The sequence below is a fragment of the Plectropomus leopardus genome, chromosome 22 (assembly GCF_008729295.1).
Source record: "Plectropomus leopardus isolate mb chromosome 22, YSFRI_Pleo_2.0, whole genome shotgun sequence".
NCBI classification, from domain to species: Eukaryota; Metazoa; Chordata; class Actinopteri; order Perciformes; family Serranidae; genus Plectropomus; species Plectropomus leopardus.
In genome coordinates this window covers 18,961,752-19,090,108 of record NC_056484.1, presented here as the reverse complement: position 1 = coordinate 19,090,108, position 128,357 = coordinate 18,961,752, and the positions used below count along the sequence as shown (strand labels likewise).

The following is a 128,357-nucleotide window of genomic DNA, read 5'->3' as shown; positions in this document are numbered from 1 at the left end:
GGTATGGGATGATAAAAACAAAAAAGGAAAAAGCAAAAATAACACATTTACACATTGAATAATATGTCATTTGTAACAGTGTTATTTAACAGGAAAAAAAAATACAGAAAATCTCGTGTAAACATGAGTAGGGAAGATTTAATTGTAATTGTATTAATAATATGCAAGTGCTTCAATGCAAACTGCAACATTGTTAGCAAAATTAGTTGATAGCAACACATTATGGTGTATTTTGTGCATACTATTTTGCTACAGCTTTTACTCATGTTGATGCACAAAGCAGTCATCTTCGATTTTGAGGTCTTAGTTGGAAATCTGCCCTCAGGACGCTTCCCAGTTTGGAAATTTCAAGTTGGGAACTTAGAAGTTTCAACTTCCTGTTGCAAATGGAACGCACCGGTAGATGAAACTAAGAATCAGTGTGTTGTCTGTACCTTAAAAGGAGCTGTTTACTGCTACAAATGAGTGGATCTCCTCCCACAGAGCCTGCCATGTTGTTTCCTTTGCCCAGAAAAGATAAATCAATCACTGGCTTTAGATAGGGCCATTTGCGTTTTGGCAATTTCACGTTTTCGTATTGGCTACTATGGTTTTCCTACATGCTTGACACACAGGAGATGTTTCCATTCTGCAACCTCACCACCATATACGCCACTAAATCCTACACACAAGACCTTTGTGGAGGTTTCGACAACTTGTAGTGATGTGGACCAGTGTTTTTATGAGCGAGTCACCGTTTTTTGCTTGTAACATGCAGCGTGTCTTTGTTGATATATTTATTGATTTTCAGAGTTTTTAATCCCACAAGAGAGCACACGATACAAAACATGTATACTTGACTTTAGTACAACTAGTCATCTCCTGACTACATAGAAGCACTATTCATTAAAAAATGTTGACAAATTAAAATCCCAATTCCCTGCCAACCTCCACACTCACCCTGGTTATAGAATAAATCCAGGTGAAGGAGGGAAGAATATAATTAGATAATTTAATAATTGCATTAATTATTCAAAGAACTGTAAAAAATGAGAAGAAAAAGGGAAACGGGAGGGGAGGAAAGGAAGAAATGCTCACTGCTGTAATGGGTCATTAATGAGTTTCATCCTACTATTTATCACAGCGTTCCAGAAAAGGCTTCCATATCTTACCAAAGGTTTTTTGAGTTGTAATTACATTTTTTTCATAGCTCTGAGAAATACATAACATCTTGGACCCAATGAGAAAAGGACGGAGGAGTCTGTTGCTTCCATTTTAAAAGGATCAAATGTCTTGCAATGAGCGTAGTGGAAGCTATGAGCAACAGGCTTTTTTTGGTATGAGAGCACAAGATTTATTTGATGTTAAACCAAAGAGTGTGCAGACCGGGTCAGTGTCGATCTGGGATTCACATCTCACTAATTCGCCATGGTGTTAAGTTTGAAGTGAAACGCCACAGGGTACCTCTAAAGTGAGCTGTCAGACACCAGTGTGTGAAAAACATGACAGGCCAGCATAGCAGGCATTCTAATTTGTGTCACTAAATTTAATACCGTATATTCTGTATTGATGTTCACATTGTTTTAATTGGATATGTTTCATGGCTTCACATTACTCTACATTCAGTGTCCTCCTACAGGATTTTATTTTTGTTACCATAGAAATGCCTCTAAATGAGTATTTAAACTGTTGTATGATTGGTTCACCAAAATCAAATGAATGTTTTTTAAAACACTGTAAAATCTGACAAGTTGATCATACTTCCAATAATCTTGGAAATGGATTGCCTTAAAAAAAGGAGAGTAAATACAACTATTATATTTATATTATACTATCTACATTTATGTTAACTTTATATCTAATTGTTTAGTTTATTTCAAATTTAACAGTATTTGCTTAATTTTGTGAAGTTATTGCAACTTAAAAATTGCAAGTGGAATTAACTTGTTCTTTTTAAGTGTTAGTAACTTCAGTAAACCAAGTTAGTCTGACTTAACTTGAGCATAAAAAATGATTTTGTCAATGATGAAGTTGGGAGATCTGCAATTTATGTTTTTTTTTTAACATGTTTAAGTATGTGAAAGTATGACTGACTAGTTTGCAACGGTAAACTTGGCTTACTGATGTTGTTAAAACTTAGAAAGATTAATTTGGTCAAAATGGTCATTTTTAGATTGCAACACCTTTAAAAATCAAGTAAATATAACAACATTTTAAATAAATATATCTATTAAATATAAAATGAACCCTAAGAGTATTAGTTAAATTTACTTACATTTTTCAAGGCAATCATTTTCCAGTATTTTTTTTAAACTAAAATAAACTTGTCAGATTTTATGGCATACATGTCTTGCTTGCTGAAACAAAACTATATTTGTTAGAATGACTGACTATTCTCACAGGTTATTATTGAGCTCTAACAAAAATTTTAGGACCTGAAAATCATTTTTTTTCACTGCTGGTGAAATAGTAGCCGAATGGATCACCACCAAGGTTGAAAATCACTTTAAGATCCTCGATACAAAAATATTTTTTAAGGACGTACTTCAGCTTTTGAAATAGTGACTGACTGACATTTTTTTTTTTTTATCATGTGTGCTGTACCTTTTCTGGTATAACGCCCTCAGCTCTGACAGGTGTGTGAGGCTGGTGTGGGAGGAAACTGGAAGAAACTGGAGCGTCGAGAATCGATTCGCTCCCTTTCTCTATTATCTCTGGTTCCTCTCCAGGAAGACATGAACCAGATCAGACGACGGGGGAAATCACTCTGCCTGCGTGTGTGTGTGTGTACTCATATGTATCCTTTGTGTGGAACAATTGGAGTTTTAGATCTTCAGGGTGAAGTCATATAGCCTGTCCTCACTTCTCCAAAGGGGTTATTTTAGGTTCACGACCTGGATTGAGGCTAATTGGAGTGAAACCGTACATATTAAGCGATGGGTTCAGGTGACGGGTACAGCTAAAGGTTAAGAGCTCGGGAAGGATCATAGTCAATGACAAGTAGTGATGATACATATTGATGAGATTAGTACATGCATGTTTGCCCATATCTGTGTACACACTTCATTGTAAATGCTGATATACTGTATATGCATGTACATGATTATGGTGTGTGGGTGTGATGCACTTCAGTCTATTTATGTTAGCTGCCTTTGAGTGGCTTGAAGGATATAAATACAGATTTAATGCTTTGCCTTTATATTCACAGTGTAATCTGTGTGACCTGTGGAGCTGTTGAAGATGTCTTCATTCATGTATTTACTTTCAAGGCCTGCTTGATATCTTCCTTGTACGTTTGTAGTTGTAACATTTCTTTTCTCTTATGTTAGCAATGAATGCTAACTGCTAAATGTTTTGTAATATATGTTAAGCTAGTTGCCAAACCATTCCTAGTAGTTATTAGATTTTTTTTTTTAGCAAAGTTAACCCAGTTAAAATTAGTAGGTGCTTAGTAGGTAAAGGTGCTTTTAGATAGAAAATGAAGTAAATTTTACACCTTGCTGTATTCATGCAAATTTGCTTTCTAGTGTTTTTGAGTGTTGCTATCGCTGTTAGCTAGCTAGCTAGCATGAGCACAGATTTGCACTGTGGCTGAACTTAATCAGGAACTCGGCTCTTATTTTCCTTCATTTTTCCTCCTTTCATCACATGTTCAAGAGGTGGAGTCATTGATTCACATTTCTCACTCAAATTCCTGCTCATACTTTGCGTCCACACATGTTGTTGCATTGACTTTGAATGCAATCTTGCCGCCTTAAAAAATAGTTGTGTTTTTTATTTATTTATTTATTTATTTTTTACAGATATTTGCATTTACAATTAGTTATCTGATTGTCAGTTGACTTGTTGGGTTTCTGGCATGTCAGAAATGGAAGACTAGTCTTCAGCAGAAAATACTGGCAATGGCATTGTACATGGCATGTTTCTGCAAACCCTAGATGTGTTACATTTGTACATTTCATGTTTCTAAATGGATGCAGCATATCAGCATATTTTTTCATAGGGAGATGAAAGTGACGGTAGATGGCAGGACACCAAGGCAAAATGTCTGCCAAGCTGCAGACCACTGTTCAAGAGCAACAAACAACAAAACTGGTTTCCTAGCAGCTTTTTAGCCATCAAATGTGTATTTCTTTAGTGACCTGCTGCTGTTTCTTCAACAGGGACAATGCCACGAAAAGTGACATCGCTGCGATTGCTTGGGGTTGTGCCACCAAAAGCAGGTATTTTAAGCCAAAACATCTTTTCCTGACCATAACAAAGTTGTTTTTTTGCCTAACCACATGTTAACCACAGTGTTGTTAAATGCAAAGGAACACAAACTTAAACTAATCTGCTGCATAATAACATATGTAATGTTTGCAGAAACATACTATGTCAGTGTTTATTCTGGTGATTAGGTTTGGAAATGTTGGTGGTAGTCCTACTTTACAAATTTACAGCAGGATATTGTTTGGGAATGGTAGAGAATGAGGTGACATGTCAAGTTGAAACACGTTATTTAACAGTTTAACTGATTATTAGTCTTATCTCATCTAATCTTAATCTAATCCATTAAAATTTAAGACATAAAAACTGAAACCCAACAGGATAATTTTACCAAAATGAGTCTTGTAGCCAAAGTCAGCTGTTAAATGTGCTTTGGTAAGACTTGACTGTACTTCAAAAATCGCAAAGTGAGAAAATAATGCAAAAGATGTGCACAAACCAGAAATTATCCCAGTAAACATCCCTTCTTTGCATCCTGGGAGACATGTCCCACCATATACTTGTGTCCTCCCAGACTTACACTGCCCACAGAGGGCCTCTTTTGATCACAGTCTGATGTCCACAGTCAAGTTAACACTGAACTTGACTCCTACAAGTCAGCATTTAAGAAGCACTATGTGGTCAAGCTCCATATCCTCATCAACCACATGACCACTGAGCAGCCTATAGTCCGAACTTGACCTTTTAGCGGTTTCCTCTGTTACAACACTTAGCCGTTAATATTACAGCCTTTAATATTTTACACCCTGAACATATCTGCACCCGCGGTAATTCAACACTGAAAGTGAAGGTGTGTTTGGGTGTGCGCACGTGTGCGTGTGTGTGGGGGCTGCCGGTCCGTGTGCCACATCAGATACCCTTACTGACAGAACAAGAGGGCGCATGGGAGTGTGTGTTGGTGTGGGCGTGCTTGTGTGTGTGTGCAACCTGACACTGCCTCTCACACTCTATCTGTATTTAGCATCAGTTACCATCAGGTAGAACAATTAGTTGTTGAGGAGGTTGGCCAAGCAATTAGACAGGGAGGAAGTAGAACAAGCAACACGCAACTCTGCAGCAAATACCATCATTTATTTCATTAATTACTTTCCTTAAAGTGATGGAAAGGAAAACAGATAGCTTGGAGTACTAGTCAGGTGAAGTTAAACATTAACATGCAAATGTTACTTCAACCTCAAGAAAATATCTTGCTTTATGCTAAATATAACACTGCTGCACGTCTTACTTATAGAGTTTGTCTTATGTTTTTTATTTCCATAGTACATATACAAACTAATTCAAAGTCCTTTTCATTAGACATTGAGACAAACGCAAAGAAAAACTGAAAAGGTAAATTAGCATAAAAATGGAAAGAATAAAATGTATTTTTCTTTAATTTGAAATGAATTAGTGTTCTAAGAGTGAGTCTAAGATCTTCTGGAAGTTTGCACCAGATCTGCACAAATAACTGGTTTTTGGTAAAAGAGTAGAAGGTAGAAGCCGATGTACAAGAAGACTTTAGGGGAGAAGTTAACAAAAATCAAACTGCAGTATAAAGGCATAGCAAATTACAGACAGAAACACAACAACTTCCAACTACTTTTAACAAATAAATACAAAATGGAAAAAGCATGAATGATTTGATTTAAAAAAACGTATGGTATTTGGTTGTTCAAATGGCATTACATTTGGTGAGGAGCGCATTATGACTTGTTTAGGAGTCACAACTCACAGTTTAGGACTTGGGACTTATCAATCTTGCCTTGGACTCGCCTGTCTTGACTTGGAACTTGTCTCTGGACTTGACTGTCTAGAATGGGAAATTGTCCCTAGACTTGACTGTATTGACTATGGACTTATCTCAGGGATGACTGCCTTTTCTCTGGACTTGTAAGTCTTGCTTTGGGTCTTGACTTGGGAATTGAGAGCAAAGACTTGACACTTACTTGTCACTTGCAAAACAATGACTTGGTCCCACGTCTGCCAGAATGTCTTTCCCTAACTCTCATATTGACATCTCGCATCTCATTTTGACCTAGCCTATATACATTCCTGAAATTCTGTCATAACTTTTGGTTTCTGTGATTTTTCCCATCTGGCCACCATGATGAGAAACTCTCTGGGCGCTTCTGACTCTATGACACATGTGCCTCCCTCTCTTGGGTGAAACTCCTCATTGTATAACTTTAATTTGCACTGGGAAGCCTCTTTTGTGGTCTTAAGCTTTACGCTGCGGACCCTTAAGACCCCGCAGGTTTGCATCTAAACCTCAACAGAAGGCACAGTAATTAATGCACATTAGAGGGCCCAATAATCTCTGCTTGTGTCTGTGTGCCTGTAATTCCTTTGCAGAACACCCAATCAGCCAGCCGGTCTGTTACCCATGAGCCCCGGTGTGCGGTGTATTAGGCGAGTGTACACAATAAGCTGAGTTGTGGAGTTTCTGCTACCCAGTCAGCCATTTGGAGGAGCGTATTATCCCAGCAGAGCTAAGCCTCTACTGAGCTGAGGATTGCACTACTGAGTCAGAGTGTTGCTGTTGTTTCTCTCACCTGCTGCTGACAGCAAACCAGCATGGCCGACTGACCGAACTCGCAGACTGAAACGGGGCCTGCCTCTCAGCTGGAGTCACAAAGAGTTGAGGCGAAATGGCTCTCCGCAAATCCCCCTCCTCTGCCTGTGCAGGTGAGTAACCTATAGGAAAGCCAGCTCCTTTGTGTGGCCTGTCCTGCCTGTATCCTCACCAAACAAAAAGGACACACTAGACAGGACCACTGTAGAGTAACCCGCCTATTGTCCCATCCCAGTTCCCCCCATGTGTGTGTGTGTTTATGTGTGTGTGTCAGCAGGCCGTGTGGGGCCGCCGTCAACAGGGGAGGGGATACAGTTGCATGTGAGGCTGCTGTAGTTTAATTTGGTTATTCGTTCAGACCCCTCCGTGCTGCTGTAGTCCTCTTGTTGTTCTCATCTTTTGCCACATTTGGACAGAGCAAATCAGTTTTTAAGGAGGACTTTATCTCAGAGATGTGCTCCCTCGCAGTAAAGCTCAGGCAGGGTGGTAATCCGGGTTAGTTTGCATGGCTGAACGCCGCTGTGCTTTAGTGTAAGTGAGGTGACGAAGCTGTTGTGGCTGATTTCAAATGACCCTAAAATCCCCTTAAACCTTGAAAAGCAACATGAAGCATCCCCCTCTGTTCAGAAATGGCCCCAAGCTGAGACTTCAGAACTTGTGTGCTGTAGTGCATGAACATTTTATCGGGTAGCTCCAGGGGGAAACATTTTGACACGATGCAGGCAGGCGATATTGACTGCAGCAGGGGAATGATTTGGCAGCTCTGGGACGTCAGGGTTTACTATCGAGCCTCCTGGAGGTTTTATGTTCCAGAGTCATTATTATACCGTATCTTTGATGGGAGATGGCCAATTGATAGCCAATAATGACGTCCCAGCTGTTGCACACACCCTGCCTCGCATTTGGCAACCCAACCAGGCTTCTGCGTAGTTTGTTTACCCAGAATAGAACATGTGGAAAGTTCAATCGCTGCTGTTGTATGGAAAATTAAAGACCCCCTCCAGACATGTTTGAAGACATAAAATACAATTTGTGTCTGATGTGTTTTTTTCCTTAAAAAAAGAAGAGAAAGTTACGTAGTTTAGTCCTTTGAAGCCTGAGCAAATTGGTTTGATGTCTTTCAGAAACATGGGGAGGAGACAATGAGCAGCTTAACAAGACATGGCCCCAAAAATAGCAAGAATTTAGTAAAACGTTGAACATATATTTATATCTATCTATCCATCTGTCTATATCTATGTATCTATATGTAGATATAGACGTGTATGTGTGTATTTTGTCTGTAACATAATTTTGAATATCTAATTATAATAATTCTAAATATATTTTTCTGGGCCTTTTTTAAACATATTATTTACTTTTTTTTTTTTTTTAATTTTCTAATAATAATCCTTACCCTATTTTTTTGGGGTTATTTCTTGTCACCTTTTATTCATTTATCTTAATTTGTAGGACATTTCTTGCCAAGTTGCTCATTGCCCTTTTTCTAGTTTTTTTTTTTTTTTTTTTTTTTTTAAGAAATCAATGTCCTAAAATTCTTGAAACACCCTTAAATCCTGGAAATGTCCTTAAATCCTAGATACATCCCAAATTTCTAGAAATGTCCTAAAATCCTAGAAACATCCAATTTTTCTGGGAATTGTCCTACAATCTTAGAAACATCCCACAATCCTAGAAATTTCTAAAATCCTAAAAAAAAAAATAAAAATCCTAACATCTGAGAAATTTCCTAAAATCCAAGAAATGTCCTAAAATCTTAGAAACACTTATGGGGTTGCTTTTAGGCTCACTGGTTTGCTGTCTGAAAGTTTTTTTTATTTCTGTGCATATAAGGTTCAAGTTTAATGAACTTTTATAAGTTGCATATTGGCCTCTGAATGGTTTCCAAACTAGCTGTGACGTCACAAAATCCTGCTTGTAAGGTACACTTGTTAACGTCAGATTTTAGGGGCCTTGTGGATTTATGTCAAACTCTAGTGTCAAACTTGGCACAAACATCCTTCTACATAGTAAATATCAAGAATCCAAGTAACAATACACATTCTTGAGTGGAGGGGGGACTTTAATAATTAGGACACAATTCTTTTGAATTTCAGCAGATCTAGTGCATTACATTGCAAAGTGTTGAAAATCTTTACAGCTGCATTACATAAGTATTTTAATTTAATCAAGATGGTTATAACATGAAACCAAAATAAGACAGGGTTAAGGCTCTCATGCGGTCAGTGAGCCAGAGCTGAGACAACACGTATAAAAGCATCAGCATTAAGTCTGTGTGCTGTGTGGCTGCCCATTAGCTGCTCTCTGAAGGCTGCCCTTTGTCTCTGCCATTAAAAATGACTGTGATAGAGAGCGTGTTTATCTTACACAATCAGTCTGAGCAGCCAGGGCAGTGTGAAATTCCCAAAAGGTCCTCATATTATATCAAGCAACTTTTGAGGAAACTGAGGAAGCTTTTTAACTCTTGGACACACAAAAAAGAGATAAAATGTGGGAAGTTAAAGCCCAATTTACAATAATTTGTCTCATGGAACGCCTTGTTAGAGAAAATGTGTTATTAGATGTCATAACACAACAACATGAATGAGACATAATGTATTAATCTTCACGCATTTTCCTGCAAATTACGCTGAATTAAGCATGGGGAGAATTATGTGACAATGGGCCCCTGGGCATAGACATGCAAAAGGCCTCCACCTCTCCTGCATAGAAGTAATACACATGGTCTTTGCCTTGGCTTTGCCTGTTTTTGTTGTTGTTGTTTTGTGTCTCTTTGAAGTTGTCAGCATCTTTTTGTGATTAAGTGTCTTATTATGGTAATTTTGTGTGTTCTGTGTCACTCTGAAGCCTTTTTGTGTCTTTTAGAGGTATATTTGTGTTTTACTGTTGTTTCATTTATCTTAGTAGTTGTTTTGTGTCTCTTTGAGGTATATTTGTGTCTTTTTTGGACATTTTTTGTTACTATGTAGTCGTTCCATCTTTGAAATTCCTCTGCATCTCTTTGTATCTCTTTTTTCTTTTTTGTATCTCTTTGTTATTTTGTGTCTATTTGAGGTATATTTTTGAGTCCTTTTTGGTAGTTCTTTATGTGCTGGTAGTTCCTTTGCATCTCTTTGTGGTAATTTTGTGTCTTTGTAGTTACTTTGCATGTCTTTGTTGTTGTTTTGTGTCTCTTTAAAGCTCCGCTTGTGTCTCTTTGAGGTACATTGAGTCTTTTTTGATCATTTTGTGTCTGTCTATAAAGTTTTTCTGTGTCTCTTTGTAGTTCTTCTGCATCTCTTTGTTGTCATTTTGTGACTCTTTTAAGGTAAATTTTTGTCTCTTTAATGTATATTTGGGTCTTTTCTGGTCCCTGCGTCTCTCTTTCTAGTTGGTTTATGTCTCTCGGAGGCACATGTATGTCTGTTTGATTGTTTTGTATCTCTTTGTGGTTGCAATGTATGTCTTTGTACTTCCATTGCATGTCTTTATTGTCGTTTTGTGTCTCTTCAAGGGTCAAATTGTGTCTCTTTTAGGTATATTTGTGTCTTTTTTGGTAGTTTTGTGTTTCTTTTCCTCTCCATCTCTTTCTGTTTTGTGTCTTTGTAGTTCCCTGGCATGTCTGTTGTCATTTTGTTTCTCTTTAAAGGTCCATTGGTGTCTCTTTGAGTTATATCAGGGTATTTTTGGCCATTTTGTGTGTCTATGAGGGACATTTTTGTCTTTTTTTGCTTGTTTTGTGTCTCCTTGTAGTTATTCTGTATCTAGCTCCTCTCCATCCTAGTTCCTTTGCATGTCTTTGTTTTGTGTCCCTTTAAAGGTCAATTTGTGTCTCTTTGAGGTATATTTGTATCTCTGTATGGTCACTTTGTGTCTCTTTGTCATCTTTTCATCTTCCTTTGTAATTTGTTTGCATTTTTTTGTTGTCAGTTTGAGTCTCTTTCTCACTGAAAGATGAAATTTTAATGGCATTTTTCAGGTGAAGGCTCAGGGGGCCCTGACACTTTGAGCCCTTAGTCCTGTTCTCGGTAGACCCAGTCATTAAACATGTATGATATTAAGCATTGCTACAGAGATTGCCCAAAGACATTATAAGTAATATGTCCCCTAGAAACCTTTTTGGGGAAATCTCAACGCATGGTTGATGACTGTTTCCAATGCTTTTTAAATCTACTTCATACTTTATTTTAAAATCAAGAAACCGTCAGCAACATATTTTTCTGCGATGCCCTGCTTTATATTTATACATGAGGGATTTTCTCATTCAATTCCCCTCCTACCAGATTCAAACTGGCGACCTTCCAGTTATAGGCCTGCCTCTCTAACCTCCAGGCTACTGCACTGCTGTCAAGTGAGCTGTGAGGAACAGAAACCCAACTGTTGCCATAAAAATATCTGTCCTTACAGGCCCAAAATACTTCAATAGAGACATTATAAAAATATTTTTCCCTCTTGACCTGGTTCTTGCTCGTACAGTATGTTAAAGTGTTGTACAACTCTGCGAATGAGAGAGAGGAAGATAGAATGAAATAGAGCGAGCTGTCCGTGGTGCTGAAATGAGAGCACAGCACGTGGCCTGGTGCGTTACTATGGCTACAGCTGTCTGTATCCCTAAAATAACCATACACACACATAGTAACCTTATTACTAAAAAATCTGTTGCGGTTCCTGACAACACGGCAGATTGATGAAGATGGAGAAATGTCTGTCTGTCACCACTCCACTTTAAACTCCCCGAGAGGAACTGTTTGAAAAAATCCTCAGGATAAACAATGGCTTAGCAACAAGTAATCTGCTGGTGTCTTTTTCCCCCCCCCCTGCGCCCTGTGGAGAATCAAACTTTTACGCCATTGAACATATTTTCTCTCTTGTGCTTTTTCTTTTCCTTATTGTGTTCTTTGTGTTCTGATTGTTAAGAAGTTGGCTCTACTGTACGTAGGCTTGTCCTTTGTAAAGTGCTTCTAGACAGGGTTTGTGATTGACTGACACGCACATCAATGTGTGCAGTTTGAAAGATTCATGAGGCAACTTTGCATATCTGTGGCTCCAAATAATAAGAAATCGGGAGGCTACGTCATAACCAAGATGTCCTATGTAGGTTTGATAGGGAAACGTGAAAAAAGTGGATGCATAATTGCGCTCCAGTTTGTTGATGACATATGTCAAGGTAAAAAGTGTGTAGAGCATTGATAGTTTAAAATTATGGGTCATTTGTTTTTTGCATTTTCTTTCTAAAAGTTTGATGAGTGGGTCAGTGCAACTATCATATCTGCACGTTAAATAAAAGGCAACGGCCAGCAGCCAGTTAACATAGCTTAGCTTAGCATAAAGACTGGAAACAGGTTGAAACAGCTAACCTGACATCGTCAATAGGTAAAAATAGAAATCTGCATGGCAACTTTGCTTTAACGCATAAATTTAGACATAATATCTAGTTCATTTAATGTATACAAAAACTGAAGTAGAAAAATGGCAGATTGTGGTTTTATTGGGAGTTATGGGGTGGACTATTTCTTGGTAGGGAGCACTGACTTATTGAAGCCTCCATGGATAGCCTCCAACCTCACGCCAAAGTCACGCCATCCTGCCAAGAAAGAGTCTGACACATAACCCCCTGTAAAACCATACAACTTCCTGTCTTAAATAGATTAAACAATAAAAGACAAGTTGTTTATTATTGCGCTTCAAAGCAATACTCCACCTTCCACATGGTCTTTTGTGTATCTATTACTTTACAAACTCTCACAAAACTCTTGCAGTATAATCCAATCTTATTTACTCAGTCGTATGCTCAATTCTTTCCAAATACGTGCATTTTTGCTAAAAGCGTAACATTGGACACACGTGGATGAGTAGTGTGATTTAAAGAGTTTGCAGAATTGTTTTATATTGTAATGTTTTAGCCAAAATGCATGTTTTTCAGGAAGTAATAAGCATACAACTGGATAAATGAGACTGAGATTATACTGCATGAGTTGTGTAAGAATTTGTAGATGAATATAATAGTTCTGCTGTTGTTTAACTTGGACCCCCAGCACTTCAAGTCATAAAGACTTTTCTCAGTTTTTGGATTCTTCGTTCACTGTGGAGACATGCGAGAAAAACATGTTTCCTTTCCGAAATCAACGTAACACAGGGTGTGCAATTTATTTTAAAATGATCATTTGGGGGGTGCACTATACCTGCTGTGTTACTGTTGCAGAGAACTGGCTGTTTGCCCCTGTCCCAGTCTTTGTGCTAAGCTCAGCTGAGTGGACATTGGCTGTAGTCTTATATATGTAGACATGAGAGTGGTATTGATCTTTTCATCCAACTTTGGGCAAGAAGCGAAAAAGCTTACTCCTCTAAATGTCCTAGAGATCAATGGGCTGGAGGGCTGAGACATTTGCTTTCATCTGTGGTAGCAAGGATTCACTTCACAATTTAAGATTCAGCAACAAGTTTCTCCTTAGAGGTTTTTTCGTCCATCCTTAAAGTGACCATAGCCCTTGTGTCAGTGTTAGCAATAACTGACAGGCTGGCCAATCTTTTAACCAAATGTATGAACATTACATTTATAGTCATGCTGTTGTCTCAATCATTTGATATTGAAAGCACATTTTCTTTTTTATATTTATTTTATGACTATTCTGAAGTGCATAAATGTGAGGCAGGCTTTGAAAGTTTTAGTGCGGCTGGCTGACTTTGCCAGGATAAACAAAAGAAAGCTGCACAGGACAAGATGTGAAAATACACCTGAATCAATACAGCTGAATCATCCGAGAAGCTCCACATTCACCCCGTTTCACTCCTGTGTTTTTGTGTTCCTGGTGGGAAATGTTTACCCAGAGTAAACTGGACCCACTGCCTATAGATGCACCTCTTCACTACCTCCATGTTGAAAATGTTGAATATTAGTGAGTGGCATCACAGCACATGCACAGTTGACAGATTCCCTTTAAACCTTCAACATTTTAGTTATATTTTAACATAGAGCTCTCTTAAAATGTGAGCAAATTGATTTGAATTCTTTCATGGCCCAAAAAAAAAAAAAAAAATTAGAAGTAAATTACCCAAAAATCAGATGTATTTTCAAAATAAATGTCATGAAATCATTTGTCTTTTCAAAATAAATGTCTTCCAGAGTCATGGACCAATGGTGCAACCCTTATGCGAGTGGCCACAGCGCTCAGCGAGTCTTCGTCCATCCACAGTGATGCCCTGTACCATCTCACCAAGGATATGTCCGGGATGGGACTGGACCCCATGTCCTACAGCATCCTGGAGCCTGAACCTACAGAAGAAACCTGGGTTGAGGAGTCACAAAGTTTATTACAGGTGATACAGTGTGTGTGTGTGTGTGTGTGTGTGTGTGTGTGTGTGTGTTGCTAAAATAACAACAACTCATCACTGAACTTTTGTTTTTTGGTTTTAGGAACCAGTCTGAGGTTAGAGCCTGCTCATACTCACAAGGAGAGACTTGTAAAAATTAGTTAATCATGTAATATTTCCTGCATGAGTAATGCATTGCATAGCCTTGCATCATTTTTATGACTCAGCATAAAATAGAAAGAATCTCATTAAAATGACTTCATGACTTTTAATCTGTTATGATGATGGAGGGAGCTGTTCTACAAGATTTGTTTTTCAAGAGCTTTATTCTCGCAGCCTTTCAAAATAAGAGTCGTCTAGGAGAACTGAACTGACTTTGACCTGAATTTCAGTAAAAAGCGTCAACACATGAGTTCAAGGTTAATGTTAGTTTTGGGAAAAGACTTGAGTTGAGGATGAAGGCTGATATTAGAAATAGGTTAATGGTAAAGCCTGGGGTTAGCTGTGCTTCAGAGGGTGTCTGTGTGTGTGTGTGTGTGTGTGTCATCTAAAATGCTCATTCTGAGAGAGACAGAAATATATTCCTGGGACAAGAGCTGTGCTACAATTACATTTTATATATTTGCTTCTGTGATTATGATGTAGCTATTAGGAAAACAGAGGTCTCTCTCCAAGTTACATCAGTGGGCTGTCTAAGCAGCCAAGGCTGCTCCCTCTCTCCACGCTGCAAAAAATATCCATCTTAACCTGTCGTGTTTTAAACAAGCGCAAGAGAGATTTTTTTCTATTATAAAATAGGGTAAAAATGAGCTCAAGGTGAAGGTGAATTTCCAAGTTTTAATGTAAATAAACCTTTGAAAGGAGGGATTTTTCTACTGTCAGGTGAAATTCATTTCACTTCATACTCGTTCTGTATACTTGCACCTACTCTGACATGTTTGTGTTTATATTCTGAATTGAGATTTAGCATATTTTCAGAAACAGGCCAGCACATCAAAATGGCTCGGCCAATGAAAAGGTCCAATGAATGGGCCTTCCCTAAATATCCTTAACTCATATCAACACATGCACGTGCTTTCTCTCTCTCCTTGTTTAGATCATAGACTGTATAATAAAAGTGGATGACACAAGAGCTCTCCAAAAGTGAGGCCAAAACATATGAATTGCCCCCTTGAGGCTGGCTGCAGTATAGGTCATAAACCCCGCCTCCTCCATGTTAGCGGATGGCACATGGGCCAAACAAAAACTAGTCATATAATTTTTTCCCAAAGATGGTTTCTGTCATTTTAGATAGTTCGTATCACACTGATGATTGTTCAATTGTTTATTTTTCTGATAAGTTTGGTTTTAATTCATTATTTAAGGGTATAAAAAGGGGGATTTGACAGCTGACTGACAACTGTGTAAGCCAATCAGTGTGCTCATGATCAATGGCGCTGCTTGCGATTGGTGGGACTGAAGACTGCAGAAAATGCCTGCTGCACAGAATCTGCCTCCAAATGATGACACCAAGGCATATTGGGGATATTTTAGCATCATTTATGTAGAGTGGGAAGAAATTAAGACATGTCGTTCATCTTTATATACAGTCTATTATTTAGACCAGTAAATCTTTCAGGTCATGTGGCCATAAACCCGCGTTTCTTTCTTTTTTTTCTTGCAATGGTTGTGTAAAAACAAACAAACAAAAAAAACTTATACCATTCAGGAGAGTTTCCTCCCAATTTATTAAGAAAAATGCTACATTTTATTAAAGTAAGAATAAATACAGTGTTTATTTTTGTTGTTTTAATAAGTAATGGTGAATACATTGGTCCAAAATAAAATTTCCCTTTCATTGGTAATGGATGAACATGATTGATGATGGCCCCCTTTCCCCCCCTAATGGACACCCCTGTTCAAAAACAGGCAAAACTTCTAAAAACTATTGAAACCACACCGGAAATATTTTTATTATAATTCTCACCAATTAGCAGAAACGAGTTTAAAATATTGGAATATATATTTTTCTTTCAACAACAAGCCCAAATAGCATTTCGACGACAGACATTTTTTACAGTGTGGCATGTTGGGTGCCAAAGCGCCGGCGGTGCGCAGGCAGCCTCCAGATCACTCAGCGGGATAGATGGGTATCACCAGCATGCGAGCAGGCTGCTGAGAGTCTATGAGCAGCCTCTTCATCCTCACTGCCCTCTCTTTAACTAAACAATGAGCCGCGGTGCAGATGAGCCGTCGCTCCTCGCGGACTGTGGACTAACTGGAGTGACCTCGGGTGTCATTTGGGGATGACGGGGGTGAAGGTGGTGATGATGATGAATGTGGCTGTTTTTTTCTGCGAAAACTGCCAACTTTCACTCCCTCTCTTCTTTTATTTCTTCTTTTTCTACTTCTCTGTTTGTGTTTAAAGCGCAACAGCATGCAGATCTCCCCGACTGAGGACAAGAGCCCTGTAAGTACAACAGTATCCATCCGCCGACACTCTGTTGCTTCTCTCGTCTTTTTCTTGACTTTAATTAGCTTCACCTGTAGCCACTTCGTGTTGACGACCCACTGTAAGTTTTCATACTTCAAAGCACCGTTCAGAAAGTGATTCTTAAACTGCTGCTGCTGTTTGACCCGATATACAGGCAAGTTAGGACCACAATACAGTCAAATATTTAATGCCAGCTGAGAGGTGAGGTTCTGTTAAAGATTTTGACAACCTTCAGAGAACGTTTTGTTCACCTTTTGCCACCACGAGTGGCCTATTTAGGAACCGTCTTTGAGCTAGCTAGGCTAAAGTTGCATTCTCCTCTTTCTAGAGAAATGTCAGCAAACAGAAACCGTTTTGAAAAGTTCAAGGTTTGAAGTTTGGATGTAGCAGTCACCGTGTGTGCTGTGTACTGTAGCACAGCCTGCATCACAGATGCTCCTCTTTTGCTGGGGGAGGCACAGGTCAAGTGTTGGCAGGGGCGTTTCTAAGATTTATGTGCATTGGGGGCTTAGCTTGGACCTCTGTTGGGGGCTGTGGAGGGACCCTCCCCTGGCATTGTTTTTGATTAACAAGCTCTATTTTGATGCTTTTTTAAATGCACTTTGGAACTGTATTTCAATTCAAAGTACAACAAAAGGTTACAGTGTAGATCAATTGACTTTATTGTGATTTAGAAACAATAAGGCATCCAACTGCCTTGGCTGTAAGTTGAGTATCACAGGCCTACATGGCAGTCTTGACTCGCGATGCTCCTTATGACAACTTTCCCTGACGTTTGGATGGAAGTTTATCTTAGACTAGCAGACCATTTTAATAGTCTGAAGGTAAGAAACGATTCAGAAAACAGTCAACATTTAGCACAATTTATCTATAAGGTTAAAAATTATCTGAAAAATATTGCATATTAAGAAGATCTGCGGAAAGGCTGTCCATAACATGACAACAACTTAGAATTAAATGTTAATTAATAACATTTATTGTAAACAATATTCTTTATGAAAATAAATCTTTCAGAAACATGCCCAATTATTACAGCATTTTTATTGGGTGAATGCAATTGCATAAAATGATAAAAAATGATACAGTTTTAAATATAAGTTCAGTTGACAACTAGCAAGGGTAACAGCGTTTAATTGACAAGTCGACTAATCACGTGCATCACTAGTCTCAGCTGGTAAGATCTTTGAAAATTTACTATGGATATTATTGTTTTACTTGACAATATGCTATGGTTAAGGGCTGTTTACAGTAAATACAGTTCAGGTATATTAAAATATATATTTTTTATGACATCTTTGGACATGAGGAGCAAACTAATATGACAGTTTATTGTGGGAAAATATTTGCACAGTAAAGGTTGGCCATATAGCACTAAAATGTCACTACAGTTCAGAGTATTTTTGCGAAAATGACCTTGATGATATTAAAAAAAAAGAAAAATATTACTCATTTTAAAAAGGAAAATCTATCAGTTCTTTAGTTTGTAAACAACAACAGCAACTCACTGTTAGATTTGGTTCTATATATAATTAATATAATTAAGACAACAAAATACAATCAACCACAACTCTAAAGTTCACATCATAGCATATGCCTAATGCAAACAAAGTTGTGTGTTGATTAGACTTCATTTGGGCGGAGCTATGCTGGGAAAATATGTGAGATCACCAAACTAGCTGTGTCTAAAATCAATCCCAGATTTACTCATTTATTATCTTTACATGGTAGACACTCGGTCATTTATAGTTTTTAAAAGAGAAGACAATTAAATGTTTAAATGTATTGGCACGAAGTAAATGTAGTACATTATGCAGTAAATACAGTGGGATTTTGGACACAGGTCATGTAAATTGTTCTACCCAACAGGTGAAAGTAAGATTGCAATCAAACAGTGCGTGCACTTCAAGGTCCAGTAAGCCTGAATAAATGTAAAAGCCTGTGTGGGAGGACCATAGATACCTGGGGGCTTTTAAATATTTTAGTTAATCTGGCGTTGGAACCATAAAAGCATCTTACCATATTTTAATGACATCGGGATCCAAGCTAAACTTCACACTGACATACCATTAAGTGAGTCCTGTAAGCTATCGTTTCTATTATTTCAGACATACAGTCGGAGTTGGAGTTAGAATTTGTCACTCAGTGAGATAGAAAAAAAATCACAAACATTAACTGTGTGAGGCATTTCACCATGGTGACTTTTTTTGTCATGCAGATGTACAAAGTAGAAGTTGCAACAGTTTCAGACATAGTCACATAGCTATTGTGCTGTAGTGAGAGGTTATAGCAGCTTGTTTGCTTGCCAGGTTATCAAACATGAAAGCATTTATAACCATTATTTACTCTTGAAATGCATCCACATTATCATTTTCTCCTTTCTAAATCTGAATATTTCTTGAGGGTCTGTGAATTTAGCATTGTTTATTATTATTATTGTTTATTAGTTGATAGCTGATCAGATTGATGGATAAGTGGAGAAGCAGAGTGCAGAGTGAGTGAATGCAAACTTTTAGACTCAGCACAATTATTAGTTAGGTTTCACTTTCAATGCGCCTGGTGTTCTACTGCTCCGTCTATGACAGTGCACGCTGCGCTCCGAGAGTGTGGTGCAATGAATAACTACACAGTACATGTTCAATAGCAGTGGTAAATCTATTTGTGGTGGCGGATGTTTTAATTGTGGCGGCATGCCAAAAAATAAACTTCACCTTCATATGGGACACACATGCCATTTTTGAACAGACTAGAATTTAACTTCTACTAAAAACCTGTCCCGCTGATAAATATGAAACCAGCTCGGATGTTAAAAAAAATCTCTCATCGTGTCCAGAGCCTATAGAGCGTTCCCTCTTGTGTCGTCCATGTTTAGTCTCCCTCTCTACTTTCCCTCTGTCTAAATAAAGAATAAAACTGCCAAAGGTGAGCTGACTGCCCACTCTGCTGCTGAAGGTTCTCACTTCAGTGTTTTTGAGAACCTGCCAAAAGCCACTTCTGTTTGCGTGTGCTGACAGTGCAGTAGATGTTTAAGTTCATTCAAATGGTTATTACATAACTCCACTGCTGCGTAAAGGTTCTGCATATGCTGTCTTTAAACAATGTGGACTTATTGAATTGATTAGAGATGATGATTTCCTCTACCAGCAGTTTGAATGGTTGGTGCTGCTGATTTAACACCACTGCTGACTTACTAAATATTTTACATTCCCTTTTGATTGCTCTCCCTACAGGTCGTGGATTCAACATCAAGCCCTCAAGGCAGCGGAAAAGGCCTTTACTTCTCTGATGGCAGACGAAAAGTTGACTATGTTCTGGTCTTCCATCAGCGACGGCGCAGCTCCATACGATCTCCCGCCAGCACCTCGGTTTCACACGACAGGTTATCTATCGTTTCCAATGGCAACTTTCCCCCTGCGGCGGGATCAGATGCGGCGGCAGCAAGAGGCAGCATATCGGCACCGGACGCTGCGAGCGTCGGTGAGGTGTTCATGGAGCTTGGAGCTGCAGGAGGGAACGAGCTAACGGAGCCGGCCGACCATGAGATGCGTCTAATCAGACAGGAATTTGAGGCCAACCTGCTGGAGGCTGGCCTGGAGATAGAGAGAGACAGAGAGGTGAGTGCATATGTGGCCATGCTAATGTCCTTGTCATCTCCTTCCTGCTCTGTCCAAGGCACTCTGTTGACACCTAAGAGGGTCCCATATCTTATACTTTCTAATGTTATATTCAACATTATAACATTAACTGCAACAATGTCTTGGCAGCTGGTATTGTTTTCATCTTGCAAGTCTGTTTGTGTGTCATCATGGCAAAATGTTGTCCAGGTGACACTAACTGAGGCAGGAACTACCACAGAGGCTGTTTAGAGTGTTTTACTTGGTGCTTATAAGTCTGTCAGTTTGTGGATGGACTTTGTCAATGCAATAATGTTTCGACGGTGCAAGATGCAGTCACAAGATTTTACAGGTGTGCTGTTAAGATGAAAATGAAAGCCAAGTTTTAAGATGGGTGTGGTCTAAACTAAGGAGCTGGAAGTGAGTGGGCAGATAGCAGTGAAGGGGCCATTGGTCCCTCCACTTTATGCCCCTGGCTCACAAAAAATTACAGTTTAGGCCACAATGGCAAAGTTGTAAAGTGGGTGTAGTCAGATATAAGGGGCCGCAAACAGAGGGGTTGGAAGTATGGACAGGGCCATTGCTCCCTACTTAACTCCCCTAGCCCACATTTTAAAGAAGTATTTCACCAATATAAAGACAGTCCACACATAAAACTAGGCTGTCTCTGCAGTAGAAAGATGTAAATACTTTTTAAATTGATGCTCCATGACCAGAGAAAACAGAGAAAAGTGCTGTGGCATTGGCTTTTGCTTAAAAGGTAGAAAGAATAGAGCTACCAGAATCCATCGTATCAGTGACGTCAAGCAGCGTTCTGAAACTCATGTTACAGTTGAACAGTAAGCTGAGGCGTGTTTCTGGAAACATTTGAGGCAAGAAACAGACAACACAGTAATTGGTTCCTTGTTTACATTAGATCAACACTGCTTAGTTTTACAGTTTGATCTCTGTTTTTTGTCCTCTGCGGGAGGACGACCACTTCCTGGTCACAAACTCTCACCATAATGGCAAAATGGGGCATTAACATGTTTGTGAAAACATTTTAGGTGAGAAATAGGCAGTGTAGGGACATAATCTTAAATTTATATTTGATCAGCACTGCCTAGTTTTACCATTTGATAAGATTTTGGTCTGAGTTTTAGAGACTAAAAGAGGGGTTGGGTTTTTCTTAATTAGCTGTATACTCTTTGAGTTCATGGTTGTGGCGGCATGGGTGGTGGGCTATACGAAAAAATGCAAAAGGACAGCCTGTAGTTCGAGCAACAGCCCCAAAAGCCAGCAAAACACCACCGGGGGGAAGGAGGGATATCCAGGCACTGCTTTTAGCTGGAGGGAAGTTTATTACAGTTCATCTACACATCCTACCCACATTGTTTTGATACAAAGATGGTTGCAAGTATCCCTTTAAGATACGAGTCAAATTATCACAGCTGGAGTGATCCCATCACAACATCATCATTAGTATTTAGTGTTGATGCAGTTGAGAATGATGCTTTTGTTTGGGAACTCTTCCTTGTTGGTGGATTAAAACGCTGGTAGAAAAACCAGTCTGAAACCAGTTGTGGTATGAAAGGAACATTTAATGGAATAAAAACCCCACTGTGCTCAACGTTGAAGGCTTTCATTGTCTTCTGTTCCGGTGCAGTGTGCACAGCAATGAGACAGTGAAATTATAGGCTTCAGACAGGCTCAACCTGTAACAGTCAAATTAATGGACAACGAAGAGAACAAGATTCGAATAAAGATTAGAAAAAGGATAAAATATGCAATAAAATCAAGCACTATAAATAAACAGTTTGACTTCAGGGACATTAGCAAATAGTTGGCAGTTAAACCTGCTTTATTGTGATTTTGGGGCAGCATAACAAGTTCATCACAATAATTTATTGTCACCTATATAGTGATACCCAAATCAAAAATACCTACTTTTCCTCTTACCTGTAGTGCAGTTTATCAGTCTAGATTGTTTTGGTGTGAGGTGCCAAGTGTTGGCGATATCTGCTGTAGGGATGTCTGCCCTTTCCTGAATATAATGGAAGTAGATTTCAATTGGCTGGTGTTGTTCAGAGCACCAAAGAAATACATCTGAAAACCCAGCAGCAAAGTCTCTTTCCAGAAATGAGATGATCAACAGACCCTATTGTGAACAGTGTCATATAGGAACTATTTTCTTTCTACTGAATTACACCCACCAACTCTATCTCCCAGCAGAAGAAAGTGTGCATCAATTTCTATCCTGAAGTTATTGTAAATAAACAGTTGTGATTTTGATTGGGTCTATATCATCGACTGTAAAAAATAATACAGGTTTATATAGCAACTAGCTGAAAGGAGCCATATTGCTACCTACTGTGGAGGAGTCAGACATACTTCTGTCAATAATTGCTTCTCCACTGGTGCTTGTATACTGGGACCAGGACAGTAGTACAGTTAAATGGCCGAATCAAGCTATAACTGTAGTTCCACTTATGTGTTCATGTAAGTGTACTGAATTTCATAAAAGTCGGCAAGAATGCGCAATTGTGTGCTTGTCTGCAAAAAACATGTTTTTTGCCCATTGTTTAAACGTGTAGGAATTTGGCCAGTTTTGCACATCACTACTCCAAAAATACAAAATCTGCTTTTGGCGAGGCATGTTTTAATCATGGCAGGCTGCCGCAAATAAATGACTGTGTGGGAAACCCTTTGGTTGGTGTCTCTTGACATCTTACATATGTAAATCTATTACTCACTTTACTTTTTTAGCTCTTGAAGAAACTATCTGTTCTTTTTTGTTTTGCTGCTGGAAGCAATGCTGAACAGAGTTGGAAGAATGAACCAAAACAGTAAAATTTTGGGCCTTAAAACACAGTAAGTGCTCCACAGGGCTAAGGAGAACTGCTGAGTTGAATGGTAATTCTCTGTAGATTTGTCTCTCTGAGAGACAATTTTATGCAGTCATTTTGTCGTCATTGTTGACATAAAAACATGGATCGGTGAAACTTTAAATTATAGAGCATTCATAGGTAATGGTCAAAAATGTACAAACCAAGAGCATGTTCTCCTGTTGTTCTGTTTTTTATTTTATGGTTCATCTTTGTGGTCTCAATACCTGGAGAAGTTATTCGCAGTATAATCTCAGACATTAACCAGCAGCCTGTGGATTGATACATAGACTAGATTCAGTTTTTATTGACTTCACAGGATTTTAAACCCTGCCACAGGATCTGATGTAACTCTGTCTTGAGCTATTTAAGGTGAGCGCCTACATAGGAACCTGGCTCAGATGGTAGAGGAAAGAAGTGGGTGAGACTCGATGTGTTGTTAAGGGTATAAGGTGGCTATCACACCAGCAAGAGTGTGAATGTGATAAGAGCTTTCTGTTAAACTTGGAAAGGTATCTCTCATTTCCCTTTAATGTACTGTGTTGTGCCTTATTCAGTCACCTTGTTGCTGCTGGACAAAATAACAGGAACGCCGCATAAAAGTGTGTCAGCTTTAGAACAAAGTGCAGGCACAATCAGAGCCAAAGGCATCCTAAAATATTCACCTGCACCTAGTCAGTACCTGCTCAGTTAAAGAATCTGAACAAAATATTTCTTCTCAACCACAAATGTAACCACTTAGCGCTTAAAATTTGCTCATCAAATCAGTTGTGTAAAAACTAGCAATAGGCTGTAATCTGCACTTGTTGCACCATGCTACATGACAGCAGTTATTAAGATGAACAAAAATTTGATTTTTCTGACTTCATTTTACAGAAGCAACCCATATGACATGGTGAACACAAAATTTAAACGTCCTACAGAGAGTAAAACACCCATGATGGCTTGTTTCTTGCAATGTCCTCAAAGTATTTTCCACACAAATCCTTTATTTTTTTCCAGAACAATTTATTTTGTCTCCTGCATTGACATGAATTAGTGAGCCCTTTTAGCCACTTAACACAGATGCTCTGGGGCAAGGCATTAAGCCTGAAATAGATGAACTCTAGAAAGGAAAATATCAAAGTAAATAGTAAATAGATAGCATATTGAGGAAAAAAAAGCAGCAGCATAGAATGCCAAACATGGACAAGCTGCATTAAACTGCAAGTTTTAACTCACCAAAAGGTAGATCAACACCTGAGCACAGTATGAGTTGGTCAAAAACCTTGACAGAAAATTCTCCAGAAAGTGGTGTTTAAGGACAGACAGTCCTGTGTCAGAAACGGCTTGTATCCAGGGCAACACACAAAAATGCACAAGTTGGAGCAGGCGCCACCAAACCTGCAAACCTGAGCAAGGTGAGCATTGGAGAAAAAAATCAAGTCTGAGTCATTCAACCTTGTTCCGTCATACAGAAACTCTTGCCAGAAGCACAAAGGAAACCTTCAACCAACAATGTTTCCTGTTAAGAGAAAGGGTGGGTGACATGGCCAAAATCTTCTTTCACTATATATATAATTATATATTAAGGTTACAGTATATAGCACAATACAAGATTTGTTCTGTAAATTCTGTAAAAATCAGCAGCCATATAACAGGGATGATAAATGATTGTCATTGCTATTGTTGTTGTTTAGAAAGCACTGGTGACGCTTATGTTTTATTTCACGTTAGAGGCCAATGCTGTTGTGTTATACGTCAAGATTTGTCTGATTCGGCAAGGCTGCAATGCAGTGTTTAAAAACACAGTGGAGAGGAATGTTGTTTGTTTCTGTGTAAACTTGCAAAAGTAGTGGCCCTATAGAGTGATCTCTGCGTAAAACGGGCAAAAGAGAGGAAAGAAACAAGCGCAACCCGTAATGACAGCAAAGTAAAGACTCCCTCACAAGTTTAAATGATTAATTTCTGGATTGATCATTATTTTGCATTATTTTTGGCGTTAAAAAATGGGTCTCTTTCACTTGGCAGGGGCCCTCATTGGCAGCCCACCAACTGTTTCCAATCTAAACGTCTTTATCTTGTGATGTTTCTGTTATTTTGACTTTACCACCTTTATATGTGCATGACTGGGATTCTGTTTATTTTGGTGTCGGAATCCACACAAGAGCCTGACGTTTACATGTAAGCTGGCAGAGTCTAATTCTAGTCACTGAAGCCAACACAGCTGCTGCGCTGACCTCTTTGTATCGATTTACCAATTTAGCCTGAAACGGGTAATTTTATTTTGACATGTACAAATCGCTTCGCTGTGATTGTATGTTACGTAGCAACCAGTACTTGCTTGTGAGAGTGTGCAGCTCAGTCCTGCTTGTGTGTGTGTGTGTGTGTGTGTCTGTGTAGTAGGTACTTGGCAGAATGCACAGTGTGTGTGTGTGTGTGTGTGTTCTTGTAGTGGGGCTGCAGGCTCTCTGCCACAGAGTTGTACAAATGTAGTTATTGTTAAAAGTTCCACTTGTTACCAAATGAACTGCTGCTGCACTCTGGCTCCGGCACTAAGAGGAATCATTTGGGATAATGAAGTGTCTCTCGCATCAGCTGTTGGAAGCTGCAGAGAATGGGCTTGCGATTTTTTGTGAATTGTTACATCTCCTAATACTAAGAATGAGAGACAGGAGCAGTTACGCAATGTAGTTAACGATAGGATCATATGTTCAGGAAAGAATTATCTTTACTTTAAAATGCAGGATAGCCAGATTTTTACAGTATAGGGTTTGTGTGCATGTAATACCTATTTCACGAAAAACACATGTGACTGTGCGGACATGTGTGTGTGCTGGCTGGCAGCCAGTTGGCAGTGTGTGAGGTCTGCAGGCTAGTATTAATCAGATTGCTGACAGTGTGGCCACGGAGCCTAAGCCAGGATGAGATTAGCTGAGTGACTATTAGCTCCTTATCTCATCCCATGGATCGAGGGGTAGATCGAATCTGCTGCCGAGAGCAGCCAATCTAAAGAGGAAGACCCGCGTTCCAGTGTCCCTCATCTGAATGTAGTGAGGCGTACTCTTACAAAATGACTGACAAACATAATTACACTCCTTCCATCAGCTAGATGTGGTTGTAGGAGGTTCTGGCAGAGAGAAGGAACATTGTCTGATAATAACTGCAGGTTTGCTGCTCACTTAATCACTCATATAGATACAATCAATAAATGGTAATGCATTTGTTGACCACAGTCTGAGTGCAGATAATAAATGAATGCAGCAAATTAAAGTTGTTTAACCCTTTAACAGGCATTTCAACAGCACAGTTGATATTTTTTGCGATCAAATTGCTTTTGTAAAAACTGGCCAAAACCTAATTTCATTTTTAAACGTTTTTTTTTTTTATACAATGCATTTTAGTATTTTGATTATACAATAAGCTTCATCTCTTTTTTAAAACTATATTAAATTGACTATTTGTTTTTTTCCTACCGTAAATTCCAAACATTTTGTTACTAGATGTGTTATTTTTTGTATTTGTTTTATTTGTTTATTTTATGAAGTTACTTACATTTTCTTTTTTTAATTATATAACACTGAAAATTTGTTTTTATCATATATGTTTATACCTTTTTTAAGTAGATTCATTTTTTGTTTGTATCTATTTTATTTATTTTTTATATGTTCATTGCATGAAGTTACTTTTATTTTCAGATTTCTATTATATTACATTGACTTTTGCACTTTGTACAGTGCATTATATGCATTTTGTTAACATATTCTACGGTCTATAATGTTCTTGCAAAGGCATTTCTTAGTGTGACTGTTAAAGGGTTAACTTTCATTATAATCTGTGAATTTCCCGCAGCACCAATGTCAAACAGGAATGTATCTGCACGAGTATTATTTACTGAAAACAGACTATGTAATTTCAAATTAAAGAAGTTACATCACAGAGGCGGAGCATTAACCTCTGACCTGTTGGTTTATAGGGGCATTAAATGTTAGCCTGGGAACCAGATGAATCTGCAATCTGCGTCCCCCTCCCGTTCGGACAGATTTCCAGCCGGCCTCACATGGGTCAGGCCAATCACAACTGTTATCTAATATGGGTCATGTTTCGGACAATTACTGACAAGTTGGGGAAACCTTTGTGCTTTACATAATCTGTGTGATGAGGCCAATTTTGGCTGGGGCACCCTCGTGCTGGGTACACTAAAACAAGCATAAATCTAGCTTAGTAAGGTGGGCGATGTTGAGGTATTTTTTGAAAAAAACAAAAAAACAAAAAACAAAAAAAAAACAAGATGGCTGCAGCTAATCTTTCTGTTGAAGTACTGCTTTCAAATTGTGAAGGCAACACTCGTGCAGATATATTGATGCAAAATCCTCCTAGCTCATCTCTGCTGACTGCAGTCTGTTTACATTCATATGTTTTGTTGCTCTGATTGGTTAAAAATTCTATCCAACTACGTCCAGAGGCATTTTGGTCCTCTGCCACAGACAACTCCCCTTTGGAAATCGAAAATGAGCCGAGAGCTTCCAGACGAACTCACATTTGCAATTTGGTCTGGTGATATGAGGGTAATTAAATGTGTGCCAAAAGGTTTCAGTGGACAATGTTGTACTTTTTATGGTTATCACTGTTTTTTTGGCTTTCTATTGAATGAATTTCATTTGACTCCACATCTGCTGCTGAGCATTTTTTGAATAGTGAGCATATTTAAGAACGACTCTCTTAACAGCAGGTTGAAAATGTGGCCCTGAATGAACAAACCATTCAGCAAAGCAACAAAATGATTGAGCTGTTATTGAAGAGCAGATCAACAAAGATTATGACCGTGTGATATTGTAAATAAACATTGGCCAACATGGCAGCGATATTAAGTGTGATTAAACAGATTAAGGCACTTCATAATCTGTACGACAGTACGGCCGTCCATCCGTCCGTCTGTCTATTATTCAAACTCACTGCTGTTTTGGTGACAGTGTTTTACAAAGCAGACCGAATAATATTAATTATGATCAATTTTGTCCACACCGAACTAACACTTGTTAGGCTGAAGTCACCCAAAGAAAATCATCGATATTCTGCCAACTCTTCAACCAGCTGATCAATCGCTGCATGAAATAAATCTGCATTTTTTCTATAGTTAAACTAAATCACAACTGTGCACTAACAGTTTGGTGGTATCCACCAAACTGTTTTTTTCTCGACATTATCACTTGACCAGGGCAAGTAAACACCGTGTTCAGGCAAGTGGAAGGCATCAAGTGAAAAAAAAGTGTGATCTTTAAAATAATATCATTCGTAAATAAGCTGCATGCACGAGTCAGTCTGCCATACTGGACACTATAAAAGGTAACTCACATGCATTATAAAAAGTGATGCAACATATTAAAATATTGTAATAATAATGTATTGTAATAAAGTTCTTTCACCAGTGGCATTAAATGAAAAACAAAACCAAAGTATTATTTTTTAAATAATGTCCGTGTCGAGTCGAACTAAAGTCCCCAGTTTGTGTCCAACCTGTTTGACTCCAGATTAATTGGATGCTGGGAAAAAAAAGAGTGTGTAAATGTCAAACTTGTTGACTGTGTCTGAGGATTATTGAGTTGACCTTCGATCTCTGAGGGACATCCTCCTCCAGAACGCTTTTAATTAAATCAGAGCACGATGTTAATTCAAGGAGTGGAGCTGGGACTTTTGAAGAGTTCGGTCTGTGGGGGCTTGGGAAACAGAATGAGCAGGATTAACTATTTGTAAGACTGCCCTCAGGTAGAGAGTGATTATTTAACACGTGGACAGGGAGGAGGAGGAGGAACATGCTCGTCTGCTGCCTCAATTCCTGCTGCACCACTGTGTCGTAGAGGAATACCAATAATCACAAAAAGCATCAGAATCACAGCACTAAGAATTACTTTATGTGCACATCTTTTTCGTAAGGGTAAAGGCATTTGAGGCAATTCTGGATGCACACAGTGAGGAAAATCAGGTGTATCCTACACACCTCTTCCTCACATTCTCACTGGGAGGAGCTAAAATGTAAGGAAGAGACGTGAGTCACTGAAGCAGGGAGAAATAATAACATAATAAATAGCAGTGCTTATGGTTGACTGGAGTCTATATGGCTCAAGGCCCTGACACCCTAAGCTGATGGTCCGCTGTTTGTCAGTGTTGTGCTGTCAGTGAGTGTGCCCCATACTGCCTGCCTTTTTACTGCCTTTTTTTTCAGGCGATTCAGCATGTTGAATCTGCATTGGCGGAGCCTGTCTGTAAATGAAATCACTCTGATTGACAGTTCATTATGTATTGATTTTTTTCTTCTTTTTTTTTTGTCAGCTGTTGAAGTCTTTAGGAGAAACAGTTTGTAATTGTGTTCTGGTTTGCGAGTGCACGGTAAATATCCTTTGTTCCCTCAACAGTGGGTTGTGTTGTTAATGTGCTAACTGGCTAACAAGCGTCATGTCTGTCCTGTCAGTCTTCCAGTTTCCCTTTTTGAGTGACAAATAGAGACTACTGTCCATGGATTTATTAAGAGACCTGGATACAGCATTGGACACAGGACATGCTCATTTCTGTGAAAGCTGCCCAGTAGCACATGAAGCAAAAAAACAAAGCTCTTTTATGAAATTCCCCAGATCTTCCACATTATGGAGTCCTTAGAGCATAGGCAAACCAGCCAAACTGGCCAAAAGGATAACTTCCAGCTTAGCGCTTTGCTAATAAAATTATTTAATCTTGCATCTCTTCTTGACTTTCTAAATGTTATTGGACTGAATGGATGAAATCCTGATGTCATGTTTGGAATAATGGGGGAGTATTAGTATGCATGTAACCGTAGCCACTGTCGTAAGGCAACAGGAAGAACAAGTTTTGAGGCTGCTTTTTAAAAGAGATGATTGTCTGTGCACAACATTTGAGTCATAAAAACTCAAGATGAAGCATAACCATAACTGTTAGTGTGGAAACTCCAAACTCCATGTATAATGTATGAGTCTAGTCTACATTTTGGTACTCTGAAGTACCCTAAAAGACTTGTCATTTCTCTGGAGTGTTTGTTCTGTAACTGATGTGTCATCTCTGCAGCAGGAACCTGTAGCTACTCCTGGTATTAATTTACTAAAATGAATAATGTCTTTGGTCAACGTAAGTGATCACTTAAGATGTGTAGTCATAGAAAGCATCAGCAATCAGCGTTTCCAGGTTAATCCCTTCATCCTACCACCTGCAGGTCTGGAGGAGCTTCTGTAATGTCAGCCCCCACAGCCTTTAACCCAATTCATTGACTTATCCTAATAACCACCTGCCATACTGTGTTTCCCTTTGTGTTGCTTTGTATCTGTCTCTCTCTGTGTGATCCATTTACTTTCTGTCTCACTCATCCTCTGTCACTGCCATTCTCTCATTAGCACCATCCGTACCTCTCTTGACTCGATTCTTCTCCGCTCACCGCTTCACCCAGCCGTCCCATCACCCAACCGATCACCTTCTCATATTCCATGCACCCTCCCCGCCCTCATCCAAAGACGCCCCCGGCTGTGTCCTAGTTACCCCCCCTACAGAGATAAAGAGCTAATTGGAAATCCCTCTACTAATTAACCTTCTCCAGGCTGAAAGGTATTTATATCCCCTGCTTTTTGATGGAGCGATAAAAAGAAGGGAGGGGAAGGAGGAGGAAGGAAAAGGGGGCGAGAGATCTGAGAAATTAATGTGAGCAAGTGGGTAGAATATAATGGATGTTGGTGGGAGGTGGGTACAAGTAAGTGAGGGAGGAGAGCGAGGTGTAGACGTGAAAGTAACAGGATGAAGTAGCTGCAGCAGTTTAACATAACGTCAATGAATCATTGCTAATTTTTTAATTTTGTGACAGTCCCATAAGCATTGAAGTCAGCTATCAGTTTTGTAGTCTGCAAATTTACATTTAGAGTCACCAGGTCAGTCTGAAGGGAGAAGAGACATTTGTTTGATTGCAGATTATGTTCTTGAGGGAGAGAAAGGAGGATAGTTTTCGGTACGCCATGCTGGTGTCTTAATGGTAAAGAACTTCCTTGTACTGTTGATTTTTTAAAAAAAAATTCTCATGGCATAAATGTACACCAGTCGTCAGTCTTCTCCGGCTTGCTTTCAGTGTCTCAGAAGCACAGGTGGGGTGCTGGCAGAGCCACTCAAAAAACGCTCCACCACCTTGTCCTCTAAGTGAGGAAATTGATTATTCACATTTTCCACAATGTGGTTAAAATTATATACATTTTTTAAGTGCTTAAAGTTCAAATCATCACTAAAACGTATGCCATGCAAGAGAGCCAGTTCAGACAAATGATATAGTTTAAGCTGTCATATTGTCATTTAAGGTGTGTTGGTTGATTCACGGTCAACTCATGCAACATGAGTAACATGCAAGAAAACATTACATTACACCTGTAAAGGTAGCTGCTGGTGGGCTTTAATTGATGCTGACAGGGTAACAGTAACAGTACATATTGTACTCGTAGTATTAATGATGTTGATGGCGAGGATTTGGTGACAGTAACAGTATATATTGTATTTGTAGTGTTGATGATGTTGATGATGTTGGTATTAGAGTTACAATAACAGCACAAATTGCATTTATGAGCTATATTGCAGCATCAGCCTTCATACTGGTCCTGATGCTGCATTGTTGTGGCCGTCATGACCTGTTGATGGTGATGTATACCACGCTGGAAATAGTTTATGTTATTAGGAGATGTTGTCATATTTGATGCTCACTACATTATTACAGACCCTATGAAGTTATGGTGGACGTTTACTAATCTGCTCCTGTGGAGCTTGAATTTGCAAAGGTGTAAGTCACCTTAAAGTCACAGTTTAATGTCATCTGTTGTATGTTTCAATGTCATATTGTTTATGCTTTTATGTGTTTTCTTTTATGTTTTTGCACTTGCTGCAACACAAATTGCCCTCTGGGACAAACAATAAAATTGAATTAAATTGAGTTGAATTGGCACAGTGAATGAAATTATCTGCACACATATGAAATACGAATCATTCTTCTGACTGTGTCATTTTTTTTGCTTCGTGGATAACATGATGAAGCCCATCTAAAGTCGAAAGTTTGGAGGTGGTTTGGCGCACTCTGATATGACTCCGGGGATGGTCCATAAACTGGTAATGGAAATGCAAATCAACACGCCTTGGTTTGACTCCGAACAGCCAAAATTGCAATTAAAAGTCCTACGTTAGTACCACTTGTGGGAGATACAGCTCAGCAGTTGTATTTACCATGATTCAAATATATGGTTGAGATATATATATATATATATATATTTTTTTTTTTAATGATTCATTTAAAGAACTCAGACCACCTTGAGTGAAAAATCACACATCATTTGAATGAAGCCAGTTCAGCAGCACAGTAAGGATGCTAATGCAGAGGACTTAGGTAAAACAGTTGAATTAGTCTCAACTTTTGCTACAGCACTACTGGCAAGACACTGCAAGGTTCAATTAAATACAATCAAGCTCACCTTCGTGCAAAATGCTTGTAATTTGAACACTATTTTTCTACAGTTTACCTTGCAGTTGATGTGATGACTTTGTCTAGGATAGTAGATAGTGTCAACTTCTACAGTTTATCTGACCAAATCAGCAAAATAGTTGCTGCACGTTGACACACTGAGTGTCAGGAAACCCCAGTTTTTACATATCTTTCTGCTGAGGTCTCAAATCTTATTGCTTATAAGTTCGTTTTTTCCTTTTGTCGGTTTGTGAAAAGTTAGTTTTGGATTCTTTATCATGTTAATAGTGCATCCCAACAAAAATCAACTTTTAGGTACTTTGTGTTGATGGCTAGCAGATGTTTATGACACAGAGTTACCATAGTGCAATACAGTTGATGGAGAGTCAATGCACTCTGTCTCTATAGTGCTACGTTCGCTCCTGGCTGAACGAAGCTGTGGAAAAAACATGTTGATCACACATCTGCGGTGGTGCTATTTGATGCAAGCATCTTCCCTGTTGACTTGAAACAACATCCTTGGGACGAATACATTAGTCTGGCTTATTTTGCCCTAATACTTATTGGTTAGGGCAAAAATAACAATCCCTCTCAGACAGAATACAGCTAACACGAAAACAACATCAGACCAAATAAAGAAGGTGAAACATCAGCGATTCAGAGTGATTATCAGGCTACTTTTCCCATGCATCATTGAGTTTCTTTAGTTGAGTTTAAAATTGTTTTGTGTTCTTCAAAGATGGCTTTTAGTGTAATTTAAAACAAGTTACCTACAAACATTTGTCTTCTGAATATCCATATGTATGCTGCATAACAAATAGCTCAGGTGGCTTTATGCTCCGCTGTGTCCCTGAGCAGGACAAAGGACAGCGTGGATGTGAGCAAGGGAGAAGATAATGAAATATAAGAGGAGGAAGAGTGACAGTCACTGAGTCAGCCAGTCAGTCAATCAGTCAGTGAAACAGTGTCTAGCGGGTGGCAGAAGGTACAGTAATATATGTGCGGAGGGGGATGGGGGGTTGAGGGGGAGTGAAAGATCTCAGGAGAGTAGGAGTCGAGAGAGGAGAAAGGGAATCGTTTCAGGTTTCTATCATTTGCCATGCTACCTTTCTCTTTTCACTCCCCCCTCCTCTGGCAGAAGCTGATGAGGGTCTGAGGAGGGTAAGGTTACCTGGCTGTCGTCCCCTGCTGGCTCGCTTTCATTTCTACCAGCAAACCAGCTCCATCATGATTTTGGAGAAACTGTTTTATGCTTTGTTTCTAAATTTCTGTTCTCCCTAGTCAAAGCAGAAGTGGGTTTATTAATGCACTAATATTCATAATTCAACGTTTTTCTGCATTTGAAGCTGCTAATTATCAGATTTTGCTAATGCATCTTAATGTTAAATATAAAATACAGTGTGGGCACTGGATCGTGATTCATTAGCAGAACAGGCTACATGAGTCAGGGTTTTCTTTAACATACAGTAAATACATTTTGTGGGTTCCATCTGGATGATGATAGGAGCATAAAAAGCATCCAATGTGTCGAGAACAGGCTGCAACAACAAGAAAACAGCTCTGGGCTTCGCTTTAGGAGCACATCTATCTTTTATAAATACCAGTAAAGCTGCTGGCCAAGCTGGTCAGCCAAAGTGTTTCAGTGGGTCAGGCTGAAGGCAGGGACTGATTGTGCCTGGTTCAGGCGTGAAGTCAAACTTTGAGTGTGGAGCACTGAGTAATCTGAGATGTTGAGTTGCAGCTCCAGAGGCCAGTTTTGAGGCAAAAGCAGCTGAGAGGCAAGTGCAGCACTCACTGAGGTCTGCCGACCATATTGGATTGCAGAGCCGCACTGACAGATGGCCTGGTAAGCCAGCAGGTAGCTTCAGCCAAGCAATCTCGTAATATATTTCCCAAAACATAAAAGTTTACATTATAAAAAAATAAGAAAACTTTGGCTAACTGATTATCTTGTATCTTGTTGGGGAACCAGTTTGAAGAAGCAAATATGACCCATTTGCAGCTCTCGAGCATCTAGGCCATGAATACTCAGCTTGTTTTGCATAGGGACCAGTTGATAGACAAACGTTATCAATTACTATACACTAAACAAAATATACGTGCAACTCTATTTGCTCTCATTTTCAGCAGGTTCAAGTTTAGACTTTTTATTCACTCAATAGATAAACTTCTATCAAATATTGTTCACCGATTCGTTAAGCTTCGTGTTAGTGAGCGTTTCTCCTTTTACAAGATAACCGATCCACCTGACAGTTGTGGCATATCAAGATGCTTATTGAACAGCACCATTAGCACTAGGGCTGCACAATTCTTGCTAAAATGTGAATCACAATTCTCTCACACAATTTCCAAGAAAAAACATTTATTGCACTCTTAGTTGCTCAAGTAAAAAAAACACGTCTGAGAAGCTGTCTGTCTAGACAGCTTTAAACGGACGACATTAACATCAAAGTGCTTGACTTACATATAACACATATCAAAGTGCTGGACCTAAACTTCAAAGTCTCTTGTAACACAAAAAAATCCCCTCAAGTTTCTTTTCGTCTCTTAGTTTAGAACATCAAAGTGACGAATTTAAATGCTGTCGAATAGAAAAATAGAATGTAAAGTTATAGCTTCAGAATAATAAACACATAAGCTGACCATCATTTATACGATTGATACTCGTATGGTGGTGTGTCTTTGTCGCTCTGCAGTTACCCCTCCAAAACACAAGTCGGCACTGGGATTCCTGTGAAGTGCTGTAAATTTTGATTGATTCAAAACATACCTAAAAAGACACCTAAAACACACCTAAAACATGGCTTAAAAGCGATGCAAATCAATGTCATTATAACTTAAACAGTTCCCAGACAAAACGCTTGCCTTACACGACACGTGTTGAACACGATGCACTCCCAAATTCACAGAAGTGACAATGTAGACAGCTTATGACAGTGAAATGAACGTTCAGTTCATGTTCAACAGCTCTTTATGTGATGTTTTGTTTACGTGATGTTTTGTTTCTTTTTCAGTTAAAGACCCACGGCCCCAGCTTCACTCGTCTCCACGCGCCCTGGCCGGTACTCTGTCGAGAGGCTGAGTTCCTCAAGGTTAAAGTCCCCACCAAAACGGTGAGACCTCAGCACCTGTTTTGATCTTATCAGTAGTCAGTAGACACAGACAAGGGGGTCTTTTTATGTATCTCCTTACTCATGTCTTATCCTTGTGTATGAGCTCCTCCCAATGAAGATTTTACTCAGAGATGCAAGAAAAGGATGCAGATGAAGGTGCTGGGAGCTATGGCTGCCAAATGAGAAATCCTTTGTTCCACAGTGTCGGTCTTTAGCGACGTCAGTTACTGTGCCACATGTGAAGGTGCAGCATTTATATGTGATGCCCCTTGATTAACACTTTGAAACCTGGAGTTACAGCAGTTTTCTTGTGCTCCTTTTTGACACGTATTCAAACGTTTGAACCCTGCACAAATTGGTGTGATTTCTTTCAAAAACATGGGAAAACAGGCAATGAGAAACTTGGTAAGAAAATGTTCCACAAATTGCAAAAAATAAAATTGATTTTCAAAAAAGCAAAAGGAAAATGTTGAGGGGAAAAAAGAAAAGAGCAAGGGGAAAGACTATTATTATAATTCCGATAATTTCTTATTTAAAATGATGTTACAGAAATGTAAGCACTTTTTCTACATCATTTCTTTGTTTTTTTATTTATTTCATTTAATGAGTTTTTTTTATTTGTTTGTTTTTTTAAACTAATTTTAATGTAATGTTCTTGTACTTTTTACTAATTTCTTGCCAGTTTTCAGGTCATTTCTTCTTTTGTTGCTCATTTCCTTCCCATGTATTTGAAAGAAATCAAGCCAAATTTGCTCAGGTTTAAAGGGTTAAAGACTCCATATAGCATACACCTGTGTGTCTTCTCTCTGAGGCCCTACAGAAGCCTCCTCTCTCCTCAATGTGCATTTAATGGTATGGGAGATCCTCCATGATAGTGGAGAGGAAATGATATTGTAGAGGACTCGGAAAAATAAGCTGCCGTGATAAAAAAGGGCCCCTTGTGTTTGTGTCAGTGCCTCACATCAATCTCAATCAGCAGTCATACAGAGACACTGATATTTCAGCTCTGCCGCTAAGTGTTTGAAAAGTTTACATTCCTCAGAACTGTAAGATATTTTGACCAACGTGTGTAAAGTGGTCTCTGTGTCGTGTGTTTTAACAGAGTTATGAACTTAAAGAGGAAAGCGGTTTCGGGTCCAGTATGAGCACAGTGTGGAGGAAAATGAACCAGCCGTTCCAGCCCAAAGTACCACACCAGGACCACGAACGCACCAAATTTCTCACACACTGCTTCTCCAGGGACAAACTCCACCTGTGAGAGACGCACACACACACACACACAACCCCCCCATACCTTTCTGTACTGTAAGAAACAGATAAGCAGAGAGATCACAGCTCAGCCAAATTTAAAGCAGGAGCTTTCTAACTTGTATGAGAATAACTGGCACATTATCTTAAAAACTAAAAAGCTAAATTCATAAGCAATTATAGATACTAGGCACATTACAAATACTAGGGTATAAAGATGTGATTTTTATTGATTGGCTGTGTTTCTTTCAGGTACAACATCACATCTAAAGACACATTCTTCGACAACGCCACGAGAGGCAGAATAGTGAGTTTTCATTTCGATTTTAACCTGTCCAAATCAGTATTAGCTCGAATCTCCAATCTTGACGTTCTTGCATGTGTTTTAGGTTTACGAGATCCTGAGACGGACTGTGTGTGTACGGACTTGTCAAACCATAGGTGAGGATACCAAACTGGTCAAGGACCAGACTGTGTGTGTGTGTTTGTTTGTGTGTGAACTTATGCACCTTTTCCTGCCTTAAAGTACGCACCTGTTACACTGATATGGACACTTTGACTTGGTCATTGACAAAATGCACATACGTGGAACACAATCTAGATCAAATATTCGTGCACTCAAACATTTCACAAATGTCAGTGATTTTTGCGTTATGCTCTTTCCTGGTCAAACGTGCACAAAACAACGCAGGAGTAACAGCAACACAATCTGAAATCCTCCTCTGACTACACATCCCATCTCATCCCATTGAAGTGTGATGGCCTGTAACTGATTTTTTAAATTGGAGGTAACAAGCTAAAGAGAGCAGAGTTCTACCAAAGAGATCATGAATCAAGACATTAGAAAAAAACCTGTTTTGGTTTAATAAAAATGCATTTTAAGCCTTTGTAGTGGACGTGTTTAGATTCTGATCACTGGCACTATCGGCCATCAGTTCAAAAGATGCCAGTCTTATAAGGTCGGGGAGTCTTGAAACTTGAAATCTTGAAACTTGGAATCAAACCTTTAGCTGGTAATTTAAAATCCTAGTGCCAGGTATGATCAAAATTTTAATCATTGACAATCAGCAACAAATCGATGGACCCTGAGCAGCATATTGTGAAAAGTGTAAAGCGTAGGTCTGGATTTGAGAGTGAGATTAGAAAGTAAAATCGGGTGCTGTGGGACTCTTTTGTAACATGTTTGGCTGTGACGCTGCAGGGTGAAGTCAGCTTTCAGCTCAAGGTTGTGTTCTAACTCTCAAACGTGACTGGACTTTGAGAGACTTCAGGTGAACTGGGAGGTGATACTGATATGCCTACTGGGAGTTCAGTTGGGAGGTGAAGTGAAGTGCAGTTGGTGACCCCAAACAAGGAGTGTGGTGATTGTGTAATTGGATGAGGACATCTTTTTAACTCTTATTTGTTTGGTCTGAGCTTTGTAGCAACACTTTTTTTCAACCAGGCTGTTCCTAGAAAGCTTCGCTTATTAACACTTTCGACTGTAAGCATCCGCTGGGGTGATTAGCAATTAGGCTAACTTAGAGCAGTGAGTAAGATTAAGGGGGATTTAGTGGAATGTCGTGGTGAGGATTGCAGTTTGCAACCACCTGAACCTTTTCTCAGCTGGAATTCCTTCACTGTTTTTGTTCAGGAGTTTTTTTTATACCTGAAGCTGAATTATCCACAGAAGTCTCCTCATCTCAAAAACAGACAAGGTGATTTGTACATCAGTTTCATGTTACAAATTAGTGTTTCTCTGATGATGTTAAGCCTGTGTGTGACAAGTATCTGCCAATTTGTGCTGACCTTTTTTTTCTGATACAGATGCTCAGGAGGTCTCCAGGTGATGCAAACCAGTAATAAACACTGAATCAATGTTTTTTTAAATGCTGTTTGGCATGTCAGAGACAGACCGTTAAGCAAGAGAGGGTAAGATGTTAAAAAAAAACCCAAAAAAAAAACCCATCACATTAACCAGCTTAGCCATCCGTGGCAGCATGTGTGTTTGTTGATGTCCCGGTGTAGGGACATCACAGTAGGGGCATCCCAGAAACAGCAGACGCACAAGGATACCTCGAGCAAAATATGTAGACCCAGAAGTCTGCTGCAAAGCAATAATTTGTGACAAATTGGGATGAGAATATGTTAGTAGAAACAAGGCTCTGTGGACAAGGACATGCTCTCTATGTGGATATAAAGAAGTCATTCCAAGACCCGGGAAATAGAATTATTTTTATTTATAGGTGATTATCAATAAAAGAAAACAGTAATTATATTCCATATCTGCCAATACATCCCCCTAACTCCTACACGCGGGTGCTTTAAATGAGGCAGTTGTGTCAGTTATTTATGTCTCTTGAAAATAATTTGTAGCTTTTGCAGGCGATAGCAGCAACAGCCACAAAAGAGAGAAAATAAGATAAGTGTCAGTAAGACTTCACACTGCTTGCAAAATAGGTCCACCGCTGTCTGTAAGAGACAAAAATATCTCCTCTGGGATTATCTAAATGCAGGACAATCCAGCACACTCTACATTCGTGTTAGCTCAGCTCTTGCCTTAGTGTTTATATATATGTTAACAGCTGCCTCTGCATGTATGAGACCCATCAGTCCCATATAGAAAGAGCAGACACCCGTTTTGCTCCCAGTGTCCACCATATGTCTGGTTGGCGTTCCCATCACAGCAGAAGGTCTAAGCCAGAGGGTGTTGATGGAGCTGCAGGGGAAGATGGGAGAGAAATGGGAGTTGCATCTCTCTAACCTCTATTTTCTCTTTCCTATTCAGTATGGGTGTATAAATTTGGTCTTACACACACACACACACACACACATACAGAGCCCACTCCTCGTGTCTCTGTTGCCTTCCTCCATCTCCTACAAGTGGGTCACACTTCCTGGGTCAGGCAGAGATTGAAGCAGGGGCCTCTGGGAATTGTGGTTGTATCTCGCTGGTTGAGTGTGCATTCATGCATTTGTACATGTGCGTTTGTGTGTATGTGTGTGTTGGTCTGGAGTTTCATTAATAGCACAGCTAATCACTGCATACTTCCCAGTCCCCCCTTTGGAGGCAGTGATAATTAATTGATTCATGACTTTGATGAAAGAGCCAGCTGCCGGTGCCAGGTCATCTGATGTCACAGTCGGTCCTGACATTCACAGGTCAGGCCAGCGCTTTCCCACATGAAATTTTCCAAAGACTAAAAGCGGTTACCTACGTAACCCTAATCCCAGTGTGCTTGACACTGAAAAGCAGAGTTAAAGCGGTGCAGGCTGCAGAGTGTGGCCTGATGTCACAGCAGACACAGCTGGGGTGCAAAGGCCACTTTCTAATACACATGGTGGCTGGATTTGAGCCTGCATACGGGAAAACTAGCTTTTGGAATTGTTATGTAATTGGAAGAATTTGAGGCATAATGTCACTAACATCTGAATTTAAATCCATGCTGATTAATTTAAAACTGCTCTTCAGGAATCAATAAAAGATCTAAGCAGAGAAGTGTGCAGCACTAGATACGAGATAAATAACAGAAGGTGCTTCTTTAGTGGCTACCACTTTATTTCACGCCACATCTTGGAGCGCATTTGGTGTAAACTCGCTCTTTAATGCCACTATTACTCCACCAGCTGCTTGGATTCCTGGTTTAAAACTCAATTATCAGCCCAAACTATCACTGAAGAGAAAAGTTGTTTTCTGTCAGGACTTCTCTCCAGTAGATACAGTAAATTATTCATATAAAAGGGACGTTAATGATGATTCAGATGACAAGGCGGGAGAAGATAAGCATCTTAAAGTACATTTAAATACTCCCTTGGGGTTGTCTCATGTCTCTGCTCTCTCTCTCTTTTTCCAGGCATCAGCACATTGATAGCCAAAGGCGTGTATGACGCTGCCTTCCCTCTTCACGATGTAAGTGTGAGCTTTGGGATTCCCAGTAGACGGCCGGTTTCAATTTATTTCACTGCAGTATTCCATTTACAGAGAATAGAAAGTCACTCTAAAAAGAAACCAAAGTCAAAGCTCTGTCATCTCAATTTTTTGTCAAACTTTTTGAATTACATTTTTGTCAGCTTGGTAGGAACAGTGGTGTTTGTTGAGCTGTGTGGCCAAAAATCAGAAAAAAAGATCAAATTCACAGTCTCTGACACACATGTTGCAGCTATCTACAAGGACATTGGAACAAACAGGGAACAGTGATGAGACAGTTTGTGCTCTCAACTTCATTAGCATGTTAGGATGAAATATCCGTAAAAAAAAAAAGGTTAGTAAGTGAGATACACTATTGTGAGGTATCCCCTATCAGTATTTGAGAGTTTTTTTTGTGCCGAGGTGACTAATACATTTTTTTTTAATTGGTTCAGTGTTGAGAGAGAGCGCTGTTGTTTTTGCCACTGGTAGGTTCAGGTTGTTATTATAAGTGTCTGATAACATACAGAGATAGCAGTTTGAGTTTCAGGGCGCCTTCACACAAGAGCTGTTTGGTCTGCTTTGAACGGACCAGAGAGACCTCGGATAGTCCGCTTCGTTTGGGAAGGTGTGAAAGCTCATCTGAACTCTGGTGTGGACCAAACAAGTGAACTCTGGTCCGCCTGAAAACGTGGGTCTCGGTTTGCTTGCAAGTGAACCCTGGTGTGGTTCGCTTACAGTGGGAAATGCAAACGGACTATCCAGTGAACCAAACAGAGGAAGTGACGTAGAGCGCAGTGCATTTTGGGTAGAACAAAAAATAAAGTCAATAGCACGAATCTGATAAAGCAATAGTAAAAGTAAAAACAAAAACCCCAAGACTGCATAAATTTGGCGTTGCTCCATTGTTTTTGTGGTGAACAAGCTGGCTGAAGGGGATGGATTTCCATTTTTGGTCCTGGCCAATCAATGAGCCAGGTTTTCTTCTTCCTCATGCTTGTGAAAGTGTGAAAGTGAACCAAACCAAATGAAGGTGTGAAATTTTTCGGCATTCCCCGCCCAATCGAACCGAGTCCCCTGGACTATCCTGGTGTGAAAGCGCCCTGAGAGACTTTAAGAAGATCAGTTTTGTTTAACCCGAAACAGCCCACTATCTTTGCTGTCTCGCTATATTCAAACTCATCACACTCTATTTACATAAGCAGTCATTTTATCATCGGAAAACACACTTCCTTTAAAAGTTGACAGGAACAAAATAAGACTCACAAAAAAAAGCTTGGTTCATCTCACCACTGTTTTCACAAAGATCAACTCTGGATTGGTTCAGATAAATCTTGTGTTCACCCAGTTAGATGTGAAAATATGCTGCTCTATACACGCTTAAATTACTGTCTGTGTTTTCGGGCAGTCTGTGTTCGATTACTTGCTGTTGTTTTTGTTGTGTGACTTTGTTAATGTGTGTATTCCTAAATGTTTAAGTTAGTATGTGAGTAAGAGAGTGAGTGACTTCTACGTGCTGTCTATTCTCAGTTTTTATGCGTTTGTAAGCCTGCGTGCACTCATGTTTTTCTCCCTCTCTTGTCACTCCTTAGGGTGACTATAAGGTCATTGAACACCTTGAGGAGAGGAACGATAGACAGGTAGACTGACTCCTCATTTCACTCTTTTTTCCTCTTCTCTCCTGTCTTTCCTCTGCTTCTCCTCCCACTCCTCTCCATTTGTCTGCTAATGAAAAACAACAAAAAGGCTACCACTGCTCTACCTCTTCAGAAAGTAACCTCGCTAATGTGATTGAGTGCTGCGGCCGTTTAGGAAGAAAAAAGATATATGTCATCTAAAAGTCTACTGCACAAGAACTTTTACCGGTGCTGCAAGTTTCACAAATGTTATCTTCATCTCCTATCTTTCTTCTATTTTCTCTTTTCAGATTGTTCCTCCTTCCCATCTGTGTAACACTGTCACAGATTGGAGTTTAAGTTCAGTAAACATTCCTCAGAAGCAGAGCTGCGCTCAAGGCAGAAAATAAAACTCATTGACTGACTTGAATTTCAAAGGAACGAGCAAAACAAACTATTTTTGGAGCGTGCGTTAGTAAAAAAAACAACAGCAGCAAACAAAAAATGAATGGAATGTATAAATATCAGCTTCTTCTTTTCCATTCAGAAATCATCATTGCATTCATGTTTTGGACTTTTTAACCAGGTCATTTATTGTAATATTACTTCAGCATCTAGAGTGTCGTATTATGATCGTCTTCCTTCTCCTTAAACCTCTTTCACTTGGCTTTGGCTTAATGTGACTCAAGCTGCAGCTCTTTGATTTCCTCCAGTGTGTTTTAGCTCAGCTAATCAGATTATTTTTGCCTCCAGATCAGCTCTGCCTCTGAGGACTGTTTGTTGATTTTCAACTTGCTGCAAACTAGTAAACATCCAGCCTGATAACATACACCCACATTGACTCTTTCCTGTCTGTTTGCCAGATTCTGCACGACGAGTGGGCCAGATACTCGGCCTTTTACAAGTACCAGCCCATCGATCTCGTCAGGTAATGTGACCGCAGCACTGCAATGTAGAGATTACATCAGTAACTCACCTTTTTTTTACGCCTGAATGTTTTCGTTTCATTTAATTTGCAACTCAAGATAACTGCTAGACTTCTCTGATCTGTTAAGAGAAAGACACACTACAACTATACAGATGTTGCAATGCATTATGGATATTGTAGTTTACTAACAGACTTGTTATTTGGCAGGATTTGACATTTGAAATCTCCAGATTGCTTGAACTCGCTGATTATAATCAGCGATTCTTTGCATCATGGCACAACTATGATAGCCCCAACTTCTCAGATGTTTTAAAGTCATAGTGTCACATGCAGCAACATTCTTTACGATTTCTCTTATATTTTTCCTCATTTTCTGGTAAGAGAAAATAAAAGAGAAGTCAACACTTAATGCACCAAACTTTCTTAACCATCCAAATTTACTCTTACCCAGCTGTGCTCAGTGATGAATCCCACTTGATCATAAGACACCTTAGCATAAAAGACTGACATATAGCCAAGACTGGAGACATAATGCCAAAAAAAGTTATAAGAAGAACTTCTGCCTCCTGTTAAATGAACTTAAATGAAGTAAATGTTATTTCAGGGAAAAGTATTAAAGTATTAGTAGTAAAGGTACACTTGCAAAAATGTTGTAATAGATCTAATGAAACTAAATAAGTAAAAGGCAAAGCAACAAGTCCTTATATAAACAGCAACATAAAAAATCCTTAGATTTGCACTTTACTTGTGTAAATGTACTTTACTTGCTACATTCCTGCACTGGTGAGCAGAGGGTTGCACCACGACTGAAATTACAGTAATTGCTCCATCAGTGCACCAAGTATAGCAGTATTTCTTTAGGCCTGAAATTTAATAATTTAGTAATTACACTTACTCTAACACATGATCTACATTTTATTAAATGATATTCATGCATTTTTAAATGGTTCTTAAAATATAAAACTCATTTTTCCTTGCACTGGGCAAAGCAAGATGTTTTTCTCTTATCTCAGTCAGAGTGCTCCAGAAATTTTCTCTGACCTCAGAGAAGGTCAAAAATAAGAAAACATTGGTGAATCCCAAAAATCCATAGGTGCTGACAAAATGAGAACAAATAGTGAATACGAACAAAAATAAGAGGCATATATATTGTATATCGTGTCTTGCGTGAAGCCCAGTGTTTTTACACTACACCCATAATTCCAGGGGAGTATTACAATAATGAAACCTCTCCTCCATACTGGCTGTCAACTGAATTCCCTCTTTCAGGATTCAGTATTTCCAGCCCAAACATTAACTTTCAGTGTATTTATATCCTACATATGAAATCACACACTGCACTAAATACACAACATGTGTACTATTGTCCCACATACTTTTGTGTACATAACCAGTAGTGTGTGTCTTTTTGGACCAATGAGCTGTAATCACCACCTCACTTCCAGATAGCCTCCTTGCCAGCTGGAGACGCGTAACCATGGTAACCCCTGCCAACCCCTGCCATCCTCAGCTCCACTGGCATCTGCAATACCTGACAGAAAGCATGATGAATTTTTTGGTTCTGTTTTTTTTTTTTCTTTCACGTCTGTGGGAGTACTTTGGCTGTTAGAAAATGTGAACCTGTTGTGCATCTTGCAGGCGTCTTCATTGCCAGATTAAATTAGCTAAAAGCGAACACCAACCTGCTAACTCACTAAAGTTAAGCAAACATAATGTTAGGTGTGTACCAATCACATGGCATGCCATCCCAAAATCGTTTAAGACATATCAGTGAGTGTCAAAATGGAGGATAGAGCGACCAACATCCCTGGTGACATGCCACTAGCATGACTTAGAAAAACCTCAAACAATCATGTTGTAGCCATAACAAAGCTAATTATTAATAAAATATGTCATCTATCTATAATGGTACCCCTACCCACAATTCTTCATATAGTGTTTCCCAAATATGCACATCAGGCAGCTGACTCATGACCAAGAAATTCACTAGAGGTATTTATTACTCAGTGATGGTTCAGAGCTGCCTTGGTTGCTGTCTGAGAATTTCTGTTATGAACATTGTCATCTACTGCATTGCATTGTGAGATATTGGGATATTGTGAGATGTGTCATATTCATGCTGGCAGTGTCCAGATTCAGATTCAGAGAACTTTTTTTATCCCAAATGAACAATTTTGGTTTGACGACCTCGCCAGTTAGCATAAGAGATAAAAATAAGCAAACTTAATAAAATGAAATAAACAACAAACATACTTCTACTGTTTGCGCACAGTAATATTTCAGCGGAAATACTATACAACTCACATACTATTGGTGTCATATTAAAGTTTCGGACATACAGAAAAATCTAACATACTGTCCAGATTGTGGACAGTATTTTGTGTGTGTGTGTGTGTGTGTGTGTGTGTGTGTGGAGGACATGCATGTCTCCTTTCCCAATCTTTCAGCCTTTTTAAATGCAGTTAATAATGCATGGACTACCGTTAACTGATATGTCTGGAGAAAAATATTAAGTCTGCACATTTGCAGCGGATTGGCTATAGCTTTGTGGTTATCGTAGATGCCGAGAGAGAGAAGGCAGTGGCTGATGACAGTTTATTGTGATTACTTGTCTATTGGACATTTGCCATCACAGTGGAGTTGTGTTGTGTCGCGGCTGACATTTGCTGCTGTGGCTCCAGTGAAACTCATAACTCAACTGTTAAGAGATTGACTTCTGGAAGACTCAAGGAACATGGTTTTTGGGTATAGCTCAGTAGAAAGAAAGTAGATGCTACATGAAACTGCTCACAACAAGGTCTTTGGATTATCTTGAGTAACTGGGTCATGATTTTGGGAAAGAGATATTTCTGCTAGTTTCTCATGTGTAGTTTTTTGGCATTTCGAGCACTGCAAGCTGAGTGCCATCTAATCAGTTTCTTTACATTGGAGAGAAGGCAGACGTCTCTATGGCCGATATCTCCAACGTTTGGCAATATATCAAAATGATCTAGATTGATAAGTAGCACTTTAGGTAGAGCAAAATATATTTTTGATTTGGGGGTGAATTGTCCCTTCAAGGTTGAAGTTAAGTTCATGCTTGGGGCTTACTTCTGTCAGTCGTGGCATGGTAAGCAGAGCTAGTACACAAATCTTAAAAAAAGGTGGTGCTTTGTGAACTCAGCGTAAACATTGAGAGAATGAATGAATTAAACCTTAACATGCTTAATCTATTCTTGTAACAAACACAGCATGAGGATTCCCACACCCGAGTTGCGTGCTGCTTAATTCTACACAGTCTGTTCTGCCATGACCATGACCGGCTCTGCCACTTTCACCTCCTAATCCTTGACCTCTGACCTCACAGGAAGTATTTCGGGGAGAAGATCGGTCTGTACTTCGCATGGCTCGGTGTTTACACTCAGCTGCTGATACCAGCCTCCATAGTGGGGATCATCGTGTTTGGCTACGGGGTGGCAACAGTGGATACTAATATACCCAGGTACCAAAAAGTGCACTGCAGCTTTATTTGAGAAAGAACATATTGTAAAAAGAAACACTTTTCAGCTCAATTAAGGTGCAAAAAAAGGATTAAACCCATTTGAGAAATGACATTTTTTGCTACTGTGTTTAGTGAAATAAGAACAAATGTTTGGCTGCCACAGTGCTAACACTAGTCTGTGAAGAAGCTCCAAATGACTGTGAAACCGTTAGGAGAGTTGCGACACTTTCCCTGATTTTAAGCAAAAACAACAGCATGATGGACATTATGGACAACATTAGAAGGATGCAGAGGATTTGGATCTCTTCCTACCACAGTATAAATGTATGCACACGTGCCCTTACACACACACACACACACACACACACACACACACACAGCAGACAGGGATTGCCCAGATACCTGCAGTATCTGGCTTTAGACAGCGCTGTGTGGGAGGAACACAGAAGGCAGTGCTGGCAGTGTGTGCATGTGTGTGTGTGTGTGTGTGTGTGTGTGTGTGTGTGTGTGTGTGTGTGTGAAGCAAAAGGTTGATAATTCAGCCTACACTGACTATGAGTCAGGTCAAAGCAGAGAGGCTTGCTTGTATTGTGGTTATGTGTTAAAAGTTCCATTCATTTCTAATGGTTAACTGTTACTCTGGGTCTTTTTACTGGGACTGAATCCACAGACGGATGCAGAACTTGTCTTTATTTGATTTTTTTTAAGTGCAGGTGGCTTAAATTCAGTGTATTATCTTCAATTGTGAAACACCATGGGGTTAATGCTGTCAGATCCAGGTGCTCTGTGACTTAACTTTTGATGTCTTCCCCCCTCAGTTTGGAGATGTGTGATGAGCGTCTCAATTTCACCATGTGTCCTCTGTGTGACGGAGCCTGCGACTTCTGGCAGCTCAGCACCGCCTGCGGCACCGCCAGAGCTTCACACCTCTTTGACAACCCTGCCACCGTCTTCTTCGCCATCTTCATGTCTCTGTGGGGTGAGGTTATGCTTGTGTGAGTGTGTGTGTGTGTGTGTTTGAACAGGGGTGCTGAATTTGCAATTTGAAGGTGCTCTTTGATTTTGACTCATCTTAAGACCTCCTTCACTTTAAGTTGTGGGCTGTGGTGGAATTGTAAAAAAAAAAATCATGTGTCTTTTCATGAACACTTTTCCTTGACCTTGAGGAAAAACATTATGAGGTCAAGGACAGATGTGACGGAGAATTTATAAGCAATTGGTAAAAGACAAAATTTGGTTAGGTGCTCCAAAGATAGACTAAAAGCACATCTTTGTCCAACTTTGCCCCCTGTGTTCTTGCATGTTGTTCCATGCACGTTATATAAACATGGACAACATGGTAAAAAAAAAATCTTTTTTTATTGCCAAGGTTACACTTTAAATGCAAACAAAAATCCACCCTCATGAAAATCAGTGAAACACTTAACCTTTAGCTGATGAAGACAAAAACATGAGTTGGGTGTGAAAGTACTTTTTTTTTACACTAGAAACTGAAGCATAATATATATCTTGTTTTTTCTTTTTCAATCATGAGATACAGTTGGAGATGCCAGAAAAAAAAACTACTGAAGCCATTCTAATATCCTCATTGTATGGATTGTATTTCAATTTTATATGCAGTCAGATCAGGGATCATCTGATTACTGCCAAACCACAATTAACAAATGCACCTGGTCAGATCTTCATCAAAATGATCTGACTTTTCCTGTGTTTGTTTAGCGGTGCTGTTCCTGGAGCACTGGAAGCGCCGTCAGATCAGTTTGAGCTTCAGTTGGGATCTGACTGGCATCGAGGAGGACGAGGTATGTACAACACACACACACACGCAATCACACACACTCGAAGAAATTTACTATTGCACATATGTGGGCACTAATATTAAATGTAAACAAATGAGTGTGTCCGTCTGACTAAACACACACACAAATATATACACAAATACATATACATCATCCATATGACAAGACAGGATGTTGGACCATCCTGCACTACCTCCAATTATTTTTGTCAGAGCTAAAGCTTTTTCTATTTATTCCTATTGCTATATGAGTGCATGCCAACAACAGTATGTTTAAATCTGAGCAAATGGCTTGGTTTCTGTCAAAAACATGGGGAGAAGGCAATGAACAATGAAAAAAATGACACCCAAATTAGTAAGAAATAATTACAAAGTACAAGAAAGTTAATTGAAATTATTTTATTATTTTTTCAAATTATTAAAAAAAGAGAAAGAGCGTTTAAAAATAAACAAGGAAAGGATCTAGAAAAAGTGATTAAAAATTATGATAATTCTGTAATAAAATTTTAGATATGTAGTTTGATAATTAGAAATATGGTTTTCTCAGCTTTTTTTCTTTTTCCCTAGATGTTTTTTCCAAGCTTTAAAAAAAAAATTGCTAAACTCACACATCTTGGTAAGACAAGTTCCACAAACTGCAGGACATTTGCAAAGTTTTAGAAAATTATTTTTAAAAAGCATTGCATTATTGTTCAAGCATAATATATGCTTGAACAATAATGCAATATATGTCTTGCAGTTGGTGGAACTTTTCTTACCAAGTTGTGTAAGTTTCATTGCATTTGAAATGAAATTGAATTGCCATGAAAGACAGACATGCTGCACCCTTCTCCCCTCGCCACAAATAGGACAGATTACCTCCTCCACTGACTCTAAACACTAAAGACGTCATCCTCTGCAGAATCTCCTGTAATGCCATGAGAGAATGGACTGAAATGGTGCATTAATCATACACAACTACACATACAGAAAAAACACAGTTACACACATACATAAACATAATATACATGTATTTATCTCTTTCTCCTGTTTTTTTCTTCAGGAGCATCCGAGGCCAAAATACGAGACCATCCTCCTTCAGAAGAGACAGAGGAAGCAGAAAAATAAGAAGAAGAAGAAGAAAAAGAATGAGGTAGGGATGATTAGAAATGTAACTGCTTTGGACCACATTTCCCATAAAGCCTGTTTTCCAAACTCGTTAGTGTTTGCTAAATGAAATATGAACAATGTATGAATTCCATTCTCATAGCTGGACCTGACTGTCAACAATACTAATGGAAAGGTATTATACAGGGGAACTCATTCACTGCATAACATTTAAAGTAAAATATAACATTCAACAAGTCCGCACAATATATTCCCATTAGCCTCATGAATACAGGAAGTATTCTGTACTGCGGTCTGTGAGGGAGACAGAAACAGTGAAGCCATGAAATTCTTCCGCCTGGCTCAGTCTTCACGTTTGCAGTCAGCTGGTTCTTCATGCATCCTGATAGTTTGGATTCCAAAGCGTGCGGCAGACATCAGTGTGATAATCTAATGATCAGGAACGATCTAGATTCCCTCTGTAAATTGGGTCAATCACATTGAGTCCTGTTGGCCCACATACACTTTGCCTTGGTGACAGATGGCTTCCTGCCACAGGCTAACTCATTCACACGGTACAGGATCCCCGCCACACCACCCCAAAACCTGATCCTGGGATAAAAGTTGGAAACCTGAAGGATCCTGCAGCTGCTATTTTGTGTAGCTGTAGGGAAAGTGTAGACATATGCCATCTGCTGGTTAGATTTCAACAAAATGGAAAAGTACTGCACAGTTTCACAAGAAACTGAAATGGTTGATTATGTACAGTTTTACCATGGCCACGCTGAAATCTCTGTTCTGATTGGCCTCACGTTGGTTGTTTTTTTTGTCTAAGTTATCATTGGACATATTATGCCTCGCATACACTGGAAGACTTTGAAAAGACTAAAGTCTGACACCTTCTCATATCTAAAGACACACTCTGTAAGATTTTGCAAAGACTGGGGGTCTTGCAGGGTTACTATTTGCAAGGCTATAGCTAGATCGCTTTTGAGACGATTTCCCATCCTACTCCGGGTGAAAAATATTATTCCAAACTCCTGGCTGGCAAAAACACACAACTCTAGAAACACTAGATAAAAGGCGTCACAGTTCAACAGTATTTTTATTAATTTGGCATCAGTATAATCCGTAAAGATTAACTGTATTTGCAAACTTTTGAAATTTTGTTGCCTCTACTAGCTACCTTAGTTACCTGAATATGTTAGTGGGAAGAGGGAATTGTGTGTTTGGTGTGTGTCAATGTGTGTAACCTGCTGCTCTGTGTTGCAGCCAGATAAGCAGGAGGACGGGACAGTGACAGGGAAGGACAGATGGAGGCAAAAACTACTGTCTGCCATGGCTGCAGGAATACCGGTAACCCTTCCTCTCCCCTCGCCCTCTTCCTCTTCCTCCTCTCACCTTCCTTTTCCTCTTTCACTTCCTCTTTTCCCCCATTTTTTCCCTCTCCTTTTCCTTCTCACCTACCACTTCCTCCTCTCCTCCGTTTTCCTCTCCTGCAGGCTGCTGTCTATCTGTTCTTCTCTTCCTGTCACATCCTCTGGCTTCTGCAGTTTCAGGTATTTGTTTTGTGCAACTTTTTTTAACATTAATTCATATATCTGAAAGTCACAGAAACAAACTGAGCCTTTGTAATCTTCTCAAGTCTTTCTGTGCAACTAAATGTGTGACAGAGCTGTTATTTCAGCGTCTGTTGCCTGGTTGAAGTTGACTGAAAGATTTCCTGTTCTGTGCGAGCTTATGTGAGCTTCTCTCTTCCACTAATGAGGTAGAAATCTGTTCTAACTGAAAGTTTTAATTCGAGGCAGTCTGCTGCGGTGTCAATATTAGGAAATATTTGCTTCCTAAATTCAATATTTTCATTGATTGATGACTGTTTTGTAAGTAGGTTTTTAATAATGGACCTCATTGTAACGCTAGCCGTTTTTGTTTGGAGAGGTGTCTTCTCAGTGATGGACGTCTCATTTTCGGAATGAAACTTCTCGGTTATTTCAGATTTTTGCCAGCAGTGAGGGAACAGAATGTGCTTTCTCTCAGCAGAAGGAGACGAACCTGTTATTTGAGACAAATACAGTCTGTATCAACAGAAACAGGGGCAGTGTTGTCTGGAAACTTCAACAGGTGGAGTGTTTTTCTTCCAAAGCAGAGGGAAAATGTGAGGAAAGCAAAGACTTTCATTAACGTAAAATCAATTAACCATTTACTTACTGAGGCATTTTGAGACCTGCTGATAGAGAATGACATGTTAAAGAAGGACTTCAGGGTTTTCCATAAGCACCAACTATTGGTCTGATAGCTGGACATGAAAACACTGCAGACCAACTGATTCCTTACTGTTTCAAGCATAGCTTTCAAGTAACATCACTATCACTTTTAAGATGTTTTAAGATTGGGATGAAGGTCTTTCGTCATCAGACATCTGGATCTTAAGTTATCTGAGCAGCAAGCAGAGTTAATGTAGCAGCAGCTCGGCTCGCAGACCGCCCCTGAACCTCCCCGTGTCAACTAAAGAGCGTTGGAGAGACACTGATTTTTAACGTGAAACTGTTTTTTCACTGTTTTTACCAGGTTAAATCAGGTCTGTTTGTTTTGGGGCGCAGGGGCCTAAATATAGACTGCAGGCAGTGCAGTGGCACCGGGGCCCATGGATTGGGGGGGCTGTATATAGGGTGGACCTGTACAAAGGGGGGCCCTTGCTAGTGATTTGTCAACAAATCCCTCAAAAAAACCAAAATAAACTCCCTCTGTGCTTAAGAGCTCCATTAATGTGCAAAACCTAAAAACACATCAGTGCTACAGTAGCTGTTACTTCATCATCACAAACATACACACACACTGCAATTTATTTTGAGCCTCTAATACACACTTGTAACTAAATGCAGACTAATCCACGTCTGAAAATAGTCCCCCAGCAAATACACTACTTTCTTCTGTGCCCCACTGTTTCAGTAAACTACTTGTAAAAAATGAAACCATCAGTTTGTGATCTGCTGTTAAATATTTCCGTCTCCAGAGAGGTGAATGAGTTGAGGGCTGAGCGCCACAGAGAGGTTATCTTTAACTGTTGTAATCCCATGTTTAACAGGCATTTCAGCTCATCAGAGACAGGTGTAACTAATAACATTAATGATAGCTTATTGTGCTCGCTGGATCACAGACACCGAAATGAAACAGAGTTAATGGTAATTAATGCCATTAGTTACACCTGCGTTTTTCCAGCAATGTCAAGTCAAAATGTCTGCTGGGAAAAAAAATGTCTGTACAACTGCTGTTGTGCTGGTAGAACTAGAATTCTCCACCTGCAACCAACTGTCTGTAGAACTAAATTAAAAAAGACAAAGAGCGCACGGCATGAAAAGAGACAAAGACACAGAGACAATGAGAGAGACACACAAATAAAGAGAGAGAGAGACTTGGAGAAGTAGAAGGATGGAGAGCAGCAGAGGGAGGGAGGCTGAGTGGGAGTGAGGCATGCTGGGCTGGAAGCCAGGGGTAAGATTAGGGAACGTCACTATGGCGACACAGAAACCTCTCTCTCTCTCTCACACACACACACATACACACACAAACACAAACATGATTGATTTTATACCTGTGACAGTGAAGTGAGCTTTAACATCAAATCTCAAGACATTACAGTTCATTCTGTATTCAGTATTTTTATGACTACTCAATGTACAGACCAAAACATCGCCTGGGAAATCAGCACTTTGAAAGTGCCTCGTCATAATGTGACGGACAAACAGATATTTTTACATTATTGTTACCTTGTGCTTTATTTATAGATGAAGCCGGGTCCGGTACTCAGTGACGGACAGATCTCTTTCAAAACCTTTCACATCATTTCTTAAATTAGAAGATGTCAGTGCTAATAATGTGAGACGTGTCAAAGAGCTATAATAAGATCATATATACAGGATCATTTTAAATATTTCAGCACTCAGAGGTAGTGGTGTCTTTGAGAATTTTTGTAACTCTCATGATTTTATTCAAAATCGATCCTCTATTAAATTCATTGAACAGACGGCATGATTTTCAGTCTCTTGCTCAAGTACGCTAAACTGTCAACTGCCAAACCAAATCTCTGGTGTCCTTATTTCACTGAAATACAACATGAAACAAGTGAAATAGACATACAGGCACAGAGTTGTTTTCTTCACCAGAGTTGGTTTGAGTTGTTTAAGGCCACAGTGTACGTTCATCAGCTGTTTTTGTTTGTTTACATTACTGCTGATAGCTACTGGGCTCAGTCGGTTTCTGGTTGATGGCGTAGAATGTATTCAAAAGTATACAAGTGGACCAAGAGAACTCAGATCAAATTTTACAACTAGGCAGTGCTGGTCAAATAAAAACCAAGTCTGTTACTGCACTGCTTACCTCTCACCCCAGATGTTCTCAGAATCATGTTTTAGCTTAGTGTTTAACTGTTATACGAGATTATTTGTTGCCACCTGCCCGTCATTGTGTCTAACAGACGACTTCACATACATTAGTCAACCACCAGCGGGAGCATTTATTGGTCTGGTACTGCACAGTGCATTCTGGTAGTTGTAGGTTTTCTACCTCTTGAGCAAAACTGAACGCCACAGTTCTTTTTCTGTGTTTTCTCTGATAATGTAGCACCAATTTGAAAAGTATTTCAATCTTCCTACTGCAAAGAGAGGGCTAAGTTTTATAAAAAGGTGTGTATGGTAGCGTTGTCTTGGTTCCTTCATCAAAAAGCCAATTGGATTTTTCCATTAGGTTCTTGATCAGTGTAGAAAATTGGAAAAAGAACATTTATGATACTTACACAGTTTGTTGAGCAAGATAATCTCCACAAATGAACACCACTTTTAGGATTTTTTAGGCCTAAATGCAGTCATCAGGAGTAAAATGTTACACCATGGTTGCTCCACCTGACGTTGCCACCACAACAACACGACGGCGGTCTGTAGTCACATTTATCTGCTTATTAACAATCTTTTTTTAAGACTCATAAAAGCCTTAAGGTTCAGAGTGGGGTATTTACTTACATATTTTGTATCGTAGAACAGAACGTGAAAGTCTCTTCCGCTTGTGTATACCACTGCCCTTATTTCAACCAAACCAAAAAACCTGCTCAAAAACCCCATTGGCTTTGAGAGTAGGGAACTGAGGTGCTGGAATGCTAAATCATTTTCAGTTTTTTGGACTCATTACTGGGCCACTCTATACTTCTTTAAAGAGGCTAGTTTGCCTGGACTTAAATCAGCAGATTCAGAGCTATAGGGCCAGCAAACCTGAAAAATACCATAGTGAATCACAGGCATAAATGTAGCAGCGACAGTATTTCTGAAACCTATGAGTCATTATCGTTTTGCGTCATTATTGACAGGTGTTAGTGGCACGACGGTCATTTTTGCATGTATTCAATGTGACACATTGCATTGTGGGATAAGATGACCTGATGACCTGTCCATGATGTATCCCACCTCATACCCACTGTTCACTGGGCTCACTGGATGAGTTTTAGTCAGCTGCAACCAATTATGATGGATGAACAAATGAATGCACCCCTCGTGTGTGTGTGTGTGTGTGTGTGTGTGTGTGTGTGTGTGTGTGTGTGTGTGTGTGTGTGTGTGTGTGTGTGTGTGTGCGCGGTAAATATCTTGGTTGTCCTTGCAGCTGCATCAGATTTTCACATGGATATGAACATGCTGATATGATTTCGTTGCACATTCTTTCATTGCTTCCCAGCTAATTAAATGCAATACAACTACCATGTTTTTGACACGAAAGAAAAAAAGAAATAGAGAGAGGGAGGATGAACTGAGGAGGCAAGTGACAGAGAGAAATAAAGATCTCCGTCACCAGACGAAGGCTTTCACTAGGCTTTCCTCAGCGGAGGTAACAAGCCAAATATAACACCTGACCCATTTACTACTACCATTCTCTGTGATGGCCGTCCCCACCAACAATCACACACAGACACCTCTACTTTGAAGGTCTTTTTTTGTCCTCCAATAAGTGGATCCCTCAAGTTCATCACCTGGTGTGTGTTTGTGAATTAAAAAAAAAAAGTATGACTAGCAAAGCTCTTTAGTATCTTGGTTGAAATTAATACACAGGCCAAAAAAAATCAGCAGTCGTATTTTAAATCTTAATATACATATTTCATCTCTCATACTATATATATGTTTTGTCACTATTGATTAAAATGCACTATTTACAGGTGTTATAAAACAGTATAAAGTAAAGAACAGTGTGTTGCATGAAGTTGAAGGTTTTGTATTTTTTTTTAAGATCATTTTTTCTGGCTTTTTTTTTTTTAAAGATTATTTTTTGGGGCATTTTTCCCTTTATTGATAGGATAGCTAAGGATAGACAAAAGGGGAATGACATGCAGCAAAGAGCCACAGACTGGACTTGAACTCTGGCCACTGCAAAAGCCTCAGCCATGTGAGGTGCAAACAAAATGAGCTAGAGGTCATCCCATTTTGCACATTTTGAAGTCTGTGTGAATACAGTGTGGACTTCAGAATGCATTGTGCCAGTGTATCCACTAGATGGTGCTGTTGTCCTACTCAGCAGATTGAAGGACTTTTACTGTACAGACTCCCTGAACATCATTCAGTGACTGTGTGTGAAATTCCTGCTCTTGCCTGCCACTGTGAGAATGTGTGTGTGTGTGTGTATGGGTGAGGGGGTTCATATGCATGAGTATGGAGATACAGAATTCATTTTGTTTTTTTGCGGAGATCAAATTGTATTTAACCACAAACAGGCTCTGAAGCAGCTCCTCTTTTTGACACAAGTAGGTCAGCTTCTCCTGCTGGTTTTAAGTTCAGGGAACGATGCTGTGCACGCTTGTTAGAGAGAGTATGAGGGTGGAGTCAAGGGTCCCTCCTTTTGAGCACCGGACCATCATGAACTTTTGGAATTGTCTAGCTTTGAGAACACTGTCTAAGGAAGACAGATGCTCGGCATTCTTTTGCATCTCCAAAAATGAACCGAGCCATGTCCCTGATATCAAAAGTGGCACAATGATGAGTAAAATGTTTACAGACTTAGGGTGTAGTCTGACCCTGAAAACTGTCGAAATGTCTTTATTTCATGAACAAGGAGCACAAAATAATGAGACAGTCCTCTTTTTTGTTGCTGTTCTTTGCTCTTCTTTACAGGGAGGTCAAAGGTCAGCTGGTCGGCATCAGGCAATTATCTATGACCTTGATTATGTTTTAGCTGGGTTAGGGGTCCACCAATATTGGTTTTATAGGGCCGATACCGATTATTAGTAGTTATTGAGACCGATAACGGATATTTGGAACCGATTTGTATTTACAATAAAAATGAAAAAATTTGTGTTAACATTTAGAATTTGAAATATAAGAAACTCCAACACAAAACTTGCTGAAATGCTTTTAGCAAATGTGTATTGTGAATCCAAGCTGAAACTTTAGATCTCATATACAATAAGTTCCGGGCATCTTTTCTTATAAAGTCAAGTGAAAATTTAAAGAAATTTCCTTGCACTTTTTAAATAATTAATTTTATCCATGATCATTAAAATAAAATGCTGATCGGCAAAATGCCAAATATTGGCTTTAATAATCGGCCAGGCCGATGATCTGCGGACCCCTAGTCTTGGTTTTGTTTCTCCAGTCTTTGTTGGGTGCCCACCTTGAATCTGTGCTGATTGTATAGATCTTCTGTGCTGCAGGGTTAAAGATATGTGTGAGGCATCCATTTTTTTTTACAGACGTGGATGTAAACTATAACTACAACTTTACTGGTTTTTAGGAGGTTTACAACTATAAGGTGTTAATTCTAGTTTTTCATGTCAACAATAAAACAATGTTTACACAAAAATGCCCATTTTAGTGTCTGAACAAATGGATAAATCCCAGGGTCCAAGGAATAAAAAACATTTGTTCCGAGCTGGTCTCTAAAAGTAGGATGCAGACTGCATAACAGGCCATTGTGCTCCTTTATGTCTCTCTGTTGAGACGTGGTAACACTTCCTGTGGAGGCGGTGAAATACAGATGGCTGCTGTTGCTTCAACTCTCCATTCAGCTTTTACAAACTGTTTGAAAGGAGGACAGGAGACTGTGACAATGCTTTTCACATCAGGATATTTGAAAGATTTATCAATGCAAACGTGTGAAAAAGCTTTTTTTCTTCCTCGCTTGTCTTTTTTGATGTCTCAGTGGGCGACTCTGCATCCTAACAAATGTTAATAAAGCTTTGATCACTGTACAAACTTTTCTTCTCTTGTCCTCTCCCATGTCCCCCTGTCCATCTTGTCAGGCTGCCATAGAGAAGTTGACCTGGAAAGACCGTCTTCCTGGATACTTCATCAACGTTTCCTCTATCCTCTTTATGGTTAGTACATAAAAATCAGGTTAATGCTCTACTTAGGATCATACATTTCTCAGTATATATATGCATTAAAGTGCTTTACATGGAATAATAAACACGTATATGATAAGCTAATGTACATAAATGCCTATACGACTGACCTACATCGATGTGATCTTTGAAATATTCATTTCAGCCTCTGCACTGTGACGATCAGACAAATATGGTGGAATAATGACTTATTTATTGTAATTTTTTTCCCTCCTTTCTGCTGTCAGTTTGGCTTGACGTTTTCAGCAGTTTTCGGCGTCATCATCTACCGCATCACAGTGTCGGCCCTGATGGCGATGAGCCCAGACCCGGAGACCAAGTCCAATGTTAGGGTGACAGTGACGGCCACTGCGGTCATCATCAACCTGGTGGTCATTCTAATCCTTGATGAAATCTACGGTGCTGTGGCGCTGTGGCTGACTGAGCTAGGTACAGAAATACCGATATTTACTTTTGTAGTGCGGTGCCTTCAAGAAACAAACCCAAACAAACTATGTTAGAATAAGCATTACTAGTTGACCTCAACAATTTTAGTCATTCTTTCTCAATCATTAAGTAAATAGTTTGACATTTTTTGGAAACTTTTATTTGCGTTTTTGCTGGGAGTTAAATAAAAGAGAGATGCCGCTCTCATGTCTGTAGCCAACTATGAAGGTTGGCAAAGCTGTGATGTTTAGCTTAGATTAGCCCAACAACAGGGAGCAAGAGAAAACGGCTCATATCTTTCCAAAGATAACATAATATCCTGTAAAACTAAAACTTGTTTCATACAGAATATCCAAACAAGGCGTAATGTGTTATATTGGTGGTACAGTGGTGCAGGAATGAGTCCTAAAACCTGGAAATTAGTTTGCATTTCTGTACCTTCTGTTCCCTCCTCTTGAAGTCAGTGTTTTTGTTTTTTTTAATGGGTTTTTGGTTAAATGCGTGACATAAGTAAGTAATAAAAGATTGTTATTGCCATACCACTATAACTCATCTTGTCAAGACGTTTGTTCAGCTGACATTTCTTCTGCATAGGGTGAAAAGACTCCAGGGCTCATGAGCTGTTATGCTTCACTTTGATTTCATCTCCTTGAAATAAACAGTAATGCCATCAGGAATGTGGCCCTATCAAAGAATACTTTTTTATTAATAGAATAGTTACTTACTTAAATTTGTCAAATATCCAGCTGAGTTTTGCCTCATTATGATTCTTTCTTGATACTAATGGGAATCGATTTATGATGACATATTTCAAAAATTAGAGATTATAAATAATTAAAATTCTGCCCAAGCATCTTGTTAAAGAAAGTCAGCACTTTTACTTCTAATCATCGTGTGTGTGTGTGTGTGTGTGTGTGTGTGAGAGAGAGAGAATTTCCTTCCTCTTGGTGTACAGTTTGATGAAACTTTGATGTTTTTATGCTCCACTCGTCCCATCAGTCATCCCAGGAGGTTTCAACCACATTTACATTCATATTCAAAAACCTCTGAAACACAAGAAAATAATGGGAAGCAGAAGTGTGAGAAAGAGGGAATGTGTGTGTATGAGTTTATGTGTGTGCATGCGTGCGGACGTGCGTGCCGTGTGAAAAGTGCTAGTATTTTAACCTACTTCCAGCACAGTGATCATGTTCTGACTTAAATTCATGAGTCAGACTGGCAGAATCACCACCTCACCCCAAGTAAAGAAACACACTGTAAAAAACCTCTTTCATTTTAAAAAGAAAAAAAAATATATGATGACAGCCAAACCCCCCTCAGTCATTCGTTCGTCTCTACTCCTTACTGTCCTCACAAAACACTGTCATGTCTCTCTCACAGTTTCTCTTCACCTGTTTTTCAGAGATTCCTAAAACAGAAACCAACTTTGAGGAGCGTCTCATCCTGAAAGCCTTCCTGCTCAAGTTTATGAATGCATATGCACCCATCTTTTATGTGGCTTTCTTCAAGGGGCGGTAAGTCCTGCTTTCACATGTGCAGGAGTGCATTAGTGCATTGCAGTCCTGCCAAAACTATGTATCTCCAAAATATCTGTTTTCCCAACTGAATTGCCAGAAAAATTGTAGCAATCGAAGCATTGTGCATTTCTCCAAACCACAGATTTTGAGGTTAATGTGTAGTTAGGTTAAGGCAAGAAAAGATAAGATTTTTGGCTTAAAATAAGATGGATTTTAGTGGCACAATCACAGCTGGAGAAGCAGTTGATATCACGGTTAAGTAGAACCACTTTTCATGAAACTGTCCCCGGTGGAAACAGTAATTGGTCGCTAAAAACCACCCATGTATGGTGGCTAAAAGCAGCTGGAAACACAGCAATGCCTTGCTAAAGAACAACCTGTGTGTTATTTGTTGGTATCAAACAGGCGCCCGTGGTGGTCTGCAGCTTGGCAGCTGTCTTGCATAGGTGACGCGCTGTCCACAACCCCCTCCACTTCCTGATGACAAAGTCAACTTTTATACCTCACTTTAGAAACCTGTCCAAATTCCATGATTTTATTTTATGGAGTAGGTGTGCGTACTATGTGAAGACTCAAAGTATCAAATTGCTCAATCTACAGAGAAATCCACACAGTCCATATTAAGAAATTGCTTCTAAACGAGCCGTCAGGGCTTGGGTGAAGTTGTGATGTCACAAATCTATTATATTGAAATAGAAACTGCAGTTGCAGTTTTGTTACAATCTTCTCCTAGCTGCAGTGATGGTGCAGACACACTGAGAGCACAGAAGTGGAAGAACCAGAAACACTGAGCAGACTTGGCTGTCTGGAAATGGGTCTTACAGAGATGGGTGCTAAAACAGAGCGTTTCAGCCAAACAGTGAATATATTGACATAATATATTCAGGCAGACAGACTGAGAAATTTTTTATTTTGAATATTAAAGCATGTAAACCTCTTCAGGTAAATACTTCAAACACAGATATGAACCTAAAAATGAGCAAAATGTGGGACCTTTAATATTAAACATAAAACGTACAAATGTAACATATAATATCAACATTTTCTAACATACAATGCCAACATTTTCTTCTGCCGACTGAGCTGGTTTTCCATGTGTTTGTTTTGAGCTTTGTGACGATGCGTTTTCAGCTAACCAATTGAGTTTATCGAGGTAAATAATAAAAATAAGATAAAGGAATATTTAATCCTTAAGTTTATGTGAAAAAATTTGGAGAAACATGGTTTTCTGTTGGCAGCAATGGTATTGATGCTGTTACACAATTGATTGCATTAATTTTGGAAATAAAACACATTGTAATATCCAGGTGAAGCTTCTCAGTCCTTATTGTGTCTTTCCACAGGTTTGCTGGTCGACCTGGAAATTACGTGTACGTCTTTAACGATTATCGGATGGAAGAGGTTTGTTGTATCTCTTACTTCCCGTTTGACTGAATAATTGAAACACAATGTAATAATAAGTAATTGTACTAATGAAGTGTGTGTCTCCCTCAGTGTGCACCAGGGGGCTGCCTCATTGAGCTGTGCATTCAGCTCAGCATCATCATGCTGGGGAAGCAGCTAATCCAGAACAACATCTTTGAGATCGGCATCCCGTAAGTACACTGCACTCCTTTTCTTTGCATGTGCTCACTGAGTAGGAATATTTGGAGACACTGAAGTGGGATATTTTGTGTAATGTGTTATTCTCTGACACCGAACAGACACGCCTTTATACACACTGACAAGCACTTAGAACATTTCCTCTCCACCGTCTTGTTCTAATAACATTCCTGCCGTGTCTGTACAGTGGTGCTCCATCTTTTACATGCAAATCTCAAAGGTCAGAGGTCGGCTCTGTTTATAACAACTGTCACACAACAGAGAGGCCTTTTGGCTTCAGGCTGCACTGTTACTGTTGCTGTGAGCACAGCTTGACCTTCTGTCCTGTTGGGTGAGTCTCTTCAAACACTGGGGTTTCTCCATGACGTCCTGAGGGATCAGCGAGCCACAGCACATCCCATCATATCATCTACACACCACCCACTCATCTGCTTTACATTCAGCCACTTAAAAGCTTTCACACCTGGGAGTCGACCAGTAAAACCACAGTCTCATACTGTGGGCCAGTACAAAGAATCTCGAGCGGCTGAGTGGAGGATGTACATTAGAGGTTTTCACAGGTTTGAAAAAATTATACCTGACCCTAAAAGCCCCTGAAGATGTATAAGACAGACCTGTCCATTTGAAAAAGTCAAGCCGACATCCCCCCAAAGAGGATTTACAGCCGCGTCATCCTGAGCTCCCACCCATGAGACCTAAACAAGTGACTAGCCCTCAAGAGTCATGGCCAGTTAAATTATAAAAGAAGGGTGTGTTTTGCTGCATTTGGAGGAGCCTTGGACAATCCCGTTGACTCATTGTAACACACTGAGGTTTGAAATACTGACTTCAAATTATGTGGCTGCTGAATTTGAGCCCAGTATGTGCAGAATGTGGGAGATAAGGCATGAAGCTTAAGATAAAGATTCAGATATATTGAGAAAAAAAAAATGCTCCTTACTTCAGAACTTACCTGAGAACCATCACGTTTTTAAGTTGTCCTCAGTATCACAGTAATCCATCGATAGTTATCCATGTTTACATTGCAAACGAGATCTGCTAAAAACTAATTTGGCAAACTTCTTATGGTTTGAATTTGTTGGGGAAGCTACTTTGAGAGCTTTGCAAGTTACCAATGACTTCACACTGGGAGAAGCTAAACTACAGCCAAGCTACTCTAGGGAGAAATCTAGTTTGTGTAACTAAAGCTACTTCGAAAAGGTATATCAAACTACTTTGTTAAAAATGATCAAATTGTCAGCGTACATGTGATAAACGTACGTGTGAAATTGTGACAAAATATGATATAAAAAAGTCACATGGCGGCAAAAAATGTCACTTGGTTAAGTTAATTGCAAATAAAGAAATAAACTGCAAATAATTAAATAAATAATTATGATAAAGTACCCCATAATTTATGGGGAAGTGCATGGAATGTCAGTTTTGGTTTTATTTAGAGTGTCCATCAGTTGGGGTTTTCCAGCCGGAGATATTTCACTGCTTAGTTAGCCATGTAACATCTTAAATGGCACGCAGAAACTTCTCTGTTGTTAATAACATTTGTTAATGGCAATAATCAATACTTCTGACTGGTTAAGGTAAAAGAGATTTTAATTCCATAGAGAAGCAATGGTAAATAAACATTTTAGAAAGTATTCCTTCCCTCTCATGGCCTAAATTTGTTTGTAGTTTTGGTGGATAACCACACAAAAATGGCAACAAAAGGAATTTAACTACCTCACTATGCCAATATAAGTGTAGTTTAACTACCATTAAGCTACATCATGATGTAGTTATTATCCTAGTTTAATAACATGATGTTCACTACTACCCAACACTGCCAATTTGCAAAAGAATCAACAAATTTTGGCAAAAAACAACAGGGCTTAAGTTTTAGCAAACACTGTGCTTCAGTTCCAAAACTCTGCAAGGCATCGGTGTCTCTCTTTTTTTTTCCGAGGGGGTCCACAGTGTCAGACTTAAGTAAGACAGAAGAAAATAGTCCACTTTTTGATGTACTTAAAATCATGTGAATTAAAAAACTCCTAGAATATGTGTATGTTTTTATTAAATTTATTAAATTGAAGCCGTGTTAAGTAATTCTGACCACTAGAGGGCAGAAAATACTTAAACAGATTCATTAAAACACAGTCCCTAAAATGCTGAACACAGTTATGGTTTACCTGCTCACACATCAAGCAGACACCTGCTGCTACAGTATCGCCCCATTTGGAGTCATGTTTCTGGCCAACTGATCAATATAAGTCCAATATTAAGTGTCCTTAAAAACAGGAGTCCTTAGCAAATGTCTTATCTAAGCTTCCCAAATCCTTAGTTTAATTCAATTCATTGCAATATTTGACTAAAATCTGAAGAAGTACAGAGATAGTTGATCTGTCTCAGACTCTTTCTCAAAAATATTGCCAAATGCAGGTTTTATCAGATAACCTAATGTTTTTATATTAACTTAAACATCACTCAGATAGAATTTGGGGTATGTATTTGAGGTATACCTTGCATTTTTTACAACATATTTGACTTGGCGGTAACCCAATGCAATTTCTAAAAAGGAGGGAAAAGGAACACCAGGCGAAGGCGGCAGAAGCATACATTAAATGTGCAGACAGAGTGAGAGTCCTGACCTACATCAGAAACCTCTAATCTCCTTTCAGACTAACAGCAGCAACACAACTGTGTGCACTGTAAGCATGTGTGTGGGTGTGCACATGTGTGTCTACTTTATGTGACTGTGAGTGTGTTGAAAGGACAGTAAACATTTGTACTTTCACTGCCTCCCCCAATGTGTCGTACACACTCCCGTGTGTGTGTGTGTGTGTGTAAGGGAGAGAGAGATAACCACCTAAATAATGCAGTCAAGCATTTAGCTGCTTTTATTAGAGTTTTTATTAGTGCAGTACAGTCACATGCTCAGTACTTACACACTCACTGTCACACAGGCCTACATCCATCATTTTACATGTACACAATAGGGATGTCCCGTTCACGTTTTTTAGCCTGTGATCTAAATACGAGTCATGTTATATTGATTATCTGTCGATACTGAGTCCAGATACTATTTTTCCAGATAATACAGCTGCACTGTGCAAACTTTAAGAAGGCTCCTTTAAATTTTTTTTAAAGATTCGTCTAATGTGTAGCCTGTGCTTCACAATATGCAAAAATGAAAAACTCTGCAATGCATTTGCCTATTATTATTATTATTGATTTATTTTACAAAATAAAATATAAAAAACAAACCCTCCCTTTAATGGTTTTGGCTTGTCTCAGGGGAGTGTCTGTCCCTTTAAGAGATCTTTTGTTGCTTCAGCTTGTGTCTAAGTTACCTGAATGAACTGTACTCCCTTAAGTGTTTATTTTTGTCGTCCTCACATCTTTTTTTGAGGATTGCACTTTATTAATACATTAGACATGCAGTTGAAGTGGCATGGTTTACGTGTGGTTGTAATAAACTCAGCTCTGCTCTGCTTTCCTCCTCTCCTCGGAGCACGACGCAGAAACACGCGCTGTAGCTGAAGGCAAAATGCGAGACCCTCACACTGAGCTGAAATAATACAAGTGTTCATAACTACAGTAAATAATGTATATAAACAGTCTCATACTGGGTTTTTGTTTATGGTGTGTGATGTTTTGCGGCAATCAGGACTCAGCCACCTCTAACACACACTCACACACACACACAGGAGCTCAGCAGAGGGGAGGCAGAGACAGCTGAGTGGAGGAGCGTGACAGCTGGCATAAAACAAAGGATCAGATGCACTATAAGCTGAATATTCACAGTTCCTATCAGTCAAAGAATGCGCTGGTATCAGTGTTTGAGATCAGATTGGGAAATCCCTAGTACATATATACTGTGCATTTAAAATACTGTTCATGCACAGACACACATACTGTGAGTTGGACTTATTTCCACTGGGGTATGTACCTACAGAAACACACACATAAAACTTTTGTGTACCTGGCTCTCTCTGCTCTCCCACTGTGTTTCCCAGCAGCAGCCTGTTTGCATCTCACAGCTTCAGTTTTTAGTTGAATGCCAACCTGCTGGCTACTTTCTTTGGCGTCTGCATTTCTTAGAAAAGAGTCAGCGTCTGGCTCTCAGTCCAGTTGGTTTGCAATAAAATGTTTAGGCTTACTTTACTTCTGCAAACATGTGTATTATGTTTCACAAGCAAAGTGAGTCTGTCTGTCTCTATTGTTCAAGTTTACTGAGTACACATCCCGTACACCAGCACCAGCATGCTTTACGTTTGCACAGGATTTCCAATTCAGGCTCCCAGCAGCACTAAAGTTGCCAAGTGCAGCTTTTTAAGGATTCAAGGATTCTTTATTGTCATTCCAGCCATGCAAATACATGAGAAGAACAAAATGAAGTACTCAGGTCTCGGTGGTCATTAAATAATAAACATTTATATAAATAAAATCCTGAGTCAGCAAATAAGTTTTTAGTTAAAAAAAATATTTAATTAAAAAAAATAGAGTGAGCAGTGCAGTAAAGAGTAAAATAAAAATACCTTGAATAAATAAGACAATTTCTCTACCAATGTGTTGGGTATTGAGTAACAGTTAATTTCTGTTAAAGTCACTTAAACATGAAAATGTCCAACTGTGATACCTCCTGAAGTAATATATTTCTATTAAAAAAATACAGCAGTAGACAGCAAAAATTCAGTCCCTGTTTGAAATCAGCCACTTCAGCAGGTAATCCAAAAAAGAAAAACTAATTCCGTCACTAATATCATATTATTTTCTTACCAAATCTTTTCTTATTTATTGACTCACAGAATACAAACAGAAAAACATTGAAAATTGGAACCAACTCTTTACCAGTGTGCCAATAAAACAATATCAGTCATAAAGATCATTACTTTTTCTTACTACATTCATCTTAGCACAGTTTGAATTTGATTATTCAGTTTATATTTTTTGTACATTTTGCTACTTTAGATTTGCTGTTTTTATTTGACACACAGAGCACATATACACACACACAACATGAAATGATTAAGTCTTACCATAAATCTTTTTTCCATTGCTCTCCTTACCTTCTCCTCCATGTCTCCCTCCATCCTGACAGGAAGTTGAAGAAGCTGGTGCGTGCAATAAAGGATAAGGGATCTGCAGAGAAGGAGATGGAGGAGGAGAGGCCTCCGCAGCAGTGGAACCTGGACTACGCTCTAGCTCCCTTTGAAGGCCTCACACCTGAATACATGGAGATGAGTGAGTCTGCCTGCGCACACACAGAAAAATTAGTTTCAGGGACAAAGACTCATCATTTTTGCAACATACAAGCAAGTACTCCGGTGCATCACTTAGAGGTGTTAGGTAATCAGTATGTATGAGGACCTTCTCAAGGCCTGAATAAAATGCCGGCATTGCATATTAGTGCAAACCACAGATTGTCATATTTGTACGTTATTATGTACCAGATATGTTGAAACTTCTCTTGTTTCAGCAAAGTTGTGGTTAACCTATAGTTAGTTTTGTGATTTTGGTTTGGAAAAAGATCATGTTTTTGTTTAAAATATATGCTTTTGGTGGCACAATCACCGCTGGAAATGTTGCTGATGTCTTAGTAAGTAACACTTTGTTCTGGCGGCACAATTGTCAATGGCAATGTTTCCAATATGTAGCTAACAAACGCCTGATTTTGGTGGCACAGTGCCCACTGGAAATGCAGCTGTTGTCTGGCTAAAAACACTTGGTTTTGGTGGCACGATCGCTAGTGGAAATGTTGCTTAAGTCTTGCTAAATAACAATTTTTGCTTGCACAGTTGCTGCTTGAAATTCTTGTTAAAAAACAACTGGTTTGTGCCACAATTGCTACTGAAAATGCCGCCAGTGTCTTGTGAAAACGACTGGTTTTGGTGGCACAGTCGCCAATGGAAATGTCGCCTTTGTCTCTCTACAAAATTGCTGATTTTTATAGCACAGTTGTTTCTGGAAATGCTGGCAATGCCTTGACACAAACAGCCATTTTTGGTGGCACAACTGCCAGTGGAAATGCTGCCGATGTCTCGCTACAAAACGACTGGTTTGGTGGCATAATTGCAGCTGGAAAAGCCGCCGTTGTCTCATTACAAAATATTAGGTTTTGGTGGCACAATCATGGCTGGAAATACTGGCATTGTCTTGCTAGGAAACACTTTAGTTGCCACTAAACTTGCCACTTAAGATTTGCTAAAAAAATATATCTGGTTTTGGTGGCACAATCATGGCTGGAAATGCTGCTGATGTCTCGCTTATAAACAATTTGTTATTTGTTGGTATTGAACATTGGTCTGCAGTTTTGGCTGGTGTCATGCCATCCCTTCCACCTCCCAGTGACAAAGTTAGCTCGTAGACATATAACCAGAACTGTGTCACTTTCGAAACATTGATATGATCCTTGTGAAATGTTCTAATGTAGGGTATCTGCGGTTGCAGAAACATACTATGCCAACATTTTTTTCTTCTGGGACTGGGCTGCTAAAAGTGCACACTTGTAATGAAGAGCATATAGATTTGAGATGTATTTGCTCATTGTTCACACACACTCTTTAGGACCGAGGTGAGCTGACAGCATTTGTCAGTTGTCTAAAACTCCTTACATTGACCTGACAAGGACCTCTACCAGAGAAGTGAATTATGACTTTTGTCTGTCACAGTGAACAGTGTATTTTGTCATTTAATTTGGAGAACTTGTAGCAGTCATCCACATGCAAACTGCACATACACTGTATGCAATAATTGATTTACATTCATGTCCATCACAAACCAAAGCACATAAACACTGGAGATTAAAGGCTTTTCCTCCTTCAGGCATAATCAGTCTCAGCTGCGTATTTAAACCAGCGTATTTCATGTTTAAGGCCGGCAACTAATTAACAAGCGACACATTATTTTGAATGGTTTTCACTTTCATTCATGGCCCTCTTGTTACCAGTGCTTTTGTTACAATGCCAGAAGTGTATGTGCCTTTGCTTTTTTTTACACACTGTTCGAGTTATTCAAATAGAAAATAGAAAAGTTGTTGTTTCTCAGCTGTGTTGATCCAATATGAAATGACATCATGCTTATACAGGCTTGTACAGGCCTGGCACTGGCTGTTTGGGAAAAGTTTGCAAATAGTCAGAACAAGCCACCATGTACTGAGGCTAAGGAGAGACTGAAAAAACTGTTTTCCATTCTAATGTTTTTGGACAGGCTTCCGTAGGTTTTTGGTTGTCTACAGTAGTACGTAGAGAACTACATGCGACAGTGTCAGGTTCTAAAGATCTTTAATGCAACCTAATCAATGCAGTGTTTTGACAGGTCGTACTACTTATTTAAAAGAATGTAGCACAATGTTCAGCTTGTTTTCACACATTTGTAGCATTAGATGGCTGCAGTCATGAAAACCTCTAAATTTGAACTTATGTGAATTCAGAGCCTCTGTGGAAAACTGGCAGTGGCACAACTTGGAGCTACCAGTCTGTCTTTACTGTTGTTGGCACAAATAAAACATGGTGGGAAAAAAAACCTGGGAAATCAAACGTTATGTAGAAGCCCATTAAATTTCGTCATGACAAAGGACTGGCAGAAAGAGGAAAAATTGCAATAGTAATAATAATAAAAAGAGATTAAGTCAGCAAGGGGGAAAATGGAGTTACAGGCAACATCGAAATAAAATTAATAATATTTCAAGTTGTCCTAATTTTTTTAACACAGTATGCCAGTCAGGTCATTCAAAGATTAAATAGTTTAAAGGAGGGACAGGTATGTGGCAGTAAAAGTCGACTCAATATGAGGGGATACTTACCATGGGTGAAAGCCCTGTGTTTGTTTGACCTTCCACCCTAAACAGACTCTGTTACTCTTTATACTCCATCCCCTGACTCTCTCCTTTGCAGCTGTAGTAATTACTACAGCCACTAAATGTTACCGCCTAACAATAAACGTACATATTGGTCAGTATTTCTGCTTGGACAAATGGACTAAGCGGTTGTTTTTTAAAGGAGAGTCTTGATTGGCTGATGATTTGTTGTAACAGGGAAAATGAACTGAAAGTGAAAATAGCTGCTTCAAAGCTCCACTGTGATGAAATGTAATTCTGCTCTGAGAACAAAAGCAAAAATATGTTTAGGATATATAGCATATAAATGGCGGATAGTCCCCTTCCGATACAGCCACACAGCTTGATATTTTCAGAGCATTTCCTTTAGGTCGATGGAGTCAAAGAGCAGCAGCAGTTGAAACTGGCAAAGTGTATGTGAAGGATTGTGAACTAGTAAAACTGGATGTGAGCCTGGCCTGAGGTCAAAGCCATAAAAACAGGGCGATTTTGGTGAAATTGTAAATAGCAAGTAAAGATTTGTTTTGTTAAAATCTAATGTGACCTGCGTGGGAAATGATCTCGTAAATGTTGCAGAGAAACCTTTAATACATGGACCAGACTGGGCGTATTAGAAATATCTGTACTGTAAGAACTACACTTCTTTACAACTGGATAAATATTCAGTTATTTTGACATTTTATATTAAAATGGCATAAACTTGAGTCATAGCTGCTACCGCTATCGTTTGGTGGAATCAAGACCTGTGATAACTTCTCCCAGAGTTCAGAAGAGTCTAGAGAGATTGTGTCGTGATAATGTGGAGATTTTATGTGATACGGAGCGAGGACAGATGTAGGAGGGAGGAGGGAGAGAAAAAAGAAAGAAGAGTTTGCTGATGTGGCTGCAGGGCAAAGCAAGGAATGTCAGAAATGTCTGAGCTCTACATGCAAACACACACTCACACATAGCTGTTAGATGTGTGAATGGGTAGTTCTGGGTTTGTGTTAACCCATTCATTATTTGTGTGTGTGTGCTTGTCTGTAACTGTTTGTTGTATTTGTGCATTCATTTGAGACCAGGTGCTCGTGTCAAGGTGTGTGTGTGTGTGCGTGTCTTCCCTGTGTGTGCCTGGACCAGCCTCGAACCCGTCAACCTCGGCTCAGGTAGATAGCGAGGTTATTCTAAGCTTGCCCTCTAGCACTCGCCGCTCCGCTGTCGTATTTTCTTCCTCACTGCTCTTTGTCTCAGCGTAGCGTCCCGAGGTGAAGCCGTCAGTCTCCGGCTCGCTGGAAATCCCCGTTCCCACACTGCTAGAGTTCCACTGCTGCGATCAGAGACGCACATCGGCCAAAGTCAGGCAAACTGCCTTGTCTTTCTCATGTTTCCTCTCCACATTCTTAGGAAGCAGGTGGAGTTATTTTGGCCATTTGTAAAAAGTTTGTAGCAGCAATAGTGTGATAAAGCTTATATCTTTAAACCCTGCTCATTGGCCCGCTATAAGCCCTGTTTATATTTTGTCCAACGGCCAGTGAGTTGAAAGATGCATTTCTAACCAAACTTTCTGCATATGCAAACATCTAACCGTCCAGGGTCATGATTTCATTACTGAACAGACCTACCAGGCACAGGCCCAGGGGCCCAGAGTGTCTGCAAAATGTCACTTAAATTAACACCTGGTGACCAGGAACAGCCTCAAAATGACTGCAACAGAACTGCAAAGAGACAGAAAATGAACCCATAGAGACACAAAACAGCACAAAAAGACACAAAACAGCACAAAAAGACACAAAATAACAACAAAGAGACACAAAATACTGACAGAGAGACACAAAATTACAGAGATATAGAAAAATCTCAAAGAGACACAAAAGCTTCACAAGGAGACACAAAACAACTACAAGGAGGCACACATTGAATACAAAGAGATAAAAAGTGACTATAAAGAGACGCAAAACAACAGAAAAAACTAAATTACCTCAAAAAGACACAGCATTACACAAAACAAGAGACACAAAACAAGTACAAAGAGACACAAAATGACTACAAAAAGACACACAGGACCTCAAAAAGACAAAAAAGGGCTACAAAGAGGCAAAGACCTCAAAGAGACACAAAATGACCCAAAAGAGACAAAAAAAAACCCTAAAAGAGACAAAAAAACCCCTTAAAGAGACAAAATGACCACATGGAGAGACAAAACAATGGCAGAGAGACTTAAAATGATTTAAAGAGACACAAAATAATAAACAAAACTATGCTAAATTACCTAAAAAAGACAAATTTTACTTGAAAGAGACACAAAAGTATAACAAACAGAGACAGAGGCAAAACCACCACAAAGTTTGTTTTTCTTGCTCCTGTGTAGTAAAGTTGGTGGGGCCTTTTGCATATCTGTGCCCAGGGGCCCACTAACTCTTTAATCTGCCCATATCTACAGTGTCCTCGGACAAGACCCCAATTCCCCACCAGTTTCAGAACAGCCTTACTAAGCTTACCTCTGACCTTCCTGTGGCTAAAGGGAAGCCCAGACAAGTCTTTTAAAGCATCGTGGTTCGGATTATTGAACTTGGCAGTGGCGAGCCAGGAAGCTACTGCCAACAGCCCTACAACCCTAATATCCAGTGTTTGTCCGTGTGTGCTTGTGATGTTCTGTGCAATAAATTCCTATCAACTTTAGTTTAAATTATCAGTCATGGCTGTTGTGTCTCTGGGTTATCTAATCAGACTGACTTACATAACAGACACATAACTCCACGCACTTTCTAATCATAAAAAAGTCCCTGTTTAGCTGGTGCAGTGGAGTGTTTAACCTTAAAAGGCATCATCTGAACTGCAGAGCGAGCCCGGACAGACAGTGTGACTCCTGACCAGACAAATGACCATTCACAAATGTCAATCTGTCAGCGTATTTGTGGCGGTTTGAAATGTCTCCAATGCTGTAGATTCCTTTCTCACATGTCCACCCTGTCTTATGCTGGCGAACAGCAGAAACAGATGGCATAAGTGGTTATTTTCCAAGAGAAACCTGTCGCCTTATGCAGCAGTGTTAGCTGAAAAATAGGAAGTTAATTTGTTTCCTGCATAGTATTCCTAAATGAGCCAACTTTTTTTCTCACTGTGGACATTCTGACCTCACATAGAATAGCACCATGCACAATCTGCCACATTGCATTTTCAGAAGAAATTAAACTGACTTTCTTTTCTCTGCAATTTACTGACACTCAGAATATTTACATGAATATACTCAGAGTACAGACCACAAGGGGTTTAATTTCTTAATACCCTGGTATACCATAATACTGTGATACTGCTGATGCCTTGTAATGTTGATTACTGTAAGCTAATCTGTAGCAAGCAATGAAACTCTTGTACCACATCCATTGATTTTCTTGGTTCTGCAAGCTCTACAGGCTTTAATTTTTGACTCTCAATGCTCTTAAAGCTGGAATACGCAGATTTCTGTAAAGGTATACAAAATATGTCAAAAATAAAAAATAGACCTTTAGCAGTCCCCCCCCCCTCTGCCCTAAGCCCCTCCGTCCAGAAGACCGTGAGCATTTGGACATGCGCCATACTGTAACCCAGTTTTTCCCATACATTGATTTTTTTATTAGCCTTATATTATTGAAGAGCTGCACAAGACACATTTGTTAATTTTCCTTCGCCCCTCCTTGCCCTGTTCTCTCTTTTTGAGATAAGAATCAGCTAGCTAGCCCATCCGTCTCGGCTTCCGCCACTGTGGACTGCTTTGCTAGGAGGAAAGTGGGCAGCAGCTCTGGAGATAGACATTTTTTCAGTGGCTGTAGCGCTCCATTTGGCCTGAGTGGTCTGATCCCCCAGTGCTGGCTCCATTTGGATCGCTGCAGCAGCTGACTGGGGGTCTGTCTACAGAGCTGCTGTCTACTGCTGGAATAGCAACTTTCTCTGCACGATTCCTCGCCATTGAATCAGACATTCTCCATCTGAAGGGACGTGCACGTACATCTACATTTGTGAAACAGCCAATAAGAATGCCTTTTCTCTTAAATGACCTGTGATTGGCTTAAGTCTCCAGTCACAGGATAGATTTTCTAAAGCTTTAAAACTGAGTCAAGAGGAGGTTCAAAAGTCTAGTTTTCTGTCAGACCACTCGGATTTTATTGTGCTCAAAGGTTATTATGAGGTTTTTGTCCAATGATGCCAAAATAAAACTTTCTATCCCAGCCTTTATTAACACTTCTGCTGATTGTAACACATCTTCTGTGTCTGCCATTTTGGAAACATGGAGAAAATTGTACCATTTCATTAGTATACAATTCTCTCACCTTATGATACCTTCTTTACTATTTTCAACATGACAGACAGAAAACCAGACAAAATATGGATGTGACAACAAATATGAACATCCAACTTCCAGCTGGTGTGGACACCACTGGTGTTACCTTAAAACAAAGTTCAGATCTCCATTGTGAGGTGGATTTAAGATGCTTTGCTGGGCCATATAGGCTAGAAAACTGATTTCTCCTTAACAATTTTTTTTTTTTTTTACAAGACGTTGGAAGTACTAAACAATGTTTCACTTAGCCTAATTTCAAAGTACTCTAAACTGGGATGTACTTTGATGTAAAGTTGGACAAAGGATGACTTTAACCACTATCACTGTCTGCGAACTCTGCTGCAAGGCATTAATGGATACAGGGAAAACATATTTAATGTTTGCAGCAATACAGTAGTACACACAGCAGTAGACACCCATGATACTACTATGACGTAAACTTGAACCTCAAAAGTGTCTGATTGTTTTTCTTGATCAAACTGCAGTGAGAAACTTGAAAAAACTCTTTGTTAAAAGTGTGCCCCGAGGTAGAAGTGTAACTTGGGTAATCTTATGTCAGTCATAAGTCTCATTCCCACTGCATAAAACCCCCACTAACACCCGCTAACATTTAGCTTTGTAATGCAATGACAATGCGTACAATCGGCATTCACACCCAGGTCAAATGACTCTGCAGTAGACACAGGTTTTTAATTGCCTTTGGCTCCGAATGTGGTAATATAAGCTCCTTAACCGGCAAAATGCAATCATACGCCCTCACTAATTACCCTCTGTCTCCTCCTAAGCAGCATTAAAACACCAATCCAAATACATCTTTACCGAGTTTGAAAGAGAAACTGAATAAGTGAAGGATATTTAAAGAGATGAAACCACTAAAAAGTTGTCAAAGACCTCTGTTCCTGCTACTGTCTACTGTTTACCTGTTCTCCAGTCTGTCCATGATATCGCACAGACACACCAACAAAACAGCCCACACACACACACACACACACACACACACACACACACACACACACACACACACGCTAAAGCAATAGAATACAGTCTATTGCCTACGTTTAATGGGTTTACCCGTGTTTGAAAAACCTGCATGCATGTGCTACTTTTGGTGGGAAAGAGGTATTAGAGCCAAATATGTGAACTTCTATGATGTGGTCAGCGGGTAGCAGCTAGAGGCTATGGGACCACTCTCAGTTTGGATACAGACATGTACATTTGAATGTCATCAGCATAATTATGATAAGAAAGTGTGTTAGAAAATCAAAAACAGGATTTTTATTTGAAAAGTGTATGTACAAAGGGCATGGAGCACTGGGGGGTTTGGGAAATGTGGCCTTCAGTTCCAGAAGCACAATAGCTAATACAACGTACCCACCATGGTCACATTTGTTAAAATATACATGTATTTGTAACAAATGTGTTATACAAACTCATTTTCACTTTTTCTTATTCTATTTTCTCCAGTCATCCAGTTTGGTTTTGTGTCCCTTTTCGTGGCTTCGTTCCCGCTTGCTCCGCTCTTTGCTCTGCTCAACAACGTCATTGAGATCAGATTGGATGCCAAGAAGTTTGTGACGGAGCTAAGAAGGCCTGTCGCTGTACGTGCTAAGGACATTGGTAAGCTGACGTGACACATGTAAACACACAAAGCATTATTGACTCATGATTGTCACAGTCTCCCATTAAACCAGGGTTCAATAATATATCAGATTTGGCAATGGAAAGATTTGATGTGGTTTAGTAGATTTCAACAGTTTAACAGCTAATGCGGCAAAGGATTGGACAGGAGCTGCTAATGGCCAATACTTGTATCATTTATATGCCAAAATGACAAGTTTTGAATATGTTCTCCATAATTTTGTTCAGAGTGGAAACCCTTTAAAAGCAGCATTTAAAACATCATAGGACACCAAAGCTCCACTGAAACCAAACTGACACCCCTTAGCAGTTCCATATAGTCATGTTGTTGCTACCAGCTCTGAACTTCTCTAAGCTTCTATTTTAAACTCATGCCGGTAATGTGAAAAATGCTCTCTTTTAATGAGCAAAAAAACTGGTATGAGGTTTATATTTGTGGTTTTATGTAAAAAGTCTTAGAACTTCCTGGATGGACTGCCATGAAATTTGGTACACGTGGTACATGATCTTCTCACGATGGATTGTAATAACTTGAAGCATCATCATCAGGTCAAAACCAAATACATGCAATTAGTTATACCTGCTAAACATGAAATGTTCTATCATTGTCAACATGTTTGCGTGCTGGTATTAGTATTTTAACTCACATAACTGCTTACTTTGCTGCAGACTCTTTTGCTCTCTTGTTTCCTCCATGTCTCATAAAATACTGACAATTTGGAGTGTTTCTCTCAATCTAATGACCAGACAGACTGTGGAGCGACATCACAGTTATGTAGACAATAAAGGCAAAAAAACAGCCAGTTGCAAGATTGAGTTGCATGCTTTATTAAGAGTTTGGGAAAACAAAGTTTGTGGTACAGATTTTCTCTCTGAACCCTTATCAACATAAACCACTCTCTTCTCTTCTCTCTTGCTCTTCCTCCTGTAGGTATATGGTACAACATACTAAGTGGAATGGGAAAATTCTCAGTTATTATAAATGTAAGTATCAATGCAGTGTTCCATCTTTTACTACCTGTGTACTGGATAAATGATGAATGTAGATATGTGCACAAGAAATGCAAGTATTTTACACAAAGTAAAATAAAATTAAAAGCGCTGTTGTTCGAAGAAACAACGTTTTTTTTTTTCAACATGAATTAATGAACAGTTAATTGAAGATTAATGAAAAAAAGGTTTCTATCGATATGTAAAATACAAAATATAGTGCCTTACGTGCAAGAGTTGGTGCAATGTAAGAGATGGTTATAATGAGACATGGCATAACCCTGAACTGTAATGACAACATTATGCTAGTGAAAATATGCTAAAAAACTTGGCTGCAAGATAACGAGGGGTTTGTTAGCTAACATTGGGTGTTCACAATTAGTGAAAATATTACTTTTGCAGTGTAAAATTTTGTTGGCAGGTTTCCTGCCAGTTCAGGTGCGCTTGACATTCTGCTGCTCCGTCTCACCAAACGGAGTCCTCAGATTACGTTCCAACAGCGCTCCAATTTAATGAACTGTCCAGTTTTTGCAATAGTGAGATTTAGCACTCATAATGAGTATTTCTGAACACACCAATTTAAGGTCCCACAGGTCTGTGGATTATCTTGAGTAACCGGGTCACGATTTCCGGAAAGAGACATCGCTGTTGAGTTTTTCAAATGTATTTTTTTGGTGCTTTCAGCACCGCAAGCCGCGTGCCATCTAGTTCCATTTTAGAGGGAAAGCAGACATCTCTACGGCGGATATCTCCAACACTCACACAAAAATAATCTAGATAGATACATAGCACTACAGGTAAGAGGAAAAATATGTCTTTTTTGGGGGGTGAGCTGTCCCTTTAACAATTTACCATTTAAAATAGTCAGAACTTACTTAATGTACACAAATAGAATATTCATAGAGGTGACTATCAGGCTTTAGCAGTGTTTTCAGTGCATTTTAAATTGTGAGTCAACAAGTAAGATTTAGAGGGAAATGAGATGGATTACAGACAAAACAGAAAAAGATTTAGAAAAGTTCAATGTATTTGTCATGTAGAGTGCTACTCAGTTTGTATGATGTATTCTGTATTCTCTGGAGGGAGCTTTGTTTTGTCTTGTGCGTTGAGAAATACTGTAAATTCATATTTGACTCATCTACAATAACACTGCGCTGCATTTCAAAGTTATGACATTATGCTGAAGTTACAATATTCCGTTTTTACGGTAACAAGGTCACTTCATTTACCCAAAGACAGAACAGACAGGGACTACATCAGAGGTTAACAAAGATTGTGTAGCTGCAGCAGTGCTTTTACCTTGAGCTTCTCCCCTTCTCTGCTCCTGCCACTTGTAATCCGGCTTTCATCACGTCTGCTGTGAGTGTGGATTACATATATTTTAAATTATACAGCGCTGACAATGACAGCAATTGATAATAAACAGAGATTTAACCTTTCCATTTGTTCTGGGATGTCATCCATGGTGACCTTGTGAGATCCCAGAATCATGTCTGAAACCCCTTAACATTCTGATCTGAGGAGGTCAAGGTCTGTGTGTGTTTATGGAGTTGGGAAGGTTCTGCTTGGGATTTGTCCTAGGCCAGCTAACCAAATCCTATTACGTTTACTTTTAATACTAAAGAGATTTGTGTAGGATTCAGAAAAACAAGCAAAAACGAGTTTTTATTTATTCTAGCTCTATGGGGCATTGGACACATACACAAATGGTTAAGCTACGCCAGGAACTCAAAGGCAATGGAAAACTAGAAGCAGAATTCCCCTTTTGTACATGTCTCTTTTATCAGTTCTACAAACTTTATTTATTATTACTACATCAATACATTTCCATGCATTACTCAAATACCACTAAATTCATATTTTATGAGAACTATTGCTTTAAACATCTGAAAATAAACAGTGTGACCCCTTGCAACTCTCTACAAATCAAAGTTTAATAGGATGAAAGTTCTTGTTTCATGGCATAATTATTTTTTTAATGAATTCTCATTGAAAAAAAAATTTTTGTCTCTCTATTTCTCTCTGCAGGCCTTTGTGATCTCGTTCACCTCAGACTTCATCCCTCGGCTCGTCTATCAGTACATGTTCAGTCAGACCGGCACCATGCACGGCTTCATTGACCACACACTCTCCTACTTCAATGTGTCCAATTTTAAACCTGGCACAGCACCGCAGAACTCGGACCATGGAGATATCACCGTCTGCCGGTAAAAACACACACACGAGCACACATGCAACACTTAGAAGTTACAGATATTAAAAGGAGTACTTCATTCATAATTTGCTTCAACATCTTTGTGACAGGCAATAAATACAACTGACAAGTCAATGTTTTGATTATTTAATTCGGCATTGATGAAAAATAGCACCCTGGTCATTAAAAATAGATAAGTATTCATACACTTTTGCATGCTCATGTACTACTTTAAACACACAGCCCTACATTTGTAGTTTTTGACACATCTTTTACTGTTTGTGGAGTACTTTGTGTGCATTCAAGAAAACAGTCAAGTCAGTTCATCTATTTTTAATCACATAAGTTCAGTTGGGGGGGGGGGGGGGTCAAAGTGGATAAAACAACATTACTCTGTTTTCTCATAGCTTATAACTTTGACCTTAACAAATACTTAAATACTCGCCTTCAGTCTGTGTATCAACAATGAATAGCTACCATTATCACGCTTATTTCAAGGCTAAAGAGAGGATGTATCTGTTTTTTCTTTGGTTCATAGAGTCTACTGAACTCCCAACAGAATTTTCTCTCTATTTCTAAACCTTAATGCATATTGAGGAACCTTTTTGTAACAGTCTGAATAACATTTGATCATTTTAACATTCAAACTAAAGGAAAAGTGGAACAATTACAGCCCCTCTTTGTTCACCTTTTGCTATCACCAGAAACTCTGACCACTTTTGCACTTAAAGAAGGGCACTTTTTTTGTTTGTTTTGTACCATAAAACAATTCAGGAGATTCTGTTTTTGTGATAACAGAGTGAGTACTAGAGCAGCCAATTCTGCAGTTACAGGCATGTCTAGCTTTGTATCCTGACATGGCACCAAAAACTGAAAGTGATTATAGTGGGAAATGAGATATCAGCATTTGATACGTATAATAATATGTCATCCGCATAAGGCAGCATATTGTTATATTCATTGATGTATATAAACTGAAGGACTGATGCATTTTATGAGTGATATTGGTAATTACTTGAGTCAGGACTTCCAAATATATACTAAGTGGGTAATTGAGCACAATCTTGCATGGTGGACTGGGATCACAGTTGATGATTTTTTATATTTTCTTTGCTCAAGTTGGAAGAAGAGAAACTTTGTTTTTGTTTTTTTTTTTTCTGAAGATTATTGAGAGGAAGTCCTTTAACCGATAAGACCACATAGGTCACATGTTCTTACCTGTGAGTGCAACCTATAGAAGTGTTTCCTAAATTAGCTTACCTCCCGGTGGACGTCAGAATAGCTTGTCTGTGAACGGTTGCAATTTTAAATACTTGGGTAATGTTGTGAAATGGTCGCAATTGCAACAAAACTCCTTGGTTCAGTTTAGAAAAGTGGTTTGACTTTAAATAAGTATGTGTTTTACTACTGTAATGTGATGTAGTATGTTGCCATACAACATTGCGTTGTTAAAATAAAGCAACAGTGGCCTTTTATTTTTACTGGAGACATAAACACCAGTCTTCTGGTTGAAAGCCCTGTGTATGTTTGACCCATCAACCCAAAGTGGATTTTATCTTGCTTTGTTGCCTGACTTCCTAGTAAAAATGAGATGTGATTTTTGCTTGTAAAAATGACGTGGTTCTACTTTGGAGGGCAGTGTCATTGAGCATTGTACTGTTACTGAGGTTTGCAGGTGAAGGAACGGAAAACCTTTCACTGCCATCTTGGCCCCCACAGACTTTTCTCTGAGCTTTTTCTCTGGGCCACAAACGCCATGAACGGCCACTGAATGAAAGAATTACCTAGCAAGTGACCTTGTGATAGTTTTTGGTTGGAGTCATGGATGGGGTTAAGGCTGACATACATACCTTCACACTAACAGGTCACAATAAGTCACTTTGAATCCAAAGACAAAGAGAACGGATATGTAAGATCTTGTCAGAGCTCAATAGAAGCTCAACAGTTTTTGCCCCAGAAGACAGTCCACTATTGTATCTTTTCTGCATCTTAAGTCATGCCAATAGCAAGCATCTCTTTCATAATATCAATATAAAGCGCTGTAGAAGAAAAGGTCACGGATGCCAGCGCCCACAGACAGAGGTCAACCTGCTGTTACATAAGACAGCTAAGAATTACAATGCAAGAATACAGTCTTTGTGCAAATGTAGTGTGGTACGTCACGCCCGAGACACGACGAGATACTGAACGCCCTTGACTGCTTACAGGCGTGAAATTGGCTGGAGGATGTTCCAAGAATGGTGTGAGTAGTGCTGTATAGTGTATGTACAGACTGTATCCAGGCAATGTAATAGCTGCTTAGGGGAAATGATTCAACACTGTATTTCAAAATGTGTCAGATGCTCCAGACAGTTAATTTCTTTCTTTTTATGGCTCCGCGTCGGCGACAGCCGAGGGCTGAGGCATTACGTTCCCGGACTGTTTGGTTTTTGTGAACACAATATCTCAGGAAAGCCTTAAGGACTTGAGGATGAAGTGATTAGATTTTGGTTGTTAAAGGTAAAGGTCACTGTGACCTCATGTCCGTCCAATTCTCACATATGTGATGAAAGACTGGAGGGAATTTTATGATAGTTGGCACAAACGTCCACTTGGACCCAATGATTTTGGTATTCAAATGTCACTGTGACCTCATATAAAGGGTTTTTTTGTCTACAACTTGAATATTAATTTGATATTTATGTCAAAATTAGAATAAAATGGTGAAGTTAGGAACAGAAGGGGAGATGTTTGTTCAGATACTGAATTGATGATACTAATCTTGGTGTCCACCTTCATTACATTTGTAATTATACAGACTTTCCTTGCTGTCAGGTTGGAGATGTAAGTAAAACTTTGACATTTTAGAAATAATAGCTTCTTTCCATCCTTTTTTTAAAAAAAACATTTCTGCTGTCATGGCTACAACTTTATCCTTTTAGAATGAGTTTTATTGGCCACAATCCAGTCATCAGTATAAATGTTGGCATTGTATTTTTCTGCAAACCATGGCTACATTACTTTTGTATGTTATGTATTTAATACATCAAGACTTTATTTCTTTACATTTTACCACCACTTTGGTTAACGTGTGGTTAGGTTTTAGGCCCAAAAAAACTTGGAAAAGATCATGTTTTGGTTAAAAATGTCCAGTTTTGGTGTCAATATCTCAGCTAAAAATGCAATGATGTCTTATAAAAAAAAAAAAAGCACAGTGCCAGAGGGTCGCTAAAAAACACCCATGTTTGGTAGATAAAAAGAAGATGGAAACACAACAACAACTAAAAAAACAGCCATATTTGTTGGATTGTTGGTTTCGCACAGTGGTCTGTAGCTTGGCAGACATCTTTACTAGGTGACAAGCTATTTATCATCACCTCAAGCTCTCCATGACAAAGTCAGCACATAAACTACCTCATTCTAGAAACGCTGATATGATACGTATGAAACATACAAATGTAACATAATTGTGGTTTGCAGAATTGTACAATGCCAACATTTTCTTCTGGCACTTTGGTTGTTTCCCATGAATGTGAACACATAAAAGGACTTTGACTCTGTTTTGAACATGTACACTGAAAGACATACAGCACTTCGACAAAGTCAAGTTAAATTTTCCTTTGACTTTCATTTGTCCTGTAAATTCCCAAACCACACACAAAAATGTCCCTCAAAGGGCCTCACAACAGCAGACAACATCCTCTGTTGTTGCACCATGTGACAAAGTTCTTTATCAGAGAGTTCTTTATCAAAGATTGTCCTCAAGTAAGAACGGCATGTTCCTCACTGGAAATTATTCACTGGAATCATACATGTCAATGTAATGATAACGTCCATTTCAACAAAAAATACACTTATCAAATCCCTTCACGTCTTTGCTACAAAATTTTATCGAGTGTTGACAGACCTGAATGTAAACTGCAAGCTGACAGGTTTATGGAGGCATAAAACCGTGAGGCAGTTCCAGTCTTTCTTTTTATTTGACCCAGTTCATTTTGGGACTCTAGTATGGATAAATATATTGGAGAAAAAAAGAGTTTGAAAATGGACACGTGGATGGATGACCAGGCAATGGAGAGATGACGAATAGTGTCATTGAGCAGAAAATAAAGGGATAGCGAAGCATGGAAATATGTAGAAATAAGACAGTAGAAAAGAAAAGGGAGAGGCACTGTAGTTGGATGGATGGTGTGACAGAGGCCAACCACTGAGGTATTAAATCTTTAATTACATTTTAAAACAGCAGTGTGAGGAAGCCTAAGACAGTTTATGCGTCAGTGGGCCGAGCATCACTGTACCAATCTGCAAACGCGTTTTCTCTACTGTATCCACATCACAAGATCAGTGCTACATAAAAATGTGGGTTAACTATGAATTCTGCTTGGTGGTGAAAACCTCACCAATGTCAGGAAATTTGTTTCAGATCATTTCCAGAGCATAATGAGCTATTACTTTTAAAACGCCAATTTTAAACTTAATTTTTACCATCCACAAGTGGCGGTTAACCATTTCTTTGGGATTTGCAGAAGCAAATGTCAAACAGATGCAGCAACCAAAGCATTTAAATGAAAACAGTGCAGATGTATGGTCTACAACTATTATCCCTATTATATAAATCACAAAATAAATGCATGAAGTACAGCAGTAACCAAACAGCAGCACATGATCAGTTTGAGTAATGTTAAAAGTAAAACTCCTTTTGGTAAATGTGATATTTCTCGGTCACAACCCAGCTCTAATGACCATGAAATTCAATATAATGTTCATTTCCCTGAGCATGACCACCGTTGATTCTAAACCCATGAACCAACAATAAAGAAGACCATCACTCAGGCCGTTTATTTATGTTTTTATGAGTGGATATTTTGCCCTCCTATCATCACTATGTTTATAGAGTGTATATGCTGACTTTCTCAAAACATATACTGTACATCTCATTACCATTGGTTCCCCTTCAATATTAGGATGTAGGAACTCACTTAAAAATTAGAGTGATGCTCTGGACATAGAACTTTTGAAAACAACCACTCTTTCGAAATTGCCCCACCATCCACTGGTTCGATCAGGCATGATCCAAAACCATTGCTTCTGGTGGACCTTGAACGGAAGATTGAGCAAAAACAATGGGTGCAGCAAATGCCTCAGTTCGTCCATTAAGTGTTGCAGCAATGCTAAATTTCAGTCTCAAGTAGTTATTAGACCTAGCATTGCTAACAAAATTGTGACAAATTGTTAGTCCAGCATTATTGTTTTTGTTTTCCCAATGCTCCATTTTACATGTTTACATGGATACAAAGTAACCATAGTTTTGAAAAGTCTTTACCTTATATGCTGTTGTCAAAAATCTCAATTCTAGTTACCTTATTTCCATTTTTGTGTTGACAAAAGGCTGAAACGTTGAGGAAAATATCCGTCTCTGAATATTTTTGGGTTTAGGGAAAATTTGATAGTGATTTTAAGACTTGTGTAACATGACTTAGACTCAAGTCACACTTAAGTCACACATTTGATGACTCAAGACTCGATTTGACAAAATCAAAAAAGTCTTGCAACTTGACTTGGACTCAAATACGAGTGACCCAAGACTTCACCTGGGCTTGAGCCTTTTGACTTGAAAATATTGAAAGCCAGTTTGGGTGGAGAAAGTTATAGACGTTTTCACTGACTAATAGTGCTATTATACTATGGAAGTACGTGTAAGTGTTACTTTTTTTTTCCTGATCACGTTCAATCATAATTGTTCATGGTTTGTGACAGACACAAACTCAAAGTTAATAACTTTGGAACTGATTTGTCAGTCTTGACTTAGGACTGGAGTGCAAAGACTCATTCACCATTAAAAGTGCCTGTTACATAACATTAAAAAATCAAACTAAAAAGAAACATACTCTCATAAAAATGCCCATTTTTAAAGGTGATTCAGGTCCGTCTCCTGTTAGGGAAATACTGAGCAAATATTAAATCTCCACCAGCCCCAACTGTCATTTGGCCGACCTCCATGTGGAGGGGGCAAGAGAAAAGGCAGTATCCAAACAGGAATACACTTTATCTGTCTGTATTCTTAACATGTACTGACGTCGGTTAGCTTTAAATCAAATTATGTTTAGCCAGGAACTTTACAGTGATTTACAGAAAGCAAAGAGCACACACAACATAAACAGATAAATTCAGGATAATAAAAACAAGACACAGGACGAATTAGCCACTAACTCTTGTGATTAGAAGACTTTATATGTTAAAAAAATGTTTTCTTTCTGGATAAGACTTTGCAAAGTATTATGATATCAGGACTTTAAGGCGTATACCTGCTTAATGTCAAGACTGCTTTTTCCCTGAGCTGACAAGAAGTTGGGCATGGTTACACTCTTGTCCTGGGAGTCAAGTGATAGTCAAGGAATTATTGGACAGATTATCATGTTGTTTCTGAAAGGATTTTCTTTTCTTCTTTATTTAGTGTAGCTGGTTCAGAAATAATATGTGGTCATGAATAAATGTTAAAAATAAATAAATAAATCAAAGACATGGCAGTAAATATGTCTTCCTACATGAGTTATGAAGCGGTCTTTTGGGTAGAGTAAATAACACCCCTTCAGTTCTGAGCTTTATCTTTAGTTTTATTTATTTATTTTTTGTCAAATCAGTTGTAATGCTAAGGCAAAAAGGTTGAATCTATAATTTGCCCTTGATTTATTAAAATATTACCAGTTGGGTCAGTGAACTTGCACATGAAACATAAGTTAGTGCACAAATGACATAAGATCACCACCACCACTTGACTGATCAGGGTAACCTTGGAAATTTGAGCGCACAGTAGTAGAGGTAGTCAGGTAGTTTCTACCTCAGGAGGGGCAACTGAGAAGGGATCCCTCTTCCAGGACAGACAGACCTGCAATAGATGTAAAGAACAATAAAATTACAGTAGCAAGAAACACAGCGTACAGTTCATTATGGGAATTTCATACATTCTGTTAACCACAGTACTGCAAACATTGAAATTTTATTGAAAGTTTAAAGATTAACATTATTACAATGAATGCTAAGGGGGGCATCCATGTCCCAAATGTAAATTCATCCAAAAGCTGTTTGCTGTTTCACCAAAAAACACATATATCAACTTCATGGTGGTGCTCAAGGAAAAGTCCAGAGATCATCAGTCATTCAGAAAGATTCAGTACGTTTACATGATGTTAGAAAAAGAAAAATTATTATGTTAATCCAACAACAGTTTTAGATACAAATTAACAGGTTAGTCTGACTGAAATTGTACTAAAATGAATTTCTCAAAGTCGGACTAACATACCGAGATAATGTGGTTGAGGGACGATTTACTCGCTCATGTATGTGCCTTAATCGGCCAAGCATTCTGCCATAGTCCCCTCATCGGGCTTTGACTCGGAAGTCGAACAGCATAAATTTGTAAAAGAAAGCCAGGAAAAACAAAAAAAGAAGAAGTAGGGAAGAAACAAAACAAGATGAAGGTGCCAAGCAAAGCTTTGAGTATGTACAAAATGTACAGTGTTGACACGTTGTCCATATTGTCACCTAGCAACATGCTACCTGTTTGCTGCTTGCTAACTTATTTGGTATGTTATGTAATAGGTCAGCCACAAGACGTATTCTCTTAAAAGGTGTCATTTTGCCACCTACCATGTCTGACATACTTCCGTTAATAAATCGATTCTCCCCTGGTGCTAGTCCAATTAAATGGCCTCATCGAGCTGTAACGGTAGCTCCACTTAACTGTCTATGTGAACACACTAACTGTCTGGGCACGTCGGATATCTGTGCTAAATTTAAGGGTAATCCATTGAGTAGTTTCAAGAAATTTAACTAAAATCCCCAACAATGTCAAGTGCAAAAAGAAAAGATGGTGATGCTTGAGCTAAAGGCAGTAGGATTCATCCTCTGGGGACCATGAATATCTTTAGTGGGTTTCATTTATAAAACACCATAACTTAAAGTTTAATAACTGTGCAATCGGTGGTGCAAAATACATTTTTGCTGTGTGTTTGTTTGGCTGTATGAGCACCAGTCTCGTCTGTACAGGAGCTGCATTTAATTTGTCGTTACCTCTTGCCCTGATCAATTCCAATTTTTCATCAAACTCCTCCAAAATTGAGACTGTAAAGTACATTTGTTTTTCAATCATGATCTGTAGTTCTCAAATATTAAGTCTGAAACATGTTGGATGGAAATTTTGGAGCTTTTTTTTCTCCTCCTGTCCCTTTCTTTACCCAGCCAGGGGGAAGTAATAAACTGAAGAGGGATGGAAGTGTTTTTGCATCAAAGGAAATAGGATGCCAGAGCTGCTGTTACTGCTCTCTGCTCTTAACTGTTCTGAGGAAAGAGAGACACAAAATGGAAAGAAACAAGAGGAAAAAACTGCAAAAAGTGGCAAAAAACAAAGAGAGTATCTGAAAAAGATCACAGAAAAGGCAAATATTGGCAGCTGCATGACATATGAAAGGCACATGTGTTCGCAACAGAGAGAAAGATGCGATTGTTTTAGGTCATTAATCTGAACCAAAATATCACCTGACAGTTTTATAATGAGGTGGTTAGAGTGTGTGTGTGTTTGTGTGTGTGTGTGTGTGTGTGTGTGTGTGTGTGTGTGTGTGTGTGTGTGTGTGTGTGTGTGTGTTGTAAGGATGGGAATGCTCTGACCCTTGTTAGTAAATATATTCCTAGATCCCAGGGGGCACTCTCAGGATCTCACACACACACACACACACACACACACACACACACACGTTCTCACGTACTAACTATAATCTCATTGGTCTTATGAAGGAATATTGAGTTAGATGCTCCACTTGTTGCCGAGCTGCACCACCATAACCAAACATGGGGCGACTACAAAACACACACACACACACACACACACACACACACACACACACAGGAAGAGAGACAAAGGGTGATTCATTTCTTTGAAAAAAATATATTTCATACTTGATTCCACCCAGATAAGTTAAGTTAAATGAACTGGAGCATGACAGGAGGGGAGGTCACGTCTTACAGTTTGGTTCACATTGGAAGTCGATCAGCAACAAAACAGTGTCAAATATTGGCGAGTTAGTGAGAGGAAGATGAACAGATCAAAGAAAAAAAAGCAAGGGAGACCAGCTAACTCTCACGGGCAAGCATTCCTCACTCATGACTGTATAAGGAGAAGGAATCAGACACCATAAGACCCGCTGACACACACACACAATGCACACACACATTTCGCCTTCCCTCTTATTATTTCTATACTACGAGCTAAGTGCTTAGTGAGACAATCAGGCTATTTCATCTGTTTTGGCTTCAGAGAATTTTTTTTCATGACTGTGTTTGTGTGTGTGCGAAAACTTTGATCTGAACCATCACATCCATCACATTAATTTGACATTTTAAACTGCTGTGTGTTCACTGTAAAGGACAGTTTCCAGTGTGATTGGCGTTTCCTGCATTCCCAGATCGAAATCATCTTTGGTTATTGAGAATAACTTGCTAAGAGACATTTTTAATTCAGCTTTAATTTATTTATTTATTATTATAATTTTAGGTGTGTGCAATCTCACTTTAAATTATAATTGTCACTTTATCGCTTTTAGAATTCTGCCTTGGTTTTTCTGATTGGCCTTTTTCGCAGCAGACATTTTGACTCGAATAAAACACTCGCTTCTGTTGGCAAAGCAAATTCTCATCTCTGCATCGTGTGGAGATAAACTTGGGTGAAGTTTGATCGGGGAATCTGCAGCCTCAACCAAAAGCAAAAAATTATGTGTGGACAAGACAGTGAATCTCATTCATTAAACGTTAGCAGAATATATTTGTTTTAGCATAATGAAAGGTGCGTGCACTCTGGCATTTATCAATAATTTAGTAGCTTCGATCTGTTAATAGTTACTAACTAAATCTACAGCTGCCTCTGACTGTTCGTAGAGCTTGTGTAAATTAGGAATGCACATAAATATTGCCATTATAGCGTCATTACAAGAAACTACAATTTATTCGTATTTGTTTTTTATGTTCACAATACTTTGAAACAAGCAAGTTAGACATGACAAAAGAGTAAACATTTAACACATTTAGCTAAATTACTTGGCAAATACCAGATTCAGTGGAAAAAAAAGGTCAGTGATGGCTGTCAGAATGTAGCAATTTGTGAGATCATCACATGATCTTAAATACCGAGCCACAGTATTTTATGATAGGAGACATGGGATTGTAGCCGGATTACAGCTGAAAACGAGTTAGATGAGCAAAACAATACCACTCTAGCATGGCTTAGCTGAGACTGGAAATAGGAAGCCTTGCTTTTTCAGAATGTACTGTGATAAAATTCGACGTTCAGCTCTTCTAAAGTTCACTAATTTACACATCATATCGCACTTGGATTAATCATTTAAAAAAAGAAAATTGTTGTAGCTTTAAGATCGTTATGTGGCAGACAATTTCGTGGCTGGAAGCAGGGACTTCCTGAAGATCTTTATGGTTGTCTTGCAATCTCACAATGACTATAAAACTTCAGGAAGTCCCGGTCCCCGGGCTAAGAAATAATCAGGCACATGAACCCTCAGAAACCACTTTTTTGCCCTGATGTGATATTGCAGTGTGCCAGTCCGAAATAAGACTACAGATGTAAAATGGTGGCAAAATAAAAGCAAGAGCACATGAGTCTACCAGTTCTTAATACTGGAGAAGCAACCGCTTTTATCTTCCTGCCAGATTTGTGCCAAATGTTTGGATGTTGTCACAAGACCTTTTAAAAAATCTTTATTTCCAGTGGGAGTCACAAGAAGTCAACAATCACAGCACTGTGAAACAAATAGTTTTCAAATTGCATCTTTGCAAAGAGAGCAGTTGAGATTACTTTGACGTAGACTGACTACTTCCATGTTCCCAGACACTTTTGAGTCAAGAGTATTTACTTTCCATCACCTCAACTCAATATGGGTTGGATCTCTTCCTAGCTTGTCATTATGTTGACCATGAATTAAACACAAGAAGCAAGCAACCACAGTCGAAAGAACTTTATGTCATTTGTGTTTCCTTATGTTTGCAAATTCAGTATCTCTCAGATTTAAAAGCTCATCATGGAGTACCTGCACGATGAGCAGAATTGTCACGCAGAAAACACGTCATGTCTTCATTGCCTCGTCTTCCATGTTTGGCACGTTTTTCATCTTGATTTTCTGTATTTTTGTCTTCTGCTGGGCCATGTGTTTATCATCAAAAAATGCTCTCTATATATCTATAGCTCCACATGACGAAGATCTTCGTCGATAAATCTCAACCACGGTTATCATTTCCATACATTCAGTGATTTAGGAGGATGCATTTTTCTTCCTAAAGATGTTATCTTGATGAATAGTGACATGGGTTGTCTCTCAGTTTTCTCCTTGAAAGGAGTGTTATATGTTGTACTTGGCATCCCGCAGGGAAAGGCTGTCACTTTTAAAATAGCTATATGGGAAATGATGTCCAAAAATACTGTAACATATAGACTTGTGGATCTCCAGACCCAACTCTTAAGCCAGAGTCTCCCTAACTTTCCTTGCACACTCTATGTCAATCTAAAGACATGAATAAAGTATTTTACAGAGCGTACCTTCTGTGTAGAGGGTTGGTAGATGCTAAGATTACTAACATGTGATGTTTCTGTTGGATCTCTGCTCAGATAGCTGCTCACATAGTCCTTGAAGCAATCTGACTGTGCTGCACGTCTTCACATCAGACCCTTGTTGAGAAAAAAAGTTCTGATTCAGATTATTTTGAACACCCATGTCAAAATCGAATCAATAGAAGATTTTGCATATTTTGCATCCAGCTTCAATGATTCCCTGTGTTACATGTGTTTTTCGCTTCTTAGATCGGTGTTTAGAAGAAAATGGTGTAGCTTAACAGTACAGACCAAATGAATAGGACAATAGTTGGAAAACAACTTTATTGTTTTTGTATTGCTTTTTGATAAATGTGATTATGTGCAGCATGTTTTTAAGCAGCTACAGACTCCTCTCAGCTGTCAACTCTGGCTGCTTTGCTGAAGAGATTTTGATTTTGATTGAATCCTGCTGTGTTCTCATATATATCCATATGTGAATAACTGACTGCATCCTACTAGATAAGTTATAAATAAACCCTGAAGTGGAACATAAAGAGGGCAAGACCCTCTTTGGCTTTTTTAGGAGTGATTGTATCCAACAGGAAACCGTTCGTTTAAACTTATCCATCACCTTGGCTTTGTACCAGGAATTACTGTACACAAATATATACATACGTTGGTGTACTTATGATAATGCTGGAACCATATGTTCTCATTTATCTTGTTTTTATTCAGTTTTTTTTATCCCTTCGTGCAGGCACCAACCATGGCTGCAGGAATTTGGCATTATGTTTTCAGGTACCATTTTCGTTTAGCGGCTTGGACTTAATGATGAAAAAATTAGATTTTGGTGGGTAAAGGTCAAGCTCATCGTAATCTTGTCCATCTCATGCTCCTGAATGAGATATCTCGAGAAATTCTTGAGGGAATTCCCATAAATTTGGCACAATCATCTGTTATATCCGAAAGGTCAACTTCACTGTGACGTCATAATGTTCTACAAAAACTCTTTTCTGGCCATAACTCAGTGCCATAACAGGAAGTGAAACACTTGGTCAGATACTGAATTGGTGACACTTCTCTCGGGTGCCTGTTTTGAAACTGTGATAGTACAGATCTTGTGTGCTGCTGGGTTGGAGACATATGTGAAGCACATGTTTGTTTCAGAATAGGTAGATAAGCATTGTTAACTGTCATGGCTACATGGGCTAGGCCTCTCACTGGTTTTGCTGGTTCTCCATTAGCTTCCTGTTGGCTTTAGAATTGGTTTTAAGATTTTACTGATAACTTTTAAAGCTCATCTAAGTGTGGCCCCAAGCTACATAACAGAAATGTCGACCCAATATGAGCCAGTTAGCAGCCTTATGCTGCATTTCCACAAGTCAGTTCAGTTCAGTTCAGTTCATTACGCAGTTTTTTGAGTTTCCATTGTGAAATGTTGTGGATGGTACCCTAAGTACTTTTAGAACCGTCCCCATTTTTGGCCATCTCTCTGCTTGGGGTACCTAGCACACTGATCTTGTAATAAATAATGGAGCTAGAAACGGTGCAGTCTGTCCAGTGGAGAATCAACACTGTGTGCTCAACTGTTTATACTGTGACATGTTTTTCATTCATTAGTAAACTATAAAATTAAAATGAAATAATGTTTCACAGGCTCTACCAGCTGCTGGAGATTTAGAAAAAATAATTTAATTAACAGGGCAACACACCTTAAAATTCAACATGACAACTTTGACGATTCTTTCTGTTTTTATTGTCTCTCTTGGATGACATACACTTTTAGTAATAAGTGGATCTTTAAGTCTTCAAAAAATGACATTAGTTGTAACTGGATTGTGTACACGATTTAGGTACTTGGTCTTAGGTGTTACTCTTGGTTCCACATTTATTATACGGTAGGCTTTTGATAGCTTTAGATCCTCCCGTAGGGCTCTTCTCGCTGCTCCAAAGAAGAGGCTTAAATCAAAAGGTAACCGTGCTTTTGCCATCAGGGCCCCTCAACTTTAAACAACCTGTCTGAGGAAATAAGGCACACAGAAGCAGCGACCTCTTTTAAATCATTTATCAGAATCCCTTTTTAAAGACTTGCTTTTAGGTGATGCCGCAGCTTCTTATTATCTGTGTTCACTGATTATATTTATAATTCTTAATTATAATTCTTGTCTGGCCTTTGATCAGCATTGTTGTTTGGCTCCTGTTATTATATTGCCTTGTTTTTTTTTTGCCTCTGCTTAGCTTTGTTTGTCAAAGCACCTAGTAAACTCTGTTTTTTAAGGTTCTATATAAATAGAGTTATTATTATTATTATTTTATTACAGGAGTTTTGACACACTTGGATGCAAACTGTAACTGCAATTTGACTTTAGTGCTCGGAACAGTGAGCTGGTGACAGACAGACAGAAAGTAACAAAAAAGTTTTTATTCTTCAGACACCAAATTTTGCAATTGTGTAGTGCTCCTGAGAGTGATGGGCCACTTTGACACTCAGTCATTTTCTTTTTACATCTGCATGTCAGACAGCTCGACTACAACTTGACATCATTTTACTTTGTTCTGATCTTTTCTCGTTGCGCCGGAGCCAACAGATTCAGCATCAACAGCTCTGGCGCCTGAACTGTCCGACTGCCTCAAGTTACATTGCACAATATTTTCATTTTTATGGCCTCTTAACATGCAGTCTGTGCGCTTAGTGGCAAGTGATACACTGTCACAAGAATCATCTGTGACTCAGCTGGCATGACGCATGATAACAGCCTGTCAGCACCAAAAGCTGATATTTTAATTTAAGTGATGTTTCACCAGTATTTCTTTAGTGAGACAACAAAGCATAGCAAAAATGTGACCGAATCAATAAAATGACCTAATTCCATTAATGACTAATAAAAGACTAGTTCAAGAATTGTTTTATTTATTTAGATCCTCAATTTCCTCAAGTCTTGAAGTCAAAGAATAAACACGCTTCAGCAGATAAACAGCTGTTTCATGCTGTGTGTGTGTGTGTGTGTGTGTGTGTGTGTGTGTGTGTGTGTGCGTGCGTGCATGCGTGTGTTGTACCAGACAAAATCCTCTGCCTGTCCGCTAACATTAATTCTTTCAGTCTTTAATCTGATAGCCAGCTATAAAGTAAACACATCTTCTCTGTCTTTTTTCTGTCATCTCTTCTAAAGTTCCTTTTTCTCTCTCTTTATCTCAGAATGTTCCTCTCATTTGTTTGCCTCTGTTCCTTTCCTTTTTCTTGCTTACTTGTTCTCCTCTCTCTGATTCCTTATCACCATTTGAAGCCATTACTTCGACATGTGGTTTGAGTTTTCTGCTTTTTGTTTTGCCAGCACAATAAAGAGTGTTTACTACAAAGAAAACAGAGGAGAGGGACCCTAATAAATTTTAAGCACTTTGAGTCGGGGCCCAAGCTTGCGTGGAGGAGTGGGATGTTGTAATGCGACCAGATCTCAGCCAGGTAGAGATAAATAAGAACAGGGGAGAGAAGGTTGTCAGAGGCTCTGAACTGCATCTGCGATCGCCTGTCAATCAGACAATGCGGAGGCTACCTTTCTTGTTTTACCCATTGATTGATGTTTTATTGAAATTTATTGTATTAGGATAAACCTCTTGAGATGCATCATTTCATTTTCGAGAGGGTCCCAAAACAAATATTCATTTTACGAATGTAAAATAGAACGGTATACAAGACAGTGCAAGACAGTGCAATAAAAAAAAAATCAAACAAACAACAAACCCACAAAAAGTAGTAAGCGAAAATAATAATAATACATTTTTAAAAATAATGTGTGTGTGTGTGTACATGTACAATTTTAAAAACACATACACACACAAACAAGCATACATACAAAAATTATTAATGTGTTTTAAGCAAGATGACATGAAATAATGACAGAGGACAGATATTAAGCGAGTGAAATAATGAAAGAAATCATATATTTTATGGTAACTTATTTCAATCTGAAGAAGCTAAAAACAACTTTTTTAGACAGCAAGGTCACTACAAGAAGGATCCAATCCAAAGCTTCTTAGTGAATAAATATATGTATCAGGCAGAAGGAATCATTTTAGACAGTCAGGATAATTAAAGTTGATGCATTTGAAAACAAATTTAAGCCAATGGAATGTCCATCTTCTGCCAAATATGTTGTTTTTGTCAGTGATGCTGTTTTGTTGTCGTGTTTCTCCGTGTTACTGCTCATACTAACTACCCTGTTGATTCCAAACTAAGCTCCACCAGGTGTGAAACAATCAAACAAAAGAAATTACACACAATCACACTGTTTTTTTTCTCAGGTACAAAGACTACAGGGAGCCCCCCTGGTCTCCAGACGCGTACACGTTCTCCAAACAGTACTGGTGTGTCCTGGCTGCAAGACTGGCTTTCGTCATCCTGTTCCAGGTATGAGCTCATTGTGTACGCTGGTCAGTTTCAATCAGCTCATAAGTCTGGGGTTAAGACATTTAAGACCGTTTAAAAGCTCTTAGTCAGACGTCTTTAACAGGTGCGTATACATGTTGGGAACTTTTCCAGTGCATCATCCTCGTCACTCTGCAGTGTAGTTTGCATTTTTGCGGTGTTCTGCAGCTAAATGGAACTGATCTGTAAAGACAGATAAAGTAATTGTGCGTGTATTTGTTTGGGCCAGTCTTTTTTAATTAGGCGGATCCCAGTGAACTGTCATCATGATCGGGAATCTTACCAGATGACTCAGTCAGATAGCAACCAGCTCATCTGATAAACATCCGTCTGTCTGCCTGCACGCCTCCATCACATATGTCTACCAAATGTCCTTCAACAACTGAAGATTTTCTTCAGTACTACTGAAGACAAATTATCTTTAATTGTGTGACACCTGAAAAGAATTCAGGAAATTCCTCTTTAATGTTTCTCATGTTTTAGATCAGAGCTTTTCAAGGGAGCGTGGGAGGGTTGAGTAGACGTGGAGGCGTGGCTGAATCGACCATTGGGGTCACCGAGGTCAGGACCTCTGTATTTTTCTGAGGTGTATACCTAATAATAACTTTGGTGTTGCAAAATGCAGTTAGGTTTTTCATTTGGCGAGTCAGTCTTGAAAGGTGATGAGCTGTTCAAAATATTTAAATAGTATTGCGTCAGATTTTGCTCTGGCTTCTTTCTTAAGTTTGCATTCATAATAATACATTACTATCCTCATGAAATGTACTGAAACATATGTATGGGGAAATGGACAGGTGCATGCCAGTGTTCTGAAAACAACAGGGCATTAATTATTGTACTTTACTGTAAGTTAGCCCCCCAACTTAGCCTGCTTACCAACACAACCTGTAGCACTGGTTATTAAAATACACTTACAGCACCGAGTTGCTGCTGCTTTGTACTCCTCGCACATTAATTCCCTGTATTCCGTGGAGAAATCATAGAGAAAAAAAGCTCCTTATATTTCCAAAACTTCCCTTACAAATGTCACATTTAAAGTTTTCTTTAGGATGTATAAATCAACAGGCACATTGCAAATAGGAACTCCGAGTAGCTAACTTTTAATAGTGCCAACTCTTTAAAATGTAATCAGGTCTAAGCCAAAAATCAGGTTTCATGTTGTAGCTCAGAGCGTATGTCACTGAATCTGACATTATACATTCTTTATACAATCATCAAGTCCCTTAAGTTATGCAGCCTGCAGTTAACAGTAAGAGTATGATTTCCCCCAAATGGGGTTGGATAAAGAATAATTGGCTTTAAAAAAATCCTTTGATGATAACTTTTTAATGTTGCAGTATTGTTATAGTTCTCTGACATTACTAAGCTCAGAATACCCATGTAATCAACATGGTTCATTTCAAAAACGTGTTCTAGATCCTAGATTCCTTTAACTTCACAGACTCAAAAGTGACTTTAAACTAAAAAAAGACTCTAAACCTGCAGGTAAACAGTCTGCATGGATAGCAAAAGAGGCGGGAATGCAATATTGGGACACATCTGCCATGATCTTACAACAATAAAGCTTTTTATTTGTCTTCTCTAATCTGTCTTCACCATGTGCAGACATCTGTTTATAAGACTTAATGTTGTCTGGACCTGATTCAAGTCGCTAATTGAACTGTAGACAATAAGTGGCATGTGAAAGAGGAAGTTCTGACCCATATATTTGCTGGCTACCCCAGATCTCCAGAAAGAGACTTTCGTATTGTCACTGTCGTGAGACGATAGCTGATGGTTTCTGAGAATGCTTTTGCCGTTATCTTGCACAGCAGCTAGATTATTGTGAGTTCACGAGATTACAGAAAAAAAATGATCTTGTCAGGCTTCAAGTATTTCATTCGTGTCAGCCACTCAGTGTCCTGTGAGGAGCGGCAGCTACAGGTGTGGTTTCAGTGTGAATGACAAGACACACAGAGGCAACTGTGAGTTCAAAACAACAATGGTGACAATGGCAGCAAAAGAGGTTGCTGTAGATGTTGCAGTAGCATCAATTATATCAGAACTGGAGCGTATTTTGTCATTGAAAGAAGAGCAAAGAACGTCACTGAAGGCTTTTCTCTATGGAAAAGATGCTTTTATTCTCTCTCGACTGACCTGTGACAGATGGATGGTTCATCCAATTATCTGCCAAGTACTTTTTGAAAATGCCTGCCCTTTACCAAACAGTTTCCAATAATGGTTTCCTAGTTCTGCTTCACAAACCATTTGGCATGTCAGGTTACCTTTATCGTCCATCTTTCTTCAATTTTCCTCATACCATTCCATCTTTTCCTCTATCATACACGCCTTTCTCCTCTTCCTCCTCCAGAATCTGGTGATGTTCCTCAGCCTCATGGTCGCCTGGGGGATCCCCGACATTCCCAAAACCATTGTGGAGCAGTTCAAACGCGAGAAGAAGCTCCTGGTTGACGTCTTCTTACAGGAAGAGAAAGAAAAATTCCAGCTCATCCAGAGCCTTTTCTCCAAGGACACCACCCTCCACCCAGACAGCCACACTCTCCACCCAGGTCAGGGCTTGACCATCCCGGGCCGCTTCAGTACTCTACCCTCGGGTCTGACGCAGGGCTTGGCCGGAGACGGAGGAGGACCGAGGGCGAGGTGTAGGGCCGCCAGCTTCAGCCAGTTCACCGGGAGCATTCCCCCATTGGCCAGAAATGAGAATGAGAATTCGAGACACACGGCAGTGTGACTTGTAACACACACATCTGTAGGGGCGCCTCAGCTGGGCCTCGGGACTGGAGAACATGTTGCACGGGTGATTGGGTCCATGAGTGTCTTTGCCTGTGTCTTTTGTGTCCCGGTGTGTCTGACACAGTTGTGCTGTGATTTAAAAAAGTCACAGCATCACTTTGAACCAATCTGAATTCATGTCTGCGCTGGTTGAATGGTGTCTGTGTGTTGTTCCTACTTGTACCGACTGTTCACCTGGTAAAGTGTTATAATTTTTACTTTTTGGTAAAAATAAATTATTTAGCGAGGCAGACTTGCTTCATAGCGTAGACAAGCAATAATTACAGTTTTAGGCTGAACAACTGAATATTACAAGAACTCAAAGGAGACTGGAGATAAAGAAAGAACTGTTAAACAAATGGACTGATTCAGTGATGAACACTTAATAGATTGACGGACTTGGGCTCGGTACTCGGGCTTGGGGCTGTCCGAATTTTCCTGCTTTATGTGCTTATGCTCTTTATGTTTTTTTGTTTTTAACAGACTTCGTAGCGGCTACAGCAGTCCACATTTCCTGTACTTTTCAAGACATGGTACCGAAAACACACATGAGCCTTCCAGAGGAGCAATTCATTCACTGTTTTCCAGTTAGTTTTTCTCCGTAGAATTCAGGAATCGTTTTCAGACTGTACTGAAACTGTAATGTTCGTCACCACACAGCTACTGGTCATTTGTTTCTCTGCTTTTGATGGACGGGTGCACATGCCAACGTGGCACACTGTTGCATGCCACTCATAGATCATAGACAGTCCAAGCTGTAAGTTTTAGAAATAGATCTGTGAAGCAAATGTTTTCCCTGTTAGCCATATGGACTTTACAACTGTCAGTTGAGTACAGAGTGATTTAATAGTCACGCTTCTGAATGCAAAGAGAAAGCCAACTCTTTTGCAGACTGTGAATGCGAGTGAGCTAGAATTGATCTTACTCACAAAAACGTCCCTTGACAATCCTTTCTTTATTACAAAACATCAGTCTGTATTTTCCCTGCAGGTAAGTAATAAATCTGGGTCACTACTGCGCAAAAATAGAGGGGCTGCGTCTTGCATAAAAGAACTTATGCAACGTCTGGCAGTCATGTTTGAAATCTTCAGCTCTCGATTAACACAGAGTGTCAACATATTTGGTTTAGTACAACTGAGCTATCTGTTTCTGACAACCAGTCTTCTCATCACTGATAAATCTGATTGATTTCATGTTTATATAATAGCTAGCTAACAAAGACCGTCTATGTGGTCAAACAATCGCTGTATAGTTGTTCACAACTTACTAGCATACTCACTCAATTAGCTTTTTTATGTTAAAGTCAAACTGAAATTTGAATTCTCACTTTTTGTGTTAGGAAATACAAGTTATAATAATGAAGCTAATGTGCATGATTTGACATTTTTCATGAAAAGGATAAGATCTTTTTTTGGGCACATTAGTGCAGACTGTTGGTGTTGCCAAAGCCTGTTTCTCACTGCACAAATAACTGCTAACACTGTGAACATCTGGCTTTTTAAATAATATAATGGGAAAGGTTATGATTGGCATCGGAAGCACTTTGTGGTCAAACGGCTATATCGGCCAAGTGGATCAGATTCTGGCAGTGCAAGGAATCATTTTGTTGTGGTTTGTGGCGCTTTATTAAAATGCATCCACTGATTTATAGACGTTTCTTTCTTAATGTAAGTTAAAGAGGAAAAGCCTTTTTCAGCTGCAGGGCATCATGTGATGCTAAAATTATACTATTCCAAAATTTGGTATCATAGTCTGGCTCACTTCCTGGGAGCCTGGTTAAAATTAGTGATATTAGAAAGTATTGTTAATATTGGACCCCTCAATTTACCAGCAACGACATTGTTAGTAGGGACCAAAAACTCATGCCCCAAATGTAGGAGGTGCAATCAGGACAGAAAAATTTCTAACACTTTTATGTCTTCGTTTGGTAATTCCAGCTGGGACCAAGTATGTGCATAAGTTGAAGCAAACACCAGTGATGTAAAGAGTATGTAGATTTCTTAGCAAAAATGAATTTAAATTTCAGTTTAACTTTAACCGTGGATATGTCTAAGAGACCTGGTTATGGCGTGGAACTGTGAGTCCTGTCCAGTCTTGGTGGCCAACATGACTTTTCGGTGTAAATGCCTGGTGGTTAGTTTTATATTTCTCTAGCATGACGAAGGTATGACCTACCCTACTCTGTCTTACTCTACATCTGATTGCCTTACCCTGACATTCTTACCCTAACCCCAACCAATCTAATTCCTCATGCTTAGACATAGCCAGCCCAGCCAATGAGGGCAACGAGCACTTGCCAATCAGAGGAAGAGTAGTCCTGGTCATGCCTTAGCCATCCTATAAAAAAAATAAATAATTGGGGCAACAGGTTAGCAACTTTCTTTAGAATAAATTTTCGCCATTGTGGAGCACCATATCCAATTCTCATAATGATGTTAAGATGCCGACATGCTGTAAACCTTCAGCACTGTTTCTGATGCCTTGTAACTGCTCTTGTATTTCTGATACGACAAAACACGACATCTGTCTGCTCAGTTAGGACTCAGTGGTATATTGTTACCTATAAATGTATTCACATTGACTTTAGGACAAGGAAATTGTGATAGTGGTGTTATGCTGGTTTCTGTCATTCAAGAAGATAAATGTTCATCCTTACCTGATCCTTTCCTCACTTACGCTGGTGTAGAAGTTCTTAAATACATGATTGTTTGGTGGATTATGAAATAATTTTTACATGTTGTGTGATCTGTTTGATTTTATCTCATCAGTCTGTTCTTTTTTTTTATTTTGTATTTGGGCCTTTTTTTTTGACCGGGTAGTCCTTTTGAGATTACCCGGTTAAGTGGAAATTCCTCAGAAAATAATAAACATACAAGGCTGAAGCAGGTTTCTGTGCTTGCTAGAATGCTGCATTGCAACCACTTTGACAACAATATATTGATATAATTCTACAAGTACAGATATTCAAATGTATTCACTTTTTTTTTTCATGGACATCGTATTTGTGATTATTTCAGGTGCCTGTTTAATCTTGTTGGTTTATCTGCTTGAGGAACCTCTTTATCTTTTGGCATCAGGTGAGGCGAAAGTCAAGGAAAACTATGTCTAGGCTTGATTGGTCTTGGCTGGACGTTCTTAGTCATTCAGTAGACCAGGTGTACAAAAATGGCAGCTGGTCTAGGAATGAGTCCTGCCAAAATCTTCCACTGTTCCCTCCTGCCTTTTACCATCTTTGCTTTTCCACAGGTTGTCCTGATACAGAAGAAAATACAAAAGTAAGTGGACTGCTCACTCAATGTTAAACATCCTAAATCAATTGTAAAATTACATTCTGATTCAGATGGAAAACCCCACAATTAAAGTGTCTTCATGGTAGAGAAAACCTGTATATTTCTTGCAAGATAGTGGAACCCAAAACAGAAATAAAAGAAGAAAAAAGTGATTTAAAAAGTGACTTAACCTGCTTTTCTCAAGTGCCCAGACACACAATTTGGATGCTCATGATGAACTGTCAGCCAAACGTGTAAGTAGACAACTGTTTCTTAAAACAACTTGAGATCATAATGATATATCAGGCCTGTGTTTCTAGGATTATTTCTGCCACCTAGTGGTCAAAAATTGCTTTAAATGCAGTTTTAAATGTCTCATTGTCTAATTAAGCCTTTGACCACTTCATAACGCAGACTTTTGAACCAGTTATTATTGTTGGTTTTATAGTTGGCTAGAATTACATGTAAAGGTTAAGGAACCTTTTCTGACATGAAGTGATAAATCAAGATTTTTTTAAAAAAATTTGGCACAAACTTCACTTGGACTCCAATGAACTGATTAGATTTTGGTTGTTTTACAACTCCTTGCACTCTTTTACAGTACAAAGAGGGACACCAGCAATGTTTATTCACCTTTGACCAGTTAGTGTATCCACACTAAAATATGTGAAGTTGAGTGCTAACCATTTGACTTATTTTTACATTCATTTTTTTATTCATGCTATTATTCGTTTTCATGCTTTTGTCTTTTTGCTTTTGTGCTATCTCGACACCTGGCTCTGGGAAAACAGTTGAAAATCAGCCTAAGGCTAACACTTACACATTTAGAGCATTGTTTATTAATGTGTACTGTTTCTGTAAAAATGAAATCAGAAAGATATAAATTAAGGATGATAACAATTTATCAGCAATCGATTAATTTGTTGTTAACACGTTTTTTATCAAACACAGGACATTTAACCTATTAATCGATAGCTGTAATGCTGTCAAAGTATATGCAATATGTTGTAAGCTTTGATTGAGGAAAACACACATTTAGTATTCTTTGAAATAAGCAAAGTTTTTTTTTTCAAATTATGATTAATCAATCATTACTTTTTTTTTTTTTTTTTTTTTACCAATAATCAATTATGGAAAGTGCTTATGATACGCAGGCCTGAAATAAATAAATGAAAGGAGTGATATCGCAATTAATGGCTGATTTCTAATGCAGGCCAAATTGCAGGCAGTCAAGACAGCTGGGGACTGGAAATTTTATCCTATGACTGATGTTGAAAGAAAAAACAAAAGTAAGGCATTTACATTGAGTGTTCTGGACAATCTCCTAAACTGAAAGTTTGTTTGATACATTTAGTTCAACAGATAAGATGGTAGAGCTTTAGGCAGAAGCTATAGAAAAAACAATAGGCCTACGCACATTAGACATGCTTTTTTGTCATATGATGTACTGTGAAAATCCCTAATCTTTTAAAGTAAATAATTATATACTATGTTGCTTATCATGAAACTGTGTTTTCCCTTTGAATGTACCAGAAAGTTTACTTTATATGTCAACAAAGCATGAAATAAGGTACAGAGTTTTCTTTTCTCTGGCCATACAGGAGCTCTTGGAGGTTTCCTGTGGTCCCTGAATGCATCTCTGACATCATTTCCTGTCTGGAGATTTGAAGTTTGCAGCTGTTGGCCCTTTTGCTTTTGGGATTTAAATGTTTGTACTTTAAGCTATGAGCCTTTAATTCAAGACAGGACTTAATCATTTTGAAACAGGTATGTTGTCAGTTCTTCATTATAAGCAAAAGTGAATGTTTAGTGAATTCTGCGTTTGTTTTGAACAGCAAATACTTGCATGAATTTGGAACATTTACAGTATATATTACAAGTGCTACCCTATAGGTGTTACGCTTTGTTTTGCACAGAGCCATGTTTGAATGTTTTCTTCTGTTAGGTAACTAGCATTTGATGGTTTTGGTGACACAAGAGCTAGCAGATCTTGTACTGTTGATTGGAGAGGCTGAAGTTGGATATTTCAACCACTTATTATTTGGTTTTAGGTATCCATTTCAACCATTAATCTATCCTACTTAAATCTGACTGTTTCAAAAGTTTACTCATTACTCTAAGCAGCCTATTTCAACTGTTTTTCTATGACTTTAAGCTAACTGTTTCAGCTAAGTCCATTAATGTCAGCCTGCTTTTAGCTGACAGATCCAACTGTTTATACATTACTTTTAGCTATCTTTTTGAACTGGTTATCTGTTTACATTAGCCTTTTTTAAGCTGACTGTTTTATCAGTTTATCCTGTTATGGTTACCTACTTTTAGGTGACGTTATCAATCATTGATCTAGTAGTCTGCATTTGTTACTTTTAGTTAATTATCCCAACTGTTTATCCATTTAGGTTAGCCTACTTTTAGCTTACTGTTTCAAATGTTTATTCATAACTTTAAGCTAATTATTTCAACCATTTCTCTTTTTATATTACTTTTAGTTGAGAGTTTCAACTATTTATTTATTAAATTATTTCAACCATTTATCCATTAAACTTCAGCTTCAACCAGTTATTCATTACTTTTAGCTAACTATTTTAAGCAATTATCTATTTTTGTATTTGTAATTATATATTTCTGTCAGCCTACATTTGTCTGACAGTTTCAACCATTTAATTAAGCAAACTACAGATATTTCAACTGTACAGCAATCAGCCGTCTCGCTAATAATTTTATCCATTTATCCATCAGGGTTAGCCTACTTTTCGCAAGCAATTTCAAACATTTATCCATCAATGTAAGCCTACTTTTAGCAAACTATTTCAACCATTTAGCTATCACTATTTCAGCTGTTTATGTAGCACTGTTACCTTTCTATTTAAACTTTTTTATCCATCAGCCTACTTTTAACTGACTGTTTCAACTGTGTATCTCACTGATAAATGTTTGAACTATCCATTGCTCTCATAGCTTTTTTACTATTTTAACCTTGTCATTACAAAATAAATCTATGTTAACATTTCATGTATCACTTTGCTTTAGCTGTTTCAGTTTCTGTTCAGTAGAGGCTTTCTCAGTACTTTTTCGTCTCATGGAATCATAAGTTGTATTTGTTAAAATGAGTTGAGCAGCAGCTATCCATGTAACCCCTGGGCGTCCTTTACTCCTGGTTTGGAGTCACCACTATTGTGCACTCCTGATTGTGACTTTTATGCTTTTATGCTCGCAGCTGTGCGTGTTTAAATGGAACAACAGGTAGTTTCCCTCTCTGTAGTATGAGGCCAAATTGACATGCGACCACAAGACGATTAAGCGAAACCTCATGGCAGAAAAATGAGTTGAGGTTAGCGCCCACGCAGTGGGGGTTGGAGACTGTTGTGCATGCATATATATGAATCTAGCAACGTCTTGCAATTGCAAACTTGTCCTTGAAGGCCAAATTGTCTGCCTCATCCTCTGGTACGAGCCCATTCCACCAGAAAACACTCAATCAAACATGGATTTCAAGCCTTCAAGATCCTTGAGCCCTCTGTAAACAAGTTAAAGGAGCAGCAGTATATGCACAATTTCAGACTACAGTAACTTTTTAACATGGACACTTAAAAAAGAACAACATGTGAAATCAGCAGCAACTGTGTCGGGTCACAAGCTGCTAACATGATGGTTACATTAAGATCATGATCAACACCAGCTGTTTAGTTGTGGGTGGTGGTGGTGGACACGTTCATACTTAACAGCATCCTGAGTAAAACGTTATGGTCCGACATTTAACATTGAGCTAAGTGCTTTACATTTTTCAGTGAAATATGGAACCGCAAAGCAGCCATATGGTGGACATTTTGAGCTTAATGCATATTGAAAACAGCCTTTACGTTAGTTAACTGTTCTCCAAGAAACCACTGCTGTGCTCTGATGATGATGCAATAACCTGCAATTTAGCCAAATCCGGATGTGCGGCAGATTTGAACCTTTACTCCTAAATCCGATCTGTCAGTCTGAGTGTGTGCATATAACTGTGTGCATTTCCAAAGAGGATTATGTAAGTTGAAGGCTTGACTTTAGTCTATATTCTGGTCATTTGACAAACCTTGCTCTCAGTGACCAGAGGCACGTAAATATTTGGGTCTTTATAGGCTTATCTTTGGCATGAGACACAAGCAGAACGTAAGCTGGTGGCTGGTCACACTCCAGCATGTGTGGAATCACACATATCTGTGTGAGTCTCTTTTTCTTATGAAGCCAAAAAAACAGGATAACATGTAAAAAAAAGAAAAGAAAAGGAAAGTGAGTGAATGGAGTGAATAGATAGATATTTTAAGAATGGGACAATCAAAGAGGCCTGTTTTGGTGGGTCCCACTGGTTTTTCTCTGTGGCGTAGACCTGGGACCATATTCAGGTACAATCTGCAAATAATATTTGAGAGCTCCTGTAGCCTGAATGACACTACACCAGAACCTATTATATGGTTGAACTGTGTATGAAATGCTAGACAGCTTTTAAGCTGAAAGGATGGCCATCATTTTGAAACAGGAACTCAGTCACAGACTTTTGCTTACAGCACTGGACTCACTTTTGAAGTCCAGGCAGTCCAGTTTTTATCTTTACCAGGATCTAGTCCTAACTTTAATGGGAAATTCTTAGAAAGCGTAATAATTTGTAAGAAATTTTTTAGAATTTTGTGCCGAGTAGGAACTTTTTGTATCATTAACATTTGTGAATTCGGCCCCTGGAAAAAAATTTGGAAAAGGGTATAAGATAGTTGGGCAGAACAGACTTGTTTATAGATAGAGGAGGACTGGTAATAATAGAGGAACGTGTGAATAGCACTTAAATTCCCTTGCATGCCTTTTCATGTCCTGTTTTGTTTATTCAAGATTTTAACAATGCCAACAAGCAACCTGTTGAATCGTGAAAATTTAGAAATGACAGACTACAGTTGTTTTGATAGCTGCAAGTAGTACTTAAGCTCTGTTACAGCCCAGACAGCGGAAGAAAGTTTTGGCACTGTACGTTTCTGCAAATCTCGAATGTTTCATTTGTGCATTTCATATATTATTATGGTGTCAGTGGACTTCCTCGTCTATTTATTATACTTTTACGTACCCCTCTGCGTCTGCTGTTTACGCTCTGGGATGTTGTTACCACGCTGTAAACAAAGCATGTAGGGGGATGACTAGAGATGGGGATCGTTAAATTTTATTGATATAGATACCGTTATCGAGACTCCTTAATGGACTTTTCTATTATTTGGAGGAGAGCTGAGGTGACAAAATGTTTTTAACAGAACTGGTTTTATCGTCACTTTTGGTCTTGTTTTTAGTGATTAGGAAATAAATTATTCTATTTTAATTAAAATATTCTACATTCAAAAATCCTTATTATTAGTTTTGATTATGTATTATAAAATGATTAGAGCTCATGATATGACCTTAAACAGGTTGTAATTCCATCTCTACTATCCATTTTTCAAATTATTTCCTTATTCAAGTTTCTCGCCAAGAACTGAAATTTCTTTTTCTTGATGTTACATTTGAACACATCATAATAACGTTTTATTGACTTTTGCCTGATTGTCATTTTACTGAGCCGACCTTTCACACATCACAGTGAAACCTCATGGAACCTCGTTTATGTAGTTAGTTAGCTCTTGTCCTGCCGATTTCAACTCGGATCTCAACATTGTATTACCATTTTTAACTGACAGGACTTGTCCAAAGTTTGGGTGTGTTTTCCACTGCTGCTGTGAGAGGATGAGGGTAAAGACTGTGCCGGCTGCAGCTGAGGGGGTTGAAGGATTTTTTTTGTGTGTGTTTTTTAACCCCGAAGACAGACGAGGTAACTGCATTTGGGTTAAATTTGGTGTAGAATGGATTACAGTACGCAGACCAGAATTTGGTTTTAAATGACGTGACTCGACTCGAGATGTAACGTTACAACCCACGGGACTCCATAGCGGCAAGCACGGACCAATCACCGGGCCGATTGACCCGGGGCCCGGGGCCTCTAAACCCCACCAACTGTAGCATCCAGCCTTTGCTTCTTCTTCCTTTTTTTTTTTTAAAAAAAAAATCAGATAAATACTTCACTTTATGCTAGTATCTGTGTTGCAATATGAATGAATTCACACACCTACTTTATTTGATAATAACAAAAGTTTTATGATTGTTTAGTTGCAGTGCCTGTGATGACGACGATGAGTCATGTGACCATGAGAACTGGAAAGCGCCAAGACCGAACGTTCAAAATGGATAAAAAAATGGCCAGTGGAGCAAAAAGCGAAGGTGAAGTGAGAAAAGGACAACATGGAGCTTAACATATGGAAAAATATTTCCTGTCTCAGTTTCTTTTCCCCTCGCCTCTCTGGAAAAGAGACAGATGTATTTTTTTTAGCCTGATAGCTAGACTACTAATCTAGAGGACCAGCCGGACACCGAAGCGGATGGCGGAGACTCATTGGCAAGGAGTTTAACAACCCCACAATTTATCTTTTTCTTATCTAGTTTAGTCTTGACAGTTTTAACTTACTATTCAAACCATCAAGGCCAGGCGCCATCGCAGCCCCGTCCCCCCGAAAAGTCAAATTAATTTTATTTTAGGCCTGTGTGTGGCGCCAAATCACAAAAAAAGTCATTTAAGGTCACTTTTCATCGTGAAAAGGTCTAAACTATGTTTTTATTGAGTAATCTAAATATGTTTATGTTATTTATCAAATCAGTGTTTCAGTCTCTGCTGCCTCTGTCAATTCCACTCCATTCACGCAGGGCGTCACCCCAACACGCACGTGCACAGCTCATATGTTTAGCACAAAAGGAAACAAAGAAAAAAGACAGCTGAGGTAAAACAGTCAGGTGATAGTGCTGAATTGACTTGGTGATCATGATGTTGGTAAAAACGCACAAATTTAGTCCTCACCACTGTTTGTCTTGTGTTTTACTGAACATCCAACACGTAGCCGCTGGTTAGAGAGCTAATACTGAAAATGCACAGAAATAGTTACAGTTTTGTTTTTAGGAAAGGCAGCTGAATACAGACTGTGTGCCAGCTGTCTGCACAACAGCTGATCGATGGATGGCAGCAGCAGAGAGACAGCCCTCCGCATCATGACTTGACTCGATTTCATTGATAGTGATATATTTGTAATATATTTGACAGATTAAAGCTCACCCAATCCCTTTTTACCGTGTAAATACCTTTAAAAGATCAATGCAACAAATAAAATGCAATTTTCAACTTGCCAAAAAGTGATTGCAGCTGCTATCTGTTTTTGCCGAAACACAACCATGTGCGATGTCATCCCACTATGTGCATTTGTTTACATCAGGATAGCCACATCCCACAGCATAAACAGACACACAGGGATACCTAACTCGTAATATGTAGACCCGAAAGTTCACTGACAGAGCTGCAGCGTGTGATGAGAGCACGGTGAAAATGTCCTACTTTACATAAACATGTTTACAACCTGGTACAATAAACTTTTTTTTTGGACATTTTTTCTTAAGGCTTAAGGTTATGCATCATTATGGGTGAGCTGCTTTGACTGACTGCTGATAGTGCCTGACCGTGCAAGTGAATCTTGCAGAGGGAGCAGAGATTGGCAGAGAAGGATAGAAACACAGAAAGAAGACTTTGTGAGAGGAAACATAAGAACATGGTTAAACGTCACCCGTGGTTAAGTGTCTGCAGAGTGGTCTCACAGCTGAATCATCCAATAGGAGAGTCACCCCACTGTTGATGTCACAGTTTGATTCACATCAGCCGATGGATGTTTAATTAATGCAACAGGACTCTGAGCTGAGATCATTGCTGACATGTTTATGTGCACACACACTTTTGTTTTGGATACGAAGGAGCTGATACATACTTCAGATTTATACTCCGAACATCTGACAGTTTTTTTTTTTTTGCAGTTATTCACTGGCAATTTCCTTGTTACTCTACAAAAGAATATATTTATCATACATTTTATACAGTCCTAATATCCTAATGTTTAAACCGAGGGCCTCTTTCGGCAACAGAACAACATATTATGAATAAAAGGTGCTCAAAGATTAAGTTCTACTTTTTTTTTTTACCTATTTCTCCAACATATAATGTGGTTTAAGAACTCTTAAAACATGTTTTTGTGGTAGTTGCCTGCAGCTACAGCAGATATACTGTAGGTAGAGCTGTTTCACATGTCGTCATGTGGTGCATTTCTATCCTACATGTCATTGTGTGTGTTTGTGTGTGTGTTACTTGCCTCTGGCTAATTCCTGGCCTGCCCTGATTTGTCTCAGGTCTTCTTTACTTTTCTGTTTCTCCTTATTCTACTTTTCCAGGAAGGTGCAGAGACATTTGGAGAAGGCATAGTTTAAATACCCCATGCCCCATTATTACATTACATGCAATTCAGATCAACCAGCAACTATAACTAATGGACTGACTCACATAATAATTATGAACAGATTAAACCAGGAATTTACGCAATTTACAGCCCACGGGCCAAATCGGGCCCTTGATAGGATACCGTGTGGTATCCTATTAGGGGTCTCAACCATTTTCTAATTTGAAATAAAAAGTCATTCACATTGGGAAATGTTTTATAGTGACCATATTTTGGATTTTGTAGTGGCCACATTTGGATTAGAGGGTGGAGCTGTGGCGGGACGAGGGGTGGATCTGATTGAGAAGCAGAGGACTCTATTGGTAAACAGCCTGCTACTCAAAGCGTAACTTTACTATGTGTAAGTTTGGGCCTATACAAAATCAAAAAACGCTTTTGTTATATCAAAATTCATCCCCCAAATTATTAGGGTTTCTTTAAGAAACAGACAAAAACAAATTAGTTATTTATTAGCATAGCTCAGGAGGTGTTGAAGAGAAAGTGAGGGGAAAAACAGTATATATGAACTGCTGATTAGGCTGCTGGATCTCTTGAACAGACTTAGGATTTTGGTAGTCTTTGAAAAATGATGATACCTGTGCAAGTACCAACACATGTGTTTGGATGCAAGCGAAAAACTGCAATATGTCATTTTTTAAAGATCTGGTGCAAAAAGGATTAATGCAGGTATCATTTGACTGGATAAGTTTTGATATTACTTGGCACTATGTCATGTAGTTAAAAAAAGAGAAATAATGGTAAAGTTACATGACTAAAACACAAATTCCACCTGCTTTTTATGGATGAAAATAAGTACTAATAAATCCAGACATTAAAAAAATAATTTAGATTAATAATAATTGACTTGGAAAATGTTAATCTGCACTATTTTTTCTTAACCTTTTTCATATTTTTACTGCAGACGCTGCACATATGAGGCTCTCGTGGATGTAAACACTAAAAAGCAAAGAGAGAGACAGCGGGAAGGAGCGAGGATGATATGCCAGAAGAGAGAGGTCATGTTCCTGTGCGTCTGTGTCCTCCGGCAAGAATATACTTTGCATTGTAAGTAATATACTTCTCCTTTTTCTTCCTGTTTTTCTCCATCGCATACACTGGAAACTCCTGTTCCTCCTCATCTCATCTCACCTTCCTCTCCTCTCTCTCTCTCTCTCTGTCTCTCTGTGTCTCTGTCAACAGCTTTTTGTCTTTTCCTCTCTTAAAAATACAGATGAAAGACTTCTATAGAACTCTGATATGAATTCTTTCATGTGTCAGTCTGGAAAATGCCCCAGGCCACACCTTATATGCACATACACACACCAGCAGCCGCCAAGTATCCTGCACACTGCAGGAGCCTACAAACACACTGATTTGCACTCTTGTATGTCTGCACACACACATCTAAAACATAACAAAAACAAAATGCATGTGAAAAACTTTGTAAGTGCATATTTGCATAAATGTCCACACAGAGCCATGCAGGAACTTGAATGCCCACCCACGCACATGCACACACACGCACACATTCACATCCATAGAGACTGCAGCCAGGACACGCCCTATTCTCTGTCCATCTGTGTAAATACATTAACTTTGAAGTGTGAAAGGAGGGTGTGTGTGTGTGTGTGCTGGTGTGTGCGTGTGAGCAATGCATCTCTCCTGAGATCTTACTTTTCTCTTATTCCTGTCTCCTTAAGATTATTTTCTTGCTTAACTTTTTTGCATTGTCTACCTCATTTTAGAGGATACATGGTGTTGCAATGAACTATGTCTTCTGTTTGTTTTTTCATATTGAACATATCTGCAAAATGTTTAGACAGTGTCTTTCCTTTTCTTCACATTACAGAAGTGTGATTAACAATGTCAAGGCCAGTGAACGCACTTAGTTAAAGCTCCATTAAGGGCACAGGAACTCCAAAACAAGCAGCTATACAAAGCCCTGAAGCCACCTTTAAGCAGTAATAGCTAACATGTTAGCAACTCTGAGTCATGTATCTGGCCTATACCTGCGAATCTCCTTTAGCTTTATTTTTGTCTTCACCAACTCCAGAGGGAAACATCTGGGCCTTTTGTTGCTAAGTAATCAATTTTCTTCCAGAGTTGTCCTCTAAAAGTTAAGATTTGTATCATCAGTTGAAGCCTGCTCGGTAGACTGAGATCCTTCAAGTTATAGTTTTAATTAATTTATTCTTTTTTGGGGGGGCAAACAATGTGCAGTGTGCTTCTTGCAATGTTATGTTCCCAAGATTTATTTGCAGAGTAAGCTTTATGCTGCTCTCCAGGAAGCTGCAGACACAGTGAGTCTGAGTGAGATGGAGGCAGCTGCTCAGGAGGACAGGTTTTGTTCAGTCAGAGATAATGTTATCCTCTGCCTTCTGCGTTCAAGTGGCGAATTAACTGCTCACAGCAACAAAACATGATACAGTCTCTGACTTTTGTTTGTCAGCAAAAAATGTTGATGAACATTTCCCATCTGTCATTAGCGTAGTTAGCATGCATTCGCTTGCAGGGCCAGTTTGGCTTGTTTACTATGTAACTTGAATGTCACTGTCAGCCTGAATGTCCTGCCAAATCTCATTCAAACTCTTTATATAGTTGAATATTTGTATTGAACAGCCAAATCTGATTTGGCTGATATAATTCTACTTTTTTCTCCAGCTAATTGCTAACTTAGGCTTGGGTGGTATCTATTTTTTCATACCTTCCTGGAATGTCACTGGTGAATTTAGTATATGATTGTATCAGTGTGCAGCGCTACTATCACCATTATAACTCACACAGTCAGGATGTCTAAATAGCCTGGTATACCGTAATATTGTGATATTGCCCATGCCTATGCTAACTAGCTGTTTAACTCCAGAGAAAACATGTGTAGTTAGTTCATCAGTGCCTGCTGCCACTGGAAAAAAGGAGTTGATGGGTAGTGAGACTGAATAGTACCGAAAATATGCTGTGAAACCAAACAATAAGCAAAAAGAGGCTTAAAAAAGCTTTATTGAGCTGCAGGTGCACTTAACAAATTTGTTAATAATTACTCGAGTGAAACTGGGCTAAAAAAGAGTTTATTTTCATTTTTTAGGAAGCAATAGTGAAAAAAAAAAAGAAGTAACAGTGTGTCGTTGTGTAGCTGTGAATGGATGTGATCTTTCAGAAACAAGGACACATGCTGATCCAAACATACGAGTCTTTACCGCTGGACCATCTCTCGGCGTGTGAGCCTGGTTTCTTCTGTCTGCCAGAGAGACCCTGAAGCATCAGGCTTCATATTTATTAATGTTACTGTCTATTTTTTGCTATTTTCCCCCTCTTCTGCCCCCACGTTTACCATAGAAGGCCACAGTGAGCTGAGGGCTCAGGACCTCTTAAATCTTGTTTAGACAGACAGAATTTCCTGCTGTACCAATACACACATACAGTTACATACATGCAGGCATAAATACACAGCCACATTCACAAAAAACAGGCACACACACTCACATCCACATGAACACTTTGACGGAATGCAACAAAAAAACGTATCAAAGCTCCCACTCACACATGCCACACAGACTCATAAGTGGGTCAAATAAATCACTCTGAACCTGATCCCTCGCACCATAACGTATCAGAGCGTGAAACACTGAGTGCAAAATTCCACAGAAAATGTTCTTTAAATTATGTTTTATGGCCCGTAAATGACTTGCAGACCTCGTCCTTTTCTCATTGGACACTGCAGGAAAACAGATAAAGAGCAGAACAGAACTGAGTGTTTTATTGTCTGACTTATAGGGTGATTTTCATCCACCAAGCTGAGATGATCATAAAATGATGACAGGGAGATATTGTAGCTTGATTTTTTTTTTTCATTATTTTAGATTTAGCACCATCATTGTGATAGGATTTTGCACAGCACCTTTAACTGTACTCAGAGAATGTAGAGTATTTTATGGTGTATGACTGAGAATTGGAAATGTCTATTCTTAGTATTAATATCAAGCAATCTGGAGGATTTTTATAGTTTTACGTCAGCAATGTTCTCTCAAAAATTTAGGCCACCCGAGTAACATGATCTCACCACAGTGGTCTTTCAGGCCCACTGCTTTAAGATGTGAATCAGCACGCAAGAGTTGTGATAAAGCTTAGTTCTTAAAATCAGTTAATGCATCAGCCCCATTCTTCTTTCAAGTTGAAGCATTACTTTGTCACTGTGACATTCAGCAAACTGAGGAACCTTTTAATTTTTTACTCATCTATACCACAATTGGAGTTTTCAAAGTGGTTCCTATTGAAAAAATGGTTTGACTTATTGGCAAATATGTTAACTCGCAAATGGGAAGATATCACAATAACACTCTTATGTCATCAAAGGTCCAGTGTGTCAGATTTAGGGGGATATGTTAGCAGAAATGAAATATTATACTCATAAGAAATATACTTTCATTAGTGTATAATCACCTGAAACAGAGGATCAAGAATAATAGTTGTATTTACTTACATTTCGCAGGGCAATAGGTTTCCTAATTACAAAAAAAGTCAAACCAACTTGTCAGATTTTACAGTGTAATGGCAATACACAATATATATTTCAATATTTTGAAAAATCTCAAAGTACTTTGCCCTATTTCAGAATGCAGGATTAGAGAAAACCCTGATTATGTTGAGCCTGAAATGAGGGAAAGTTTTTGGTTTCACAAAGCCAGTTCAGCATCACCCTGAGTCAGTTACTATGGCAACATGCTCTATGCTGGCTGGCAGGTTTGCTTAATCTAAGCCTGAGATTGATCGCTCGCTAAGCATGGAGCAGGAAGGAGAGACACGGCGTGTCCTTTTCTGTATCGAGTTGTGGACGTTGAGCTATCTTGTTGACAGCTGACAGCATGTACAGTTTGTTTTTATGACATACTGAGAAACATTACATTCATTGAAGGAAATGTCTGTGGTAGTATATATCTCTCTTTCAACCTACAACCGAATGTATGAGCAAAATCATCAAATTTGTGATTTGTGACTGGTAGATGTTGTGATTGCATTGTAGGTAGCTGAAAAGATGATGAAAAGAGATCTTTATTCATACTGAATGAATATACTTTATACTTAATATCAGCTAGTTTCCAACTAGAAAGTAGTGTCTCAGTTCTTACTGGGAAATCAGACACGCGTCACCGACTTGCCATCATTTTGTAAGTGATTGATGAACTTTAGAAACTTCATGGGATTTGAAAATTATGAATTAACACGCTCTGTAATCTTTTCCTAAGCCTTCTCACATGTGGATGTATATAGGAAGTCAATCTCACGCTGTTCAGCAGCCGTATTAGATTTTTTTTCTCTCTTTGTGAAGATGTCTTCATTCGCGGTCATTAAAATCTCCAATTCAGTTGAGGCAAAATAAGTAGCTCTGCTTCTAACTCCTCTTTCTGATACCTTGAATCATGTTATCTGCACTCCACTGATGATGGCTTTTTGTGAACGCGATTCCTTCAGGCTGAACATACTCAAGAGTTGCCTGAGCTCATTCTGATCAGCTGTTCTGGAACCCAAAACTCAGACTTTTCCAGCTCAGGCTCAGTCAACTCGGAGGTCGGGATCAGGCTCAGAGTTTGTTGAGCCTGCTTTCTGAAATAGGGCCCTGTAGACTACTTCCACTTTTAACCACATTTGCCATCATTTCTTCACAAAACTCCCACAGCAAGACACTGTGACCCATCTCCCTAAAAAAAGCACATAGGAGTTTGGTTGTATTGGCTGGCAGCAGGGGAGGTTACCACAAATTGTCTACCCTGTTAAGAGTAACGTAAAAATCGCATGAATTTTGCATTGCAAAAAAAAAATCAGACCTGTATCTGATAAAGGAACACATATGAAAGTGGCCCAAATCAGAATTGAAAAGATGATTTTCCAAGTGATTTGTGTTGTTAAGAAAAAACAGATGTGAGTCACACATGAGCAAAAAAGTCAAATTTGGGCTACTTCTGCCTGCAGTCTGAACCCAGGGGCTCTTAACTGTCCACATCTGTGACATATTATGTTTTCATATCTCAAAAGAAAGTAGCAGCCACTACAACTGAGTAAAACTGATGTGGAAATTCCTCATGCTGCAGCTCCTATAGCTGCTGGCTCCTGTCTTCCATCACCATCGCCTTCATTCACATCGATCACACTAACGTCCCGTTTGACACAGCGATCATTTATTGAAGTTTAAGTGCAGTGAAAAGCACACTTATCATGAGTAAGTCTCTCATGTGATGCATCTACATCCTGGTGAGCAGCTGGTTGACTGTGGCTCCTCCGCCTTCCATCCCTGACTCCTCTACCAGCACCTTCCTCTGGAACTCCTGCAGGAGGAGAAAAAAAACCCTGAAAAAACCTGACATTGAACATGTGACAGTTGTCACCTTTAGTCCCTCCCACAGCTTCTGGTAAACAGGAGATCTTAATTAAGTCTAGTGCCAAACCAAACAGAGTGCAAAGACAACTTGGCACCACAGGGATGTGAAATAAAGCTCATGATGACAGTTTTGAACTTTTCACTTTGCCAGGCATCTATTCGTTGTAAGACTTACTGACAAGACTCTTTAAAAGCAATCGTTCTATAACTTGATGAAGATGTCCAGGGACCCTTAATGTTTGATAAATAGTTCGTCTCAGATCTTTCAGAAAAGCTTCTCTATCCTGCAGGCGCTTTGAAACATTAGAAGCCTCGTGGCTGCTGAAGTCGTCTCTCTGTGGTGTTGAATCTCAGACTGTTACACTAAGCTGCGGCATGTCAAACATCAGCACCTGGTCGATTTGTCAGCTGTGTGCTGGACATCGACAGTTGGTCCGCAGCCAAGTTTCAGATTATGAGGTCTGTCAATGTTTGTGTATGTTCTCACCCTGAATCTCCTGAGTCTTGCCAGTCTGTCTTGTAGAGTCTTCTCCTGGCTGGAGGTCAGCTGTTCCACATGAGTCCGCCACTGCTGCTCTTTCTCCTAACACATAGGAGATATACACAATTATAGGCACCACAAGACTGAACGTTAAAAAGCGTTTCAAAGATGCACATTACTTTCACGTTAACAACTGATCAAATGTTAAATGAATAGCTTGCAGTGAATTATCACCCGACTCTGCAGTTACTCACAAGTCTAAAGAGTCTTTTAGTGTCTTTCAAGACTGCCCTCCTCCAAAATGCCGATAAAATAGGTCTTTTGTGACCCATATTAACATTTAGTGTAGGCACCGACATCTAATGCTTGTAGTATTTATGACGGAAGCAAAGCAGGAAGTCAAATGACATAGCGTGATAAAGGCTGCATCTGAAGGTGGTCAGGGTTTTTGGATGGGTCAAAAAACACAACAGGATTTTGTGTGAAACCAGTAATCAACACTGAGTGATTCTAAGTTATGTATGAACATTACTTTAGATACTTGTCACATTGTTGCATTGTCACATTGCATTAAATAAAGTTTTTAACTTTATGTTAATCCTTTGAAACCTGAGCAAATTGGCTTGTTTTCTTCCAAAACTTGGGATCTATGGTAAAGAAGACATCAACCCAAAATAATCAAGAATTTTTTTACCTGAAAATTGTAAAAAAAAAAAAAAAAAAAAAAAAAAAAAAGAAAAACATTTTTTTTATAACATCATTTGATATACAGCATGTAGTTATGATTATCATGAATATAGTTAAACCCTGTCCTTTTCCTTTTTTCCCTAGACATTTCCCCTAGCATTTTAAAAATATGTTTCTTAATTTACAAATTTCTTGCAGTTTGTTTAACATTTCTCACCAAGTTGCTCATTGACGTTTTCCCCTTTTTTAAAGAAATCGCACCAATTGCTCAGGGTTCAGAGTTTTAAGTACTTGAGAAAGGCATCTGGGAGTAGCACAAGAGAAGGGATGTCACTGTAGCAGGAGTTTGAACTTATTGCAGTGCGCTCTGTGTGCATTAACACCTGGCATATTCAGTCACAGATTGCTTGTTAATGCTAAATGTTAATGTGTGGATGGGATAGATGTACATATCTGAGGGACAGTTGCCTGCATATTGTGTCTATGCTCTAAAATCTTATATTATCATTTATGTGAAAAGGCGTTTGTGACTTTGCTGTAAGGTCTTACAAATGCTGTTTAGAGGTATGAGCAGTATTTCTGTGCTAGGGAGAAGTTAGTGCTCTGGTGGTGCTGTGGCACGTCCTCGGGTCATTTGTGTTTGCTGGTAGACGGATAAAAATCCATCCGTGACTGTGGTGAGTGGAGCTTTTGATAGCAGTTAAATTTTCTGATCAGTGTGTTAATTATGCTTTGGACATGTTTAGTTTGTGATCTTCAAACCAGACTGTAATGTTAGAAGTCAGTATCTCAAATACACATTTACTTTGGAGTTGTACATCTTGGATTTGAAAAGGCAGTTGTGAAGGTTGTTGGGTTGAGCTAAATGCTTTATATACAACAGGTGTCAGCTACAAATCTCATACAAACTAAATTACAATTGACCATCGACCACCAAATTCTTATCAGTTCTTTCTTGGGTCCAAGTGGATTTTGCGCCAAATTTAAAGATTTTTCCTCAAGGTGTTCTTGAGATATTGTGCTCGCCAAAAATGAGACTAATGCAAGGTGGTTACAGTGACCTTGACCTTTGACCACAAAAATCTATTCTGATCATCATTGATTCTTTATCTACGTCTGTGCCAAATTTGAAGAAATTCTCAAAGCATTCTTAAGATGCCGTTTTCATGAAAATGGGACAGCCAGATAAAAAAGCCGAAAAACAAAGCCCCTCTGGCTACAGCAATTGCCTGCATAAAAATAAAAAATGGCATAAAAAATGTCAATATTTTAGTACTTCATAAATTCATCAAACACATGTAAAGCTTTACCATGATGCATTTTAACATTTCACGCCTCATATATCGCAACCTATATAACGCTCCATTTGACAAAGAACAAATATCATGACTTGATTTTGCAGCTGCAAACCAGCTTGACAAAGAAAACACCCACAATTCCTCACATGAAATATGTCTGAAATCTTAAAGCTCTGTAGGAACATTTTGAAGGTTACAAAGTTCCCCTGGTACAATGATATAACAGTATATACATTCTGGTGGGGCCGCACCTCTGAGCCTCAAGTAGGCGTGATCATGTCAAGTGTGTCTTGAGGTGTATGTGTGTGTGTGTGTGTGTGTGTGTGAGAAAGAGTGAGAGTGTGATGAAAAGAGCTGGTTGTGTGTCCCTGACCTCAAATTGGGCTCAGTATCACTCTCTTGGATCCAGTTTCCTGCTGTGTTTGTATGTATAATTTCTACGTGTGTGTGTGAGAGAGAGAAAATGATAAATCTTTCAGGCTTGTGTATGTAAGACTTAAAACAGATCAGATGGGATACATGTGAGATTGCCGAGGCCAGTGGCCGTCAGTGGACTGCGCCTGTCATCAATTAACATCCCCCCATGCTGCGTTTGTGTGTGTGTCGGGGGAGCAGAAATGTGTGGAGGAAGTTTTCAGAGCAAGGGAGGCATTTAGTTTAATGTCAGTTTAAAGACGAAGACATGCTGACACATATGGATTGAAGGTGAAAGCAGTTAAACCGTTACCTCCCTAATTACATTTAGGCGAACAGCCGAGACATTCTTTCCAAAAAGGCCTTGAGTTGAAAATGAGTATTTGGACGTTTGAATGATTACTTCATTCATGTTCTATATACACTTGTTCCACCTCATGGTGTGTGAAGAGGGGGTAGCACGTTTTCGACAAATTGCCTTAAATTGTCGATCACTGACAAATTGACAAATTGCGTTAATGCTTCTTTTCTGTCTGTGATCCAATCAAAACATGCTGGTGGCAATTTGCCATCTGGCCAGTGGTGTTAGTTGTAAAGTAGAGAGTCAGTGTGCAGAGCAGTTTGAGGGTCTGAAGGACCAAAAACACAAAACTGTCCTCAGAGCTGTGAAAACATCCCTCCGGAGCCACGCATAATATTTGCTGTATGAATCCACTCTTTCTTACAGTGGACACTCATACTTTTAGAACAGTTTGGGGGATACTTATCAGGTCAACGGGTTGTTTTGATATAGCAGGTTATTTACTGAGACCAAAGATCTCACAGACCCAGCTGTAGTTTATCTAACTTACGTAAGGTGCTAGAAAAAGACTAAGTAAGCTCCATTACTGTGCTTTTTAGGAACCATGTTGTGCATGCCATTAAAGCAGAGGGGTGCAAAAGAAAGTGTTTTCTGCTGCCGAATTGAGAATATTTTTCAAAAAAAGAAGCTATAATCAGGCATTCATGCACTGCAAGGACATATGCTATAAGCATGCTAACATTTGCTGTTTAAAATTGAATCACATCCAAAGTTTGACCTCAAGGGATCACCAAAGTAAAAATGGTGAATTTATTAACAGATTCAGTAATACATTTAAACTTTGACCTGCTGATGAAGATAATTAAGAGTTAGGAGATCCATTCTATGGCCACAGTAGATATTTGTATCAAATTTGACCCTTTGAAACCTGGAGCAACATAACATTTCTTGTACTGCTTTCAGACACCTTTCACAAGTGTTTAAACCTTTGAACCTTGAGCAAATTGGTCCAATTTTTTCAATAATATGGGAAAAAAAGAAATAAAGAACTTCGTAAAGAATATTCCTCAAATTGCAAGAAATTAGTAGATTTAGAAAACTATTTTTATAAACGTTAGGGAAAATGTCTAGGGTGAAAACTATATTTATAATAGTGACAATTACCTAATGTTACAGAATTATATTTTTACACATCTTTTCAAGTCTTGTTTGCCTGTTTACTTAAAAAAAAAAACAAATGCAATGGACCGGCTTACCACAACAAACCACGAGAAGCTCCGATTAGAACACTAACAGAGGTAGCAAGACTTTCTCTGCTCAGGGCACCATTACTCCACTACATTTTTATAGTTGGCAAATTGTGCTTCCTGCATTAATAATGCTCTGAACGTTCGATTCAATTTTATTTATAAAGCCCATCATCACAAATTACAATTTGCCTCAGAGGGCTTTAAATGCTAGATGCTAAATGTCACATACAGAACCTTTCAAAGGCAATTTCTTCAGTAGATGTTGAGAAATTTCAGCCTGGACCAAAGCGGTAGATCTATCAACTAACTAACAGACCAACATTGACATCTCTGCAGCCACACTGCAGGAATGTTTCAGACAATTCAGAGATCTATTTGTGGGGTCTGGCGTAGATGTAAGGGTGCCCAGAAGGCTTTGAGTGTTCTTTGGAGCTCAGCTCCATATATACCTCCAATCCCACTGGGATCCCACTGAGATTGGAGGTTAGGAGGTATTACTTGTGCTGTTATCACACTGCACTCCCTGACTTTAGTTGGCAGATTTGCAAAGAAACAGCCCTAGTTGGCTTAAATCCCTCACATATGTAAGACTTTAACTAAAGTAGTTACACAAAAATGTTTCTTTTAGTTTCTCTTTTCCGTCTCTTCAAATTAAATGAATAAAATCCAACCAATTTGGGTTGATTTAGTTTCTGGAAACAATTTGGGAAACCAACAATGACTTTTGATATATTCACCCTCACTGCCTTTGTTCCATTTATTACATGACATTAGAAATTGCATTGAAATGTACCTTGGCCACAAAATTGGTTGTTAGTTTGGTCTAATGTGTTATAATTTGGGAGAAGCAGTCGTTCCAGAACCTGAGTGTTAAGTTAGAAACATTACAGTGTGTTTCTGGAATCTCTCTGGCATGACTGTGGCGTTCCAGCGGTGTGTGTGTGTTTGTGTGTGTGTGTGTGTGTGTTTGTGTGTGTGTGTGTGCTTGTGAGATTATATCAAGAGTAATGTGAATTTAACAGCATGTGTGTGTGTTTGTTTCAATGTTAAGGATACTTGTATGCACCTACTATACATGCAAATGTGCGTTTGATTTGGGAGTGTGAGTGCACATATCAAGGATCATACTTGAAAGTCATGGAGTAGGTGCGTGCGTGCGCGTGTGCGTGCGCGTGCTTGTGTGTGTGTGTGTGTGAGGTTAAGTAAGGGTTCAGCGGAAAGTACATTCCAAACTGAGGTGAGAGTGATTGTCCTCTTCATCAGGGTAAATGTTGTCATCAGCTTCCTGCCTTTTTTTTTTGTGTGTGTGTGTGTGTGTGTGTTTGTGCGCATGAAACGGAAACACTGACGACAACAACAACAGCCCGTGTCCCTTGTTAACCTCACACACTCTTGTCAGAAACGGGGCGACTGCTCAAAGCACCCTCAGCTGCTCTGTTTGTGTGTGTGTGCGCGCGTGCTACTGAGTGCATTCCACATCCATGAGGATGTCTGTCTGTTTTGACAACTCTGTGTGTGTGTGTGTGTGTTTTTCTAAATGAATATACAGTATGAACACACTCCAGCTTTTTAAAATGCCAAATATGTGTTTGTGCTGCTGTTAAATGTGCTCCTACTTTAGTGTGTGTGTGTGTGTGTGTGTGTGTGTGTGTGTGTGTGTCTATGTGTGTCTATGTTTAGCACTGTGAAGTGTGAGTGAGGTTTGGAGCGGCTGATAAGCCTGGCAGCCTTGACTGAGGGCCAGAGTTGTGTTTCCCACTCTGACGTTTCCATGGAAGTGAATCTGATTTTGCTGTGAGCGATGAAGTGAATCTCTGTGGTAAATTAACACTTATCGATCAGGCATCACACCGCTGCATGCCTGATTGTTCAGACTGCTGTTTCCATGAGGCTGATTATAACCGCATGGTTTCATGAAATGTTAAGGACTGAGTCTTAAAATGTGAATAATGAGCTGCGTTCACAGAAAGGATTAACCGGAGGAAACACAAACAGAAAACTTTCTGACAGCTGCTTCTTGCTAGTAGCTCAATAAGAGACATAATTGAAAATGATGCTGGGCACAAGTCTGGGCACAAAATCTTTGGCTCAAACCAGGCAACAAATAAAAACATGTTAAGGAGAAATTAAGGGCTGAAATCCAAAATCTCATCAGAGCTTGGCTTCCAGTAAGAATTGCTGACAGACAGGGCGATCTGTCACTACACTGATCATCTCATTTTACTACAGATTGGATTCCAGATGCAACCTGTGTGTGTGTTCGTGTGAGTGTGTGGGTGGGAAGGTGAGATTGAAAATGTGCAAACAGGCATTGGCAAGAGTGCGTTTTCAGGAGAATCAAATGGGAGCAGTTGAAGCTTAACTAGTGTCATTCAGCGGAAAACCTCCATGCTGTTTCAGAGCTGAGAGTAAAAAGGCTGTTTGGTGTGCGGATGTACAGACTTGTAGAGTGTGTAATCTGTGTGTGTGTGTGTGCGTTCACCTTCTTGCTCTCTTCTATTTCTTGGAGTCTCTCTTTTTCTAGCTGCTCCCTCTCCATTTGCCTACGGACCTGAAACACACACACACACACACACACATACTGTATTCTTGTGCACATTTGTGATTTTTAGGGGAGTGATATAATTGTGGATTTTGAAATATTAAAAGACTGGCTCCTCTTTATCTCTTACCCTTTCCTCCTTTTTTTCTCTCCAGTCGTCATCCGAAGCTCCAGCTCTTTCCACCGTTACTTTTTTCATCTTTTCTGACATTCCCAGAAAGGCATAGTCCTCTTCTTTACACAAACCTCTCATTGACTAGAACGAGAAAAACAGCAATTTACCAAATGTCATTTTTTGTTTACTTCCTCCTAGATTGAAATTGCCTTGAGCTAGCCAATTCTCATTGACAGGTTGTCCAATACCGATGCTTTATAACATCCCTTAGTGTGTGGTATCGAAGCCAAAGGCACCCTTTAGCGTCTTCATGAGAGGCATGGCACTTTTAACTAACTCCAGTATAGAGCCATTCCTGCAATACTTGAAGCTGAGAGCAACTGATGTGTTATGAAGAGTAAGAAAGAGGGAAAAGTTGCAGTGTCCAGATGTACAGAAGTGATGGAGACCTATCCACACAGATGTGCAAGATGCATGTACTTGACTGACCTGAAGAAGGCGAATACCTCTGCAGACAAATATGCTGTAACTCATATTTCTAATTCATTTAGATCACTCTGTAGAGACTGGAAAACATGAAAACGTCTAAACCAGGTGCATTGTTTGTCATGGCACTGTGCTGTGCGGGAAAGGTGGGCCTGAGTATAAATGAGCTGCCATATTGGGTTAGTAAGAAACCTGATGTTCTGTCTTAAGCAATGCCCCCAAGGGGCACAAGGGATCAATAAATAGTGTAATGAGATTTTAAATGATGGAAATCGTGCCTTCAGTCACCAAGTCAACCAAAGCAACAGATACAGATGTGGAAAAAATCCACTGTGGAAGCAGTTTAATGCTGTTCTTTAATTGACACCTCTTGGAAAAACAGTTTGGTTCCACTAAAAGACATTTGTGAAAGAATCATCTGCCAGGTTGATGCGGGATTGATAAGGAATGAAAACATGAAGGAACTTGTCAAACTGCTGCGACTTTATGATTGAGCGGTTTTAATAACTGCAGTCTTATCCCTGTGCAACCTATTGTCTTAGCAGTCAAGTTGTTCCCATGGGTCCAGCAATTCCTGACATACCTTGGACATTGGAATGCTTTGGAACCTTTTCATGTGAGTCATCTTGATCTAGGGCAGGTCTGCCGCTCTTGACATAGAAATTCACAGATAAATTAATGACATCTCAAGGCATTGAAATCACAACTTCCATAAATGTGTCAGTGAGGAATTTACATTTACTTTTTAACTGTTTTTAAAAATACAATCAAGTATTAGTACTCCGGGGGAAATAAGATCTAATTAAGACAGTTAAACAATTTGAAGTCAGTTACTTACCTTTAGGTCAACACTGACTGTGTTCTCTCAAGTCTGTCAAACCAGGGTCCACCTTGCGGATCAGTACCTGTTGCGTCCCTCTGATTATGTTTGTAATGTCTCGTAATAACAATAGATCCCTCCTGCATTCTTCTCCAGCTTGAAGTCCAAACAGAAAGTTTCTGATCAGAGTTATAAAGGTTTCTAAACAGTGACGGCGTGCTGCCTACATGCTAGTTATTTCTGCAGTGCTGTGGCAGAAGTGACACTGTCCCACTAATAGAGAGTCAAGAAACCAGAAGAGCATAATGGATAGTTCGGAAGCTTTTTCATTGAGATCAGTGTGAGGTTTCAGGTCAATGTATCTCAACCCATACCAAACACATGACCAGCTAGCACACCTAGCTATTTAGCTGCTAACCCTAAAAATGATTGAATATGTTCGTTGGTTTGACATTTTGGGAAACAGCTCTACTAGCTTTCTTTTCAACGGTTAGACAAGAAGATCACTACCACACATGCCATTATGCTTAATATGAAACCAGCTTTGTCATAGTAAGCCTAGCTGTTTTTCCCGTTATGCTTGCTACTTGTAGCTTAATATTACGCGTAAAGACGTAGACAAGTAGTATCAGTCTTTTCATCTAACTCTCAGGTTGTAAGAAGGGTGATATACCTACTACAAATTTGATTTTGAATCCTTCATATTGGTTATATTCATTGCTTTTGCATTTCTAACACATCAGTACAGCTCCCTGTGCATAGTTGCATCAACTTTTTTTTACAGCCAGCATCCTGCTGACATATTTCTCCTCTGGGATCGATGTAGTTCATCATGTCCCCTTAATTAATAGCACTATTCAGCAGGCTGCTAATAAGAAGCCTGGTAGACAGTACATCTTCTGTATCCATCACCACAGAGTGTTTCCAGTGAACTCACTCTGTCACAGCATTGTTACCGGAGTGCTGCTGGATCAGATCAGTTCTCCAGGCCTGACAAACAGAGTCAACCATCTGACTGTGTTGACAGTTTCCTTTAGACACATATCACATCCTTGAAGAAATATGCTGTAGATAATACATGATAATGCAGATTTCATTTGACATGATACTCTGTGTGACATTAATCATTACTCAAAATGAAAAAAAGTCAGTATAACTTATTTCCCTTCTAAGAGTCGGCTAATATATATTTTTAGTTTAGTTATTTTACATTAGGTGGAATTTAGTGTACCGTACAGTGATATTATTATACTTGTGTATACATGTACATATATATGTTTTCCTGTACACACATAATTATAGACCATATATTAACTTGAATAAACATACTGAGCTTGATATGTCATAAGAAGTAGACAAAAAAACAGTAAAATCTCCCATGTAACCATGGGCGGATTGCATTATCATGGGCCCCGGGGGACAGATATACAAAGTGCCCCACCACATGTTCTACACAGGAGCAAGACACACACACTTTGTGGTAATTCTGCATCTCTTCGTGACCATTTTGTGTCTCCTTTTGGTGAATTTGTCTCTTGTAGTCTTTTGGCTCTGTTATAAGTAATAAATCTTTTTTGGTGGTTTTATGTCACTTTGTAGTCAGTTTGTGTCTCTGTAGTGCTTTTGGTTCTTTTGGTATTTTTGCCAATTTTTATAGTTTTTTTTTTTTCTAATTCTAGGGGTTTTACAGGATGCAACTGTATTCTCTCCCAGTAGATTACTGTGAAAATGATGTAGTAACTCACTGTGAAAGTAATGCAACAGTAATTTATGATAATTGTTCAGTCAAACATTAGTTTAGTCTTTTGGGTCTCTTTGAAGTATTTTTTATGTTTTGTTGAAGTACGTAATTTTGTGTCTTTATTTGGTTATTTTGTGGTTATTTTGTATGTCGTTGCAGTCATTTTTGCATATCTTCATGGTTGTTTTGACTATTTGTATAGTTATTTTATGTCTCTTTGGACTTCCTTTACATCTCTTTGTGGTCTTTTGAATCTCCTCTTGGTCAGTACTTATTTGCGTAACATTTAGCAGAGGAAGGCCAGGGTGGCCCCTGACACTTTGGGACCCTGGGCCTGTGCCAGGTTGGCCCGTTCTGTAATCAGGAATAATTTAATAAAAACATTACCCCAGAGTCCCTCGTGAAAGTAATACAACTAAAAAACTGGGAAAAGTGCATAGATTAAAGATAAATTTCTATTCATAATTCCTGTGAAGCACAATGAAAAACTGTTCGTTTTTCCTAAAATGAATCATAATAAAAAAATGCTGGCCGTATTATGAAACTTACTTACGCAAAAGAAAAGGACTTAATTCATGAACCAGTATGTTTCTTGTGTTCAGTCCAAGACCTGAGGAGGTGGTAAAGTTAACAACTGTTGTTGTTGGTGGAAGTGAGAACCAAGTGTGAATGAGAAAGCATTGTATACAGTATGGCTGTGAAGGTATATATTATGTATAGGTTTTGTTCTCCATAAGGTGCAATATTGTTATCCTTCCACTGTAGAATAATGTTTGTTTCTCTCACTGTAGCTATGAATAGGTTCTTAAAGGTTGTTAAACCCAGAACAAGTTCATATTGAGAGATCACAAATTTCTGGCAGGTCTGGAAACCATATGAATAATGTTCTCTTTAGTGTTTGCATGTGTGTGTATGTGTGTGAGCCTTCCAGACAAAATACCTAAATTAAAGTCATATATCTAAGACATCTGGTTAGTAAATCAATAAATTATGTTGACTGATGATCTCAATTAGACTGAACAGCGCATTTTGTTCCTGTCTGCAGTTCTGTAAACATTCTGCCTGCCTGAAGTTTGATCACAACACAAGTATCCAATAAGCAGGAAAAATGTTGCAGTACATTTTGAAACATAGTTACACTTGCGGTCACAAACCACAAAGGGTACTTATGGCGTCCACATGTTCTCAAAAACACAGACAGGAACACACAACCTACAGTCTTGCATCACTTCACACAACCTCTGTACATTCAGCACTCTCAAAGCAGCCAACAAGCTGTGATCTTTGACCTTTGGTCCCTGAACGTCCCTGATGCCCTGAAATCACTCATCAGCCTGCTCATAACAGGAAACAGTTCTGGCTTGTCAGCGCTTCCCCCAGTGAATACATGAAATAACCCTTTAACAAATGCAAAACAATTATTATACACATAATTTTAACACTGGAGGGATTCATTACAAGTTTTAGTTTGTGTTAGTTTGTGTAAATAGGTGACTTTGGTGTTTTAAAGGGGAATCACCTAAATCACATAATAAGATAAACATACTACGGAGTAGGACAGTAGTAGATCAGCAGTTTCCATGTTCAGTGAAGTAAAATTACTGTTATGTCCTGTAGGGTCTGACTTTGGAGAGAGCATATATAATTTCACTCTCCATTCAGTTCCCAGGAAAAGGCTGTTTGTTTTGGAAGTGATCAAGAATTTTCTGAGTTTTTGGATACTTTGTTCACTGTGGAAGCACAAGTGAAAAACAAAGCTTTCCTCATGAATTCAGTATAACACGGAGTGGGCAAGGGACATTTATCGCCTTCGCTGGTTGAAGTATTCCTTGAAGCTCCATATATGGTCTTTGTATTCAGTCACCATCATTGCTACCCCTTGGACTCATGCTACTGTAATCCATTTTTAATAGCACAGCTCTTAACATGGTCTTATTTGGACATGTGGGACAAAATGCAGATAACAGCGATACTTCAGTTTTTGCTTCATTGCTACACCTCTGCTGCATCTTTAAATTTCTATTAATTTTCGTTTCTGCTGCACAGTGGATGCCTGAATCTACTGACTTTTAATACATTTGAGTACCACAGTGTGAAATGTTCTTTAGCATATTGGTAAGTTTATGGTCGTGAGATTGCTTGTGTATTTTGAAAAGAAAATGACTCCAGGCTCAAGTCAGAATCTCAAAGTGCCACTGGGCTTGAGTTATACTTTCTATCCATCCTTTTTTGACAGTTTGTGTCACAGTGGCAGCAGGCTAAGCAAGGTATTCCAGAAGTCATTGTGCTCTGTCACATCCTGCAACTTCTCCTGGGGGATCCCAAAACATTCGAGACTGTCCTTTAGAGAGGAACAACCAAATCAGTTGTTTCGACAAATGGCCTAAAAAGACGACAACAATGTAAATGTTGCATGGACAAAGCCCTGTAGCTGTGCAATAATGTAATGCAAAGGAAAAAGTCAGGTGACGACAAGTGACAAAATCTGCATTGGTAGGAAGTTGGAGTGCATAGATGGGTTATTGTAACCAGGATGGCAAAGTTCCCCCTTACCTAAACCGAGTACTTATTTGAACCTAAACCACTCTTTCCCTAAACAAAAAAAAAATGGCGTTTTGTGCTTAAACGGGACCAAATCATAATCATAGCATTGTCACATCATAAAACTACATTTGTTTTACAGTGATGTGCAACAGTTTTGAAAGTCAGATGCCCCACCAATCAGAGCGTCAGATCAGAAAATGACTCAGTTGTTCCAAAGGACTGTTACGTATGTTGATGCTTTATGCAGCACACTTGTTGAGACCCTTCTAGACTATATAATCCCTCCAGCATGCTAGGGGTGAGCGTCTTCTCTCCTGGGAAGGAGTGTCTTCTTAGTTGGCATGCCCGGTAACCCTTTAAAGAAAAGAATCTAAGGAAAGCTCTTTACCCAATCTCCAAATGTGAGGGCAGCCATTA

At 39.0% G+C, this 128,357-nt stretch overlaps 1 protein-coding gene across 1 annotated transcript; it reads left to right on the top strand.

Moving 5' to 3' along the window:
* Positions 1-6,744: 6,744 nt before the first annotated feature.
* On the top strand, positions 6,745-97,991 carry ano2b (anoctamin 2b). The gene is made up of 27 exons (XM_042511446.1): positions 6,745-6,912; positions 13,902-14,095; positions 16,497-16,538; positions 19,790-20,173; positions 35,518-35,616; positions 36,719-36,870; positions 37,117-37,171; positions 37,254-37,305; positions 40,698-40,753; positions 42,343-42,390; positions 43,230-43,294; positions 46,641-46,775; positions 47,594-47,754; positions 48,495-48,577; positions 49,616-49,705; positions 50,932-51,015; positions 57,929-58,003; positions 58,258-58,459; positions 59,859-59,970; positions 61,317-61,374; positions 61,468-61,568; positions 66,650-66,792; positions 75,147-75,299; positions 76,252-76,304; positions 78,339-78,517; positions 94,373-94,478; positions 96,847-97,991. Exons 1-27 carry the CDS (start codon positions 6,876-6,878, stop codon positions 97,225-97,227), a joined length of 3,300 nt encoding a protein of 1,099 aa, XP_042367380.1. The 5' UTR covers positions 6,745-6,875; the 3' UTR covers positions 97,228-97,991.
* The last annotated feature ends 30,366 nt before the right edge of the window (positions 97,992-128,357 follow it).

What these genes read in the sequence shown, in the direction of transcription:
- ano2b (XM_042511446.1), top strand. Translation starts at nt 6,876, where the DNA reads ATGGCTCTCCGCAAATCCCCCTCCTCTGCCTGTGCAG. An exon ending in AGATAGAGAGAGACAGAGAG is followed by an intron (nt 20,174 to 35,517) that starts GTGAGTGCATAT and finishes TTTCTTTTTCAG; the next exon opens with TTAAAGACCCACGGCCCCAG. An exon ending in AGAAGAAGAAAAAGAATGAG is followed by an intron (nt 49,706 to 50,931) that starts GTAGGGATGATT and finishes TCTGTGTTGCAG; the next exon opens with CCAGATAAGCAGGAGGACGG.